We start from the raw sequence: 144,179 nt of genomic DNA on the forward strand, positions 1-144,179 counted from the left end.
GGTGGGCAAACCTCATTGCACGACATGCATGACAAGAGGACATAAGGTTGACTACAGCATGTTTTGTCAAGGGCCAGGACAGGAAGTTTAGTGTCTAACCCAAATAGCATTTAAGAGAGCTTAGCAATGCACTGGTTGCAGACAGATTGCACATTCCTCTTTGTGTACATTGTGTATCACATATATACCATAAAGTGTCAAATATCAGACATATATGGAATGCTGCAAGGGTACATACTTCCCATACACAAAATTACATGACCATCATGGTCATTACAACTGTGTAAATGGGGTAAATAATGTTAAAGTAATGGGAAACATGACGCAGGAGTATTGTCAGTCATGTACGGGCAGACTGACATGACAGTTACACAAATGTAAGAAGAAGTGATTGCCTCATGTTGCAACATCTGTATGTAATTTTTTGAAGGAGGCAACTACTACCTAACCATATGTCAATTTTTGACTAGTGCAAGCATTGTGGCAGTGCGAAAGGCCGGTGCCACTTGACGGCAGAAGCAGGCCTGAGGAATGCAGGCTGTGTATTCCTGCTGTACGTGGCACCCAAAAAACATAGCCTTAACATTAACTTGGGTACACAGTCCTTTATTGGAGTCAACTTGTTTTCTGCCTAAGACAAGTTTCAGGTAATGCCGCTTCTAAGTGGCGTGCAGTAGAATAGCTCCCTAGCGGCAATAAAATAAAAATAAAATAAAAGTAAATACCTTAGACCTTTGCGCTATGTGCCACACTCGGCGGCAGAGAGGAGTGTAGTGCTGGTGCCTCGGTGGGGGAAGCGAGCCGCACCCAACCTTTGGGCGCGTGCAACAGCAGGGAGGCGGCCTCCAGGATTCCATTCCAAGGCAGCAGGAAGAGCAGCAGCGGTAGCAGCAGCACAGGCAACATAGGTGGCATAGGGCCCTTGGGAGAGGGATTGACAGTGCAAAGAGAAGGTAATTTGTTTTCCCCTTTTCTTACGGCTGGGAATCTGGAGATTTTTTCTGGTGGCAAGAGACGTGGTATGTATGGCCATAGGGGATTGAGGGAAAACAAAAGAGAAGTACTTGAGTAGCCCTGAGGAGCAGCAGGAAGACTATTGGGACTAAGGGAAATCTGAGCTTGGGTGAACCAGAGTACCCTAGTGATCATTATAAAGTACAAAAAGATCAATCCAGAGCTAGAAGTGGAGGAGGTAAGGGGAAGGATAAGTTCCCTGCAAAAACTGGGAGTGCTCGAGACAGGAGCCTTGAGATTACCCCCCCTCCGTAAAAAAATTTTTTAGGATCCGGCTCTCAGGTATGGAGAAACTAGACTCCAAGCAACAAATGCAAATAGCGCATATGGAAAAAGGAGCCTCAGGAGTCTGCACGAGTAAGGGGGGCAGACAAGTCTTGCAGATTGAGTGCAGCCCTAATAGGTTTCAACTACTGGAGGGTATGGAGAGTATGGTAGTAAATGAAAAACAAATGGGGGGTAGCAGACCCTCTTGGCAGGCCTCGCTAGATGGTTTTGTAAGCGAGGGTTGGGTAGGGAAGCTCAAATTTTGGAAACGGAGAAGGTGGATAAGGGTCCAAGGTTGGAGGCTGATACTGAAGATGTGAGATGGCAGAGTCAAGGCCCTCAGACCAGGAGCCCATCGCCCCAGATTCCTGTCAGGGTATCCCTAAGAGACGAGGATGGGTAACAGTGGGATTCAGTAGGGGAAGAACTTCAGAATCACCCAATTGCAGGAATGTTAAGAGCCCTATCCCTGGAGGTTAAGGGAGGCTTTGAGACCTCGATTAATAATCAGAAGGAGATAAGGGGCCTATGTGAGACCCTTGGAGAGAAAATTGATGATCTCACAGGGAGGACTGTGGCCCTGGAGGAACAGGTGGGAGAGTTGAAGTCTGCGATGGAAGTAAATAAGGTTGAAATCCAGAAGTTGAAATCTAATGAAGAGAGTGTCTTATCCAAACATGAGTCTCTGGAGAGTAACCAAAGAAGTTGTAATATTGAGACTCCTAAGAGTTCCAGAGGGCATGGAAGGGAGTAATTTGAAAGGCCTGGTAATTCTGTTAATTAAGCAGGGTGTATAGATTGCAGACACGGCAGCATAAATAGCAAGAGATATTCAAAAAGTGCACAGTGATCCCTATAGGAAAACTCCAAATAGAGATAAGCCCAGGAAAATACTGGTTAGTTTCCACATGTATGCACTTAAAGAACGTATTTTGGTAGAAGCTCTGAAACAGAAGCAGCTAGCAATGCAAGGAGTCAGAAATGAAATTAGGTCAGACCTGTTGAATGTAACTTTGAACAGACAATGGGAGCTGGGAAAAAGGATGGGGGCTTTGAAAGGCTTGGGGGCTACGGCCAAAACTGAAGTTCCCAGCTTCCCTGAGAGTTATGGCTACTAATAAAATGCATAATTTTAAAGGACTGAAGGGAGGTGAATGATCTGATTAAGGCACTGGGTGAAGCCAGTTAGTATGACAGGAAGCCGGGAGGCGAGTATCTGCTGTGTATTGTCTTTTGTAAAATAATAGCCAGTGGCGGACTCCCCGGGGCGAGATTATCACCCAGTTAAAGAGATAGGATGGGTTTTCCCAGGGAATTAGGGGGAGGGGTGGAGGTTGAGGAGGGCGGGGAGAGTGGAGGTGGAAGGTGTGAACACTGGGTGGGAAGCAAAGGGGGAAAAATAAAAAATAAAAAGAAGAAAAGAAAAAAGGAATGTCCTCATCCAGTAGTGAATTTTCAGAACATGGGGGGCTCTACCAGTTGCACTTAAAAGCAGAAGACAGATGGCAGGGGTAAATTAGTTAAAACTCCTATCCTGGAATGTTAATGGCAAAGAAGCAGGCAGAGAAGATTGTTGCAGTATCTGAGAGACACCCAGGCGAATGTTTTAATTTTTCAAGAGACGCACTTGTCCAACGAGGAATGTACTGAATTATTTAGCTCATGTAGATGGCTTCAGCAGTTTTCAAGCACTACGCAGGCTGGGGGAGTAAGAGAGAGTGGCTATTTTGGTTAGAGGTCATCCTAATATCTCCTTTCAGTGTGGGCCAGTGGATAAGGCAGGCAGGTGGGTAATTGAAAGGCTGATGGCGTTTGAGCATGCTTTCACCATAGTAGGCTATTATGGACCTAATAGAGACGACCCTTCACCTCTGTTAGACCTCTTCTATCACGTGCTGCAGTATCCCGATCCTATAATATGGATAGGAGATTTCAATGTGGTATTAAACTATAATTTAGGTAGGCCTTCAGGTAACAGGGCAAGAATGAACTAAAAAATGTGATCCAAAGTATTAGCAATGATGTCTCAGTTAGGGTTGCATGACTTCTGGAGGGAGAGGATGGGACCAAAACGTGGATACACATACAATAATAAAAAATATAGACACCAATCCAGGATAGACTATGCTTTAATGGATGGAAGATTGAGGGATCAGGTCGAAGAGGTAGTACATGTTGCAGCTCATATGTCAGATCATTCAGCAGTAAGCATCAATACCTGATTGCAGATAAGGGACATTCAGAGTAGGTGGACACTGGAAAGGAGCCTATTACTTGATGAGAAGTTAGTAGCAGATTTAAGAATAGACATAGAAGAGTTTTTTTAGAACTAACTCTAGATCATCATCACCAGCTATAGTTTGTGATATGTTTAAGGCCTTTCTGAGAGGTAGATTGATTCGAGCATCTTCTATTAAAAGGAAGGCCTACAAAGGAGAGATCATGTGTTTAGAACATCGGTTATATCAGGGAGAGCAAGAGCTGATAGCTCTGGATTATAAAGGAGAGAAGGCTGAAAACCTAAATAAGCTTTGTTGAGATTTAAGGCAGGAACTGTTTGCTATAGTTGATAAAACGATAAAAGTAAGATTTTAAGCTAATAGGATCGCACATTTTGTATATGGAGAAAAGTGTGGGAAATTATTGGCTTGGAAATTAAGGACGAACCAGGTCAGGAATAAGGTGGTAGAAATCTATGGTAAGAAACCAGGGGAGATCTGTAGTAGTACTAGGGAGATCAGGGAAGTCATCCGGGATTACTATAAGGAGCTTTATTCAGAGAAATCATTGGTGTCTTCCGAAGTAGTGAAGGGTTGATTAAAGGACCTTGACCTGCTGGTCCTGGAGGAAGAAGGTAATAGAGGTTTAAATGAACAGATAGGCCAAGCTGAAATACAGCGAGCTATACAGTCGGTTTAAGTTAGGGAAGGCACCATGCCCAGAAGGCCTACCTTTTGAAATATATATAGCATTAGGGGGTACTATCCTTAAGTATTTGGTGGGCCTACATTAATTCTAAAACCAGGGAAAGATCCCAGAAGGTGCGACTCATACAGGCCGATCTCTTTGTTAAATTGTGATTATAAAATCTTCACGAAACTTCTGGCAGACAGGCTGGGGGGGGTCCTAGGTAGCCCTATCTAGGGAGATCAAAAGGTTTAAAAAAACAAAAAATAGGTATATGCATGAACTGACTCATAGTCTCATAGCCTCAGTAGATTTAGCTGACGCGTGCAAGTAACCATTAGCTTTAGTAACAATTGATGCTACTAAGGCATTTGATAGGGTTAATTGGGTGTATCTAGATACTCTCTGTGAAGTTTTTAACCTGGGAGCGAAGTTTATAAGGGTATTGCAGAAGATATATCATGACCCGGTTGCCAGGGTTTTGGTTAATGGCTCATTAATGCACCCTTTTAAAATTGAAAGAAGAACCAGGTAGGGGTGCCCATTGTCTCTGTTGTTATTTAATCTGTATATTGAGCCCCTAGCTTGTAAAAAGAGAAGAGAACAGAACAGATTATACCCCCGTTTATATGTGGGGGATGGTGTAGGAAGCTAGCCTTGTACGCAGATGTTTTAATGATATATACCACAAATTTATAACAAACATGACCAATGTTAGAGGAACAGACAAAGGAATTCGGGGAGATTGCGGAATATGCAGTTAATAAGGAAAAAACAGAAATCATTGCATGGAACATGCAGACGGAGAGTATCCCAATTAAGAGTGAGATGAAATACTTAGGGATTACGATAATTTAGGATATAGCAAAAATAGCGGAAGTTAACTTTTGGAGAATTATGAGAGATGCATGTAAACTAATGAAAAGCTGGGCAAATTTACCCCTCATAATCATTAGGAGGGCTAACCTGGTTAAAATGATTATATTATCCAAACTCCTATTCATTTTTAATGCATTTCCTTTAAAGTACAACAAAGAGTGTTGAATAAATTGCAGGGTAAAATCAGTAGTTTCATCTGGCCTTCCAAGGGGGTACGCATTTCATGGAGGAAACTGAGAAGGAATAAGGAGAAAGGGGGGATAGCGATCCCCAATCTTCATCTCTATGCCTGGGCGCTCTTTATTAAAAATATGGCCGGGGGAATGAATGGTACAGGGACTAGAGAGTTGTCACAAATTCTTAAAGAAATTATGGAGATCGACCATGGAAATTTTCTTTACAAATTTGGGGATCCCAAATACTTTAAGAAAGTTATATTTAAAGTTATGTAGGATGCTGCAAAGCAGTGGTTTGCAATAAGGAAGGCCACCAACTGGCCATACTATAGTAAATACTCTCCTCTTTGGGATTCCCCGGGCTCACCGGAATGGACTAAGGACATTTTAGTTAAACCATTGAAAGAGGCAGGAATTGGGTGCTGGGGACAACTGTTTAAGGACGGGAAACTGATATCGTTTGAAGACCTGAATGCAGTGGCAAACGGCAAGTTAGCTAGATTCATGTAACTCCAAATAGCAAGTTGGGAGAAGAGTGTGAAGGAGGAAATAGGTGATTTAAATGGGATAGAAGAGTTACTTCATCAGGGTGAATCCCGGAAGAAAGATCTGGCGAGATTGTACTTGACCTTGATGGAAGTCATAGATGGAAAATTCAATATGCCAGAAGAGATTTGGAGAGAGCGTCTCCCAGGATCACAGATTAAAGAACTATCTCAAGTATCTACAACTCTGTTGTATTCCACAGTCAAACCTGCCCATTTAAGAAGGAATCATTTGTTTTCAATTTACAGAGCCTTCTGGACCCCGGAGAAGCTATCTAAATGTACACAAGGCAACCTGATCATTTGTAAGAAGTGTGGTCTGGGCTTAGCAGATGACGGACATATGTTTTTTGGAGTGCCCTCAGTTCTCTCGGTTTTGGAAAGAGGTTCGGGAGACAATTAATAACATTCTATCGACTTCATGCCAGGTAAGCCTTCCACTGGTTGGGTAGGGAAGCTCAAATTTTGGAAACGGAGAAGGTGGATAAGGGTCCAAGGTTAGAGGGTGATACTGAAGATGTGAGACGGCAGAGTCAAGGCCCTCGGACCAGGAGCCCATCGCCCCAGATGCCTGTCAGGGTATCCCTAAGAGATGAGGATGGGCAACAGCGGGATTCAGTAGATCTTCAGGAAGTGGGTTAGTACTGCCCCTCCTACTTACACTGAGTGGATCGATGCTTTGGGGTATAATTTAACTTTGGACTTAGGAGCTAGCAAGAAGGAAAGACATGAATGTCTCCAGATGGGAGCCTGGAATGACAGGTTGTTCTAAGGTCAATCGACCTTTATGAGGAGGTCCCTAGGATGATATCTGGATACCTGGTATGCAGGATGGTTGGATGAGGACAATAACAATTTTTTTAAAAAAAACATTCCAACAAATGTGCATTTCATAAACAACAAGACTGTATATAACCCCTCTAGATCATAAGATTGAATCACAACTGCAGATCCAGGAAGGGGTTATAAACCTCCTCATGACATAGTTCTGCACAATAATTGTCTGGTTTTCACTCCGAGTTCAAGCAATATCATGGACTTTCAATTCAGCTTGTCAAATGAGAAGTTAATGTTGACGTTTTGGCCTGTAGTGGGAGTTAGAGGTCCGTCAAACCATCATCAGGACTCAGTGTTGTTAAATATTACAACAGGTGAAAATCGGCTCTGCAGCAACACACCAGGGGACTTCAACCTACAAGCCCAAGTACACAAATCTTTTAAATATGGGACCAGTAGCGTCTGTTTCCATCCACATCCGCTCAACACATGCAAGCCAGAATCCTTGTAACTATATGGCACAAACATGATGGAGGTATGTGTTGGTGCTATAGGGTTGAAAACTGGAAAGCATCTGAGTGATTGCCTGCTTCTTCACATAGGTCAACTACAAGAGTCAAAGCTTTAAGCAATGGACAGTATCCTGTCCCCACATATTGTTCAAAATATTTATCTGAAACATCTGTCTGCCACACAAATCTGTGCATGTTATTGTGTGATAACTACAAGCCACATATGTGAGAAACTGGAGCAGCGCAGTGCTATGCAAGCATCAGCAGCACTGCACTGCACTGGATTTGAAACACAGACCTGCCCCATATTTCCTAGAGTATGGGGCAGACCTGTGTCTGCGCCTGCACTGGCACATAACTCAGCAGCCAGCGCCAACGCAGGCATACTTGGACCACAGCGCAAGTGTGTCTGTGTTGAGGGGAGTGTCTATGTGCAGGAAGGTATACATTCTTGGACATAAACTAACTACAATGGCAATATGCCACTTTGTGTGCTGCAGAATGCAGGCCAAATAGTAGTGCCAAAACATCCGTTATGTTAGATTGTAAATGTGCAGGAAGGGGCACCTACCTGCACATAAGCAAACATCCATGGCATTTTACCTCTTCTGTGTGTGCTTTCAAATGGCGCACACATATTAGAAGCAAGAAACATGGAGGTATTAAAGCATTTACCTCTTTGCTATGCTAACACCACTCCTTGGGTGTTGTTACTCTTTTGGTGCTGGCAGTAAGTACGATGTCTTGTAAATCTGGGGCAGCAGCAAAAGTTATGGGTGTTACAATGGGGCGCCATACTGTGTCATGCTGCTCCATTTGTACATGGAGATGTTACGCTACAAAAAAAAGCAGCGTAACAGCTCCTTGTACATCTGGTTGTGATGCTATTAATTGTGTTTGACCAATGACTTTGTGTTTCACCACTGCGCATATTAGATGCTCAATTTTCACCAGTAGCACATTATATGTTCTGTTCAGTTTAGCTGCCTATTGGCTTTGACATGGCATTAGCCATTACATTTTGTATTCAGTTTAGCTGCCTATTGGTTTTGACATGACATTAGACATTACATTTGATATTTAGGTTAGCTGCCTATTGGCTTTAACGTGGGGTTAGACATTGCAGTTGAGACATTGCAGATGAGCTGTGTTTTTCCACAAGATGGACCAAGCTGTTTTCTACACACCAGACCTTAGCTGAGAGCATGTAGATTTTGTGTTTACCTCGCAATCCAGTTTGAGAGCTCAGGGGCTCGGGAGAATTGCCTCTCTCCAGGGTCCTTTGGTTCTCACACTGAGTTTGCTTTTAAGGATGACTCTGGGCTACAGGAGGGTAGATTGAATCTGCTTTGACTTCAGACAGGAGCTAGACGTCGGTTGCCTTTCTCCCGTTTGGGTAGAAAATCTCTTTCTCGCAGTTGACCGGAGTCATCAACTTGCAGACCCCAGAAAGATGAAGCCGAGCTATAGGCGCTACGGTGATGAATTTTGACTTTTATGCTTTGCTTTGTAGTTATGCTATAATATAATCACCTATATTTGCTGTGTACATTGCAACTGAGAAGTACTTTGATATATTTTGCTTTCATTGCTGCGACTACTTTTGAACGTGTGCGTCCAATCTACTAATTTCGTCTCTCAGGAACCTCGTGGTGGAGAATTAATAACAATAAATGTCTTCTTTAAACTCAGAAGTGCATTCCAGAGAGGTTCTGTAAGCTCGGTTATGAGATAAGAGGGAAAGCAGAACACTGGTGCAGTGAAAAGCACCACAGGAGCGTCATGAAAAGGTACGCTCTGGTGGCACCATGGCATCTTTAATCTGGCCCATTGTTTTACAGACAGAAATGTAATGTTTGGCCGTTTATTCCTAACACAAAGTTGACTAGCTTACTCAGCTAAACAAGTTGAATGTGTAACAGTTGTCCATGCTCATACATGTTCAGAATTCAAAAAGCTAGGTGTCACGTGTTGGAGGTGGACCTCCACCCTACCCAATTGGAGAGGTGTCCCAGTTTGAAGACCCCGACGCAGCCAGTAAGTGTCACCATGTGTGTCACATGTGTCATTCCAAGGTTTTGTGTGAGAGGGTATAATGTGTGCAATGCAATGTTAAAATGGCCTGTGTGAAATATAAGTTTGGGTTTTGACATCATGTCTGGTGCAATGTTGAGGATGTAGATTAAGTTGATTGTTGCACGAGTGCCAACATGTGCTTCTATGGAATAGTAGGTGTTAGCAAAAGGTAAGCATGCCAGCATACACAGTGATGTCAGTCAAGATATGTGTCAGAGGTGCTGCTGTTTATCTGATTAGCATGCCTGTTGCCAACATATTTGTCACAGCACATTACAGCGCTGTGTGCCACACCTTGCTTTAATTTACTCAGAACATGGTACAAATGATGAACATGTGTTGAGGTCTCTTGGGGGCTTATCAAGGAGATACTTGCACCACCGGAGCCTCACTACTCTTCTGAAATGAAGTGAGGCAGCAGCCATGAATGGAGCCTTATTGTGCTGGGCAACACTCATTTGGTGTACACATTGAGATTACAGCTCTGCTCCAAATGGATATGGGACATGTCTACGGATTGTAGCAAACAAGATGTGTGCAGATTAACCTACATGATCTACCCATCATGATAACTGAGTGAGCTCGGTCACATCACATGTGTATAGAATGTAGATGGTGAGTGTTTACCTGGTACTTAAGAGATGTAAAACATGCATGTGCATAGGTAGTTAAATAATAAGGAAACATGTTGCTGCACCCAATGCAGCGCCACTCTTCCTGTGCCCTTTAGGGCACCCCTACCACCACAATGTCTACGCCTCATAAGAAATTTTGCACACCATGCCACAGGGTAGGGGGCAATAGGTAAAAAATCTGTAGACTATATCGCTGTACTGTTCAGGCTTAGGTCAAACAATATCGGCACTTACCCTGAACTGTACATAGGAGCTCATTGTAAGCAATTATGTGCTCCTTTGTAACGTCTGCTCTGAGTCTGTGTTAACCGAAGGAAACATAAATGATGCTTTGGAATCTCTCAGAATTCCCGGTGCCATTTTTACTGCCCTTCTACCAGATGAATCCCAGCTTGCATCCATGATGTCTGGCCAAGGCATAATGTAGCGCAAGGGGTGTCAAAGTAAAGTAGTGGAATGCATGCATTTCTTCACTTTGTGACTACAGGAGAGATATTTGGGACTTGTTGGGCCACTTGATCCTCACAAGTATGATGATGCAAATTGGGCGCAAGGAGGCACTAGTCCAACTTACCTCTGGGCCCTAATGGTCAACAACGGATAGCCGTTAACCCTTTGACATGAACATGATACCGTAGATGGCTGGTAGGAAGTTTAGTCTGGATTTGGTAATTGTCACTATTGTGGAATGCCTGGTGGGCAGCATGTGTCATCTGATGATGCTGTGTACATTGCATGGTTGTTCAACCTCTACCCAATGCACTATTTGATGTAATGTTGTCCTCATGTTTTAGCTGCCAATATGACCCCAGCACAGAAGTGTGCTTTTGATAAGAGGGACAAGTGTTTCCACCTCATCATGGAGGTGGAAGGGGGGTACAGAAAGATGTCCAGGAGATATCAGCAGGAGAAGTCATCCAGTGTTTGGCTTGCCTTCCCACATGGGGGACCTCTTAAACAGGCCGCAACAGGGCAGAACTCATCAAGCACCACAGGGCTCAGGGGTGTCTCAGCTGGTCCAACCCCCTCCACTTCTACAGCACCAATGGCAACACGAGCACCGCAACAGCCACCTCCAGCTTTGAAGGAGATATGAGGAGGGACATTATGGCAAGGTTGGACAGATTGGAGCAGGACAATGCACACAATTTCAAACTCTTAAAGTCCTGTAAAAATAAGCTGAAGAAGGTGTGATCCAGGATACGCACAGCCTTCCAGTTCCTTCCTTTATCCTGTTATATTTTGTATTTATTTTTAGTAGGTTTTAGGTGGGTAGTAATAGGTTGGATAGCATAGATTAGGTTAAGATAGAGTAAATATAGTTGGCGGTGGGTTTTAGTTTCATTTTTTGTTTTGAGGGGTTGGGTGGGGGGGTTATGTATGGGGCTCTGTGTTAAAAATAAGAAATAAAAAAAACATAAAAAATGTACAAAATAAATATATATTTGTTTAGGATATTGGTTAAGTTAGTATATGTGTACCTTTAGTTTATGTGTCCTACTCATATCTTGTCTCTTAAGGGGGTGGGGGGACAATGTTCAGTGTGTGGCGTTACAGGTATACGTTTAGTTTAGGACATATAGCTGTAGGAGTAAGTTTAGATAAGTTAGCATAGGTTAGCTTAGCGTAGGATAGTGTTTGGTTTAGGTTTTTATAAGGTGTTGTTTTTAAGTACAAATAAATCCTGTTAGCTGTGGACAGTTAGGTGTCCATGATGATTGAGTGTCTGGGTGTTCTCATGTGTGAACTGTCCAAGTTAAAGGAATGTCTTAGGGTATGCTTTCTGTATTGATTTACCTGTATGACTCGCTGCAATGACATCAGCTACTCAAAACATTTTTCATTCCCAGCTCCTGACAATCGCATTATGTATGTATACAAAATCTGTGACAGGTGAGAATGGAACATCAACTGTCATCGTTGAGGTCTGTCACAATTATACTTGTAAAGTGTATCACATTTTACTTCACATTATTTGTGGTATGTATCCTGGCACGCTCACAGCTGACCTTTGCTGATCGATATTGCCTCTTCTATTCCACACATATTTGTTGTACTAGTGTAATCATCAGGGAAAATTTGAGACACTTGAGTACCTACCCATAAATGCCATATGACAACTTGCATGGATATCTGTTCAATACATGCTTTTACGGCTATGTAAGTTTGTTCTGGTCCACAACACTATCAGTCACCTTTTTCATGTCAGAGTACTAGTGTATGGCTTTGTGACTGACAGTAGCCACATATTTAATTAGGTTCTGTTCTCATTGACATAGCTTCACACAATGAATACATTTAGATGAGTTGATGAATCACAGTAAATGCTGGCATGTTGCATGTGAATATGGAGAGTTATTTACAGGTGCAAGTTTATTTTCCAATGCAGTACAATGTCCAATTCACTGACCCCATGAGAGATCCTGAGCCATTTGACATACATTCAGAATCCAAGGGTGAAGGACATGTCATGAATCATGGGTAGGAGAAGTGCACATTAGTGAGGAGGTGTCCAAATTGAGAATAGGTAGGAATTGAGACAGCAGATAAGTAAACAGTGGTTGAATTAAGAGGGCACATTGCCAGCTATCACAACACTGGCATGATTTTAAGCACAGAACTAAGGAGATACTGTCCACGTGGCACAGACTCGTGCTACCAGGTGGTTTTATGTGTGAATGTTGTTCCTTCTACACCTTCACCCTCTGATGTGTGTGGTGCCTCCTGTGCCATGGGTGGTGCTGTTGAAGTTGAGAGGGGCACACACACATCAGGGGCTAGAGATGTAGACTCAAAGGTCCTGGCAGCTGCCATTTGTGGGAACACATAAGGCATCACTGCAGCTAGGAGGACCTGCTGATTTCTCAACACCACAGCTACATCACATGGTAGGCAGACATGCTTTCTCTGAGGGAGGTCACTTCCCGCTCTATGGACTCCAGGGCATTTTGTATCATCCCCAGCCTGTTATCTATCTTGCTGATGTCACTTTGGGAGGGCAATTGTTGAAGCCTCTGCCTCGTGACAGCAGCTGTGTCGGCCAGGGACTGATGGAGTCCACGTAGCAGGGAGTGGGTGCCTCGGATGGCAGCTGAGTTGTCCTTATTTAGACTGAGGCACCTCTGCACTCTGTCTAGGCTGCCTGCCATGATCTCCATCCCCACCCACACCTGCTTGGCCAGCTCCCGCTGGACTCCTACCACTGTCTTCTGAAAGGTGATGTCTGGGTCCTCAGAGTCCACGTCTGTGGCAGCACTGGCTGGTGCTGTGTGTTGGTAGTTGGGTGGTTCATGTGGAGACCCTGCGATGCAGCGACTGGAGGTGTTGTCTAGGAACCTAGGACATCCTGGAGAGTCTCTTAATTGATGGTCGGCAGCTGGTTATCCATGTCATCTGAAAAATACAGCACAGGCAGGTCGGCAGGAGGTAAGGCATCATCCTCTACAATGGGATAGTAAAGTGTCACTCTATGACTGTAGTGTCTATTGACATGGCTCATCATTTACTTGCTACTGGTGGTCCAGTGACATGTTACAGACCCCAGGTTGTAGTTAGTTGTAGTTGGTTTTTATGTGTTGCATTGTGCATCACACATGGGGCAACCTTTCAAAGTATTTTGTGAATTGATCAGACACCATCATACTCCTTGCAGGCCTCTTGACCCAGCCACTGACACGAGGGTAGCACGTCATTTACATTCCTATTCACCATGGTGAACATTCCCACAGTAGTGTAATGAGTGTTGTCACTATCTTGGTGTTTTACTGCACTGGCACCTTGAATTGCATTAGTGCAGCATTGCACAGGGAGGTCCATTGCTTACAATGCTTGTGTAACTTTGTCATCTGCCTTTAGCAGGCCCCACAAGTGCTAATTGGATGGCACAGTGCAAGCTTCATGGATTGTCAGCCCCTTGAGTTTGTTCCTCCCTACATTAGGGACATTTCCTTGCATCCAGAATATCTGCCACATGCCTATGTTTGTGTAAGGATGTACAGTGTAGATCAATGCATTCATTTTGAGAGTTTGTTAATGTGGCATGAGGGAAATGGGCAGCTTGGATCCACATTGGCAACTATTTGTATGATGGTACTGTTGCATTATGGGGTAGTGACATTGTGTCCATGGTGCAACATTGTTGCCACTTGCACCTGTTCTTACGGATGAAGGTGTCCCTTTATGCACAACACGGGCCACCTTGTTACATGGTGAAATTGAAGATAGTTGTACAGCCGCACAAATGATGAACACAGACATGCCCCATATGTTGTATATGTTCACTTTTGTGCCCATTCCCAAATTGTGCATGGAGGTGTGTGAGAGTTGTTGGTGGGCCACCCTGTGTGAGTTGTGTAGTACATATTGCACACTGAGGCCCTGATTTTTCCTAAAGTGGCATAGCTCTGTGCAGCAGCAAAATTGCTGCGCCACTTTTGAAACGCAGGGATGTGCCTTATTTACAGGAAAGCGCAGTATCCCTGTGTTTCCCCTGCACCTGCGCAGAATTAAGCTCCCAACACAGGCATCAGTGCTTAATTTGTAAATAAAAAGGTGCCGGTGCCCAAAGCCCTCCTCTTAAACACCCGGCTGCTGCAATTAAATGTTTGAACACGAAATACTGAGGTGGTGTAATCCTGAAGCCATCTTGGGCCTCTTCAATCCATATAAAGCCACTCCTTGCCCCTTCAGCTCACTCATGCAGCTTTCTACTTCCTCCCTTTGTGACGCTTTTTTCATTTCTCCCTTCCTATATGTGTCTTTTGCTTGCAGCACATGCTTGAGGCAGAAGAATAAGCCCCGGCCCTCAAAAATAAGTGCAGGTGCTCAGCACTGGAAACAACAAAAACAAATTAAGCACTGACAGGCATCCTTGCACCATAGTGCAAGGGTGCCTGAGTTGAGTGGATAGATCGTTTATATGCAGGAAGGTGTACCTTCCTCCACATAAACAATCTATTATGGCGATTTGGCATTTATAGGTGTGCTGCATGATGCAGCACACATAAGAAGGGCAATGACATGAGAAGGAAGGAAAGCATTTTGCCTTGTTGTGCCATCCTAACACCACCTCTGGGGTGTTGTTGACTTTAGTCACAGCCTCAGGTTAACATGTAGTCTTGGATCTAGGGCAACAACAATATGCAATGGGTGTTGTTGTGGCACAGCCACACTGATTGCATGTCCCTTCCAGACAAAGGGTAGGGGGCCATATTTACAAGGTGGTGTTAAGGTACTGTAAGTGTAAGACCACGTTGTGTATATGTCAGCGTGTATAGCGCCTCCGGAGAGTCACTAAAAGTGAGGCTTCAGAGGCAATGGGGCCTTTTGATTCTGGCCCTTTGTGTCTCGATGCGACCCTTTTGCATGCAGTCATTGTGTCCTATGTGCCTCCACCTTCTGCTTATTATAAACTTCCAGATAGCCCCTCCCTGCAACTTACCATGCACTTGTGGTAGTTCTTGGTAGTCTGCACTGTCCTGTCCTGCTATTCCAGCGACCAGCTCCTCTGAGATGACCGCTACCACCATCCCCTCCAGGTCCTCCTGGGGAGCAGGACTTCCACATACAGTCTGCAGTGCTGCCTTTCAATTCCTGTTCAGTTTCTCCTTAGTTCTGCGCTTGCAATCGTGCCAACGCTTCTTACAATCAGTGACAGCCCTCTTCACCTTTGCCAAGCTGTTGACTTTATCTACTATTGCCTGCCATATAGCCTCTCTCCTACCTATTGGCAAATTTGAGTTTACGAAGAGCTGGTATTGGTGCTCCGTCACCTCTCTGACCAAGATGTCATTCTTCTCCTCACGAAAGCAGCACTACTGACTCCTCTTCTCCTTTTCCTGGGAGTTTGCTGGTCCCTCCTGGCTGGTAGTGGGCTGACTGGGATCTCTCTGGGGTCTCTCCTGGCCTGCAATCTACATCTTGTCTCCCATTTTTTCTTCTTTTTCTTTTTTTACGCTAATGCTGTTAAATATGGAGCTAACACGAGTAGCGTAAAAAATGTGCCGCTAATCATGCTAACGCCACTTTCGCAGCATTAGCGTCATTTTTACTTACAGCATGTCACAAAGGTCAGTTGGGTGGGTGTGAGAAGGTAGCCTCTTTCTAGCCTTGTTACCCCCACTTTTGGCCTGTTTGTGAGTGTATGTCAGGGTGTTTGTCACTGTTTTCACTGTCTCACTGGGATCCTGATAGCCAGGCCTCAGTGCTCATAGTGAAAACACTATGTTTTCAGTATGTTTGTTATGTGTCACTGGGATCCTGCTAGTCAGGACCCCAGTGCTCATAAGGTTGTGGCCTATATGTATGTGTCACTGGGACCCTGTCACACAGGACCCCAGTGCTCATAGGTGTGCATGTATATGTTCCCTGTGTGGTGCCTAACTGTCTCACTGAGGCTCTGCTAACCAGAACCTCAGTGGTTATGCTCTCTCATTACTTTTAAATTGTCACTAACAGGCTAGCGACCAATTTTACCAATTCACATTGGCTTACTGGAACACCCTTATAATTCCCTAGTATATGGTACTGAGGTACCCAGGGTATTGGGGTTCCAGGAGATCCCTATGGGCTGCTGCATTTCTTTTGCCACCCATAGGGAGCTCTGACAATTCTTACACAGGCCTGCCACTGCAGCCTGAGTGAAATAACGTCCACGTTATTTCACAGCCATTTTACACTGCACTTAAGTAACTTATAAGTCACCTATATGTCTAACCTTTACCTGGTAAAGGTTAGGTGCAAAGTTACTTAGTGTGAGGGCACCCTGGCACTAGCCAAGGTGCCCCCACATTGTTCAGAGCCAATTCCCTGAACTTTGTGAGTGCGGGGACACCATTACACGCGTGCACTACATATAGGTCACTACCTATATGTAGCTTCACCATGGTAACTCCGAATATGGCCATGTAACATGTCTATGATCATGGAATTGCCCCCGCTATGCCATCCTGGCATTGTTGGTACAATTCCATGATCCCAGTGGTCTGTAGCACAGACCCTGGTACTGCCAGACTGCCCTTCCTGGGGTTTCTCTGCAGCTGCTGCTGCTGCCAACCCCTCATACAGGCAGCTGCCCTCCTGGGGTCCAGCCAGGCCTGGCCCAGGATGGCAGAACAAAGAACTTCCTCTGAGAGAGGGTGTGACACCCTCTCCCTTTGGAAAATGGTGTGAAGGCAGGGGAGGAGTAGCCTCCCCCAGCCTCTGGAAATGCTTTGTTGGGCACAGATGTGCCCAATTCTGCATAAGCCAGTCTACACCGGTTCAGGGACCCCTTAGCCCCTGCTCTGGCGCGAAACTGGACAAAGGAAAGGGGAGTGACCACTCCCCTGACCTGCACCTCCCCTGGGAGGTGTCCAGAGCTCCTCCAGTGTGCTCCAGACCTCTGCCATCTTGGAAACAGAGGTGCTGCTGGCACACTGGACTGCTCTGAGTGGCCAGTGCCACCAGGTGACGTCAGAGACTCCTTGTGATAGGCTCCTTCAGGTGTTAGTAGCCTTTCCTCTCTCCTAGGTAGCCAAACCCTCTTTTCTGCTATTTAGGGTCTCTGTCTCTGGGGAAACTTTAGATAACGAATGCATGAGCTCAGCCGAGTTCCTCTGCATCTCCCTCTTCACCTTCTGATAAGGAATCGACCGCTGACCGCGCTGGAAGCCTGCAAACCTGCAACATAGTAGCAAAGACGACTACTGCAACTCTGTAACGCTGATCCTGCCGCCTTCTCGACTGTTTTCCTGCTTGTGCATGCTGTGGGGGTAGTCTGCCTCCTCTCTGCACCAGAAGCTCCGAAGAAATCTCCCGTGGGTCGACGGAATCTTCCCCCTGCAACCGCAGGCACCAAAAAGCTGCATTACCGGTCCCTTGGGTCTCCTCTCAGCACGACGAGCGAGGTCCCTCGAATCCAGCGACACCGTCCAAGTGACCCCCACAGTCCAGTGACTCTTCAGCCCAAGTTTGGTGGAGGTAAGTCCTTGCCTCACCTCGCTGGGCTGCATTGCTGGGAACCGCGACTTTGCAAGCTTCTCCGGCCCCTGTGCACTTCCGGCGGAAATCCTTCGTGCACAGCCAAGCCTGGGTCCACGGCACTCTAACCTGCATTGCACGACTTTCTAAGTTGGTCTCCGGCGACGTGGGACTCCTTTGTGCAACTTCGGCGAGCACCGTTTCACGCATCCTCGTAGTGCCTGTTTCTGGCACTTCTCCGGGTGCTACCTGCTTCAGTGAGGGCTCTTTGTCTTGCTCGACGTCCCCTCTCTCTGCAGGTCCAATTTGCGACCTTCTGGTCCCTCCTGGGCCCCAGCAGCGTCCAAAAACGCCAAACGCACGATTTGCGTGTAGCAAGGCTTGTTGGCGTCCATCCGGCGGGAAAACACTTCTGCACGACTCTCCAAGGCGTGGGGGATCCATCCTCCAAAGGGGAAGTCTCTAGCCCTTGTCGTTCCTGCAGTATTCACAGTTCTTCAGCCTAGTAAGAGCTTCTTTGCACCAACCGCTGGCATTTCTTGGGCATCTGCCCATCTCCGAGTTGCTTGTGACTTTTGGACTTGGTCCCCTTGTTCCACAGGTACCCTCAGTCAGGAATCCATCGTTGTTGCATTGCTGATTTGTGTTTTCCTTGCATTTTCCCTCTAACACGACTATTTTGTCCTTAGGGGAACTTTAGTGCACTTTGCACTCACTTTTCAGGGTCTTGGGGAGGGTTATTTTTCTAACTCTCACTATTTTCTAATAGTCCCAGCGACCCTCTACAAGGTCACATAGGTTTGGGGTCCATTCGTGGTTCGCATTCCACTTCTGGAGTATATGGTTTGTGTTGCCCCTATCCCTATGTTTCCCCATTGCATCCTATTGTAACTATACATTGTTTGCACTGTTTTCTAAGACTATACTGCATATTTTTGCTATTGTGTATATATATCTTGTGTATATTTCCTATCCTCTCACTGAGGGTACACTCTAAGATACTTTGGCATATTGTCATAAAAATAAAGTACCTTTATTTTTAGTATAACTGTGTATTGTGTTTTCTTATGATATTGTGCATATGACACTAAGTGGTACTGTAGTGGCTTCACACGTCTCCTAGTTCAGCCTAAGCTGCTCTGCTAAGCTACCATTATCTATCAGCCTAAGCTGCTAGACACCCTATACACTAATAAGGGATAACTGGGCCTGGTGCAAGGTGCAAGTACCCCTTGGTACTCACTACAAGCCAGTCCAGCCTCCTACATTGGTTGTGCAGCGGTGGGATAAGTGCTTTGAGACTACTTACCACTCTTGTCATTGTACTTTTCATAAGAGAAAAATATACAAAACAAGGTCAGTGTATATACACATAGCCAAAAAGTTTTGCATTTCCTCTTTTCACTCTTTTCTAAGTGCTGAAAAGTACTTCTAAACTTTCAAAAAGTTCTTAAAAGTTTAAAAAGTTTTTTTCTGTCTTTCCAAAAAGTTCTGAAAACTTTTTTCTCTTTGTCTATCACTTTAACTCTCTCTAAAAATGTCTGGCACAGGCAAAAATGTTGAACTGTCCAAACTTGCATATGATCACCTTAGCTGGAAAGGAGCAAGGAGTCTCTGCATAGAGAGAGGTTTGAGTGTAGGGAAGAATCCTTCCTTAGAACTGTTAATTAATATGCTTAGAGTACAGGATAAGGCCATAAGTGCCCAATCTGTAGAAAAAGTAGCTAATGGTTCTCAATCTGATGATCCAGGGACTCCCCCAGGAAAAGGTTCAGGAAAGAAACTTCTCAGCCTGCCCATTACTAGACAGTCTAGCATAGTTGGTACAGAGGTTGAATCACATCATACTGATGATGTGCTCTCACATTATGCTGGTAGCCAAGCTGTTAGGGTGCCCTTGGTAAGGGACAGGTCTCCTTCTGTTCATTCCCATCATACCTCTGTATCTAGAAATGTCCCTCCCACCCACCCTGATGACAGATTGTTAGAAAGGGAGCTCAATAGATTGAGAGTGGAACAAACCAGACTGAAGCTCAAGAAGCAACAGCTGGATTTGGATAGACAGTCTTTAGAAATAGAGAGGGAAAGACAGAAGTTGGGTTTAGAAACCCATGGTGGCAGCAGCAGTATTCCCCATAGTCATCCTGCAAAAGAGCATGATTCCAGGAATCTGCACAAGATAGTTCCCCCTTATAAGGAGGGGGATGACATTAACAAGTGGTTTGCTGCACTTGAGAGGGCCTGTGCTGTACAGGATGTCCCTCAAAGGCAGTGGGCTGCTATCCTATGGCTATCATTTAGTGGAAAAGGTAGGGATAGGCTCCTTACTGTGAAAGAAAATGATGCCAATAATTTTACAGTTCTTAAGAATGCACTCCTGGATGGTTATGGCTTAACCACTGAACAGTACAGGATAAAGTTCAGAGAGACCAAAAAGGAGTCTTCACAAGACTGGGTTGATTTCATTGACCAGGCAGTGAAGGCCTTGGAGGGGTGGTTACATGGCAGTAAAGTTACTGATTATGAAAGCCTGTATAACACAATCCTGAGAGAGCATATACTTAATAATTGTGTGTCTGATTTGTTGCACCAGTACCTGGTAGACTCTGATCTGACCTCTCCCCAAGAATTGGGAAAGAAGGCAGACAAATGGGTCAGAACAAGGGTGAACAGAAAAGTTCATACAGGGGGTGACAAAGATGGCAATAAGAAGAAAGATGGTGAAAAATCTCAAGATAAGCATGGGGATAAGGGTAAAACCAAAGATCCCACTTCAAATCTTAAACACTCTTCAGAGGGTGGGGATAAAACAAATTCTTCCTCTTCTTCCCAACCTGCACACATTAAAAAGCCTTGGTGCTTTGTGTGTAAAAACAGAGGCCATAGGCCAGGGGATAAGTCCTGTCCAGGTAAACCCCCTGAGCCTACCACCACTAATACATCAAGCTCTAGTGCCCCTAGCAGTAGTGGTACTAGTGGTGGGACTGCTGGCAACAGTCAAGCAAAGGGTGTAGTTGGGTTCACTTATGGGTCCATAGTGGAAACTGATGTAATCAGTCCCAAGACAGTTTCTGTCACACCTAGTGGCATTGGCCTTGCCACACTGGCTGCTTGTCCCCTTACAATGGATAAGTACAGGCAGACAGTTTCAATAAATGGTGTTGAGGCCTTGGCCTACAGGGACACAGGTGCCAGTTTCACTTTGGTGACTGAAAACCTAGTGCCTCCTGAACAACACATCATTGGACAACAGTATAAGATTATTGATGTCCATAACTCCACTAAGTTTCTTCCCTTAGCTATAATTCAGTTTAGTTGGGGTGGAGTTACTGGCCCTAAGCAGGTGGTGGTATCACCTAGCTTACCTGTAGACTGTCTCTTAGGTAATGACCTAGAGGCCTCAGGTTGGGCTGATGTAGAGTTTTATGCCCATGCAGCCATGCTGGGCATCCCTGAGGAATTGTTCCCTCTCATTTCAAGTGAAATGAAAAAGCAAAGGAGAGAAGGCCTGAAAACTCAGGATCCCTCTCCATCAACAGGTAAAAAGGGTATCACAGTATCCCCTAACCACCCTACCATTCAGGATACCATTCCTGTGGTGGGAGAAACCTCTCCTGGGGTGGCACCTGTTCCAAGGGAATCATCAGCTGGCATAGCTGGACTCCCTGAGGTAGAAGTACCTCTCTGTGGGATAACTAACATTGGTGACAAAAAGAGCACCATTTTAGTTAACATGGAGCATCCCTCCAACCCTCCCAGAGAAACTTTAGTGCAGAAACCCTGTACTGCCTCACAACACTTAGGACAGCATCCCTGCCCTAGTGTGGAGCTCATAGGACAGCATCCCTGCCCTGCTCCAACTCAAGAGAAACAGCATCCCTGTTCTCTCTTCCAGCCAGATGGACAAAGTTTTTGCCCAGCTATGGCTTTTCTGAGACAGCATCCCTGTCTGGCATTTCCATCACTACAAATAGGTTCAGTGGACAATTCCCACTGCTCTAAACTAAAACTTACTGATAGAAACTCTGAAAATACATCTTCACATTGTTGCTTAGCTAAAAAACGTCAAACAGGGTGGTTTACATCCCCACAGGGAAGTAACCATATAGTGGATGATAAAGGGAGTAACCAGTCTATTGCAGAGCTACTCTCTACTTATCACCACTTAGACAATAAAGTCTCAACTGGCCAAGGTTAGCCTTATTGTCCTTCATTTGGGGGGGGGTTGTGTGAGAAGGTAGCCTCTTTCTAGCCTTGTTACCCCCACTTTTGGCCTGTTTGTGAGTGTATGTCAGGGTGTTTGTCACTGTTTTCACTGTCTCACTGGGATCCTGATAGCCAGGCCTCAGTGCTCATAGTGAAAACACTATGTTTTCAGTATGTTTGTTATGTGTCACTGGGATCCTGCTAGTCAGGACCCCAGTGCTCATAAGGTTGTGGCCTATATGTATGTGTCACTGGGACCCTGTCACACAGGACCCCAGTGCTCATAGGTGTGCATGTATATGTTCCCTGTGTGGTGCCTAACTGTCTCACTGAGGCTCTGCTAACCAGAACCTCAGTGGTTATGCTCTCTCATTACTTTTAAATTGTCACTAACAGGCTAGCGACCAATTTTACCAATTCACATTGGCTTACTGGAACACCCTTATAATTCCCTAGTATATGGTACTGAGGTACCCAGGGTATTGGGGTTCCAGGAGATCCCTATGGGCTGCAGCATTTCTTTTGCCACCCATAGGGAGCTCTGACAATTCTTACACAGGCCTGCCACTGCAGCCTGAGTGAAATAACGTCCACGTTATTTCACAGCCATTTTACACTGCACTTAAGTAACTTATAAGTCACCTATATGTCTAACCTTTACCTGGTAAAGGTTAGGTGCAAAGTTACTTAGTGTGAGGGCACCCTGGCACTAGCCAAGGTGCCCCCACATTGTTCAGAGCCAATTCCCTGAACTTTGTGAGTGCGGGGACACCATTACACGCGTGCACTACATATAGGTCACTACCTATATGTAGCTTCACCATGGTAACTCCGAATATGGCCATGTAACATGTCTATGATCATGGAATTGCCCCCTCTATGCCATCCTGGCATTGTTGGTACAATTCCATGATCCCAGTGGTCTGTAGCACAGACCCTGGTACTGCCAGACTGCCCTTCCTGGGGTTTCTCTGCAGCTGCTGCTGCTGCCAACCCCTCAGACAGGCAGCTGCCCTCCTGGGGTCCAGCCAGGCCTGGCCCAGGATGGCAGAACAAAGAACTTCCTCTGAGAGAGGGTGTGACACCCTCTCCCTTTGGAAAATGGTGTGAAGGCAGGGGAGGAGTAGCCTCCCCCAGCCTCTGGAAATGCTTTGTTGGGCACAGATGTGCCCAATTCTGCATAAGCCAGTCTACACCGGTTCAGGGACCCCTTAGCCCCTGCTCTGGCGCGAAACTGGACAAAGGAAAGGGGAGTGACCACTCCCCTGACCTGCACCTCCCCTGGGAGGTGTCCAGAGCTCCTCCAGTGTGCTCCAGACCTCTGCCATCTTGGAAACAGAGGTGCTGCTGGCACACTGGACTGCTCTGAGTGGCCAGTGCCACCAGGTGACGTCAGAGACTCCTTGTGATAGGCTCCTTCAGGTGTTAGTAGCCTTTCCTCTCTCCTAGGTAGCCAAACCCTCTTTTCTGGCTATTTAGGGTCTCTGTCTCTGGGGAAACTTTAGATAACGAATGCATGAGCTCAGCCGAGTTCCTCTGCATCTCCCTCTTCACCTTCTGATAAGGAATCGACCGCTGACCGCGCTGGAAGCCTGCAAACCTGCAACATAGTAGCAAAGACGACTACTGCAACTCTGTAACACTGATCCTGCCGCCTTCTCGACTGTTTTCCTGCTTGTGCATGCTGTGGGGGTAGTCTGCCTCCTCTCTGCACCAGAAGCTCCGAAGAAATCTCCCGTGGGTCGACGGAATCTTCCCCCTGCAACCGCAGGCACCAAAAAGCTGCATTACCGGTCCCTTGGGTCTCCTCTCAGCACGACGAGCGAGGTCCCTCGAATCCAGCGACACCGTCCAAGTGACCCCCACAGTCCAGTGACTCTTCAGCCCAAGTTTGGTGGAGGTAAGTCCTTGCCTCACCTCGCTGGGCTGCATTGCTGGGAACCGCGACTTTGCAAGCTTCTCCGGCCCCTGTGCACTTCCGGCGGAAATCCTTCGTGCACAGCCAAGCCTGGGTCCACGGCACTCTAACCTGCATTGCACGACTTTCTAAGTTGGTCTCCGGCGACGTGGGACTCCTTTGTGCAACTTCGGCGAGCACCGTTTCACGCATCCTCGTAGTGCCTGTTTCTGGCACTTCTCCGGGTGCTACCTGCTTCAGTGAGGGCTCTTTGTCTTGCTCGACGTCCCCTCTCTCTGCAGGTCCAATTTGCGACCTTCTGGTCCCCAGCAGCGTCCAAAAACGCCAAACGCACGATTTGCGTGTAGCAAGGCTTGTTGGCGTCCATCCGGCGGGAAAACACTTCTGCACGACTCTCCAAGGCGTGGGGGATCCATCCTCCAAAGGGGAAGTCTCTAGCCCTTGTCGTTCCTGCAGTATTCACAGTTCTTCAGCCTAGTAAGAGCTTCTTTGCACCAACCGCTGGCATTTCTTGGGCATCTGCCCATCTCCGAGTTGCTTGTGACTTTTGGACTTGGTCCCCTTGTTCCACAGGTACCCTCAGTCAGGAATCCATCGTTGTTGCATTGCTGATTTGTGTTTTCCTTGCATTTTCCCTCTAACACGACTATTTTGTCCTTAGGGGAACTTTAGTGCACTTTGCACTCACTTTTCAGGGTCTTGGGGAGGGTTATTTTTCTAACTCTCACTATTTTCTAATAGTCCCAGCGACCCTCTACAAGGTCACATAGGTTTGGGGTCCATTCGTGGTTCGCATTCCACTTCTGGAGTATATGGTTTGTGTTGCCCCTATCCCTATGTTTCCCCATTGCATCCTATTGTAACTATACATTGTTTGCACTGTTTTCTAAGACTATACTGCATATTTTTGCTATTGTGTATATATATCTTGTGTATATTTCCTAATTTCTCACTGAGGGTACACTCTAAGATACTTTGGCATATTGTCATAAAAATAAAGTACCTTTATTTTTAGTATAACTGTGTATTGTGTTTTCTTATGATATTGTGCATATGACACTAAGTGGTACTGTAGTGGCTTCACACGTCTCCTAGTTCAGCCTAAGCTGCTCTGCTAAGCTACCATTATCTATCAGCCTAAGCTGCTAGACACCCTATACACTAATAAGGGATAACTGGGCCTGGTGCAAGGTGCAAGTACCCCTTGGTACTCACTACAAGCCAGTCCAGCCTCCTACAGTGGGAGTCCAAGGTGTGAGGAGGGGCGGACGGAGAAACTCTAGTAAGAACTCTGTTTAGTGATTAGCAGCTAAAATACAACGGATTGGAGCCCCATCGGGGATCATTTGTTGAAATGAAGTCTCCAGATGATTGCTAACTCACTTGTGTGTAAATGAGTAAGTCAAGCCAAAAACACGTCACAATTAGTGGTTGGTGTGGACATGCTGATTTCTAGGGAAGTTCACACAAAAATGTTCGGGAATACGATAATGTCCGTCCTGACATATCAAGGGGGTTGGGCACGTATGCTGTTGTTGGTTGATATTACTAGCCCTGAGAAGGGGGGGAAGTAAGTTTGGTTTTAACAATTGTATAGTTGGAGAGTTTTTTTCATTGTCTATCTGACTGGTGGGATCACAAAGGGGGGAGGTGATCGATAAGGACCTATCTATGTTAACAACGACCAAGTACGAAGTTCTATCCTGGAATGTGCGAGGCCTGGGCATGGTACAAACAAGATATAGAGTATTATCACTGCTTAAACGGCATCCACATTACCTGTATAAAGGAAACACACCTCAATGATGATGAAGCTAGTAAATTAGCTAAAAAAAAAAAAAATGGAGGGGACAAACATACTTTGCAAACTACTCCTACACCAGGGGGGTTCCTGATAGGGTTTTCCCCGGGAGTCCCCTTTGCACTAACATATATGGAAGCAGACATAGAAGAACAATATATCGTATTGCATGGTAGGTTGGATCGACTGCATGTGATGTTTGTAAATTCATATGTTCCAAATATAGATACGGATTCCTTCTATGATGGTATTAGAGACATCAGGGCATATTTATGAAAAGTAGCACAGCACGTAGTGCAGCTTCACCTTTCTTGCCCCCCTTAGCACCTCCCTAACACCATGGTGGTAGTTAGGGTGATTAGCGTCATAATTTTTGGTGCTAGTCTGGCACTTTGCAGGACTAGCGTCAAAAACGATGATGCTAATTCTGCCAAGCACCCAGCGGTCAAGTGTAATTAATATGAGCCTCTTTTTAATGCCTGCACTCAGCAGGAGTTAAAAATAACGATAACAATAGTGCACAGAAATCTCATAGATTCCTTTGCGCCATTTTTTCGCCCCTCCTAGCATCAGAACGACCCCCCTGAAAACATTAAGCCTGGTGCAGGAATAATGTGGCTCAAGAGCTTACTGTAGCGCAATGCGTGCATTGCACCACTTTACAAATATGGCACAGCGTTTTTCCCCTTCCAACACCACATTAATGTAAAACAATTACACTAATATGCTGCTGGAACAGCGCAGGGGCTACATAAATCTAGCCCATTGTGTCCCTGATGGCAGACATTGGCCTATAGTAGTTAGGTTTAACTACATACGTGATGGTGATCTAGATTGCTCTCCGATGAGACACCACACCAAGCCAAAAATGACAGCACTATTGCGAGGGGCCATCACACATCTGGGCCTCTGTGATATATGGAGGGAGACTTACCCACATCAACGCAAATACACCTGCAACTACCCCACTCACGGCACTTACAGCAGCCTAGATCATGTATTATTGACCACACAATAGGCTGCTTGGGTCACGGATTTGACTCACATCCCGTTATCTATCAGCTCATGCCCCAGTTACATGTACACTTGAATGGGAACAGGCTCCACCAGGTCCTGGCGCATGGAGATTGCCGGTACTACTACTGTGTTGGGCAGGGAGACACTTGCGGGGGCATTGACAGAATATATTGAAACCAACTGGTTGTCCGCGGGGACCCGTGCAACGGAGTGGGAGGCAATGAAAGCCTCATTGAGGGGACGATGTATAGGACTCGTGTGGAGTTCGAAAGAGACTACAAGTGGAGCTCCTTATTAAGGAGGGAGCAATGGCACAAATTAAAAAAAACTCTCTCAAAAACAGAGCGAGAATTAAGTAAGGAGGCAGAACTGCAACTAGGATGGCCGCCACAAACTCAAGGGAGGGGCTAGAGGAGTGGACAAAAAAATAATAAAAGGAAAAAAACATACCTTTCTGATGCCGCCTGCCATGTTGCTCCTCTTCTCTCCTGGTGTCCCAGCAGTCCCTCGGACACCAGCAGAGGCTCCCCTCGCAACCCTGGCACTGCTGTCTTGCTATACCTAGCTTTTACATGTTATAACACTCCTTTGATACAATACCACAGGCAACTTTTGGACACCTGCACTCCATGCTCACAGACCTTATCTGGGCAGGAGGTAGAGGCAGAGTAGCTAGACAGTACTTACATCTCCCCATACTGCAGGGCGGCTTGGCTGTTAAAAATATGGAACTGTACTATCTTGCATCGCAACTCCAACATGAAGCTCACTGGCTTGTGGAGGGAGAAAACTAGGAGCAGGCCTTATTAGCAGACACAATACGCCATACCACCCTGCCACAACTTTTACACTCTGGCGGCTGAGCAAGGATAGAGCCCCATCTGACATGACGTCACTCTGGGAAAGAGCTGTGAAGATAGTCCTGAGGAAGGCACTATTTGCCCGGGAGATTGAGTTCTGGGATCTACCGACGTTAGGCAACCTTTATCTAAATGAAACATTTATCACTTTTCTGGCAATTTAGGACACATTCACAGTGGGAGAGGGTAAATTCCTTACATATGCCAGTATTGTAGACATTATCCAGGACCTCTGGTCAGAATTCTCAGTCCCCCCTCTGTCCTCGTTCCTCTTCTGAGCTCTATTGGAGCTATGTGACACAAGACATTTGATCCTTCATTTACACAAAGCTATGTTGGGGGATGGACCAAGGGTGGAGTTTCTGGCGAGGGCTGCATGGAAGGAGGAGCTGGGAACCTGAATGGAGAATGAACAGTGGAGTAGGTCATGCTCCCTTATTCGTACTGTTTCCTGTAATGCACGATTCAAACTGGTCCACTTCAACTATCCCATCGCACATACTCTACTTCGACACTACTTTATAGATTTAACCCAGCCAAACCAAGTAAATGTCCTAGGTGCCCTGTGAAACCTGCAACATTTTTACATTTAGCATAGCAATTTTGAAATGCAGTACCAGATTCTGGCCACTGCGATATCACTATCCCACGAAGCCCAATGGTGTGTCTATTGGGAGACATTAAACAACGCAGGGGTAGGAAAATAGTGTGCAAGTTCACACAACCAATGTTACTCTTAGGCAAACGTAGAGAGGCTATTACATGGATGAGGCTATTGGGCCCTAGCATCGATGGATGGCGGAGGGATGTCACAGAATGGGCTGAGGTGGGAAAACATTGCTTAAAGAAACATAGATGAGATTATAGGGCAGCAGAAGATCTTCAAAAATGGGTGAATCTGCTACATAGATTTGAGGGATGAAGTGGGATCGGAGACTGAGTCGGATGAGGAAGGGTGATGCCAGCGAGGTTGCAATTGAGGATGAACTGTTAGATGGGTACCTAATGGGTTAATACTGTTGTTGAACATAGAATGTAATATATTGCTTTATCATACATGATATAGATATAAATATGAGTTTGTATATATATATGATGATCCCGTACAATTTCTTCTATGTTTTACAGTTACTAATATTAATGCAATGTGTTTTTGCGTTACAAGCAACAAAACTAATAAAGAGATTCTTTGTAAAATAATTACTTTTAACTACTTGTTACTTTGATTTGTTGTTTTGTATGCCATTGTATGCTTCTGGTGACATCTGAATACGGAAATAAACGTTTATGTAAAGAACAAAACTAACCAACTTACATGAGTAGAAAAAAGTTTTCCACTTTGGGTCCGACTAAAAAAAATAAATAAATTAAAGCACACTTTCAGTTGTCCACAAAGCGGATCTTTCTCCACATGTGTCAGCCAGCCACCTAACAGGATATGATGACACTCTCCATTATGCTAAGGTTGTCAACAGTAGGTTTCTGTCTCTCGCAGGGTGGTCCAAATGCTACAAAACAGCAATCTGAACTAAGATCCAGAGAAAAAGATCTATAAGAGTAGATAGATACCAATTTGTCAGACCTAAAGAGGAGAGCAAGTTGAGACTTGGCCCTCCCTGAGCAGAAATGGTCATATAGCTGAGCTTAGGCATACTGAGGGGCAGGCGGTAACTCACTATGATATGGCTGATTTCCATTGTCTTCTTGACCTTCAAAGTTAGGTTTTTAAAATATGAATGAATTTATGGGCCAGATGGCCTCCCCTGTTTTCTGTCCTTTTTACTGTACATTGAATTGTGTTTTTAGTTTACTCTATGTAAACCACAGAATGTTGCTTTCAAGAACAAATCATTTCTTTTCATCATTTTAGTGAATTTTGTTTGATCCATATCCTTTGACAATTATAGAAGTAATCAGCCTCCTATTATGGGCATGTCTGTTTTAAACCCCAAAAGCATTGTGCCTTCTCCAGCTGTTATCTTGAAAAAAGTAAGACTTTCTCTGGACTAAGCTACAAGCTTTTTCTAACCAGGTGTTTTTAGCTTTAAACCACACATTTTATTAAGGGGACAAGCTGAGGCTTGTCATCCTATGTCCACAGCATTGAAAGTTGCTACATCACCACAAAAAAGTTTTATATGCCATTAACAATGTTCTCTTAAATGGCTTGGCTCTGTCATTCTGTACCTTGGTAATATTATCAGGCACCATCTCTTTACCAACATATATTGTGATACCCATAGATTCTTTCAGTCGAAAAACAGTGATCTTGCAGACTATATAGTGTCTGAAATGAAATCAACATGTATTGTGATACCCATAGAAAAAGGAACATCTCACTGAATCTATATTGTCTCTGAAGGAATGTGCTTATGACCCTGGATTGGATTCAACAATGCTCCCATCACTAAATTGTACTTTACTCAGTCAAAGGACACATTTAAAACTCGTCAATAAATCTAACTTTTTTGCTCAAGTTTAGAGGTCATTTCTCTGGATTCTGGTTAAGGTGATCATTTGGACTCCTGCTATACCCTCTATTCTGAGAAGGTGGCATTATTGCACTTTGTCTTCTGTGCATGTTAGTTTCCTTCCAGCAAAAAGACACTGCATCCCCATAAAGTCACACCCATATAAGAAAATTAGCAACAGTAAGAGTATTTTCCATTTCCCTTCCTGTCTACATCCGACTCATCCTTCTCCCTCTGCTTCTGATGCTTTTTTGGATATTGTGTGGGTGGTCAAGATTTACTTGACTAGGTCTGCCGATTTTAGGAGGAGTGATTCCCTTTTCATTTATTTTGGTCCTGCAAACAAGTGTAAGAAATCTTCTCTTTCCGCTCTGTCTCGTTGGATAAGTGAAGTGATTTCCATTTCTTACTCCAGTACACGTCTTGTTCCTCCTGGTTCTGTACAAGCTTGCTCAAACTGTGGAATGGCTACTTCTTGGGTGGAAATAGGTGTTGTTTCTATTCCAGACATTCGTGCAGCTGCCACTTGGGCTTCTCATTCAAGCTTTGTTGATCATTATAGGTTGAATTTGGCTCAGGGATCAGAATTGAGTTTTATCTTCCAAACCTGTATGAAGCTGTTTGTCAATTTTTGTTTCATGACAGATTATTGTTCCTTGTTTTGAAGATATTAATTAAATATTTGAAGCATGCAGGAGGCGTGGCCTGAGCGTCAAGATGGCGGCTGCACCTTAAAGGTGCTCCGGACCCCTCCGTCATCCGCTCGGGAATCGCGCACGAATCGGCCCCACCCGGAGGAGGGACGAGACGGAGAAAGATCGGGGCGACCTCTGGAGCAGAGGAGTGGTGGTCCGGTGCTCGAGGGCCCGGGAGGAGCGAAGAACGGACGGAGCGGCCCGCACGCAAAATGGCGGGCGCTCAGACCGCATAATCACCACCGGTGAAGCGGCGGCGACCGGAGGCGATCGGCCTGAAGGGGGAAGAATCCAAAGACGGCGCATAGAGCTGATGATAACGGGCAGGCTGGGGAGGAGAGAGGAGGTCCTCGGATTCGGATGCCCTGCGCCCAACTGACAGGTACGGAGAAGACAGAAAGCAGTGAAGCCGGGAGGCCTCGGCTGGGGAGGGCCCGATCCCCCATGGACGGCGGGAAGTGGCGCTGAATCAGAGGGACAGAAACAGGCCTGGAGATCCCGAGAGTGCTGGGAACACCCTGAAGGACAGGGGTGGATGGCGGGGACCCTTTCATCGCTTCCTCATCGCTCCCCCCCCTTTTGTGCCTGGGGGCAGGGGAGAGTGAGGTACCGTTTCCTCACCCCCCCCCCCCCCCCCTTTTGCTCGTGATTAACAGTCCTCAGCCACGAGGAAAAAAAGATCCGAGGTGGACAAGGTGATGAATGGAGCCTTTCGGCAAGGCTGACATAAAGAAAGGCTGAGGCCCATGGGACGAAAGGACAAACTTGGACACACCAGCAGAAGTGGGCACAAGGGCAGAAACGGGAATTCCGGGAGAAACTGAAGAATAAGCGGCAAGGAAATACCCCGCAAGCAGGCCCAACAAGGTAGTTAAATGGGCAAAGATAGGCAAACCCGCCCCGCCGCGGCGCAAACGCGCATTGATCAATTCGCCACGGGGCCCAGCGGAGCCTCGAAAGAAGACCGAAAGACCAGCAGTAATGACGAGAAACAAACCGGGAACAGTGATCTGGCAACTATTCTTCAAGCAATACACTCCTCCCAAGAGGCGGTGGAGGGCAAAATTGGGGAAGTAAGAGTGGACGTGGCCCTGGTGCGCCAGGACCTTCGCAATGCGACAGCGAGGATTGCAGAAGCAAAGTCCAGGATCTCTACGGTGGAAGACGAGCTGACGACCCTTAAAACACAGGTATCAAATCTAACAACCCGGACAGCGGAACTATATCGAAGGGCAGAGGATGCCGAAAATAGATCCCGCCGCAACAACCTCAGAATTGTGGGACTGCCCGAAAATACCGCTGCGTCCTCTCTGGCCATATTCCTGGAGGACTGGTTCCGGTCTTGGCTGCCCCGGGATCTTCTGACACCCTGGTTTGCGATCGAACGTGCCCATCGGGCCCTACCAGCCAGACCCCCACCAGGCTCTCCACCGAGGCCAGTGATCCTAAGACTCTTTAACTTTAGAGACAGGGATGCGATTCTCCAGGCGGCAAGAACAAAAGGAGAGCTGTATTGTGATGGGTCCAAAGTTATGGTGTTTCCTGATTACACTAAAGACGTTCAAATGCAACGCCGTTCGTTTATAGAAATAAAACAAAAACGAAGGGCGATGGAAGTTCCGTACCGTCTCCTCTTCCCGGCCAAACTAAGGGTGGTTCACAGCAACAAAACTCACTTCTTTGAATCCCCAGATCAGGCCTGGCGGTGGTTGACCGAAGAGGTCCCGATGGGCCCTAATGAGGGAGAACGACGAATGGCACTCTCGGGCCAGCAAGGGAGCAACCGGCAGCGACAGCCACGGAGGTCTCGCCAAAGAACTCGTTCCAGGAGGCGCAAGGAGGGGGGGGAGACGACCTCGGGCTCCCCTCGAGGATCCGCCGAGGAATCAACCCATAGACAGGGGGTAGAAGTGAGACCGAGAGACATAGAAACGAACCAGACCCCCCCGGATCCTAGAGAACTGCTCCCCGGAACTGTAGATGACACGGATCTCTCACAGAGTCCAGTGATCTGAGTCCTCCTCCGGAGAGGGGGAGAGAGGAAAGATAGACTTGAAAGGTCAGAGACCAAGGAGAGGGTCGTCAGGCTTGGAGTCAAGCACTATACACTTAAGCACTTCTTAATCCGAAAAAATGGAGGGGTCCACCAAAGCTCAGACACAAGCAGTTAGCAGCTTGTTATGTTTGGGAACAGGCTGTTGGTATTGGGCGACAGATGCTTCTGGGGGGAAGTATGGGGTGGGTTGGGAGTTGGGGATGACTCACATAATATCGTGGAACGTCAACGGGCTCCTTGACAAGATTAAGAGATCAGCAGTACTCACCTACATTCATAGACACAAACCTAACATACTTCTGATGCAGGAAACACACCTCTTGGGGAACCAGTGCTCCTTCTTAGCCCGCAAGGGATTTGACAGGGTATTCCATGCAGGGTTTACAAGAGGCTCAAGGGGGGTTGCTGTACTGCTACATCACTCCCTACCCCTGGTGGTGAGACAAGAATGGAGAGACCCGTTGGGGAGGTACATGGCAATCTCAGGCTTGGTAGAAGGCCAGACAATGAATATCGTGAGCGCTTATGCTCCCCCGAACTTGGTGCGTAAAACTCTAGAAGATTTGACAAGGTTACTAGCAGAATTACCCCCCGGGAAAACGGTAATAGGGGGCGATTTCAACGCAGTCCCAAACCCAGATCTAGATACAAGCGGGGGACCTTCGACACATAGACAGGCACTGTCCAATAGTCTGGAAGGATGGATGGCATCAACAGGGCTCTGCGATGCTTGGAGGGTGTGGCACCCGAGAAGCAAACAATTTACGCATAGGTCGGCAGCCCACAACACACAGTCCAGAATAGACTTGGTATTGGTATCAGTCAGGGATTGTGGACACCTCACTCACATCGAGATCCTACCACGTGGGATCTCAGACCACGCGCCGGTTCGGCTTAAAATGGGTCTGGCTGAACCGCCCCATATGGAGACCAAATGCATGGCATCTGCAAGATGAGGAAGTGGTAGATAGTTTAAAGGTGTCGTTGCGTGACTACTTCACCACTAATGAGGGCTCGGTGAGATCACCAGGAATCCTATGGGCTGCAAGTAAGGTAGTAATGAGAGGGATAGCCAAAGGTCTGATCCGTGCTCGGGAACACACCCGCAACTCCAGAATCACACAACTGGAGGCCCGTGCCACTCTTCTGGAGAGAGAACAGGAATCTCACTCAGACGACCAAATAACCAGAAACCTCTTGCTGATTCAAGAAGAAATACGCAGCCTATCCCTAGAAACGGCAAAACACATGTGGCGGGCCTCTACGGCTTGAGCATACGGCTGGGGTAATAAAACAGGGAAATTACTGTATTGGTTGGTTTCCCAACAACAGGCTCCCCGAATCGTCCCTGAGATAGACAATGAACGGGGAGAACGAGTGGTGGAGCTCCAGGAGGTGGCCGAAACATTCGCCAAATACTATACGACCCTATACCGAGCCACAAGTTCAGAGGTTGGGGACTCTCCAGACGGATTCTTGGGGGTTGGGTCATTCCCGACTCTGCCTACGGTGGACATACGGGCTCTGGAGGAACAGTTCACGGAAGCGGAAATTAGCGAGGCCATAGCGGCAATGGGGGTGGGGAAAACTCCAGGACCCGATGGGTTTCCCCCAGAATACTATAAAAGATTTAGGGAAGAGCTGGTCCCCCATCTAATGAATCTCTATGCCGAGGTGGACCAAAAGGGCTTCTTTCCGGATGGTCTAGACATTGCCACCATTGTTGTGTTGCCTAAGACCCAGCCCCCCTCCCTCTCCTGCGCAGGTTACAGACCCATATCTCTCATAAATAGTGAAATAAAGATCTATGCCACAATGCTGGCCTCCCGCCTTAAAAGGGTGATGCCCTTACTGGTGCACCCAGACCAATGCGGCTTCATGACCGGACGTAGCACACGCCATTGTATCCGAAGGCTCTAAGTGGCTCTTGCAGGACGTCACCGTTTACCCCAGCAACTAGCGCTTCTATTCATCGATTTTGAAAAGGCATTTGACTCAGTGAACTGGGAATTCCTTTTCGCGGTACTCCGGCGGGCAGGCTTTGGGCCACGATTCCGCAGACTGGTCCAGGCCCTGTACTCCAGACCCATGCCGCGGGTGCGGGTCAATGGAGTTTTGTCCTCGGCCTTTCCGATACAACGGGGAACGAGACAGGGCTGCCCCCTCTCCCCTCTCCTCTTTGCTCTGGCCATTGAGCCTTTGGCGAGGGTGCTGAGAGAGGATCCGATTTACCAGGGTTGGAGATGGGGCCCCTCTTATGAAGATCGAGTGGCCTTATACGCGGATGATGTCCTGCTGTACATGGCGAACCCGGGAGTGACCGGACCCCGGAGCTTCCAGTTATTGCGACACTTCGAAGAGATCTCGGGGCTCAAAATGAACCCGTCCAAATCGGTGCTGGTCCCATTGACGCAGTCGAGAGACTGCTTTGATTGGCAGGAGACGGTTCCTCTGCGTCGACTAAGTTTTAAATACTTGGGGATATGGGTCGCACTGCTCCCTGAGTTGTCCTGGTCCCTGAATCTAAATCCACTGATGTCTCGTATACGGGAAGATCTTAGGCATTGGCAGTCTCTACCGCTGAATATTCTGGGCCGTATTGCCTTGTACAAGATGATGATCCTACCTCGCCTCTTATACGTGGTCCAGAACTTACCATTTAACATTCCACGCGCGTGGTTTAAAAAACTGGACGGAATCACCACCTCCTTTACATGGGGGGGAGCGAGACATAAAGTAGCAACCCGGAACTGCCAAAGAGACATATATGACGGGGGGTTGGGCATGGTTGACCCATACCTGTATTACCTGGCAACACAGCTCCTGGTGGTACATGACTGGTTCAACGGAGGCTGGTCAGATCCAGCATATCAGGTGGAATTAGACGCCTTGGGATTTCCCCATATCCTGGATGTGCTATATGGGGCTCCAATCCCCTTGAATCTAGAGCCCATCACCAGAGCGGTATTTTTGGCATGGAGAGCGGCTCTGAGACATACCGGTTGGAGCAAAGTGGTCACTCGGCAAACACCGCTGTGGCATGGCAGATGGTTGAGAGAGACGGCCGGGTTGGAGGGGTTCGGGAACTGGGACACATTGGGAATATCCTTGGTTGGGGACGTATGGAAAGGAAGCCTGATGAAATCCTTTGAAGAAATGCAGCAAGAATTCCAACTATCCCCGAAACAATTCTTTAAATATCTCCAGCTCCGACATGCCCTCACTAAGCACTTGAAAGAAATATCCCATATACCAGAGTTCAATCCGGTAGAAGCTAAAACAATAATGGGCAATCTGGGGAGGAAGGGGGTCTCTCAAATCTATAAAATGCTGATCTCAAACGCTCCAGGGGATCTGGGTCATCTTAAGAAAGGCTGGGAGAAATGGGTGGGTCCACTTTAAGAAGAAGACTGGGTGGAGGCATTGATGGCCCCCCGAATGCTGGTAATATCGACGAGGTAAAGGGTGACACAATTCTTCTATCTACACAAAGCATATCTAACCCCAGACAGAATGTACAAAATGGGTGCCCTTGACTCTGGTCGATGCCCAAGATGCAAGGAAGACAAAGCTGACTTTTATCACATGATATGGTCCTGCCCAGTGATCCAGAGGTTCTGGAAGGGGATAAATCAAGAGCTGAATAAAGCCTTGGGATCACCACAGGTACTGACTCCCAAAATGATACTACTAGGGTTGATGAATGATATGGAGGGAACTAGAGCAGATAAAACATTGGTCGGTATAGCGACTGCGGTAGCAAAGAGAGATATAGCAGCCGCATGGAAGACTATCAAAGGTCCTTCTCTTCAGAAATGGAGGACGGGGGTGGACTGGTGTGCAGCCCAAGAAAAAGTGGTGTATGAATCAAGGGGATGCCCTCACAAGTATGAAAGAATATGGGGGAAATGGGTGGGACTCCTAAGCTAAGTTATGGGGCTTAGAATATATGTGTACCCTCGTTCTTCCTTCCTTGTTTTTACCCAGGCATAATGTGATGAAGTGATTTCTTACAGTTGTCTGAAGCATTGAAAGATCAGATCAGAATTTATTGTCCAACCGGTGTGAAAGAGATCAAGTTTTGCTAGTTATTTGTTTGTCCTAATTTGTACCTTTTACAAAACAATACAAATTTGATTATAAAAAAATAAATATTTGAAGCATGCATTCTGTCTTGTTTTCTGTATATGCTGGAGTATTGTTGCATGTAGTAGGGAATGGGATGAGGAATGCATGAGGAGGTAATGTTTGAATTATTTTCAGGTAATCTTCATTACTCCGATCCCTAATTGCTTGTCCCATTACTTATGTTCCCTCACTCCCTCCCTCTCTTTTAAAGAGTGGCTGTGGAGGTTTGGTAGGTCAGGATGTGCTTTACCCTTGTCTCTCTTTAATGGTAAGCGGGGTGGAGCTGTTATATATTTTTTTTACTTTAGGGTGTGCTTGGTAGGTGTGGTAGTGGTGAGGCCTTGCCTTATGAAGTGCATACAGTAAGTAATGGGACGAGGAAATCCAAACATTATACAACGTACAAGATAGAGTAAAATGAGGCTGGGATAAAGCAGGATGGCTGATAGTACAGCTAGTAAACATAGAGAAAGGGCACAAGCTCAAAATAGCAATACATAGTAAAAGGGACAGGAATGTAATCATATTAGAAATAAGTCCGCTTATTTTCTGATATGGCTAACTTAATACATTGATCCCTTTTGGTTCTGTATCTCCATTCTCCTCTGTACAAGACGATGAGAATCTGGGTTGCCATTCATACACTGTATTTGCTTTCGAAAATGACTAGGGAGATTGCAAACATAAGCTTAAACACCCTATGAGTATGCAGTATTAACGTACATTCTTTTACCTAAATAAAAGATAAGCACTGGGTTGTACAGCATATTATTTTGACTGTTGTTTAACTGTTGAGTTCTGAGCTCTTGTCCACCACAATGCCCCCCTGAAAAGCCTTTTGACTGTTCGCCCTTGCTACCCTGATAGTCAAGTTGCACAAAGGTGACATTTGGCCCAGTTTGTAGAGCCATAGCAGGATGGACCACATGACACTTGTAGCAAAAGACCTCAACCACCACAACTGTGGCCTAGAAGCTCCTCCCTGTCCTGTTTCCCCAGTAACAGGGTCTGAAACTCACCAATTCAGATACAAATCAGAAAAGTAGATTTTGTATCTCATCATCTTCCATATTTCCACATGCTGTCTCTGGTTTCTTCCCACCAAATCATTGGTTTTGCAGCAGATTCCAAATCTCCTTGCTGTAAACTGAAATTAATTTTAGATGGTCTTCAAAAACTGCCTGACGTCCAGCCCGATATGGCCCTCATTACGAGTTTGGCGGTCAGAGAAGCCAACCACCAAACTCGTACGGAGGAATCCACCATCATGGTGGTGGCATCCCCACCGAGCATATTACAATGTTACCGCTGGGCTGACCGGCAGGAACATTGTAGTACGCAGTTCCCGCCGGGCTTCCCAGCAGGAACAGTACTACGAAATTGGTCTTGGCACCCTTAAGGGAGCCAAGACCAATACTTCAACATAAACATTCTGACAGTGCTGGGCAGGGGCCCCCCTGTAGCCCCTGGCACTAGCTTTCCGCCAGCCTCCTCATGGTGGGAACCCCGCCATGAGAAGAATGGCAGAAAGCTGAGTTGCAAACAGCCAGGCAGCACTGAACTCATCGCTGCCCTGGCTGAGTACAAATCAGACTGTCGTTAAACTGTTGGGAACCATGTTCCTGGCGGAGATGGCAGTACCATGGTGTGTCCGCCCATCAGGGTTGTAATGTGGCAGACGGACCACCACAGTTGCGGTGGCCGGACTGTCACCATGAGGCTGGCAGTATTTAGATCGCCAGCCCCGTAATGAGGCCCTATGTTTGAGGGCATGGATCTGACTTCTTTGGCTACTTCTTTTCTTTTCCTTGACAGTCCCAACAGAAGATTCATCGAAGATGAGCTATCTCATAAGTGTAGGAGGCTGGCCTGGCTTGTAGTGGGTACCAGAGGTACTTACACCTTGTGCCATAAGAAAACACAATACACAGAAGTACTAAAAATAAAGGTACTTTATTTTTATGACAATATGCCAAAAGTATCTCAGTGAGTACCCTCAGTATGAGGATAAGATATATACACAAGATATATGTACACAAACCAAAATGATGCAGGTAATAACAAGAAAAGTAATGCAAGCAGTGTAAAATTACAGTAGATTGCAATAGGAGCACATAGGTATAGGGGCAACACAAACCATATACTCCAAAAGTAGAATGCGAACCACGAATGGACCCCAAACCTATGTGAGCTTGTAGAAGGTCGCTGGGACTGTAAGAAAACAGTGAGGGTTAGAAAAATAGCCCACCCCAAGACCCTGAAAGGTAGGTGTAAAGTGCACCTACTACCCCCAGAGAGCACAGAAGTCGTGATAGGGGGATTCTGCAGGAAGAACAAACACCAGCAATGCAACAACAGTGGATTTCCGGACCTGAGTAACTGTAAGATAAGGGGACCAAGTCCAATAGTCACGACAGTGTCAAGAGTGGGCAGGAGCCCAGGAAATGCCAGCTGAGGGTGAAAGGAAGCTGCCACCTGTTGGAAGAAGCTTAGAGTTCTGCAAGAAAGAAGAGGACTAGGAACTTCTCCTTTGGAGGATGGATGTCCCACGTCGCGAAGAAGCTTGCAAAGGTGTTCCCACGCAGGAAGACAGCAAACAAGCCTTGCTAGCTGCAAGGGTCGCGGTAGAGGTTTTTGGGTGCTGCTGTGGCCCAGGAGGGACGAGGATGTTGCCACTTGTAGGAGGAGACAGAGGGGGCGCCCAGCAAGTCAGGGAGCCCTCACAGAAGCAGGCAGCACCCACAGAAGTACCTGAACAGGCACTTGGAAGAAGAGTGAACCGGAGTCCACCCGAAGTCACAAAAGGGAGTCCCACGATGCCGGAGGACAACTCAGAAGGTTGTGCACTGCAGGTTAGAGTGTCGGGGACCCAGGCTTGGCTGTGCACGAAGGAAATCCTGGAAGAGTGCACAGATGCCGGAGAAGCTGCAAATCACGCAGTACCCAGCAATGCAGTCTAGCGTGGGGGGGCAAGGACTTATCTCCACCGAACTTGGACTGAAGAGTCACTGGACTGTGGGAGTCACTTGGACAGAGTTGCTGAGTTCCAGGGACCACGCTCGTCGTGCCGAGAGGGGACCCAGAGGACCAGTGATGCAGTCTTTTGGTGCCTGCGGTTGCAGGGAGAAGATTCCGTCGACCCACGGGAGATTTCTTCATAGCTCCTGGTACAGAGAGGAGGCAGACTACCCCCAGAGCATGCACCACCTGGAAACAGTGGAGAAAGCCGGCAGGATGAAGCGATACAAGGTTGCTTGTAATCGTCTTGCTACTTTGTTGCGGTTTTGCAGGCGTCCTCAGCAGTCAGCGGTCAATCCTTTGGCAGAAGGTGAAGAGGGAGATGCAGAGGAACTCTGATGAGCTCTTGCATTCGTTATCTGGTGAGGTCCCCACAGCAGAGACCCTAAATAGCCAGAAAAGGAGGTTTGGCTACCTAGGAAGGAGGATTGACTACCAAGAGAGGTAAGAGCCTATCAGAAGGAGCCTCTGACGTCACCTGCTGGCACTGGCCATTCAGAGCAGTCCAGTGTGCCACAGACACCTCTGTTTCCAAGATGGCAGAGGTCTGGGACACACTGGAGGAGCTCTGGGCACCTCCCCTGGGAGGTGCAGGTCAGGGGAGTGGTCACTCCCCTTTCCTTTGTCCAGTTTCGCACCAGAACAGGGCTGGGGGATCCCTGAACCGGTGTAGACTGGCTTATGCAGAGATGGGCACCATCTGTGCCCCTCAAAGCATTTCCAGAGGCTGGGGGAGGCTACTCCTCCCCAGCCTTCACACCTATTTCCAAAGGGAGAGGAAGTCCTTTGTTCTGCCTTCCTGGGCCAGGGCTGCCTGGACCCTAGGAGGGCAGAAACTTGTCTGAGGGGTTGGCAGCAGCAGCAGCTGCAGTGGAGACCCCGGAAAGGCAGTTTGGCAGTAACCGGGTTCTGTGCTAGAGACCTGCGGGATCATGGAATTGTCCCCCCAATGCCAGCAGGAGACAATATACTATACTGTCGCATTCCAGGTAGAGGACCCAGAGGGTTCACAATACTAGTGTAAAAAAAAAAAAAAAAAAAAACAACTCCAAGTTCAGCGCATATGACAGGACCCATGGGACAGTTTTAAGGGCGTGCTAGGCACTAGAGCCTGAAAAATGTGGACCAAGTGCTGAACCAATTCCATGGATTGTTGTGGCCCATGGAAGGAACTGAGGTGACACGGCAAGATGTGCGACTGCCCGAGTCCCATTGGTGGAGGGAGAGGGGGACCCTTGTTCCCCTCCATCCTTCTTCTCCCCTCCACTCATGCTCATCCCACCAGCCTTGGCAGGCTCGAAGACGGTTCCAGGAGCAGGGCCTGGTGCACTGATCATGACTGCATATGGTAACTGCATGGGAGAAGGAGCAGAGGCCTGTGGGGTGGAAAGTTGGATGCAAGAGGCCCACCACGGAGCAACCAGAGGGAGACCCCCTACATTCAGAGGGGATCTGAGCCATCAAAGCCTTTGTCAAAGTAGGAAGTGGCCCAGAGTGAGAAGTCTGCCACTTAAGGTAGAGAAAGTGCCGACCAGATGGCAGACAAGGGCCCCAAGGAGACAGCGGCTGCACATAGAGCAATAGAGGTGAGGCAGGCAAGCATGAATCGGGATAGGAATCTCCCATGTAATGTGGCATGCCCTCTGTGGAGCAATTGGGGGGGTCCCTTTTGCAGAGGTGGTACCCCATTTTACCTTGTTCATGGAAGAAGGCAGCTACCCTCGAGGGACAGCATCAGAAGGATATACCGGAGACTGTGGTGGCCCTTGCACCATGAGACTAGACTTGAAATCTCTGGAGGCAGTGGAATTCCCGCTACTATGGTGCAGGGAGTGGTGATGATGTCCTCGTAGGGGACTATGGATAAATACACCAGACAAACAACTTTAAAAAGTGGAGCAGCAGATAGCCTGTCTAGAGAGGAAATAAAGGCGACGGATGCCATACTACAAGCCTTCAGAGACTCTAGGGCAGCCCTAGAAACTTGCATTTAAGGGATGGGGACAGAGGTCTTCCTTCTGTGGCACGACCTCTGGAAAATGATCAACTGCATGACTGAAGTAAAAGCGCAAGTCTCAATGACTGAGTATGAACTAAAGGCTTTAACAGACATCTTGGTAAAGCTACGCTCAGTGCTCCTGCAACTGGAGAGATGGGCGGAAAATGCAGAGTGCGGCTCTAGGAGGAATTGTGTTCAGCTGGTGGGGATCCTGGGGGGGCTGCAGTCCAGCACTTAGATCCTATAGGGGTCCAGCTCTTCCTGCTTTGTCATCAAGAAGGCACACAGATCCTTTAATGCCCTGGCCATTACCGGGGGCACTACCATGCCAATTATTCTAAGTCTGCTTAACTATGCTGTTAGGGATGTTATGCTTAGAGAGGCACACCTTCCAGCACCAGAAGCGAGCAAGGTTGACGAATAGCCCTCTAGAATGAGGCTGGGGAAGGCAGAGAGACTCTTCCGCATTGGGAGAGGAGACTGACTTCCAATCAGGCCTGTACCCACTTGGTGCCACTCCCAGACCCCTGTCAAATGCCAACACCAGACAGAAATCAGGTGGAATGATAAGACCCTCAGGACCTTTTATGGGGTAGGGAAATAAGGGTTGGATCAGCAAGGAGACACACGTACCAGTTCGGTCACCAGAGATGGGGAAAACGTTTCCCTAAAGAGACATTTGAACATGTAAGAGTCATTCATATGAGGGGCATCCCTAAAACAGGTGTTTGTTGCTCCTTTTTTTCTTTTCTTCTCTTAGGTTATGTTGGGGAGAACCGGACAAGGGGCAACAGATACTTCCATGGCAAAAGTGTGGGGAGGGGGGAGTTTGGTTTGTGGTTGTGCTTGCTCTCAGCTACGCAGGCAGTTGGGTTCCTTTATTTATTAGTTGTGGTATTGGATGTTTTGCTTGATGTTTCACACCACCACAGCAACACGCACCAATGTTACATATATTAGGGGTGACAATGGTGATCGGTGCATCCAACAGAGGCATTTTGGGGGAGCACCTCACTTAGGGTCAAGGAGAGAGGAATCCATCCCATACATGACTGCTGACACAGTGCCACTCCGAGGGAGGGTCACAGGGATGACGTCCATGGCCTCAAAATTACCTGAGCCACGGAGACAGCACGCTCCATTCATGATCCTCTCGTGGAATGGAAATGGCCTCCTGAGCAAGATCAAGAAAGGGATGGTTGCACAATACCTCAAGAGGCAAGCTCCTGACATGGTATTGCTCCAGGAGATACATCTGGCTGGAACCAAATGCTGCTGTCTTGGCAGCAGACATTATACTATACTGGCCTATTTCCAGTAAACTAGGGGATCCAGAGGAGTCGCCATACTAGCTTTAAAAAGAACCCAGTTGAACATATATGGAACGACTCCTTGGGCAGATTCAAGAGTGCCCTGGTCACTACAGCCTGAAAAAAATTCTGATGATCAGTTTCTATACTCTCCCCAGACTTCACAAGTAGGTATTTGAGGCTTTAAGCCCAATACTGCTGGAAGTGGCCCCGGATCTGCACATAATAGGCAGTGAATTTAACATGGAAATGGATGCTTCAAATGACAGGGCCTCTGCTTGCCTGTCCCCCGTTCAGACCCCGGCCCCGTTGGTGCAGTGCTCATTAACAATGGGCCTTATGGACATGTAAAGGGCCAGCCACCAAGGAGAGAAGACCTACCCATTTTTCTCCAGGGCACACCAATTTTTCTCTAAATTAGATTACCTATTCTTGCACAGATAATATAGTGATAGAAATCCTGCCCAGTGCATTTCGGAACATGCTCCACTTAAACTCATATTTAGGCCTGCCAGTAGCTCAAGGGGGATTAACTGGAGACTGAACAGTTGGGACTTTCAGGACTGAGAGTTAGTGTGCAAACTCCATATTGGCACCAGGTTCTACTTCCAGGAGAATAAGGACTCAGCGAACTCTCCAGTTACACTCTGGGAGGCCTATAAAACAGTGCTTAGAGACAGAGCCGAAAATATTGTCTCTTGTAAAAAAAGAGATATAAAAAGGAAGACGCAGCTACACTGGAACGCTGCATCAGAGTGGTGGAGATTGGCGATGCTGCGCTGGAGGATGGAGAGCTGCTGCTCCGCCTCAAGGCCTTAACGAAGGAGTATCACCATCTGACGATCCTGGCCAAAGCACTAGCGATCAGATTGGCAAAAGTCTTTCCAGGGTTGGTTCACAGGGACCAAACCGGGTTAATACCCCCCACAGACCAGGGATGACAAAATCTCCACCGCCTCCCTCACTGGTTAGATCACACATGTGATACAACGCTTCCCGCAAACAACCATGTCTCTGGACGTGGAGAAAGTGTTTGGCACCATAAGGTGGGACTACCTCTTGAGTACTGGCTAGAATGGCAAAGGGCTTGACGTTTTGCAAAAGGGTGTGACACCTATATCATAACCCAGTGGCAAGGGTTAAGGTGAACTGCACCTTCTTGAAGGAGCTTGGATTGGATAGAGGGATCCGCCAGTTGTGCCCCCTCTCTTCACTTCTGTTTACGTTGTGCCTAGAATCCCTCGGCTGCTGGATGAGGCTCAGTGGCAATGTAGTGGGCTTCCCGGAGGTCTTGGGTAACTTGAGAAGATCTCTGTGTACGTGGACAATATATTATTGTATCTTTCTGATTTGGTGGTCTCTATCCCAGGTAATCCCATTCATCTTTCCTAACTTTGAGAAATATGCAGGGCCACAAATTAACTGGGATAAATGGGAGCTATATCAACTGGTATGGGGACCCCAGAGATAGTGATCCCAACTCAGATGGTGACCACCAGAGAGGGCTTCCGCTAACTGGGAATAGACACTAGGCCCTCTCAACAGGAGTTCTTTAACAGAAACGTGGACGTGGTCTACCATGCCTTTCGACACACCGTTAACCGCTGGAGGCGGCTACCTCTCTCCATTACGGGGAAAGTGACTTTATTTATTGTCACCTGGCCTGTACTGGGATGGGGCACCTCGCACAATACCCTCCAAACCTTACAGAGGAATGTACAGACTCTGCCCCTCAATGGACAGTGTCTTAAATTGCCCCTTCTAGAAGGGAACAAAAGCAACTTGTAACAGGTTTCGTTAAACAAGGCTCGTCAGCAGTGGCAGCAGTAATGTTCAAACACAGGGATATCCCTGCTGGACATTAGTGAGCTACCTTAGGGTGCACCCCGAGCATGCAGTGTTGATGCACCAAATTAATTCGGCTCAGGACAGACCCTTCAAGGACCACCCGAAACACAGGCAACAATATTAAGTACCTCAAAAGGAGTAGAAGTAGTTAGTTCAGAGTGAAGTAGCACACCACTTGCCATAACCATGACGTCAGTAAAGAATGCAAAAATACTATATAAGAACTATAGATTGTGACAACTTGGGCAAAAACAGTGTACTAAAGTGAACAGAGCAGAAAGGACAGCGTGTTGATCAAGATGAAGTAGTTCAGTAGCACCAATTCCTATTTGCTAATGGCTGCCACAGATACTTTGCAGAGAAAGGCAAGATGGACAACTCAAGGATTGGGGGCATCTGTCACCCAACAGTGGCCAATGGGTAAGCAAGTAGCCCCTCTTGTGCGCTTACCACAGTTAGTGGATTAAGCATTATCGATTTAGGCCTTCTTCCCTCAGGTCGCAAAGCTGGTGCATTAAGGTCAACAGTCAAGGGCGGTCCTAGAGCTTTAGAATTCTTCCCCAATCAGAGAGGCAACAGAGCTTTGTGACCAGGTGCTGGGGAGCAGCTGTGCCCACCATCAGCAGCCGCTGCCTTTCTGCACCCAGCACTTCTGCCACACTGAGAACTGCATGGCTCCTACTTACCATTAGATCAGACCCAAACTGAGCCCCCAAAGTGCATTTTGTGTTTGGAGGCGGTTAAGGTCAGCTGCTTTCATCCAGAGAACGCAACAACAGGCCACATCTGAGGTCTAAGCTGCGGCAGCCATATTCCCTCGTGCCTTAGTTTCTTGACTGAGGGCACCTCTGAAGCCCTGTGTTTCAAATACACAAAATAAACTAGAAACAAATTCAGCTGCTAAGAGCTGTCCGTAGCATTTGATGCACAAGCCAAAGCCAACTATGAACATCATCAAGAAACCTAACAGAGGGAGAGTCACTACAGGTAGAAAAACAATTCTTAAAGCATCAGTGTACAGGGGTGCATAAATGTTGAGATAAGTAGACATAAACATAATTTACTGAAGTCATAGGGGTGGAGCTAGCTTTGGCCGTAAGTAGGAAATATTCCTCTCGAGCTTTGGTTTGTGCTCCAGTGGACTAGCAGACAGGGACACAGTGACCAACCTGCAACAGACGTCCAGTTAAAGGGAACCAATGAGGAAACTTAATACACGCAGAAATCATTAGCAACAAGGTACTGGCTGTCAGTATGGCAGTAGATGCCTAGCCCTCTTGTTGAAAGCTATCACGCATTCTGTGGTTCTGTTGATCAAACCAAAGATGTATGGAAAAACCAACACAATTCTGTGAGCCTCAGATGACACAGGTAGTTGCATTCCCCTACACCAAAGTGTGTTTGAAGCTGAATGGGTAAGATTTAGTGGATTGGTGAAGTGTCTGAAGACACTGGAGCTTAAGGACTATTGCCAAATTATGTTGGGTACGATGAGGATAGAAACTGGCCTCAGAGTAACGCAAACGTCATCCCACTGCACATTTTGAAAATCTGGGATTCACCAAATTAGAACAGTGTTGTGGCCACTAATTCCCTATTCTACTATACAGAAGTATTGCTTCCGAAGGGGGAGACTGAGTGGTCAAGATTTCTCAAGACCCATTGCTGGTTCCAAGAGTGAGTTGGTACTGTGCCTTATAAGCGTCTGCTATAGTCCTGTGCTGGAAAATGTATTATGATCAACTTGTTGGATAGTATACTTCATGGGATAAAGTCTAACATTTGGTTTTTGAGGTGCCAAATGAGATGTTAAAATGGGAAATTTTGGTTTGGGAATACTCCAGTTACATCTGACATCATTGGAGGATTGTCCTTTCTCACCATGCAGCAAAGGAGTACCGTTTTTTTGGTGTAGGGAAGGTGGGTTTAGAGCACCGTTTTAATGTTTTCCAGGAGGTTCCCTGGCTGCGGATTATATGGTTATGGATGGAATCCACAAGGTCATAACCTGAGACATCTGGCAACCCACTAGTAGGATTAAGCAGTATAAGAGAGGTTTACATAAATAGTTTGTCGATGTTGCCTGCTCCATGGGACACACTTGATAGAGGCTGACACCAATGATTCGTTGCAGGCTAGGGTTCTGCTTGTTATTCTGTGCATTATGAGTCCTAAAGGGGTACAGGATCTGTTTGTTAGAGTTTGCACCTGTGTACTTTCCGAATGTATACGAAATGCAGAGGATACTATGTATTTGTACAGACTACTAGATTCAGTAAATTGGAAATCTGTAATGTCTATGGTTCAAATTTTTATTTACCCAACTTTTCAAAAAGCTGCTACATTCTTTGACACCTCAGCTATTCATACTCAGTGAGTATTTCAATTTGGCCTGAATTGTCCAAATAACCATTAGCTTAAATACTTAGATTGCTTTTATAAAGGGGTACCACAATTATTGATTTAAATGTGTTTAGGATTGCATGACACCTGGTGCGTTTTTCTCCCAGAAGAGCTCTAGCTTTCATTTTACTCATGTATATCATCCTAAAGCATGTGCCATGCTTCTTCATTTGTTGTCCAACCACAGCCAAGTCACAGGAACACTATTTTGGAGCTCTCAGATGCGGTATCCAAAATGGAGGTCCAAGAACTTATTTATGTCTGATTTAATATACTGCACCTCTCTGGCAAACCAAATACACCAATACTTTGAATTAAATGAGACCCCAAAGCTCAAAAGTTCCACCATCGCGGAAGCCTAAAATAGGTACTTTATGGAAATTTGTATTTTGTTAAAGGATGTGATTTTTAAAATGCTTAGAGCCAATTTAGATATGATTGTGAGAATATTAGTAGGGTTCTTGAATCAGATAGATGACGACTGTGACATTTTGCAGGATATCAAACTTAAAAAACCTTGAGATGAGGAGAGGAAAGATAAACTTCTGTTTTTTTGTGATGCTGGCACAGGGTGATCATCTGGATACAGCAGTGGTTCCCAAACTTTTTCGACCTGTGGATCCCTTGACCTATTGTCCGTTGGCCACAGCTCCCCATTATGTTACTTTCTTTGGCAGGTGGGGGGATGTAGCCCAGCATATGAGTGCTCTGGTGCTGTAATCAAACACTTGCTTTCTCAACCACAAATACTCACTTTACCTCCTCTACTTTTTACTCCAGGCCATGAAGCCTTAACACACACGTTCCTGCCATGAAACCATCTTCTTCAGGGGCAGAAGCTTGCATCATGCTCTGCAATCACAGATTGAATAGAATGCAAATCCCTGCCAATCCTTAGCAACAAATATGACACACCCACTGAGCATATGCAGTCAATTTAAACATTTTGTTTTTCTTGGGAATTCTGGCATAAACATTAGCAATCTGAAAAGGGCAGTGTCTGCTACATTCACAGGACCGTCAAAGGAAAAGTTAGTGGCAGATGGCATCCGAATGCCACATATAGCCGAGCTATAACTAAAATGCAATGGTAGTTAACAACCTATGCGATTTATCTCCGTGCAAGGACACTAAGGAGATGACATCCTCTTTGACATGCACCTGACTCTGAGGAAGCTGCCATTCCTCCAGCAGCAGGCAGGTCACTGTTTTCCTTTAAGGAGAAAAAAGGCAGTGCAAGTCTCTTAGCAAGATGGCTACCTGAGCCCTGCACCCTTCTCCCATCTGTGCATTTCTCACAGCAGTTGCAGTTCCCACTCTCCCTTTGCTGAAATGCAGATCAGAGCAGGAACCTCAGCTGCAGGTGGGACTCACTAGGAGTAGGAGTATTAAGAGTAAGGAGGAGGAAGTAGAATTGAGGAGTATGTAGCAGAGCAACAGAAAGCACGAGTGAATAGAAGCAAGAGTAAGAAGGGATATTATTAGGAGTAAGCAGAAGCTTTGTTGCTAGTAGAGTTAAGTGGTGAAAGTAAGACTGAGATAAAGTGGAGACAGATTATGAGACAAGAGCAAATCTTTTACTTTACTTCCAAGAAAGAATCTGTGCTAATAAAGCGCAATGTGCTTTGTATTTCATGCACAGATCACATTGAAGTATGCCCCTTCAATTAAGCCAATGTTTTACTGCAGTCACTAGGCAGGATATCCTATTATCGTCCTCATACAGACAGGCGTTAGCTATGTGATAAACTGCCTTCCTGCGGGGCCCTGGTGACGAGAAAAACAAAGTGCCCAAGAAAATAAAAGTACTTTGTATAGACAATGCACCTTTACTGCACACATTTTTCAAAAGGGTTGTCTTGGGGGCGTTTATTCCGAGTGAAGTATTTGTGTTCTACCTTTGAAGGGGCAGAATTAGTTGTCTTTGACAGTACATCCTCCGTAAAGGCCTGAGTGTGCGGTATTTTCTCAGCAGGACAAATGCCATTTATAACACTATACTGCATGTTTCTTTACCGTTAACATTTACATTTTGGAGCATGTGTACAAAATCAATGTTATTAACCTTAATAGCCTTTATAACACTGTCTTCCTTGCTTCTTTACCTAGGATATCAGAATTGACATGCATATTTTAATTATACTGTAGAAAACGTTCTACGTTAAATTGCATGAAGGGATTTCTGAAATTCCCTTGAGCAGCACTTCTGAACTGTTTAGCTAACAGTGAGCACCTGTTACATAACCTGGAGTTGAGAGGTGGTTTATGGTTCTGTGTCATCCATTAACACTGCAGTTAGCCAGAGAGCGATGCAGGGTATACCAGGGGCAGGCAGTGACAGCGCAGAGATGTTTAAAGCTATCCCTGCAGTGGTTCCCAAACTGTGTGCTTGATGCACGGCTCCCCTTGCTAGTTTTGACGCCGCACCAAGGCACTGCGGCACCATGGAGATTTAAGGAAACTTTAGCAACACAAAAGGATGATGGATGGAGTGATGAAACTTGTCAAACACTCACCCTCAATCACAGATCTGGGTTAAATCCATTATAATTTTGCTTACCATGTCACACCTAGTTTGGACCCAGCCATATGCAAATCAGTCTCGACCCTGGTCCTCATGGGAACAGTCCACTCCAAACTGCCAAGTTAGGTCCTCCCTGGAACAGAAACAGGCTTCTTGGGACCTGTTTTGGGGTTCCTACCACCCTGTGTTCCCCCAATTGTCCCAATAAAAATGCTACCCCACTTGTGTGACTTGGCCTAATGCCCCTGACAGGCTCACATCAAACCAGGATCAATGAGTCACACTGCTAGGCTCCCATTGCCCTTGGTTTGATGCTTGCCTGTTGTGTGCACTAGGCCCAGCCATACAAGCGGGGTAGCATTTTCAGCAAGAAAAGTTGGGGAATGGTAAGTGGTAGTTAATTTGTGGCTCCCTGCAGAATTCAGAACTTTCCATCACAAAAATATGAGGAAAATGTGTTGTTTTTCACTCAAAGTTTGGGATTTGCATGGGATTCTGGATAAATCATCCTGGTGATAGCAACACCAGTCACCCCATCCTGAATTCCCTAAGGTGTCTAGTTAAAAAAAAAGTATAGGTTTGCAAGGTTTCCCTATGTGCCGGCTAAGCTAGGGCCCAAAATCAACAGGTACACACTTTGCAAAAAACATAAAAATAGGTCAGTTTTAGGAGGGGAAAAAAGAGAAGTATCCAAGTTGCATTTTGGGCTGTTTCCTGTCATGGGCTCTAGACCTACCTACACAAGTGAGGTACCATTTTTTTTTTTTAAATCAGAAGATATGGGAGAGCATGGAATAGTATGATATTTATTATTGCCAATTAGATTTCGCTGCATTAGTGCCTTCCAAGTGTAAGCCAGAATGTAAGAAATTAGACATTCTGAAAATTACCCTCTAAATCAGGGGGCCTACACCCTTTTATCTAATAATGAGAGCTACTTATGTTCAATGAAAATCATCATGAGCTACTAATATTTTTAGTGTAGTAATTACCACTTCCAACAAGATTACATTAGTGGCCCGACTTTGCAAGATTACTAGCAGCGTTCACCTCAGTTCATTAGGCACAGTTGCAATCCATAATGTGAAAAGGGCCTGGCAATGTGGAATGCCTCTGTGCATAATACATAGGAGGTGTAGCTGCAGTGTCCCCAGCACAAAGGTAAGAATATTAGTGATAAGTCTCCACAATGCCTCATGATTTATCACTGAAATTATTTTTCGAAAATCATCAATTTTCTCTAAATATTAGCTTATGAGCTCTGAAAATACACACATTTTTGTATGGAATGTGTACCTATATCAATTTAACCAAGTAAAGGCTTCTAATTAAGTAGACTGGACTTCACACTGAAGAACTACTCACAGGTAGCTGGAGAGCTACCTGTAGCTCACGAACTACTCGTTGGAGAAGTCTGCTGTAAATCATATGCTAATAAGGGTCCCCAAAAAATGTAGGGTTGCACCAATAAGCACTGCTCCTAAACTCCATTTCTTGTGCTCATCTCACAAATATGTAGGTTACCTTGATACCCATTTTTCACTCTACATATTTCTCCATATGAATTGGTCTTTACACAATGAAAAACCATTGTACAGTGCAGCTCAGTTGTTGGCTCTGGGTACCTTAGGTTCTTGGAGAACCTACAAACTCTATAAATCCCCTACAAATCTCCACAAACAAAAGTGTCTAGCAAATGTATTGGAACACTGCTTTTGTAAATCCGCCACTGTGACAAAAAGTTATAGATGAAAACATCGTCATAAATGGCAGTTTTTTTTAAATTTAATTTCAACAGTTAGTTTTATTTAATTTCAACAGTTAGTTTCTTTGGGAAAACCTTCAGAGATCTACACATATGACCCCTTACTCAATTCAGAACCTTATCTAATGTATTGCCATACATAGCTTTCCTAGATCACCCATGGGTGCTACACTGTTGTGTACTACAAACTGGAAGTAGTTTGAAAGCACCAAAAATTGGCTCAGTTTGAAAAATGCCAAAACTGTAATAAAAAAATATATATTTTTTGTATCAGCTCTGCATATTTCTGAAAGTTGGGAAGGTGGTGACTTTAGCACACTAAACCGATTGTTGATGTGATTTTTTTATGAAAAGATAACACTTATCCTGAACACTTTTTTCTTATTTTTGCCACAAAACTCAAAATTTTGCTAATTTGGGCTATTTTCTCAGACCCCTCCATTTGAACTCACAAACCGTGAATACCCTTAGAATTCAAAGTATGTTAGAAAAAAAGGACACAAATTTGACATAGATACCTTATGTGGTAAAAAAAAAGAAGAAAAAAAAAGACATGGAGGCCTAAGCATGCTAGCCAAAATAAATGCTTAGAACAGGGGGGAAGCTAGCGGCAAAAAGGTTTAATGTGCAGCTTATACACAGATACATCCTTGCCACTCAGCTGCAGGTCACTGTTTACTGACTTAATGAGGAATGCCTGTTACCTCGTGGAAAATGGCACACCAACGTAGTCCATCTGACTGTACTTCCTTTATCAACGCCTGATTCGGGTTAGTCACCAGGTCCTTGCTTTTTAAGGATACTAAAAAGTGTTATGTTAAGGCTGCGTCCATATAGATTTGCACCAATACTTGTTGAGGTATTGGGTTGTGCAAATCATTGTGATAAAAGGATGACGTGTCTGTGGTGGTGCCAGACTATATTTCACATGGAATACATGTTTGTCAACTTTGTACATAAATCTAGAGAAGACGTTTAACATTGTAAGATAAAGACAATCAGGTCAATTGTTGCTGGCTTGTTGATACCTACTACAAAATCCTGTGGAATGCTCCATCTCTAGAGCCACCAACCCGCTCTTTCATGTTTTGTCAATTAGCGGGGTCGGAGGTGTTTGGGTAACAATATCTACACTGTTTTCAAGAATGCTGTAGTACAGTTCCCCATTTCTATGAATGCTAAATTAAAGTGGACAAACCGTGAATTCATGGACTCCTAACTGAATGACATTTGTAACCATACTATGGCAGCAGGTTAATGCATGTTACAGATTTACACATTATGGGGGTTATTCTAACTTTGGAGGAGTGTTAATCCGTCCCAAAAGTGACGGTAAAGTGACGGATATACCACCAGTCGTATTACGAGTTCCATAGGATATAATGGACTCGTAATACGGCTGGTGGTAAATCCGTCACTTTTCCGTCACTTTTGGGACGGATTAACACCTCCTCCAAAGTTAGAATAACCCCCTATATGTTTTCACTAGACATTATTTCACAGATCAGCATTAACAGATCCAAATCCAAGATGTAAAATAGCCGATTGCAGATCAGTACATTTGATATGATCTTGTCCAGTACTGAATCAAAATACCCAAGGATATCACACAGTAAAAGGGTAGTAACAGGAATAGGAACCTGAAGTTGTTATTCTTTATTTACTCTTTAAACTTACTAGAACTCAAATAGCTTGGAACTTAGGCTCACTCTGAAACCTATGCTAGTACAACCTGTACATAAGACGCTTTTTTTTTTTTTAAACATACCACCTGCCATTCTAGGATTGTACTACATTTATGTGAACTCTGTCTATTTTGCAGTCTACCTTGGTGAAGAATTGTGATCCTTTACTTCGTGAGAGTCACAGTTATATGATGTGTTAGTTTATTTAGTAAGAAAATTAAATTAAAGCTTCAAAAATGGCAAATGTTAATAGTCATCTGATGGCTCTCTCACGTAATCAGTGATCACTGTTGAAATACATAAGCTTGATTAAAAAGCTTTTATTTTCGGTACAATTATGCTAAATTTCTTTTCATGGTGAGGTGCAAACTATGCTCCTAAAAAAATCGAGGTGACAAGCACTTACATTAGAATTTGGTGACTCTATGCCCCCCCCGCCCAAAGATCCCTCCTTTGTTAAAACTACTTTCGGTAGGAAAGTGAATGTGTTTCAAAGGTGTTTTTCTCTAAAGTTTGATGTTCCTTTGTAAGTTTTACAAAAAAACTATGATTCCTAGAACAAAGATCACAGTAAACACATCTTTAATTAGAAAAAGCACACTGTAGAAAGCACGAAGCAGTTCAGGATTATTCTAAAGCAAATTTGAATCAAATCCCATTTCAAAATGTTCGTCGCTCAAATTTCAGCCGCTGAGTACTCCAATGGTAATAGCAAATTAGTCCATGTGCAGAATGTTCAAAGTCAGAGTTCATGCCCACACAGTTATTTTTCTGGACGGTTGCCAAAGACTGAGTTAACGTAATTGTAAATACGGGTTGTGTAGGGTATGAAATTCTCTTTATATACCACCTTTTGTTCAAAAAAAGGTCGAAGCTGCTCTGATTTAATTGGTGGCTTAGGCTCAGAAAATTCGTGCAATTCTTCGTGATCTGAGAAAAACAAAATAATAGGTTAAACATTGCATATTTGCCCAGTTTTGCATCATTGTGTCTAACGAACCAATAAATTTGAGAAAGAAAAGTTAATTATCTACAGTTATGGATCTGCAAAGACCTGTGGCGCAGGCAGTGGTGCCTCTCCAAGTGACTTTGAAAGGGCAACTGTGAATATGATGCATGTGTGTGAAAATGGAAAATGTCACTTACCCAGTAGTGTACATCTGTTCGTGGCATGAGTCGCTGCAGAATCACATGCTGTGCACAGTCCGCCGTCTGGTGTTGGGCTCGGAGTGTTACAAGTTGTTTTTCTTCGAAGAAGTCTTTTCGAGTCACGAGACCGAGGGACTCCTCCCCTTTCGGTTCCATTGCGCATGGGCGTCGACTCCATCTTAGATTGTTTTCCCCGCAGAGGGTGAGGTAGGAGTTGTGTATGTTAGTCATAGTGCCCATGCAATGGAATGAATACGTATGTACATAATAAAGGTTAAAGTAATATATTTACAAATGTACAATTGTTTAAGATCTACTTCTAAACGGCTACAGGCTCCCGGAGAGGCGGGTGGGCGCATGTGAATCTGCAGCGACTAATGCCACGAACAGATGTACACTGGGTAAGTGACATTTTCCGTTCGATGGCATGTGTAGCTGCAGATACACATGCTGTGCATAGACTAGTAAGCAGTTATCTCCCCAAAAGCGGTGGTTCAGCCTGTAGGAGTTGAAGTAGTTTGAAATAATGTTCTTAGTACAGCCTGACCTACTGTGGCTTGTTGTGCAGCTAACACATCTACACAGTAGTGCTTGGTAAATGTATGAGGCGTAGACCATGTTGCTGCCTTACATATTTCGTTCATTGGAATATTTCCTAGAAAGGCCATGGTAGCCCCTTTCTTTCTGGTTGAGTGTGCCTTTGGTGTAATAGGCAGCTCTCTCTTTGCTTTAAGATAGCAGGTTTGAATACACTTAACTATCCACCTGGCAATGCCTTGTTTTGAAATTGGATTTCCTGTATGAGGTTTTTGAAAGGCAATAAATAGTTGTTTTGTCTTCCTAATTTGTTTTGTTCTGTCAATGTAGTACATTAGTGCTCTCTTGATGTCTAATGTATGTAGTGCTCTTTCAGCTACGGAATCTGGCTGTGGGAAGAACACTGGTAATTCTACTGTTTGATTTAAGTGGAACGGTGAGATAACCTTTGGTAAGAATTTTGGATTTGTTCTTAGAACTACCTTATTCTTGTGTATTTGAATAAATGGTTCTTGTATGGTAAATGCCTGAATCTCACTCACTCTTCTTAGAGATGTGATGGCAATGAGAAATGCAACTTTCCACGTTAAGTATTGCATTTCACAAGAATGCATGGGTTCGAAAGGTGGACCCATGAGCCTTGTTAAGACAATGTTGAGGTTCCATGAAGGAACAGGTGGTGTCCTTGGTGGTATAATTCTCTTTAGGCCTTCCATAAACGCTTTAATGACAGGTATTCTAAATAGGGAAGTGGAATGAGTAATCTGCAGGTAAGCAGATATTGCGGTGAGATGTATCTTTATGGAAGAGAAAGCTAGATTTGATTTTTGCAAATGTAGTAAATATCCTACTACATCTTTTGGAGATGCGTGCAATGGTTGGATTTGATTATTATGGCAGTAACAAACAAATCTTTTCCATTTATTTGCATAGCAGTGTCTAGTGGAAGGTTTTCTAGCTTGTTTTATGACCTCCATACACTCTTGTGTGAGGTCTAAGTGTCCAAATTCTAGGATTTCAGGAGCCAAATTGCTAGATTCAGCGATGCTGGGTTTGGATGCCTGATCTGTTGTTTGTGTTGTGTTAACAGATCTGGTCTGTTGGGTAGCTTGACATGAGGTACTACTGACAGGTCTAGTAGTGTTGTATACCAAGGTTGTCTTGCCCATGTTGGTGCTATTAGTATGAGTTTGAGTTTGTTTTGACTCAATCTGTTTACTAGATATGGAAGGAGAGGGAGAGGGGGAAAAGCGTACGCAAATATCCCTGACCAATTCATCCATAGAGCATTGCCTTGGGATTGATGGTGTGGGAACCTGGATGCGAAGTTTTGGCATTTTGCGTTTTCTTTTGTTGCAAATAGATCTATTTGAGGTGTTCCCCAAATTTGAAAGTAAGTGTTCAGTATTTGGGGGTGAATTTCCCATTCGTGGACTTGTTGGTGATCCCGAGAGAGATTGTCTGCTAGCTGGTTCTGGATCCCTGGAATAAATTGTGCTATTAGGCGAATGTGGTTGTGAATTGCCCAATGCCATATTTTTTGTGTTAGGAGACACAACTGTGTCGAGTGTGTCCCCCCCTGTTTGTTTAAATAATACATTGTTGTCATGTTGTCTGTTTTGACAAGAATGTATTTGTGGGTTATCATGGGTTGAAATGCTTTCAACGCTAGAAATACTGCTAACAGTTCTAAGTGATTTATGTGAAACTTCTTTTGATGCATGTCCCATTGTCCTTGGATGCTGTGTTGATTGAGGTGTGCTCCCCACCCTGTCATGGAAGCATCCGTTGTTATGACGTATTGTGGCACTGGGTCTTGGAAAGGCCGCCCTTTGTTTAAATTTGTACTGTTCCACCATAGAAGCAAGATGTATGTTTGGCGGTCTATCAACACCAGATCTAGAAGTTGACCCTGTGCATGTGACCATTGTGATGCTAGGCATTGTTGTAAGGGCCGCATGTGCAATCTTGCGTTTGGGACAATGGCTATGCATGAAGACATCATGCCTAGGCGTTTCAATACCATTTTTGCTTGTATCTTTTGTGTTGGATACATGGCCTGTATCACCTTGCGAAATGTTTGAACCCTTTGTGGACTTGGAGTGGCTATCCCTTCTGTTGTGTTGATTGTCGCTCCTAAGTATTGCTGTGTTTGACACGGCAAAAGGTGTGACTTTGCATAGTTGATGGAGAAACCCAGCTTGTGAAGGGTCTGTATGACATACTTTGTGTGCCGTGAACACCTTGTTAGCGTGTTGGTTTTGATTAACCAGTCGTCTAAGTAAGGGAACACGTGTATTTGCTGCCTTCTGATATGTGCAGCTACTACTGCCAGGCATTTTGTAAAGACTCTTGGTGCAGTTGTTATTCCGAATGGCAACACTTTGAATTGGTAATGTATTCCTTTGAATACGAACCTTAGGTATTTCCTGTGGGAAGGATGTATCGGTATGTGGAAATACGCATCCTTTAGGTCTAATGTTGTCATGTAGTCTTGCTGTTTGAGCAGTGGGATAACGTCTTGTAATGTGACCATGTGAAAGTGGTCTGATTTGATGTAGGTATTTAGTGTTCTGAGATCTAGTATTGGTCTCAGAGTTTTGTCCTTCTTTGGTATTAGAAAATACAGTGAGTAAACTCCTGTGTTTTTCTGTAGGCTTGGTACTAATTCTATTGCATCCTTTTGTAGTAATGCTTGAACTTCTAGTCCTAGAAGATCTATATGCTGTTTTGACATATTGTGTGTTTTCAGTGGGACGTTTGGAGGGAATTTGTGAAATTCTATGCAATAGCCATGTTGGATAATTGCTAAGACCCAAGTGTCTGTTGTTATTTCTTCCCAAGATTCGTAGAATTGGCTTAGTCTCCCCCCCACTGGTGTTGTAAGGTGGGGTTGTGTGACTTGTGAGTCACTGTTTATTTTGAGGGGTTTTGGGACCCTGAAATTTTCCCCCGACTTCTTGGGAATTGGCCTCCTCTATATTGTCCCCGAAAACCTCCCCTTTGATATTGACCCTGGTAGGTAGGTGGTCTTGTCTGTGAAGTGTTGGTTTCTGTGGGTTGACCCCGAAACCCTCCCCTAAAAGGTGTCTTCCGAAATGTGCCTCTGCTCTGCGGGGAGTAGAGTGCGCCCATGGCTTTGGCTGTATCGGTGTCCTTTTTTAGTTTTTCAATGGCAGTGTCTACCTCCGGCCCAAACAATTGCTGTTCATTAAACGACATATTGAGCACAGCCTGTTGGATTTCGGGTTTGAACCCAGAAGTGCGCAGCCAAGCGTGCCTCCGTATTGTAACTGCAGTGTTTATTGTCCTTGCAGCTGTATCAGCTGCATCCATGGAAGACCGTATCTGATTGTTCGAGATACTTTGTCCCTCTTCCACCACTTGTTGTGCTCTTTTTTGGAACTCCTTGGGAAGGTGTTCGATGAGATGTTGCATTTCATCCCAATGAGCCCTGTCATATCTTGCCAAGAGTGCTTGCGAGTTGGCGATACGCCACTGATTTGCTGCTTGTGCTGCAACTCTTTTTCCCGCTGCATCAAATTTGCGGCTCTCCTTGTCTGGAGGTGGTGCGTCGCCTGATGTCTGCGAGTTGGCTCTTTTACGAGCTGCCCCCACACCTACTGAGTCCGGTGTTAGTTGTGTTGTAATAAATATTGAGTCTGTGGGAGGTGCCTTATATTTTTTCTCCACCCTTGGAGTTATGGCTCTGCCTTTAACTGGCTCCTGAAATATTTGTTTTGAGTGCCTTAGCATTCCTGGGAGCATGGGAAGGCTTTGATACTGGCTATGGGTGGAGGACAGGGTGTTAAAGAGAAAGTCATCCTCAATAGGTTCCGAATGTAGTGAGACATTGTGGAATTTGGCTGCCCTTGCGACCACCTGTGCATATGATGTACTGTCCTCAGGTGGTGACGGTTTAGTTGGATATGAGTCTGGACTATTGTCAGACACTGGGGCGTCGTAGAGGTCCCATGCATCGGGATCATCCTGGCTCATTGTGGTATGAGCTGGTGAGTGCGTTAGTGGTGGAGTTTGCGCCGGTGATGCATGTGTTGATTGTGGTGGAGAAGGTGGTGGTGTTACTTTCTTTACCACCTTTGCTTGTGGTTGCTTGTCCCCTTGTTGGAAAACAAGTTTCCTTTTCATCCTGATTGGGGGAAGAGTGGTTATCTTCCCCGTGTCTTCCTGGATGTGAAGCCTCCTTTGAGTGTAGTCAGTTTCTACAGTTTGAAGCTCTTCACCAAATCTATGCAATTGGGTGTTTAGTCCTTGTTCCTCTGTATAGGAACTAATTTTCGGTTCCGAGGCTTTTTTCAGTACCGAAACCTTTTCGGTAGGCTTTTTAGGCTCTGAAGAAGATTTCTTTGATTTCGGCGTGGTATCTCGGTGCCGAACATCTTCGGTGCCGCTGTCTCTGCGCCGAATTGTCTCGGAGCCGGTGTCTCGGCTCCGAGGTTGCTGTGTGGCGGTATCACGACCGGAGTCGGATGACTTCGACACCAGCATGCCCTTTTACGGTGCCTTGGCTCGGTCACCTAGTTTTTGGGTTAAGCCATGGCCTGTTGACAGTGGCGTCCCCTGGGCTTTTGTGGACTTTCGTGAGTCCTAATTTTCGACGTCTTAGTCACGGTTGTTATGTCTTCGGCGTCGGATTCCCCCGAATCCGACTCTTGGACGGAGAATGCTTCCTCTTCGTCCTCGAACCGATGTTGTCCTGTCGGCGTGGACGCCATTTGCAATCTTCTGGCTCTTCGGTCTCTGAGCGTCTTCCTCGACCGAAACGCTCGCCAGGCTTCTCACGTATCCTCCTTGTGCTCCGGGGACAGGCACAAGTTACAGACCAGATGCTGATCCGATATTTGTGATGGCATTTAGGACAGAAGCGGAACGGGGTCCGTTCCATCAGTCTTGAAGTTGCGCGCGGTCGGGCCGACTAGGCCCCGACGGGGGATCGAAATTACCCCGAAGGGCCACCGGAGCTCTTCAAGATTCGGTGTCGATTTGTTCTAACTAACCCGATACCGAACGTAACAATACGACGATTTTTTCCGAGATTCTAACTAACTTTCTGACCCGAAACACGGAGCGAAAAGGAACACGTCCGAACACGATGGCGGAAAAAAACCAATCTAAGATGGAGTCGACGCCCATGCGCAATGGAACCGAAAGGGGAGGAGTCCCTCGGTCTCGTGACTCGAAAAGACTTCTTCGAAGAAAAACAACTTGTAACACTCCGAGCCCAACACCAGACGGCGGACTGTGCACAGCATGTGTATCTGCAGCTACACATGCCATCGAACATACATATATATATAATTCTTTAATCCCTGTATAAACCGCAGTCTCTAATTTCTTTGTAATCTGAGACTAGTGACACCCAGTCACAGATTATAATGAAAAGATGTGAGAACTCGACTACTATAAATGTTTACAGTCAATTTCTGCCGCCAGCAGCCAAGGTGAAAGGCAGGTCACAGAGCATAACTGAAACAGCTGTTTAAAGCAACAAAAACCAAAGGTTGAAACAATCAATCCATTTTTATGAAGCGCAACTACCCACCCGTGAGGTTGCTTCTCTTTCTTCTGCTCTAGTTCAATAGTTTACAATGACAAACAGAGAGAATATGTTTATTTTTGGAACCTTAAAGGAAAGCTAGAAACTTTCTGCATGATTCCACTCATTCGGAGCCATTCGAGCTATTGCAGCTGTGGTTTTTTTTTAACTGACTTGTATTGAACTGTTTCAAATATCTGTTTGCAACAAATATTGAAAAGTTTGTGTGTTTAATTTTGCTCTAGAGGTTTTATTTTTATTCTTCATGTCTGCAAACCTGTTTGATTTTTCTTCTGAAAGTGCTATGCACCAAGGTTTTAAGTGGTTAAGGTTACGGTGTGACCATGCATTATGACAGTGGTTCCCAACCTTTTGACTTCTGTGGACCCCACTTTATCATTACTGGATCCCGGGGACCCCCACTGAATCATTATTGGAATCCGGGGACCCCCCACTAAGTCATTACTGAAAGCTGGAAGGATATTTGCAAGTCACCCTGAAGTTCCATAACCTTATAACTTTCTATAAAGACCTTATAAAGGCCTATAAAGGCCTTGTTCCCCTATATGGTTATAGAACTCCTCGGTGGCCTACAATAATCCTATAATATACAACATGGGATACTTTAACCCTTATACAAAAAAATTGGAATTCAGAAATCCCTGTATAAAATCCCTAATACGTTTTTACAGGTGCCTTGGGACACACCCAGTCGCTTGTAAGAGAGAAATTATGTAGCCACTCAACTGTAAGAAATTTTTACAAGTTGAATTGTGACATAACAATGTCTGCTGTCAGAGCCAGCAACTGAAAAGGCTGGTCACAGAACATAATAGAAGCTGCCCTTTCAAAAAATCTAAATTAACTGTGGCTTTTTCTTCTCCTGCTTTGTTTTTTTATTGATGAACAGTGACCAGCAGAACGCAACAGGTTTTTATTTTTGCATGCCCTAGGGAATTATAGAAAAGATATACTCTATCTGCATTTTTCTATACATTCCTGGCTACATCACTTCTTTTTTTAATCTGACTTATACAATACTGATTCTAATACCTTTTTGCAACAAATATCCAACTGATTTTTTGGCTATTTCATTTTGCACTAGAGATTCTACTTTTATTCTTCATTTTCGCAACCACAATACCTCTTTCATATGAAAAAGCAACACACCAAGGATTTAAGTGGTTTCTGGGAAGTTGCCCCAGGTGTCAGGGGAACTGGTAGGGGTGTCCCCCAGAGGCACCCTCACGGTTCAGTTGTCTGGGGGTACCACTCCAAGGAGGAGGGTACTCGATCTCAGCACGAGGGAGAGCCCACCCCTGTCTCCTGCTCAGCCTGAGGAGGGTACAGACCCAAGGGTGAGTGACCAGTGGCAAACTTCAAAGTAAAGTCTCAAGTGTTTGCAAGATCCTTCCTTGTCCAGGCCAGGCCCCAGACAGTCACCAGAGAGTCGGAGACGGCACTGTGTGAGGGCAGGCACAGTCCTTTCAGGTGTGAGTGACCACTCCTCCCCTCCAGCACAGATGGCTAATCAAGATATGCAGGCTACACCCCAGCCCCCTTTGTGTCACTGTCTAGAGGAGAGGTGTGAACAGCCCAACTGTCAAACTGACCCAGACGGGGAATCCACAAACAGGCAGAGTCAAAGAATGGATTAAGCAAGAAAATGCCTACTTTCTAAAAGTGGAATTTTCAAACTAACAATCTAAAAACCAACTTCACTAAAAGATATATTTTTAAATTGTGAGCTCAGAGACCCTAAACTCCACATTTTTTTCTGCTCTCAACGAGAATATGCGCTTTAAGGATTTTTAAAGGCAGCCCCCATGTTAATCTATGAGAGAGATAGGCCTTGCACAGTGAAAACCGAATTTGGCAGTATTTCACTGTTAGGACATATAAAACACACTAGTATATGTCCTAACTTAAACATACACTGCACCGTGCCCATGGGGCTACCTAGGGCCTAACCTAGGGGTGCCTTACATGTAGTAAAAGGGAAGGTTGAGACCTGGCAAGTGGGTACACCCGAGGGTATGGCTATAGGCTGTGCACAATATAGGGTTGGCACCCCACTAGCTGTTGGGAGGCCGGGGCTTGGCACAGAAACTGACAAGAGGCCTTGCTCAGCAACTAAGTCTCTGTGGCACATGGGCAAAGGAAATATGAAGCATTGAGTTGGGGACCCTCGGGTGTTGGATGCCAGCAAGGGGGGGTGGCCACAAAGTCTGAATTTGGGCACATGTGAGGTGTTGGGCACACACGTGGAGTTGGGTGCAGGGTCTGGCCCCAAGCGAGGTACCTCAGTACTAGTACTTGTACTGCTGTACTGCCAATGTAGTACCAAAAAAATAGGGTTGTGGTCACAGACCAAAATCAGTGGTCAACGGCCATTGTGCATTACAGAACACAGAGTCCCCAAGAACTGTAATGGCAGCTACAACATTTTCCTCCACATTGCTGTCAGCCAATAAGATTGCTCAGTACTGCAGGAGCAGTCCCAAAAAGCCCTCCAGGAAAAAAAGAACTCCCTCAACCAATCACAAAAACAACCATTCAGATATCACTATATTTTTAACCCCTTAAAGACCACCCCAGCATCTTAAACACAAACGACTGACTGGATTTAGACCAAATAATAAAAAGTATGCTTTCTAAGCAAAGGTCTAACTTTTGCCAAATATGGTGTAATTCCATGCAGATGTTTTTTCTGTATTGCTTCCCAAAGACTCCTATGGGAATTAATGTGGGAATACAACTCTTTGTGAGCCCCCCCCCCCCCCTTCTTTCGTGGCCACCGTTTGATGTATCACCCTGAAACGTAACAGGAAAGATCTGAGGCATATGAACTTTTTTTGAATCTTTTGTAATGTTTGTCAAATACAGCACCAAAGGAATTAGCGAAACAGAAGAAGTTCTTCCAATGGAAACTTTGACTCAACTAGAACTACACCGTGTTGACTGCTACCGAGTACAATATATATATATATATATATATATATATATATATATATATATATATATACATACATATACACTAATTTCGAAGCTTTGCTTGGCGGAATTACTATATGTACACCAATATTTAGAAGTGAGCACTTGAGACGAAAATATATGTATTTTCAGAACTCCTAAGCTAATATTTAGAGTAAATGTTTGAATTTCCAAAATATCTGTAAAGTTGATAATTGAGTGATAAATAATTTAGCACTGGGGTACTTATTACTAGTATTATTCCCTTGTGGCCAGGAGCATTTTGAACAATACCAGCAATGTATTACTCATGTAAAGGCATTCCAAATAGACAGAATCGTTTCCTATGTTACTGCAGTCAACCCTGTCTGATGCACAGAGATGTTCTGTTATGCGGTTCCAACTTTGGTAATAGGACTGCGTGCTTAGGTTGGCAGAACAGCAAAGTGTGGGAGACTGAGCCTAACCAGACACTTAGCTGCCGGCCTAACTCTTGGATAGGTCACAGTGCCTCACCCAAACCTCGAAACCCACCAGGGTAAATGGTGTTTATGGCAACCTGAACATTACACTCCAACTCCCCAGGGAAGCCATGGAAACAGAGCTTACCTCTTTTGTACTATTACTCATGCATGCCAAAAAAATTACAAAAAGATGGGAGATAAATTTTCAATACATTTATTGAAACAATCGCAATCTAGAATATAAAGAGTGAGCTGTGATAATTAGGCAGATGAAATAAAGCAAGGTAGCCATCATTATGAACATGGTAAAGAAGATAAATAATTAAACAATCCAACCATGTTGTATGTGGTTTGAGATGTACTAGAGGCTCCTACCTAACCCCATGTCTACTCTGAGGACATAGTGGTTGTAACCCTCTTCCTGGCCCAGTTAAATGATTAGCCCCAGCCCTATACCCATACCCAGAAAGAGTGCCAGGAACCAGCTTGTGGTGTAGATGGCAATCCTCCCGGGAGGTTGGCAGATCAGGGTCAGCCAGGCTTCATTTCACACAGCATGTTTCCCAGGATAGTAGTGGCCAGAATGCTTTCTGTCATCCTTGGGTCAGTGCACCATTTATGTAATATACCACACCACATTGGAAATGCAGTTCTGATGCAGTGATGTATCTATGTGATGGAAGCTACCTCCTGAATGGGCAACATAAGCTAGCATATAGTGTACCCGGAACCATAGCCTTGGACAGAAGGTACTGATTATGTGTCGTGCAAAGGCTAACTAAACATACCAAGTGCTCCTTGCTTTCCTAGAATAAAAGAAAATTGATAAAATTTATAAAATCCATTGCTAAAAAGCAGCCTTACTAAAATGAATAAAATGTGAATAAAACATGAACTGTAAAACTAAGCTAAAACAGGAGCGACCAAAACGGATCCTAGAGGGCTTCACAACAGTTCATTGCTAGCAAACATCCATTAACAAGCAGAGGACTTTTCCGTCCCAACAATATGTATAAATAAAACACACGTTCATGTTTGAATATTTTAAGCAAACGCCTCTCCAAGACCTCAATCAGCACTCATTACTCTTTGAGTCAACATAGTAGGTTCTTCCTCGCTCTAGTCTCCTAATGCAAGGACTTTCTGGCTCTCTGCTATCGTCCCCTCCCTATGGACTCTCTGGCCCCTTTCTTGTTCTGTCCAGACCCTCCAGGCTCCTGACTTTTCTCTTGCCACTCAGACCCAATTGTCAAAACCAACTGTTTCCCTCTAAGCCACCTGCCAGTTCTACATCCAGCTAGTCCCTCAGTACCAACAGCCATTTCATTCACAACCTCCACTTCCACTCCCCTCCTTTCTTGTAAGCAAGACCTAGTGCCAGGACTCGTTTTCCTCCTAACTCCTCCTTTTCATGCTTTCTACCAGAACTCCCAATGCCCACTGTCAGTACTCCACCAGGTATGCATTTTATGTTCTCTCCCAATCCCTTGCCATAATCCCAGCCTCCAAGCTCCAGTGATAAGAATTCATGCGTTTCAGTCCTCTGCCAAGATGTCACTCCTCAAGTCATTTCAAGTACTACATTCCTTCAGGCCTCAATCAGCACTTTCTTTCTACAGCTCACATTCAACAGTCCCTCTTCAGTGAGCAATCCCTTTTCCAGGCTCCTCATTTCCACATGGTCATTACAAGCGTTATCACCATGCCCCCAACCTATAGGTTTCTACTAGAACTCTTCTCTCCAAGTTTGTTCCAGAACGCACTTGTTTTTCTTGATAGTACTGTTAATTAGCACTTATACACGCTACTATCAACCCTCCCCTCCTCCAGGCCGCTCTCAGCACTGCCTTCCTCAGCATCACCATCTCTTTGACTGCATAAACAAGTACAAGAGTCCTTCACTACGTAATCCAAATCCCTGAGCAATGATTCCAACGCACCAGCCACTGTGGGTGCCCCTCTGTCAAGGAAAAATAAACAAAAACTGAACACTCTACCAGCTCTGTCCTAAGGAGCATCAAAAAGGGAACTCGACCTCCACCAATCAAAGAAGGTGAAATAATAATAGCAGCAAACAAAAACAGGGGTGACTGCCACTGCACCACGCAACCACTAAAACCCTCAGACTGGTCATGGCTTCCTAACAATCTTAGCTCCTGACCCTAGCACTCAGCCTCCTGTAAACCCAAACCCTGCAATAAGATCTAATTTGAAAATCAGCTCATGGAATATACAAGGTTTGATCAGCTCTGAAGCCAAGAAGGCAGCCATCAATGAGCTGAAGAAATGTGACGTCTTCGCCCTGCAGGAAACTTGGGCTCTCCACTCATCCCCTTGGTCTGACTTCACAATTTTTTCAGCATCAGCATCTGTCTCACAGGGAGAGGGCCACGCCTCTGGCAGGGTGTAGGAAGTTGGCTCTGTATGCACTATTTCAAAGTAAGGAATAGTATGCACAGAGTCCAAGGGTTCCCCTTAGAGGTAAGATAGTGGCAAAAAGAGATAATACTAATGCTCTATTTTGTGGTAGTGTGGTCGAGCAGTAGGCTTATCCAAGGAGTAGTGTTAAGCATTTGTTGTACATACACACAGGCAATAAATGAGGAACACACACTCAGAGACAAATCCAGCCAATAGGTTTTGTTATAGAAAAATATCTTTTCTTAGTTTATTTTAAGAACCACAGGTTCAAATTCTACATGTAATATCTCATTCGAAAGGTATTGCAGGTAAGTACTTTAGGAACTTTGAATCATTACATTAGCATGTATACTTTTTACATAAAACACAATAAGCTGTTTTAAAAGTGGACACTTAGTGCAATTTTCACAGTTCCTGGGGGAGGTAAAGTATTGTTATTTTTAGCAGGTAAGTAAATCACTTACAGGTCTCAGTTTTGGGTCCAAGGTAGCCCACCGTTGGGGGTTCAGAGCAACCCCAAAGTTACCACACCAGCAGCTCAGGGCCGGTCAGATGCAGAGGTCAAAGAGGTGCCCAAAACACAGGCTTCAATGGAGAGAAGGGGGTGCCCGGTTCCAGTCTGCCAGCAGGTAAGTACCCGCGTCTTCGGAGGGCAGACCAGGGGGGTTTTGTAGGGCACCGGGGGGGACACAAGTCATCACAAAAAGTGCACCCTCAGCAGCACGGGGCGGCCGGGTGCAGTGTGTAAACAAGCGTCGGGTTCCGTGTAGGTTTCAATGGGAGACCAAGGGGTCTCTTCAGCGGTGCAGGCAGGCAAGGGGGGGGGGGGGGGCTCCTCGGGGTAGCCACCACCTGGGCAAGGGAGAGGGCCTCCTGGGGGTCACTCCTGCACAGAAGTTCCATTCCTTCAGGTGCTGGGGGCTGCGGGTGCAGGGTCTTTTCCAGCCGTTGGGACTTTAGGTTCAGGCAGTCGCAGTCAGGGGGAGCCTCGGGATTCCCTCTGCAGGCGTCGCTGTGGGGGCTCAGGGGGGACAACTTTGGTTACTCACGGTCTCTGAGGCGCCGGAGGGTCCTCCCTGAGGTGTTGGTTCTCCACCAGTCGAGTCGGGGTCACCGGGTGCAGTGTTGCAAGTCTCACGCTTCTTGCGGGGAGTTGCAGGGGTCTTTAAATCTGCTCCTTTGAAACAAAGTTGCAGTTCTTTTGGAGCAGTGCCGCTGTCCTCAGGAGTTTCTTTTCTTTCTTGAAGCAGGGCAGTCCTCTGAGGATTCAGAGGTCGCTGGTCCTTGGGAGAGCGTCGCTGGAGCAGGTTTCTTTGGAAGGCAGGAGACAGGCCGGTAGGTCTGGGGCCAAAGCAGTTGGTGTCTTCTTTTCTTCCTCTGCAGGGGTCTTTCAGCTCAGCAGTCCTCTTCTTCTTGTAAGTTGCAGGAATCTAAATTCTTAGGTTCAGGGAAGCCCTTAAATACTAAATTTAAGGGCGTGTTTAGGTCTGGGGGGTTAGTAGCCAATGGCTACTAGCCCTGAGGGTGGGTACACCCTCTTTGTGCCTCCTCCCAAGGGGAGGGGGTCACATCCCTAATCCTATTGGGGAATCCTCCATCTGCAAGATGGAGGATTTCTAAAAGTTAGAGTCACTTCAGCTCAGGACACCTTAGGGGCTGTCCTGACTGGCCAGTGACTCCTCCTTGTTATTCTCATTATTTTCTCCGGCCTTGCCGCCAAAAGTGGGGGCCGTGGCCGGAGGGGGCGGGCAACTCCACTAGCTGGAGTGTCCTGCGGTGCTGGCACAAAGGGGTGAGCCTTTGAGGCTCACCGCCAGGTGTGACAGCTCCTGCCTGGGGGAGGTGTTAGCATCTCCACCCAGTGCAGGCTTTGTTACTGGCCTCAGAGTGACAAAGGCACTCTCCCCATGGGGCCAGCAACATGTCTCGGTTGTGGCAGGCTGCTGGAACCAGTCAGCCTACACAGATAGTCGGTTAAGGTTTCAGGGGGCACCTCTAAGGTGCCCTCTGGGGTGTATTTCACAATAAAATGTACACTGGCATCAGTGTGCATTTATTGTGCTGAGAAGTTTGATACCAAACTTCCCAGTTTTCAGTGTAGCCATTATGGTGCTGTGGAGTTCGTGTAAAACAGACTCCCAGACCATATACTCTTATGGCTACCCTGCACTTACAATGTCTAAGGTATTGCTTAGACACTGTAGGGGCACAGTGCTCATGCACTGGTGCCCTCACCTATGGTATAGTGCACCCTGCCTTAGGGCTGTAAGGCCTACTAGAGGGGTGACTTATCTACACCTCCATAGGCAGTGAGAGGCTGGCATGGCACCCTGAGGGGAGTGCCATGTCGACTTACTCGTTTTGTTCTCACCAGCACACACAAGCTGGCAAGCAGTGTGTCTGTGCTGAGTGAGGGGTCTCCAGGGTGGCATAAGACATGCTGCAGCCCTTAGAGACCTCCCTTGGCATCAGGGCCCTTGGTACCAGGGGTACCATTTACAAGGGACTTATCTGGATGCCAGGGTGTGCCAATTGTGGATACAAAAGTACAGGTTTAGGGAAAGAACACTGGTGCTGGGGCCTGGTTAGCAGGCCTCAGCACACTTTCAATTCAAAACATAGCATCAGCAAAGGCAAAAAGTCAGGGGGTAACCATGCCAAGGAGGCATTTCCTTACACAACCCCCCCCCCCAAACGAAAGAGGATGAGACTAACCTTTCCCAAGAGAGTCTTCATTTTCTAAGTGGAAGAACCTGGAAAGGCCATCTGCATTGGCATGGGCAGTCCCAGGTCTGTGTTCCACTATAAAGTCCATTCCCTGTAGGGAGATGGACCACCTCAACAGTTTTGGATTTTCACCTTTCATTTGCATCAGCCATCTGAGAGGTCTGTGGTCAGTTTGAACTAGGAAGTGAGTACCAAAGAGGTATGGTCTCAACTTCATCAGGGACCAAACCACAGCAAAGGCCTCCCTCTCAATGGCACTCCAACGCTGCTCCCTGGGGAGTAACCTCCTGCTAATGAAAGCAACAGGCTGGTCAAGGCCATCATCATTTGTTTGGGACAAAACTGCCCCTATCCCATGTTCAGAGGCATCTGTTTGCACAATGAATTGCTTGGAGTAATCTGGAGCTTTTAGAACTGGTGCTGTGCACATAGCTTGTTTCAGGGTGTCAAAGGCCTGTTGGCATTCTACAGTCCAGTTTACTTTCTTGGGCATTTTCTTGGAGGTGAGTTCTGTGAGGGCTGTCACAATGGATCCATATCCCTTCACAAACCTCCTATAGTACCCAGTCAAGCCAAGGAATGCCCTGACTTGAGTCTGGGTTTTTGGAGCTGCCCAGTCCAGAATAGTCTGGATCTTAGGCTGGAGTGGCTGAACTTGGCCTCCACCAACAAGGTGTCCCAAGTAAACCACAGTTCCCTGCCCTATCTGGCATTTGGATGCCTTGATAGAGAGGCCTGCTGATTGCAGAGCCTTCAAAACCTTCTTCAGGTGGACCAGGTGATCCTGCCAGGTGGAGCTGAAGACAGCAATATCATCAAGATAAGCTGCACTAAAGGATTCCAACCCAGCAAGGACTTGATTCACCAACCTTTGGAAGGTGGCAGGGGCATTCTTTAAACCAAAGGGCATAACAGTAAACTGATAATGCCCATCAGGTGTGGAGAATGCTGTTTTCTCTATTGCTCCAGGTGCCATTTTGATTTGCCAGTACCCTGCTGTTAAGTCAAAGGTACTTAAGAATTTGGCAGCACCTAATTTGTCAATCAGCTCGTCAGCTCTAGGAATGGGATGGGCATCTGTCTTGGTGACAGAATTAAGACCTCTGTAGTCCACACAAAACCTCATCTCTCTCTTTCCTTCTTTGGTGTGAGGTATGGGGACTAAGACCACTGGGCTAGCCCAGGGGCTGTCAGAGTACTCAATTACTCCCAATTCCAGCATCTTGTGGACTTCCACCTTGATGCTTTTCTTAACTTGATCAGACTGTCTGAAGATTTTGTTTTTGACAGGCATGCTGTCTCCTGTGTCCACATCATGGGTACACAGGTGTGTCTGACCAGGGGTTAGGGAAAAGAGCTCAGCAAACTGTTGTAGGACCTTCCTACAGTCAGCTTGCTGTTGGCCAGAGAGGGTGTCTGAATAGATCACTCCATCCACTGAGCCATCTTTAGGGTCTGAAGAGAGGAGATCAGGGAGAGGCTCACTCTCAGCTTCCTGCTCCTCATCTGTTACCATCAACAGATTCACATCAGCCCTATCATGGAAGAGTTTTAGGCGGTTTACATGGATCACCCTCTTGGGGCTCCTGCTTGTGCCTAGGTCCACCAGGTAGGTGACCTGACTCTTCTTTTCCAGGATTGGGTAAGGGCCACTCCATCTGTCCTGAAGTGCCCTGGGAGCCACAGGCTCCAAAACCCAGACTTTCTGCCCTGGTTGAAATTCAACCATTGCAGCCTTTTGGTCATACCAAAACTTCTGGAGCTGTTGGCTGGCCTCAAGGTTTTTACTTGCCTTTTCCATGTACTCTGCCATTCTTGAGCGAAGGCCAAGAACATAGTCCACTATGTCTTGTTTAGGCTCATGAAGAGGTCTCTCCCAGCCTTCTTTAACAAGAGCAAGTGGTCCCCTTACAGGGTGGCCAAACAGAAGTTCAAAGGGTGAGAACCCTACTCCCTTCTGAGGCACCTCTCTGTAAGCGAAAAGCAGACATGGCAGGAGGACATCCCATCTCCTTTTGAGTTTTTCTGGGAGCCCCATGATCATGCCCTTTAATGTCTTGTTGAATCTCTCAACAAGGCCATTAGTTTGTGGATGATATGGTGTAGTGAACTTATAAGTCACTCCACACTCATTCCACATGTGTTTTAGGTATGCTGACATGAAGTTGGTACCTCTGTCAGACACCACCTCCTTAGGGAAACCCACTCTGGTAAAGATACCAATGAGGGCCTTGGCTACTGCAGGGGCAGTAGTCTACCTAAGGGGAATAGCTTCAGGATACCTAGTAGCATGATCCACTACTACTAGGATGTACATATTTCCTGAGGCTGTGGGAGGTTCAAGTGGACCCACTATGTCCACACCCACTCTTTCAAAGGGGACCCCCACCACTGGAAGTGGAATGAGGGGGGCCTTTGGATGCCCACCTGTCTTACCACTGGCTTGACAGGTGGGGCAGGAGAGGCAAAACTCCTTAACCGTCTGGGACATATTGGGCCAGTAGAAGTGGTTGACTAACCTCTCCCACGTCTTGGTTTGTCCCAAATGCCAAGCAAGGGGAATATCATGGGCTAAGGCCAGAATAAACTTTCTGAAACTCTGAGGCACTACCACTCTCCTAGTGGCACCAGGTTTGGGATCTCTTGCCTCAGTGTACAGGAGTCCATCTTCCCAATAGACCCTATGTGTTCCATTTTTCTTGCCTTTGGACTCTTCAGCAGCTTGCTGCCTAAGGCCTTCAAGAGAGGGACAGGTTTTTTGTCCCTTACACAACTCTTCCCTTGAGGGTCCCCCTGGGCCCAAGAGCTCAACCTGATAAGGTTCCAGCTCCATAGGCTCAGTTCCCTCAGAGGGCAGAACTTCTTCCTGAGAAGAGAGGTTCTCTTTTTCTTTTTGTGTTGCAGCTGGTTTCCCAGCTGACTTTCCTTTTCTCTTGGTAGGCTGGGCCTTTCTTCCAGACTCCAGCTCTACTTTTTCACCCTGTGCCTTGCACTGTGCCCTTGTCTTGACACACACCAGTTCAGGGATACCCAGCATGGCTGCATGGGTTTTCAGTTCTACCTCAGCCCATGCTGAGGACTCCAGGTCATTTCCAAGCAAACAGTCTACTGGGATATTTGAGGAGACCACCACCTGTTTCAGGCCATTGACCCCTCCCCACTCTAAAGTTACCATAGCCATGGGATGTACTTTAGTCTGATTGTCAGCGTTGGTGACTGGATAAGTTTGTCCAGCCAGGTATTGGCCAGGGGAAACCAGTTTCTCTGTCACCATAGTGACACTGACACCTGTATCCCTCAGGCCCTCTACACTTGTCCCATTAATTAAGAGCTGCTGCCTGTATTTTTGCATGTTAGGGGGCCAGGCAGCCAGTGTGGCTAAATCCACCCCACCCTCAGAGACTAATGTAGCTTCAGTGTGACACCGGATTTGCTCTGGGCACACTGTTGATCCCACTTGGAGACTGGCCATTCCAGTTTTAGCTGGATTGGAGTTAGAAGTGGTATCTTTCTTGGGACAGGCCTTGTCTCCAGTTTGGTGTCCAGACTGACTACAGCTACGACACCAGGCCTTTTTGGGATCAAAGTTTTTACCCTTGTACCCAGAATTGTTTTGTGAGGAGGTTCTGGGCCCACCCTCCTGTGCAGGTTTTTGGGGGCCTGTAGAAGACTCTTTACTATTTTTGTTTTTGGCTGTCTCACCACCCTTCCCCTGGGGAGGTTTTGTGACCCCTTTCTTTTGGTCACCCCCTGTGGAAGTTTTGGACACCCTAGTCTTGACCCAATGGTCCGCCTTCTTTCCCAATTCTTGGGGAGAAATTGGTCCTAGGTCTACCAGATGCTGATGCAGTTTGTCATTGAAACAATTACTTAATAGGTGTTCTTTCACAAATAAATTGTACAGCCCATCATAATTACTTACACCACTGCCTTGAATCCAACCATCTAGTGTTTTTACTGAGTAGTCTACAAAGTCAACCCAGGTCTGGCTCGAGGATTTTTGAGCCCCCCTGAATCTAATCCTATACTCCTCAGTGGAGAATCCAAAGCCCTCAATCAGGGTACCCTTCATGAGGTCATAAGATTCTGCATCTTTTCCAGAGAGTGTGAGGAGTCTATCCCTACACTTTCCTGTGAACATTTCCCAAAGGAGAGCACCCCAGTGAGATTTGTTCACTTTTCTGGTTACACAAGCCCTCTCAAAAGCTGTGAACCATTTGGTGATGTCATCACCATCTTCATATTTAGTTACAATCCCTTTAGGGATTTTCAACATGTCAGGAGAATCTCTGACCCTATTTATGTTGCTGCCACCATTGATGGGTCCTAGGCCCATCTCTTGTCTTTCCCTTTCTATGGCTAGGATCTGTCTTTCCAAAGCCAATCTTTTGGCCATCCTGGCTAACTGGATGTCCTCTTCACTGGAGTTATCCTCAGTGATTTCAGAGAGGTTGGTCCCTCCTGTGAGGGAACCAGCATCTCTGACTATGATTTGTGGAGTCAGGGCTTGAGAGGCCCTGTCCTCCCTAGATAGGACTGGTGGGGGGGAATCACCCTCCAAGTCACTATACTCATCCTCTGAGTTGCCATCCTCAGAGGGGTTGGCTCTTTCAAACTCTGCCAACAGCTCCTGGAGCTGTAGTTTGGAAGGTCTGGAGCCCATTGCTATTTTCTTTAGTTTACAGAGTGACCTTAGCTCTCTCATCTGTAGATGGAGGTAAGGTGTGGTGTCGAGTTCCACCACATTCACATCTGTATTAGACATTATGCTTCTAAAAGTTGGAATACTTTTTAAGAAACTAAAACTAGTTCTAGGATCTAATTCAAACTTTTACCAAACTTTTAAACTCTAAAAGGAAATGCTAACAGGGACTAACACAAGGCCCTAGCAGGACTTTTAAGAATTTAGAAAAATTTCAAATTGTAAAAATCAATTTCTAATGACAATTTTTGGAATTTGTTGTGTGATCAGGTATTGGCTGAGTAGTCCAGCAAATGCAAAGTCTTGTACCCCACCGCTGATCCACCAATGCAGGAAGTTGGCTCTGTATGCACTATTTCAAAGTAAGGAATAGTATGCACAAAGTCCAAGGGTTCCCCTTAGAGGTAAGATAGTGGCAAAAAGAGATAATACTAATGCTCTATTTTGTGGTAGTGTGGTCGAGCAGTAGGCTTATCCAAGGAGTAGTGTTAAGCATTTGTTGTACATACACACAGGCAATAAATGAGGAACACACACTCAGAGACAAATCCAGCCAATAGGTTTTGTTATAGAAAAATATCTTTTCTTAGTTTATTTTAAGAACCACAGGTTCAAATTCTACATGTAATATCTCATTTGAAAGGTATTGCAGGTAAGTACTTTAGGAACTTTAAATCATTACATTAGCATTTATACTTTTTACATAAAACACAATAAGCTGTTTTAAAAGTGGACACAGTGCAATTTTCACAGTTCCTGGGGGAGGTAAAGTATTGTTATTTTTAGCAGGTAAGTAAATCACTTACAGGTCTCAGTTTTGGGTCCAAGGTAGCCCACCGTTGGGGGTTCAGAGCAACCCCAAAGTTACCACACCAGCAGCTCAGGGCCGGTCAGATGCAGAGGTCAAAGAGGTGCCCAAAACACATAGGCTTCAATGGAGAGAAGGGGGTGCCCGGTTCCAGTCTGCCAGCAGGTAAGTACCCGCGTCTTCGGAGGGCAGACCAGGGGGGTTTTGTAGGGCACCGGGGGGGACACAAGTCATCACAAAAAGTACACCCTCAGCAGCACGGGGGCGGCCGGGTGCAGTGTGTAAACAAGCGTCGGGTTCCGTGTAGGTTTCAATGGGAGACCAAGGGGTCTCTTCAGCGGTGCAGGCAGGCAAGGGGGGGGGCTCCTCGGGGTAGCCACCACCTGGGCGAGGGAGAGGGCCTCCTGGGGGTCACTCCTGCACAGAAGTTCCGTTCCTTCAGGTGCTGGGGGTGCAGGGTCTTTTCCAGCAGTCTGGACTTTAGGTTCAGGCAGTCGCGGTCAGGGGGAGCCTCGGGATTCCCTCTGCAGGCGTCGCTGTGGGGGCTCAGGGGGGACAACTTTGGTTACTCACGGTCTCTGAGTCGCCGGAGGGTCCTCCCTGAGGTGTTGGTTCTCCACCAGTCGAGTTGGGGTCACCGGGTGCAGTGTTGCAAGTCTCACGCTTCTTGCGGGGAGTTGCAGGGGTCTTTAAATCTGCTCCTTTGAAACAAAGTTGCAGTTCTTTTGGAGCAGTGCCGCTGTCCTCGGGAGTTTCTTGTCTTTCTTGAAGCAGGGCAGTCCTCTGAGGATTCAGAGGTCGCTGGTCCTTGGGAGAGCGTCGCTGGAGCAGGTTTCTTTGGAAGGCAGGAGACAGGCCGGTAGGTCTGGGGCCAAAGCAGTTGGTGTCTTCTTTTCTTCCTCTGCAGGGGTCTTTCAGCTCAGCAGTCCTCTTCTTCTTGTAAGTTGCAGGAATCTAAATTCTTAGGTTCAGGGAAGCCCTTAAATACTAAATTTAAGGGCGTGTTTAGGTCTGGGGGGTTAGTAGCCAATGGCTACTAGCCCTGAGGGTGGGTACACCCTCTTTGTGCCTCCTCCCAAGGGGAGGGGGTCACATCCCTAATCCTATTGGGGAATCCTCCATCTGCAAGATGGAGGATTTCTAAAAGTTAGAGTCACTTCAGCTCAGGACACCTTAGGGGCTGTCCTGACTGGCCAGTGACTCCTCCTTGTTATTCTCATTATTTTCTCCGGCCTTGCCGCCAAAAGTGGGGGCCGTGGCCGGAGGGGGCGGGCAACTCCACTAGCTGGAGTGTCCTGCGGTGCTGGCACAAAGGGGTGAGCCTTTGAGGCTCACCGCCAGGTGTGACAGCTCCTGCCTGGGGGAGGTGTTAGCATCTCCACCCAGTGCAGGCTTTGTTACTGGCCTCAGAGTGACAAAGGCACTCTCCCCATGGGGCCAGCAACATGTCTCGGTTGTGGCAGGCTGCTGGAACCAGTCAGCCTACACAGATAGTCGGTTAAGGTTTCAGGGGGCATCTCTAAGGTGCCCTCTGGGGTGTATTTCACAATAAAATGTACACTGGCATCAGTGTGCATTTATTGTGCTGAGAAGTTTGATACCAAACTTCCCAGTTTTCAGTGTAGCCATTATGGTGCTGTGGAGTTCGTGTAAAACAGACTCCCAGACCATATATTCTTATGGCTACCCTGCACTTACAATGTCTAAGGTATTGCTTAGACACTGTAGGGGCACAGTGCTCATGCACTGGTGCCCTCACCTATGGTATAGTGCACCCTGCCTTAGGGCTGTAAGGCCTACTAGAGGGGTGACTTATCTACACCTGCATAGGCAGTGAGAGGCTGGCATGGCACCCTGAGGGGAGTGCCATGTCGACTTACTCGTTTTGTTCTCACCAGCACACACAAGCTGGCAAGCAGTGTGTCTGTGCTGAGTGAGGGGTCTCTAGGGTGGCATAAGACATGCTGCAGCCCTTAGAGACCTCCCTTGGCATCAGGGCCCTTGGTACCAGGGGTACCATTTACAAGGGACTTATCTGGATGCCAGGGTGTGCCAATTGTGGATACAAAAGTACAGGTTTAGGGAAAGAACACTGGTGCTGGGGCCTGGTTAGCAGGCCTCAGCACACTTTCAATTCAAAACATAGCATCAGCAAAGGCAAAAAGTCAGGGGGTAACCATGCCAAGGAGGCATTTCCTTACACAGGGTGTCAATGTATGTGAAATAATCTGGCGGCAACTACCACCGTACAATGTTCTTTGAGGTTTCATTGGCCAAGATCAGTAAATTAAGGCCTGGGCTCACCCAATCATGAAAGACCTATCGGCTTTACACTCAGACAATACGTGGGTTATGATGGGAGACTTTAACATGAACCTTATGTCCAAAGAACTGAACAGTCCATTTGTGGCCCTTGGCGATCAAATATGGGCCATACCTCTGATCGAGGAGCCATTCCAAAGGTCCGATAAACAAGGCATTGCCCTGGCTTCCTTCCTAAACCATCTAGGCCTGCACACATTAAACAGGAGACTCAGTACCGACTCACCAGCGCCTACACGCACACTTCTTGCTTTAGGATGGCCACCCTTGACTACATTTGGGTGTATCTGGCTCATTTTTAGTGTATATGCAAGTTTGAAGTCACCCCTACTTGGTCATTAATCATGCAATCCTCATTTGCGAACCTCGGGCTCCATGGCCCAACCACCCTAAAACAAGACCCTTAGGCAACCAAGAAGATCTCAAGCCCATTAGAAAAATAAAGTGGTCTGTGGCAAATCACTATGGGAAAGGTGGAATCGTGGACCGATTCCTGGACATGAACCAGAGAGCAAGCTGTGAAGCCCCCACATCTAACCTCTGGGACTTTTTGGCCAACCATCTAAGGAAACATCTTGATAACTTGGGAAGGCTAGAAAATGGGGAGACTGCTGGGTACACTAGCTCCGCAGCTAATACTAAACCATAAATAGCAATCCTAAAATGAAACTAAGTCTTAAGGAAGCTCATTAGAGATATGGGGGAAGAGAGGTGCAAATAAATGGTTACGAACACTGGTCACCATGATCACTTACAATACAGGAAAGCCCTCTGTGCCCAAAGGAGGAAGAAAGGGCTCAGAGATGGAACGATTCAAATGAAGTAATAAAATCCAGGGATCAGAGCAAATTTTTGCTATGGGTTAGTAAATGCTCCAACTTAAACCACCTCCAACCACGTTACCAACATTTACCCCTTGGAATATGAATCCTATATCAAAGAGCTTTGCGCAGGCCACTTGGCTGACCACAGCCTGCTCAAGACACCTGCAGAGGGACCTAAAAGGCAAATACCCCGGCCCCCTCAGACATGTGATCAATAAGCCCGGCCCAAGTAATGACAACTATCAAGTCAATGCGAGCAGGTGGTGCTCACAGGCCAAGTGGCATCCCAGCTGCGGAATATAAGTGGGCCACATCTCGACTGGCCTCAGTAATGGCTCCCTTATTCCAGGAGTACCTATTAGGGACATCCATTCCTGAAACATGGAGGGGTTCACTTTTGGTTCCTTTACAACAATGGCTTGCCATAATTCCTGGGGAACTAACAATTGATTGCGCTGTTCGACACTGATGGTAAGTGCTTTGCTAGCATATACAATCAGGAACTCCAAGCCTGGACGGAGGAAAGGAAGCTGATCCTTCAGACTCAAACCGGCTTTCAAAAGGGCTGCCACATGGAAGACAACCTCATTTGCATCTCTCAGCTGAGGGAAGCCACAACGGCAACCAAGGACAAGGCCCTCTACGCAGGGTTCCTCGATTTTCAAACAGCATTTGACAGTGTAGCACAACCAAAACCCTGGTCAAAATTGAATAACTGGGGCTTCCTTCAAAACTTATTGAAAGTCATCATTGCCCTATATTCTGACACCTGGGTAAAGATAAGAGTCACGGCCAGGGTCAGCAGCAGCGGAAGTATTCGATTTACTATCAGTTTATTAATGACACAAATAAATAGGACTCTCAATTCGTAGCGGGCTTATTGGGTGTAAGTAAGGTGATTATTACTGCTTCTCCCATGCGCTTCTGCATAAATCTCCTGTAACTGTGACACCAGAATGTCTACATATGTTTTGTAGACTTTTGCAGGGATGCCAACATATCCCGGGCCTTGATGCTAGGTAGCCCTTTAATGGTGTCGATAATTTCAGCTAGCGTTATAGGGAAAGCAGAGAATTCCCTCTGGGCATTTTTCAGCCATGCCAGCACAACTTCATAGTAGACAGAGTTCCTTTCATAATTATGCTTTTTGGGGGATTCATATGATGTCCTACAGAACTCTAGGGATAACTATTCTATATCCTTGGCAGCATATTACACATTGCCAGCGTTGTCCTTTATCTGTGACTCTGCGCATTCCCAGGTCTACCTCCCTCACAGTAATCCCACGTTATAGCAGATTTACTTAATTATTTCGCTTCTTGCTCGTCACTGTAATTATATTCAGATGCTTTTTGCCCAATTTCTACTTATATATATCCTAGGCACCATCCCCAGGCATTCCGGACTCTATGAGCCTCAAGTTTGGAGACGTGCGCCTGCAATGCTCAGGACTCCATGCTGTTTGGAGATACAATCACCTTTTAGCACTGCCTTGAAGGCCTTCCAGAGCGACGCCCAAGTATCCACCGATCCTGTATATTCCTTAAAGTATTGCTCAATAACCAACTTAACTTCATCCTCGGACAATGGGTTGAGGTGAGTTCTGACTGATAGTCAACACAGCTGAATGCGAAGGCGATTCCCAAGGGATTTAAAACCTAGTAGAACTGGTGAGTAATCCAACAGAGTACAAGCAAAGTGTGTTACCTCTGCCAACCATGTGTTAACATCTTTGGTGGTAAGCCAAAGGTATAATCTAGACCACATATCGTGGGTACCAGAATAGCATGTTTCTTGTCTCAGGACCAGGTTTCTACATCGCCGTAAGTCTACCAGTGCTCCCTCTTCAACAGTGCTGTGGAGGGCAATACCGGAACTGGAATGTTCCCTTGCGAGGGTGTGTGACCTGCCTAGCTGGGCATCTATGGTGGTGTGGAAGTCTCTGCTGTCAACATCAGGGCAGTGTGCGCTCTACGGGCGACTGGAATGCAAAAACCCAACACTTCCAAGATAACGTAATTCATGCATTATGCTGATGTGCTGTTGTTTAACCTTTTGCATTGCAAAGTTTAATCCTGAAGACTTATATTCAAGGTGCTTTTAAATACTGTTCATTTGCAATGCATTGCTGCAGGCTTTCAGAGTGTGTCAGGATGTGGTCCCTTTCCAGGGCCTTCTAGAAGCTTCCTCTGCAGCATGACTGGGTGTGGTTGTGGGCTGGGCCAAGACTCTATATAAGGGAACAAGCCTAGCTCCACGTGCTCACTATTCAGAGGTCCCGGTGTAGAGCAGTAGCAACTTCCTGAGCTCCTGTTCCAGAGTCCTACTTTGATCTTAGAGGCCTTGCCCTTCACTTTGTTGGTGATTCTTGATCAGGGCGGTAAGTCGGAGGTCAGGCTGGGCCCCCTATCCCATTCTCGAAGGCTTCCGAGTTCTTGGGCCTAATTTTCATGATAAAAGAATTTACCTTGTGTGTGTGAATGTGCGCTTGGCTTTTTCTGGCATTTGCATGCTAGCATTCGAATCGGCAAGACGTGCGATTCATTTCTTGTGCTTAACTCGTAATATTCATTGTGCGCTACCATTTCTTGGCATTCACATGGTGGCATTCAAATTGGCAAGACGCACAATTCATTTCTTGTGTTGAACTCGTGATATTCAGTGTGTACTACCATTTCATGGCATTTACATGGTGGTTTTCGAATCAGCAAGATGCGCAATTTATTTCTTGTGCTTAATTCAAGTTATTCATTGTGCGCTAACATTTCATGGCATTTACAAGGTAGCATTCGAATCAGCAAGACGAGCAATTAATTTCTTGTGCTAAATCCATGTTATTAATTGTACGCTACCATTTCATGGCATTTACAAGGTAGCATTCGAATCGGCAAGACGTGCAATTCATTTCTTGTGCTTAACTCTGGATATTCATTGTGCGCTACCATTTCTTGCCATTCACATGGTGGCATTCGAATCGGCAAGACGCGCAATTCATTTCTTGTGTTGAACTCGTGATATTCAGTGTGTACTACCATTTCATGGCATTTACATGGTGGTTTTCAAATCGGCAAGACGCGCGATTCATTTATTGTGCTTAACTCATGATATTCATTGTACGCTACCATTTCATGGCATTTACATGGTGGTTTTCAAATCGGCAAGACGCGCAATTCATTTCTTGTGCTTAATTCATGTTTTTCATTGTGCGCTAACATTTCATGGCATTTACATGGTGGCATTCCAATCGCCAAGACACGCGATTCATTTCTTGTGCTTAACTCATGATATTCATTGTGTGCAACCATTTCATGGCATTTACGTATTCTTGTGGAAATCAGCAATGTGCGCAATTCATGTTTCTGCATTTAAAAACTAAGTGTTAGAATTCTAGATGTTACATTATATGTGCATAATAAGCCCCTTAATACAACTCCTATGGTGTTCCAGAAAACGTTCAGATTATTTCCAGCAAAAAGACTGTTTTATTCTGAAGACATAATTCTAGAGGGTGCGTATGTTTCTAGTCAATGTGTAACAGTTCATTAAGAGGTTTTATTGAGAAGCTGTATTAAACATTCTTAATTTCTTCCCAGGTAACCAGACGTCTTGAGGCCTAGTTAATTAGTCCATGCTTAAGTTATCCATGGTTACAATATGACAATGCTTAGAATCATAGTCTAGTAAAGATTAATATGATATAATTTTGATATAGTGTGCTTTAACCTTTTGCTTCCTACAGGTCTCCTTCCCAGCTGTTCCCTACCTAATCCCCTTTTCCCCACTTGGACTCTCTTAAGACTCTGTGACATTCTAATCAGAGTATTGGAGCTGTCTTGTGGTGGACATGTTGGGAACGTGCGCAGGCCCCAAGAATCTGGTGACTCTGACACTGCCCCATACAAGTGTCCTGCATGTGTTGTGCGAATGTGCCTCCCATAAGGTGAGGTAAAAATCCAGAATGTCAGTGTTGGGGCCATAGACGATTACAAGTGTTGTAGTCTGTGCACCTAGCCAACCCCGCAGGACAATTAACCTCCCCTGGGGGTCCACAACTGAGCTGTCTAAGCAGTAAGAAGTTCCATGTTTAATCAGAATTGCTAACCCTCTTGTATAAGAAGAGTAGGAGGAGGTGAGACTGATGTCAGTCCATTTATCCAACAGACTCTTATCCCGCTCAGGAGGAAGGTGTATTTCTTAAAGAAGAGCTATGTCCACATTGTGTCTTCGCAGGTACACAGCAACTTGTGTATGTTTTTTAGTGTTGCTAAGCCTGCGTACGAGTAAGCAGAGTGTATGTCAGAGTAAAGCCTCGATTACTTGTGTAAGCACTCAGTATTCTCAAAGAGCAAGTTTTGGATTGCCGTGTCTGACAGTGTTGTGGTTATATAAATGAGGCAGTGTCTTGTGTAATTCCAATCTTAAGTAGCACGTTCAGTGTGAAATTCTTCCCCATTTGTCCCCCTTCCTGCTCCCAAACAGAGCTGGCAAATATTAACCCTCCCTGTAGCTTTGTTGTCAGATTAACCATTACCCAAAAATATGTAACTTTATACACCACAACAGAGTTATGTAGAACAAAGTCCCTGGAGTTTTCCACTGGGCAGTGGTCAAGCCCCGGAAGCCGGATGGAGAGGGCCAACACAGGGCCAACTATGGCAGTTCCGGGAGTCTCCATGTAGTCAGCTGGTGTCAGTTCACATAATTCTGGTCAGGTTCTTGTGCATGTTGCCAATGGCCGACACCATTGGGCAATCGGCTGGTCCCAGGTGGCAGAACCCAGGATCATCAGGGATTTGAAGTCGCCATGTAGTTGTCTGAATCAGACGGAGACTTGTTTTTAGAAAAGTCATTACATAGCAGGGCTTCGAGAAGATCTTCGGTGTCCTCCGTGTGCGACGTGCAATCTGGCTGGGTACAGCATTGCTTATTGTATGTCAAGCTCTTTTATGTGCTGGTAGAAATGAGTGGCCTGCTCCTTGCACTATTAGGGTACAATTCAAACAGAGAGGTATGTGGTTTTCTCTGTACTGCAGTTCTATGTGTACACATGACATTCTAAATTCAGCGTCTCTGTCACAATCATTCAAGAGCTTGGCTATGTTAGGACCTGCTAATGTTGCCGGTAGAGGCTGGGGAGCAAGAGACCTGTGTGCTCTTTCCATGGTGAACATATTTTTTTTAAAGTAGTCCGTCCCAAACAGAGTTGTGAGTAAGGTTGTTCTGAATGTTTCCAGTCTCACTATATTCTGTCAATCCTGCCACTCTTTGAATATGTGTGTTATTTTAGCGTGACTGAGCGTTGGCTTTAATGAGCTTCAGTACCTTGTCCGTTTTGAAGAATATTTCTCTTGCGTTGTGATGCCCATCTTCTAATGTGGAGATCCTGTGTACGGCCTCAGTAATACAGTCTTTAGCTTTGTATAGTTTGGTTGCATTATGCAACATTATCTATGCGCAGGTTGAGGAAGTCTAGTTTCCTGGAGATAGTGCACAGGCTGGCCTAAATTTTGTATAATAGTTGCTTGACATAAAAGCCTTCAGGCCTGTGTTAGTGTGAGCCTTCCTCTTCCACAGGCGGTGTATACCCCATCTCAGTCTGCTTGTGCAACTTACAACCATTTAATGATATTTTAGACTACTCTGAGTTGAGAATTTCTCCATGTTGTTGTTTTGGAGGTCAGTCATCGGACTTCCATCAAAATGCGGGGTAGAGGACTCCCAGCACTGCCACACCGCCTCACACTGTGCTTATGCACTGACCGTGTCCAGAAAACCACCCAGTACTCCAGTCTCACCTGCCAGGCAACTCCCATGGCAGGTATGCTCAGCCCAAGCAGCTCCCAGTTGAATCAGTCAGCGTCAAAGCACACTCTTCCAGTCACCAACTCTTAGGGTGCAGGTGCGTGCCCCAAAGCAGCACCCTCGCTTCACTGTTGGCACCATAACTGCAGAATTATCATTCAGGTCTAACCGATCCACCAGACCACCCGCCGAACACCAGGCCTCTCAATAACAGCTGGGTGCTTTGCCAATGGGGCACATCCATGAATCCCTTGAAAGTCCACCATTGCGCCCCCTTCACAGGTCTATGTTTGGATCCTCTGCCGCTCCAATACAATGCCCACTGCCTCCCCACAACCCTGCTGGCATTTCTGTTGCTCACAACTGCCGAAATTAGCAGAACCATCTAGCAGCCCCCAGCTTGATTGACTACAGCAGTCCGGGATGCCGGACTGATGAGTCCCAGGTCTTTCCAGTCCGCACTCTGTCAGTGGAGGCAGCCGGCAGGCGCTCCAGGGGCACTACACTGTGGGCAAGAGGATTATAAACCCTGCACGATTGCCAGGGTGATCTTGGCAGTTGTGTTGCAGAAGGGCCTGGCATGTTTGTGCCCGTGTCCTCACAGTACTTCTGCTCCCAGTACTTCTGCTACCTCCCGGCGATCTGTGCCAAACCCTGGCTCTTGTTGCACATTAACTTAAAAAGACAGACAAACTCCCCTTTACTGTTGTGGCAGGGAGAGTGGCAGGTCCGCACCAGTAAACAGCCAGTCTCAATTTGCTGCTTCACAGGCAGCCTCTTTTACACAGAGTCAGGAAATACTTTTTTACCAAATGTCATACAATAAAACACTACTTAGGTACACATTAGTTGTGGGAAAGCATCATGTCACCTGTAACTCTATGACCCTAACCTTTAACCCAATTCACTACACCTCCTTTATTATAGGTCTAACAATGCTTAACAAACTAACCATTCTTTATGCCTGAATGTGTGTGTATGTGTATATGTGCTTTATCATTCTGTTCCCAAGACCCTTTATCAGGTGTTGTGTATCCTTTGGCTAATTTAATCCCCTGCTCCCATTCTTCAGTCACCTTGTTTAACTAGGAAAACCAAATACATGCCTGTGTGATTGGGTCATAAATTCCTTAAAGCTTGCCACACACGGGTTTTCCATTAACTAGAACCTTGTAAGTTATGCATTCTACTTTCAAGTGAACTCTCTGTCTTTTTCTCTTTAACATCATGGCCGGGTAGGGATATGTGCTGCAGTGTGTTTTGAGTTGAGTAGAACTGGGCAGAATCCAGTGAAGCTTGCGCACCAGGACAAAAGTGCCTCAGACACCTTTGACCTGCTTTTGATCCTGCTCCCAGGTCAAGGCAATAAACACATTGATTAATAGATGATTCTTTCAATCTCAGGTGACTCCTGCACATATCCTCGCCGTGATGACCACCCTTTGAAACGTTAACAACATTGGCAGTTGACTGTTTTTTAAATTTGATTGAGGATTTTAACACTTAGTTTGAGTTCTGTTTGTTCCATCCATAAGTCCTTATCAGTCCCATGTACATATTTGCATCTTATATAGCATTTGCACACTATTTATTCACTTGCACGTCGCCGTTACACACTTAGTAGCACCTGCTATGTGTTTGATATTTAGACCCAATGATATTTATAATCAATTTAAGTTTCTGATTTCTACAAGGTACATTTTTTTCTGATGAATAAAATAGTTCAAGAGCAATCTATCTTCTGAAGGTTTGTGATTAACTATTTCCGTGTAAGCCTAGGGTTATACTTCCCCCCTTAAGGACCATTTGTGTTTATTGTCTTTCCCAGGTCCCAGGGTTACTGGGTAGCCCAGTATTCTTTGCAATTGTACTAGGTAAAGGCAGGCACCTCCAACGGCTTTCCACCTTCACTGCAACGTCATCTGGGGTATCTGTTTGGGATCTGAAGATGTTGGCGCAGTGAAAGAAGCCTGTATCAGTTCTCTAACTTACATTTTATTAACCTGTATTTGAGGCTTTGTTGCCTTTTGAATCCGGATGCTGTTCATACGTTGTCCATTTTTTTGCTCTAAAGCCAACAGCAAAAGCGTTCCACTGATGCAAGAAATTTGCTTGAGTTAATTTCATAACCCCTAGAATGATACTCCCCACAGTAAGAGATCAAACTCCATTATTGAGGGCTGTGGCCCAGTTCCCCCTCTACAGCAAATAAAGTCTTGCCACTCTTACTCACGCACCTGCACAATGTGCTCTCCTAAAACGGGTGTCATCAAGAAAGGCATAACAGCAAAACAAATAAAGTTGGAACCAGCTTAATTTGAATACACACTCACACTGCAATTCACGTGAAAGACCTCATATTTTGTTCGCAATCATCTAAAATCAAATCCTTAATGGAGAGACACTCAGACAAAATATTTAAACCTTGCTGAGCAGGAAATGTCAACAACCGTTCAAGTCTAAAGAAGAACAGATCAGAAGCTCACCACTGCTTAAAGCTCTTGACTGACCATTCTATTGAGGCAGCTCAAATACCTCGAATTATGTTGTGCTATGACCCACTAATGGGCATTTATCAAATGGGAATGATAGGGAAACAGGCTGTTGGCTTAAACATACACCATGTTGCTAGCCTTCTGGAATCTATACCTTGAGGAAAATTGTCAAGGCATCTGGGAACGCTTATTTTCTGCTTTAAATGCTACAGTGAAAACTTTAGACATATTCAAACAAATTTGATTTGTAAATTGCCCTTCTGGAGTCTCTGGCACAAGATATGATAGCAATTGTTTTCTGCTTGAAGTGCCTGAGTAACTGTATTCAACAACTACTCGATGAATCGGCTAAGAGAACTCAATCACCTATAGTGAAATGTACATGTTCACCAATCTTAGATTATTCAAGTTCCATCCTGTCAATACTGACCGCCCTGGTGCAGGAGGTGAAAATGCTAATGTCGCCTAACTCACCCAGATTGTCACTACAAAAACTTTGGATTAGCAAAATGATCACCTTGGTGTTTATTTTGCTGATCAGCAAAGGAACTCTCTAGGCTGCTTATTTAACTTAATTGCTACTCCTAAATAAATCCCACATGTGGCTGAAATCCAAGCTGCTCCAACTTCACTCAAGGAGCCGGTCTCCTTCTTTGATATGAATGATATAATATTATTCACCAGAACTACAGAAACAACTATTTCAGTGTAGGGGGAGAACAACAATGCACCTACTGCTTGGTCCAAGAAGAACAAATAAATGTAGGAAATGAAGTACGAAAATGAAAAATGAAGTAAACTTTCCACAGCAAAAAAGATGTAGAAAAGATGTCCCAATATTTAAAACTACCTCAATGGACACTGAGTAAAAAGGGCCAAATCAAAACACCATCTCTGTAGACTCTGACTGTAACCCAAAAGGATCATAAGAAAGGTGAAATAATGTCCTCAGATCGTACTTCTGAAATATGTTAGGTGGCATCATCAGCCTGTAAATTCAATTAGAACAAACATTTAATTCAAGACTCACATCTGACAGCTTTGAGTTTTAGTCATAATTCACCTGCCATTAATTGCAAAGCTAATAGCCTTTATGATGTTTGTACATATGCCAGAATTGTCTACTCTTGTACCTTCTCTAGGCCTCACTCGGGATCAAGACACACTATCTCCACTCCTTTAACCGTCGGTCATCATATTTCTGCTTCAAATAGAGCAGAATTGATTCAGTTAATGGAAGACAAAGATCATATAGCTGCCCTGAGTGACAATCATTCATTCATTACCATCTTTATCCAGAATACATATTTATGGGTAACATAGGAATCTTGAATAAAGAAAATATAACAAGAGTTCAGCAGCCCAACCCTCATAGCAGCTGTCCAGTTCCTGTGGCACTGGAAAAGATGAGTTTTGGTCACCTGGTCTTCAGAAGGCACAGCTAGCTTTATTTTCTCAAGGAATAAAATCTTTAATGACTAAGGAATCAAAGTAACTGAAGCTACAATGGAACGCTACCAAGCACTCTTGCTTTGTCAAGTATCTGACCTACATGGTCCTTCAAAAATAGACATCCCTATGCAGGGACTATCACTGTAAGAAATACGTTTGGCCCAATAATGAGCTTCTATAGCAGCAAGCTCTCACCAACTATCAGGAGCTGTATGTTAAGTGACAGAGATAAGTGGGATACTCCTCAGGACAACTGACGATGGCTTGCCACAGCTTTAAACTCGGAGGAAAAGATTGAATTGATAACCCCTTTCAAATGCCCTCTCTTAAGCAGATCAAATTAAAAAAAAATCAATAGTATCAATCATATCTTCGAATGCAGGTAGGTTAATAAAAATTCTGCAAGACTCAGCAGTGATCTCTTTCTGCTGACTTCTATCTGTATTCAAGAATCCTGGAGAGAGGTGAAAACCCCAGCTAAAGTGTATGCTGAATTTTGTTCCCCAGCGCAGAGAATAAAGAAAACAAGCCAGACTAGGGGTTGTCTGGCCACTTACGTCACATCATCCAACAAATACAAATTAAACAGAAACAATCTAGCTAATTCTTCTCTGTTAGTGATGCTGGTTAAAAATGGATTAAGCCTCTCCTGCTAATCAACCCTATATTACCCAGTCACCATGGGGTAAGAAACAAATTATAAATGACACTGACGATATCCTAACCAAATTTGAAATTATTCACAATGATATCCCATTGAAAAATCACAGGCAATTCCAACTCTTTATTCTTATCTGCAACAGAATTCATAACAGACAAAATTACGCAAACAATGCTTCCTCAGGAATTCTGACAAATGTAACCGTGCTTTAAAGAAAACAAGTTATATGGAGCATTGTTTTTGTCCTTCCTAGATAGTTTAGGTTCCCATGAACTAAATAGAGGGTTTCAACACAACCAATCAATGTCATACACACACAATTCAGCTAAAGGATAAGCAGTTTTGTGTCTCTTCAGCTATTTTCAAATAGCACACACCATAACGTAACAAAAACTTGCAAAAGCCCATTCAGAAAGACAATGACAGGAAACTGCATTGTGATTAACTTTATTTACGTGTGTAATCTGTTAGCCTATCCCAAATCTTTTGCTATCAAGCATGGCCGGATCATTCCTTTACTTTTAGGCTTCTTTTATTATAAATCCGGAGGTTCAAAGCACAGGTTGCTTTATCAGCCAACTCAATCCATGGACTGATTAAGGGCAATTTGTCTTATGCCTTGAGTACCAAATTCATTCTGCATAACAAATTGCCAGCACTACAAAACCCAGCCAAAGTTGATTAACTTAACAAGTTACCTACTGCTGATCCCAAAGGCCTCAATCCAATAGTTGACCTGGCACATTCGGAGACCCAGCCAGCTATAATTATCAAGTCTTTTCCACACTCAGTTTACATCACGAGCTGGAATATCGCTGGGATTTATTAAAAACTGAAGCAGCCTGAATAGCTATCCTTGATCAATAAGTATGACATCATCCTCTTCACAGAAACATGGACTATCCCTTTTTTGGTTTGAAATGGATTTGTATGTTAATCAATTCTTTCTATCCCCTCCAGGTGGGGCATGCCAAAGGATCAAGCTTTCATTAATCATGATGATCACTATAGTGGAGACCCATTATAAGAAGATTCAGGTTCTCCTAATAAAGGGCATTAGTGGTTTCACTATTTAATTAACCTTTACAATAATTATTTTTGTTTATTTTATTAGTCAAAATTATCGGATACTCTTTAGCACTGTTGATGATTTACCAATAAGGAAAACATCCCCTAAGCATAAACCTGAAATTCTGGGGAGATTTCAACACCAAACTTACAGTGTAAACCCATAATTTAGGTCTGTTTGGCAATCATTTAATAAGTATACTCACAGTGGCACAACCAGATCATAGGGGGATTGAACTGGGAAACTATATTCTGTCTTGCGATTTAATTAACAAACATGAGAGCAAGTCAAGCCGAAATGCCATTACACCTACTTTTCACGGGAAAAACTGTGCATCAGTAATAGACTACATCTTTTTGTTGTTTGTGGGTTTTTTTTTTTTTTTTATACCGAGGGCGATTTCCTGGATGAAAATCATGGGAGATATACATAACCCACTTATCGTTTTCCTTCTGCCCCTCCTTGACCACTGTTCGTACACCTCCTGAGATTATACACTATCCTTCTCCTCATCACAATGGGCTTAGGCTATTGTGGAATTTTACCAACCTTTGTATTATCCTTGGATCCTTGGTAAAAAACAATTTAAGCCTTTTTCTGAACTGCGTTTATGATAGTGCTGTCAGTGGCCATGTATAAGCAGCTTTTGTTAATTTTGTGTCATCATACCAAAAATGCACTTCTAAGAGCCTACTCACTAACGTAAAGATTCTTTACCACACTGGTTTGATGTATCCTGTTCTTCTCCCAACAAAGCGTTTGCGTGAAGCCATATCTAAAAAATCCAGAAACCCAGAGGAGGTTACAGATTGTAGCGTGTTTTACAAATAGTCCCCCAAAAAAGATTAAGAAACAAAATAAAAACTGGGAACACATAACAGAGGCTGGCGAAATTAAAAACCCAAGCTATTTTGGAAAACTCTTAATTTTATATTATGAGTGAAGTTAGAATGCCTTCTGCAAATGAAAAGGTTTCATTTAAAAAAAAAAAAAATTAAACAAAGTTTTCAAAACATAATACTTTTTAAAAGGTGAAAACAGTTTAATATACTGTCCATTTTCTATACTTAATATATGAGCATTTGATATTGAATGTTATGAAAATTATAGATACTTGGAAAAAAACAGTTCATTATTGGCATGAAAATTTCTTGAGTTGAACAAGTAGCTTAGAATTCTAATGATAGCAAGGATAATTCAGCCCAATAGACTTGAGGAAAGCTTGTCACTGCTACAAAGACCTGCATACATGAAGTAAAATAAAGCAGGCCCACAGCCCATTCTGTACTGAAAGGCTATCAGTAATCCCTTTTTTGACGAGCTGGCTCATACCATTTGTATAAGGTGTCTGCACGTCACCGTCACACCTACTCAGCAACATAAGAATTTGTATATGGTGTAAGGAGGAACCCTATAATGAAGTATGCCACCTAAATGTGGGTGAGGGTTCTTGTCCTAGCAAAAACTGTTGATGTGAGTCTAAGAGTCAAAGTCCCCCATTTTATTCAAGTCAATACTGTTTGACAACAGAACTTGATGAGACCGCAAGTACCTTTTGTACACTCAACATTCAACCCATATAAGAAGCAACGTAATGCACTATAAATATGCTAGTGTTTGTGTAGTGTTATGCCAACCACAACTATTTCTCTAGCACACAATTCAAACAGAACTAATTTTGACACGTAATAAATGGTGTCAATAACTATCTGGGTGAACGATGCTCATGTCATTGACCTCAGAAGACTTAATGTTTGAGCTGGCCCTCCAAAGAGTCACACATAAGCTTTGATATGAGTATGCAACTGTTCATAGCAGACCTATAACCAAGAAAACCATTTATCAGAATAGGAAAGTTTGACCTGCAGGTTGCATGAAACCTACCACAAATCAACTGCCTTATAAATTATTTGAACACGTAGGCTTATGGTTTCAAGTTATGTATTGTAAGGAAATGCCTCCTTGGCATGGTTACCCCCTGACTTTTTTGCCTTTGCTGATGCCAAGTTATGATTTGAAAGTGTGCTGAGGCCAGCTAACCAGGCCCCAGCACCAGTGTTCTTTCCCTAAAACTGTACCTTTGTTTCCAAAATTGGCACACCCTGGCATCCAGGTAAGTCCCTTGTAACTGGTACCCCTGGTACCAAGGGCCCTGATGGCAGGGGAGGTCTCTAAGGGCTGCAGCATATCTTATGCCACCGTGGGGACCCCTCACTCAGCACAGACACACTGCTTGCCAGCTTGTGTGTGCTGGTGGGGGGAAAATAACTAAGTCGACATGGCACTCCCCTCAGGGTGCCATGCCAACCTCACACTGCCTATGGCATAGATAAGTCACCCCTCTAGCAGGCCTTACAGCCCTAAGACAGGGTGCACTATACCATAGGTGAGGGCATAGGTGTATGAGCACTATGCCCCTACAGTGTCTAAGCAAAACCTTAGACATTGTAAGTGCAGGGTAGCCATACGAGTATATGGTCTGGGAGTCTGTCAAACACGAACTCCACAGCACCATAATGGCTACACTGAAAACTGGGAAGTTTGGTATCAAACTTCTCAGCACAATAAATGCACACTGATGCCAGTGTACATTTTATTGTGAAATACAACCCAGAGGGCATCTTAGAGATGCCCCCTGAAAACATACCCGACTTCCAGTGTGGGCTGACTAGTTTTGCCAGCCTGCCACACACCAGGCATGTTGCTGGCCACATGGGAAGAGTGCCTTTGTCACTCTGTGGCTAGTAACAAAGCCTGTACTGGGTAGAGGTGCTTCCCACCTCCCCTGCAGAAACTGTAACACCTGGCGGTGAGCCTCAAAGGCTCACCCCCTTTGTTACAGCGCCCCAGGGCACTCCAGCTAGTGGAGATGCCCGCCCCCTCCGGCCACGGCCCCACTTTTGGCAGCAAGGCCGGAGGAGATACTGGCCAGTCAGGACAGCCCCTAAGGTGTCCTGAGCTGAGGTGACTCTGACTTTCAGAAATCCTCCATCTTGCAGATTCCCCCAATAGGATTAGGGATGTGCCCCCCTCCCCTCAGGGAGGAGGCACAAAGAGGGTGTAGCCACCCTCAGGGCTAGTAGCCATTGGCTACTAACCCCCAGACCTAAACACACCCCTAAATTGAGTATTTAGGGGCTCCCAGAACCTAGCAATAGAGATTCCTGCAACCTGAAGACGAAGAAGGACTGCTGACCTGAAATCCCTGCAGAGAAGACGGAGACACCAACTGCTTTGGCCCCTGCCCTACCGGCCTGTCTCCCCACTTCAAGAAAAACTGCAACAGCGACGCGTTCCACAGGGTCCAGCGACCTCTGAAGCCTCAGAGGACTAGCCTGCATCTAAAAGGACCAAGAACTCCCGAGGACAGCGGCTCTGCTCCAAAGAAGAAACAACTTTGCAACAAAGAAACAACTTTTAAAAGGACTGCACGTTTCCCGCCGGAAGCGTGAGACTTTCCACTCTGCACCCGACGCCTCCGGCTCGACCTGCGGAGAAACAACACTACAGGGAGGACTCCCAGGCGACTGCGACCCTGTGAGTAGCCAGAGTTGACCCCCCCTTATCCCCCCCCAGCGACGCCTGCAGAGGGAATCCTGAGGCTCCCCCTGACCGCGACCTGCTTCTAAGAACCCGACACCTGGTAAAGACACTGCACCCTCAGCCCCCAAGACCTGAAGGATCCGACCTCCAGTGCAGAAGCGACCCCCAGGTGGCCCTCTCCCTTGCCCTGGCGGTGGCTACCCCGAGGAACCCCCCCCTTGCCTGCCTGCTTCTCTGAAGAGACCCCTTGGTCTCCCATTGAACTCCATTGCAAACCCGACGCCTGTTTGCACACTGCACCCGGCCGCCCCCGTGCCGCTGAGGGTGTACTTTTTGTGCTGACTTGTGTCCTCCCTGGTGCCCTACAAAACCCCCCTGGTCTGTCCTCCGAAGACGCGGGTACCTACCTGCTGGCAGACTGGAACCGGGGCACCCCCTTCTCCATTGAAGCCTATGTGTTTCGGGCACCCATTTTGACCTCTGCACCTGACCGGCCCTGAGCTGCTGGTGTGGTAACTTTGGGGTTGCCCTAAACCCCCGAACAGTGGGCTACCTTGGACCCAACTTTGAACCCTGTAGGTGGTTTACCTACCTGCAAAACTAACAAATACTTACCTCCCCCAGGAACTGTTGAAATTTGCACTGTGTCTAGTTTTAAAATAGCTTATTGCCATTTTTGTGAAAACTGTACATGCTATTTTGCTGATTCAACGTTCCTAAGTTACCTAAGTGAAATACCTTTCATTTGAAGTATTACTTGTAAATCTTGAACCTGTGGTTCTTAAAATAAACTAAGAAAAAATATTTTTCTATATAAAAAACTATTGGCCTGGAATTGTCTTTGAGTGTGTGTTCCTCATTTATTGCTTGTGTGTGTACAACAAATGCTTAACACTACCCTCTGATAAGCCTACTGCTCGACCACACTACCACAAAATTGAGCATTAGAATTATCTCTTTTTGCCACTATCTTACCTCTAAGGGGAACCCTTGGACTCTGTGCATGCTATTTCTTACTTTGAAATAGTACATACAGAGCCAACTTCCTACATATATAATCTGCATACCATTACATACTTGTCTGGAAAATAGCAGATGCCTACAAACCCAAAACAATTTTACCAACAGGGAAAAATTAATCAGCAGATAGAGCTGATACAAAAGCTCAGTTGTTTATTGCAGTTAATTTTAGTTGTATTTGGGAAGCAAGTATATATAAATGGCCAATTATTTTGGGAAATGTCAGTCTTGAACAAGCCCCAGCGTATAAGAATCTTGGCTTATGGCATGGGGTAAAAGGATGGGTAAAGCTCCACTGTGGGGCACTCAAATTAAAAGTGTTGGCACTAAACGCATATTTCCGCGCTGGAGCACGAAACTAATGGGCCCTTTGGTTTGCCCTTTACTTTGGGTTGCTGCTTCTAAATTATTGCCTAAATTAAACTATAGAGCTGTGGGCTTTTTTGGTAAATAGTCACACTGGACTGACATTGCTTATTGCAGGGCTTATAGGCTAGTGTTTGGCCTTTCTGAAAGTACATTTTGGAAGCATGTGAGATTATAATTAAATCTGCATAAGCAGTATAGAAAGCACAAAACCTTGTTTGTGAATTATTGTTTGAAACTGTGTGCAGCATTAAGCTTGACTGAGCAATAACACGCTAGGTTTGCTACTGCAATGTTTTCATTACTGATCTGAAGATTTTGTTCCTTTATATTAATATTGGGATTAAGTTGTTTACTATTTATTATAAAGCGAATAGTTTTACCACAGGTTTGGATACTGTTTTCGCAAACTCAGCCTTTCATAGTTCTTGAGAGCCACTGCAATTATGATGCAATAGAGAACCAAATTATGCAGCAAGAAACAAAAGATTTTGGTGTAATGCAACTCATTGCAGTGGCACTATTATTTACTCATTTTAATACAGATTAATACTACTGGGGGAAAATGTACACATCATTAGCATCTGTTTAACACTAGGCCGGCATGAAATTTGTACTATGCCTGCAAAATTTGAGAAATTCACAAATTTAGCATTATACCAAATTTCGAAATTGCCCAGCTACATTTGCAAAAAAAAAATTCTGAACGAGGTTATGCAAGCAAAAAAGTGTTATAGGCAGCTGCGGTTTCTGAGCAAGGGTGTCGGGGCTCCACCCCCTTTGTTTCACCCCCCGGCCACTGCCAAAGGGCTAAAAAGAAACTCTAATATTTGTGTTTAAAAGAAATTGTGCGTACACAGCTTCCTTGGGACCGGAGCTGTTTTTGCTGTGATTAGTCTCAGAGAGACTCTCATGACAGTGACACACTACCTGCCTGCGATCAACGCTGATGCCTGTGAGCACAGCCAGAGCCTAATGTATTTGCCGGTCTGACAAGCTCACAGCCGAGGCTTGGGAGATCATCAGCTCAGCAAAGACACAGCCTAGAGGACCAGTCTACACTCCCTGACGACAAGGGGATACAATTAACTATGGGTGTTTTAGACTTACGCCCTGTAGCACCGCGGCATCACGTCAGTCAGAGAGAAGAGGATGGTCACCCTATCATTTCCCAAATAGTCACCGGGCGGTGATCCCGTCCTGTGATGAGTTGGTAAAGGGTGGAATAAAGACTGCAGGAATCTGAGAAATAGAGTCTGCACAGTTTGTCATCAGGACTTTTGAAAACACACTGCGCCAGCTCAATCTGTCTACTTCCAGCACTGCGGTTAACTGCAGGACCATGTGGATACCATTGTTTGAGAAGCAGCAATGGGTGGAATGTGTGTTTCACTGGGCCTCCACTGGCAGCTACTAGCTGAGAAGCAGTGAAGTGACTTTCCCGATTGTTCCCTAGTGCAGCCCCAACCCTGTGAGTGGACTATGGCACAGCCCCAAGTGACTTGGCAAGGAAAAAAAAAAAAAAAAAAACGCTTAGCAAGTACCCAGGCACTGGAATGGTGAATGCACTAATTCTGTAAAACAAGCAATACACTTCAAAATAAATACTTCACTGGATTTCTAACACTGTTAAACAAAACTGAAGTCCGTACTGAGACTAATTGCTACACACGAAGGGTTTGTTTTAATCAGCTGCTCTAAAGGAAATGGGTCCATGGCCTTCTAGGGCAAACCCCTCTGCCCTCCGAGTAAAAGACGAAATAGTGGAGCCACTGGCGTAACAAAGGCCCCCCCACAGGACCTGGCCGGAGTCTAGAAGGGTGCCCCCCCTAAAGTTTTATTACGCCACTGAGTGGAGCGGGGGGGGGGGAGAGAGGCAGGCAGGCAGAGGAGAAACATGCACCAAGCACATTCTGCAGAGCCCAGGCTGCATGTTTCCCCAATACTTACTTTTAACAGATCCCAAAGCACTATGCAGCCAGAACCAAAAGGATTCCAGGGGAGAGCAGCTTAATGTTTCACCTATCCCGGTCTCTTCGGGCATGTGGTGCACTCCGATGGCCATCCGGCCCTGTGATTGGTTGCACTGGATGGATAAAGTTTGCCTTACTCACCATGGGTGCATCCCTGTGCAGGTGTCTTTTATTTAACTTGAAATCTTACACGAGGCTGTGAAAGAAGCCTTCTGGACATTATGGGGGTCATTCAGACCCCGGCGGGCGGCGGGAGCCACCCGCCTGGCGGGAACCGCCGAATGACCGCACCGCGGTCAAAAGACCACAGCGGCCATTCTGTGTTTCCCGCTGGGCTGGCGGGCGACCGCCAGAAGGCCGCCCGCCAGCCCAGCGGGAAACCCCTTCCCACGAGGACGCCGGCTCCGAATGGAGCCGGCGTAGTGGGAAGGGTGCGACGGGTGCAGTTGCACCCGTCGCGAATTTCAGTGTCTGCAATGCAGACACTGAAATTCTATGTGGGGCCCGCTTACGGGCGCCCCACGACACCCCTCACCGCCATCCTGTTCCTGGCGGTCGGAACCGCCAGGAACAGGATGGCGGTGAGGGGGTCGGAATCCCCCATGGCGGCGCAGCAAGCTGCGCCGCCATGGGGGATTCCTCAGGGCATCGGAAAACCGGCGGGACACCGCCGGTTTTCCTGTTCTGACCACGGCCGAACCGCCACGGTCAGAATGCCCTGCGGGGCACCGCCAGCCTGTTGGCGGTGCTCCCGCCAACCCCGGCGGGGTCAGAATGACCCCCTATGTGCAGATGGGCGTGATGACCTAATTAAACCAGAATTAACCCAGGCGTGTTGAAGTGACTTTTACAGGTGTACCTGAAATATTGTTTGTTTAAGGAATGCAACTAGGGACCCATACTGCATGTTAACTAACAGTTTTCCACTGGGGTACCATTAATGGATTGGGGCAGGGAAGCCCTGAAAACAGTGTTGTTACACATAAAAGGTGAAAATTTGAACACTTTGCGCCGGGTCTGTGTTCCCTCTGGTGCAAGGGGCAGTGCAACACATCTGTTTCATTCCTTGTCAATGGCTGGTGGCTTTATGTTCGTGTGAGATTGAAATTTAAATATTGCAGAGAACAATGAAAAACAGCTGCACCTGCATATGTCGTGCAAAGTATTGAGAAGGAGTTTCTGGACTTGCCTACTATGCCAGGACATTTCCAAAATGCCTTTAAATTCTTGTACAAATGCCTATGAAAGCTATTGCTTTTTGTTCTTTTTATTTTAAAACATTTTTCTGGAAAATGCATCTTTTTATCCCATTGTTTTTTACAAAAAAAGATTTGCAGAGGAAATGATGACCAGCCTCTCATAACATGCTGTGTCCCTCAAAAGTGAACCGAAACTGCCCCTCCCCCTTCTATGCGCAGCCCAGCCCTACTACTCTTGAACTTCACCAGCTGCCGCTGGTTGTAGGGGATACTTTTTCACCTCAGACCTGTCCCTCTGCTGGTATCTTTCATTACGCTTTATTGTGAGGTTTCCTCAGATGTAACATTTTCACGCAAGATACCACAAAGTGAATTTCATGAGCTGCCTAGTAGTTTTATGGCAAGAACGGAGGCTGGTATTATGGGGCCTTGTAGCTTGCTTTATTGAATAGCAGCAGTCAAGAAACTTGAAAACCTACATATCCCATGAGGTCAAGGAACACAGGCCAATGGGGAAAAAAGAAAACCAGAGTATAATGGACCAATCAATAACAACTTAACTGCAAGCAGCCCTCTTTTCATGCTGCTCACAGTCAAGATAAGTACACTTTTATTGTCTCACTGAATTATCATTGTATGTGACCGTTATTTAGTTATCTACGCTTTTCACTACCAATATATACCTTTTATTCTGTATTAGCGCCCAATCCCAAGCTCATTCCTTATTCGAATTCTACACAGTGGCTCCCTTCAGATCACGTAAGGGAATATATCACTGCCATTGTCCGACTCCCTGTGGATAAACACACAAGAGCGAAACTGAGATTAGAATGCCCCAGACCTTCCTTACAACATTACCTCTACCACCTCTATTGATTCAAACATGTTGATTTTTTCTCCAAGTTTGGTAAAGACCTTCAAAAAGGCGTGCACAAAACCTGGTCCACTTGGAGATTGTTGGTCCTTTGGCTGGTGTTTTCGATATTGCAGAGACAACAGGGTTGGATAAAGCATATACTGACACTGAGGAACTTTCCATGTGGGTCCAGAGAGCTTTCTGTCTTCTGGGGAATGCAAATTCCACTAATACCCACAAAAGTCATAAAGGACTACTATTAAAATAAGACCCCAAACTGGCAAATCGTGGATCCCTGGCCTCAAGGCTGACAGTCTGTTGTTTGGTGACTCTCATCAAAGAATTAAGCATGAATATTACTTCTTTCTCTTCCTTGGACAAAGCCCAACAATCCCTCAAAAAAGTATTTTCCAAATGGGTTTTTGCCAGATCCGGTACAGGCAGGAACCACTTTACCGGCCGATGTCCCAGAAACAAGAATACGAAGGTTCCTATTCAACCAACTATTAGGATTTGCAACCACAGTTCTATACTCAACACTTAAGAAGCTTCAGAGATCGCAACAAGAGCAATGCCAGGTCTTCATAACCAGCAAGTACGTCTTCTGTCGGACTTAGTTTCTGAAGGGAGTGGCTTAAAGTTTTTTTCTACCAAATGGCAGACTATCACCTCCGATCCTTGGGTCTTTTACCGTCCAAGGTTATTCCACAGAATTCCACGAAACTGCTCCTCTCAAGTTCTCAGCCGAAATGTCTTGTCTCATTTCCCAAGAAAATTAGAATGTGTTACAAAAAACGGCAATTTAAGTCACCTTCCCACATCCTTCAAGTTTCTTAAGCATGCTTTTCTTGGTACAAAAGAACAACAAAAAATTCAGACTGGTAATAAACCTCAAACACTTCAATCAGTTTGTCGTTTATCGTCATTTCAAAATGGAAACAATTCTTCGTCTTCAAGATGCTCCTCTTTAATTTGATTGGATGATTCATCTGAATCTTCAGGATGCCTATCTTACCATTCCTATCCATCACAGCCACAGGAAGTTTCTCAATTTTTAATGCCAGGGGAAAACATATCAGTTCTCTTCTCTTCCTTTTGGCCTATCCTCCTCAACTTGGTGTTTTACCAAACTCATGAAACCCGTTGTTTTTTCTCTAAAATCCTAGGGTACAAGGTTGATCATTTATCTATACAACATTCTCCTGATGTGTCAAAATCTGCAAACTCATCACTCTCAGATTCACATTACTGACTATCTCCTTTCAGAACTCGGTTTCCTCATAAACAAAGACAAATCAGTTCTAGTTCCTGTTCAACAAACAGAATTTCCTGGTTTCCTTATAAACTCTATAGACACAACTCTTCACTTACCCCAAGCAAACGTTCACGTGATAAAATCAGAAATCCTTCACACTGTAAGACTGTCTGATATTTTCCTCAGAACTCTTGGAGGATTGTTGGCTTGCTTTCCCTTACTGATTCAGGTCATTTTCCTGGGCCCCTTAATTATCAGGCTCTCGAGAGGCTTAAAATTCACCATCTCTGCAAAGGTCTTGCTTATTCAGACCCCATTCCTCTAGACCAAGGCATCCTAACTAGAACTTCAATGGTGGCTGGACCATTTAGACGCCTGGAATAGAAGAACTATCTTCGCTTCGGCCCCATATCTTGTATTAGAATCCAACGCAAGCCTGACAGGTTGGGGTGCTCAGTGTTGTCAAATATTGACTGGAGATACATAGTCTCCACAGGAGTCCTCATTGTACAAGAATTGTTTAGAAAAGCTGGCAGACTCCTCTGCAATAAAAAGCTTTGCAAAAAACATGATTCAGTGTTCTATTCTACTCAGGATGGACAACTTGTCAGCAGTCCGCTACATAAATCTTCTGGGCGGTACCAAATCAAAACCTCTAGCAGAACTAGCGAAAAGCTCCTGGGAGTTTTGCCTCCTTTACAAACTGTCAGTTCGAGCAGAATACTTAACGGGCAATCTCAATCCTGTGCCAGCTTGGCACTCTCATCACCTTCAAGATCGTAGCGATTAGAGAATTCATCCTCCAGTCTTCTATATACTGCTTCACAAACAGGGCCCTTTCCAAATAGATCTCTTTGCATCCCACCTCAATTCCCAACTTACCAAATTCTTCAATTGGCGTATAGATCCCTAAGCTTGGAGGGTGTAGTCTAGCCACAATTGATTATGGCTGCCTGAGAGAGAAGCTCCGCGTGCCGGATGGTTACAGGGGACGTCGCCGGAGTGCCGAGAGCTGGCGGAATCCCCTGATCCACCTCCCTACATCCCCTGGGACAGTGGTGATGCTCCAGCCGCACAATCAGGCCTGCAGTAGCCTTGCGGTTCCTGCTGCGATCCCGCCGACCGCCATCTGAACTCGGGCACCCGGCAGTGGGAAAGCCACTAGCTTGATTTTCACTGTGGCCGGCCGGCCTTTGCCCTGCGCTTACAGAGCGCGACCAGGAAACAAGGGCTGCCCTGGTAAGAAGAGAAGATCGCCCGTTACCTGCACTCCCCGTACTGACTGATACCATGTGATCTCTGCAACTCCCGGCTCACCTCCCCAACTTCCTTGGAAGTACGGAGGAGCCCCAACCATCAAACCTGGACCCAACATCCGCCACCTTGGGCCAGGGCTAATGGCGGTGAAGGATGTTACAGTGCCCCCTCAACCGCGGCTGGGAGGCCCCCACCTGGCACCTGCAGGTTGTGTCCACGACACCGCCCGCACCAAAGGTCGGCCTCCTGATCGAAGCAAAGGATCACCAGGAGCCACATGCTCAACTCCCCCAACCCCTCCATTCCACAAGAACTGCCAGGGGGAGCACCGGGGCCCAGCCTGCCCTGCTCTACTTCATCTATTTGCAAAGCGGGCCTAAAGGGCGACAGGCCACTGCAGGCCACACAGGAAGACCTAATGCTACTTCCTAAATCTAGAGCAAAGAAGGGATAACTAACAGCACTCCCCCTGAACTCACCCAGAAAACGACTAGGGCACAGAAGGGGGAAAAGGACCCATTTCCCCCTGCCCTTCCAGGAGGGACAAGCCACTGTTTGTTACGACCTCCTCTCCACATCTCACTAGAGATCCTGAGGCGAGCTCTATCGAACCGCGAGGGACCCACCCTTCTCCCTTCAAGTGTCCACCACACACTCTGCTGCCGTAAGTGACCTCTCCAGGGTGGGCCGTTTTCTCCACTACCCCCACGCTGACCGGGGTTAGGACCACAACACCAGAGAGGTGTGGGCCTGGCCAGTACCTCTATCTGCTCTTCGCTCGCTTGTGCCACCCTCGGAGCGTAGACCCCTCATTGTCATCACGCACCAGGACCCCAGAATCATTGAGCCCCAGAAACTGAGACTTTATACTAATATCCAAACATTTGGGGGGGGGGGGCACCTGTTCCGACCAAACTACGCTTCCCACTAGCCACCGCCAGGCAGTGCCTGACCCATCAAGCCGCCCACGACTCCCCTATCCCAGGAAGGGACACATATCCATCGGGAGGCAGGAATCCAAACCAACGATGCCAACGGACAAACCTGCCTGCCTATTACTTTTCTTAGAGGCTCTCTCCCAACAAAGGTCCGGATCCTCTCAACAGACACTGCCCACGACAGGCCCATCAGATGCCTCTACGCCTCTACAGCATTAAGCCAGATATTACAATGGAGTGCATCCTGCAGGTAATTACAGCAGTCGGCAAGCAACTAGAAGGTATGGATACAAACATCTCAGACCTCACTGCAGAATCCCACAGAATACCTCCTTGCCACATTCACTACCACCCTCATTGCCCTTATTTTGTCAATCAAGGTAGTACACACCACCACCATCTAGTGACCAAGGGAACCCCCCCACCACCACCACCTCTTACTCCTAGTCTCCTACCTCCTCACCCTGGCACTAGTCTCCTAACCCGTGACTCACCACTCCTTAAGACCAGTCCCACCCACAAACCAGATGTCCCATCCAGGAACCAAAACGATCTTCGCCCTAACTGCTATTTGTTGGAATGTCAACTACCTCACACACTAAATCAAACGGAAAAAAGTACTTGCTTACCTACAATCCCAACACGTGGATGTTGCCCTAATACAGGAAACCCATCTTGAATCTGAGAAACTACGTCTCGACTGGATGGGACAGGCGATGTACAGTAGCTGCCCAACGTCCTCAACTTCGGACGCTGGTCTGTCTAGAAAATGTGGCGTCACCATCCTTATACAAAGGTCTTTACCCTTTGCCATCTTCAAAAACTAGACGGACCAGAAACGGTGCTATGTCCTCACCAAAGTCAAACTTAGTGGCCATGTTGTATGCATTGGCTTCGTGTACAACCCTACAGGTGCTAAACGCTCTTTCTTCCTCCAACTCAACCATCTCTTAACTGAGTTTGGAGCCACCCACTTCCTCTTGAACTGAGAATGGGACCTGGCCCGTGACACCGTACTTGACCTCATTGGCCCCCTAGACCTTTGTAACAATGCTGACAGGGCCCTCCTGAGTGATATTCTGACAGCCCAGGGACTGGTGGACCCCTGGCATCTCATCCTTCCCAAAGACAGAGGGTACACCTTTATTTCGCCAATCCATGGCAGTCAATCTTGGGTTAGATTATTTCTTGATCTCCCAGAGAACTGGGCTCATAACCAGACACTCCAACATCCTGGAAGCAGCACTATCGGACCATTCTCCTGTTCTCCTAGCTCTAGATCTTGGACTCCCCACCCTGGGAAGCAAACCTTTGTGACTGAACTCATCATGATATTGTACCCCTCCACGGCAAAGCTCGACTGTGCTCCCATTTCTCCACTTTTCTGGAACACAACAAAGGTTTGGTCTCTTCCCATCTGCTGCGAAGCCGTCAATACATGGCCAGCTAATGAGAGATGCCTCCATCGCCCAGCGGCATTCTCAACAAAAAGACTTGGATGTCATGATTGGGACCCTTACCCAATACACTGCGGTCCCCTCCCACACCACTCACCATAGTCTCGAGCGGGCAAACATGGACCTCAATGCCCTCTAACCTCCAAAGCGGAGTACACTCTCCAAAGGCTGAAGGGCCACCACTATGAGCATGGAGAGAAAGCGGGCCACCTCCTGGCAGCACAGCTGCGGTAACAGGAGGGGGCACTAGCTATACCAGCCATCCAATCCTCGACCGGAGTTATCCTTACCCACACCAAGGTCAGTGTTGGTGAGTTTGCAGACTTTTATTGGACCCTCTACACTCCTGATGCATTGGAGGATCCTGACAGACTCTGTGCATTCCTACAGGGCTTGCCACTACCCAGACTCAATGCTGATGATAGGAACCTTTTAAGAGGCCATATTAGCAAAAAGGAGATCCCCAGGCCATCTCTAGACTACTCTACCATAAAGCACCAGGGGAAGACGATTCTCTGTGGAATTCTACAAAAAGGCAGATTAGGGTGTGGCTGACCCTTCAAACAAATACCTATGGGGAATGGTGAGCAATGGCTCTTTTAGTTCAATGTCCAACAAAGCGACCATAGCAGTACTCCCTAAACAGGACCCCCTGCTCTGTAGGAGTTATAGACATATCTCCCTCCTGAACAGACATCAAAATTCTAGCAGGAATATTGGCGGCCCACCTGCGGAAAGTTATCCCATCCCTCATACAGCACACATGTGGGATTTGTGCCCTGCTGTACATCCAGGAACCATCTTCGCACCATGGCACACACCCTGTGGTTGGCCATGAACATACAAGCCAAAGCCGTCGCCTTGTCCCTGGACACTGAAAAAGCATTTGACAGGACTGAATGGTGGTACGTCAGCATTTGACAGGACTGAATGGTGGTACGTCTTCAACATCTTGCAACGCTTTAGCCTGGGCGATGATTTCTTAGATAAAATCCACTTTCTCCATGGCTCACCCACAGCACTAGTGAATTGCGGAAGCTTTCTGTTGGACCCATTTACCATCAGGGGTGGGACCCGCCAAATTTGCCCACTATCCCCACTTCTGTTCCTCCTTGCAATGGAACAGCTGGCGGACACCATCCGACACGCCCAGCTCATCTCAGGAGTCCCATCCAAGGAGCCAAATCCACTATCTGCCTAACTCTTCGCAGATGGCATTCTGCTAACCCTCACGGACCTTCCACGCTTGCTCCCAACTCTACTGGGCATTCTCGCTGATTTTGCAGCGCTGTTGGGATATAACGGTAAACTGGGACAAGAGTGAGGCACTACCCAGTTCCCGCGTAACCACCAGAGCAGCTATAGAGGACCTCCCCATCTGTTGGACAGTGTCCCGCTTCAAATACCTGGGGATTTACATTAACAGGGGCCTGGGCTGTATACTTACAGACAACCTTAACCCCTTGCTTGCACGAACAAAGCAAGATTTTGAAAAATTGTCACAGTTATTCCTCTCCCTATGGGGGGAAAAAGAGTACAAGCAGTGCGCATGGTGACACTACCACAATTCACATACATCCTAGGCATGTTGCCTCTACTGGTCCCCCTCTCTGAGCTGGGCTCTATTGACAAGAGTATCTGCTCCTTTATCTCGGGATCCACACACCCCCGTCTAACGAGTGCCAAACTGATAGGCCACCGTTCCTGTGGCAGCCTCGGCCTACCTACTGTAGAAACATATGCGCTATCCATACACCTCTCCCAACTCACTTACATGCTTCCTGGGACACAGGACCCTTCACAACGGGTTCATATAGAACAAATGCTATTGCACTGTAGTCAGGGATTGGACCCCCTCTATTTAGACGGAGACTCCATGTTACGTCCTGCCAACAAGACAGTGCAAGCCATGGTGAAATCCTGGTGACCAGTCCACTGCCGGCTAGAAGTGGACAATCACCTACATGAGCATGCATGGCTCTGGAGTAATGCCAGAATACAGATTGGGAGGAAAGGTGCTGGATTGGAGAGAGTGGCACACAGCTGGCATCAATCACCTGGGCCATGTCACTGATGATGGAGCCCTCAAACCTTTTGCTACACTAAGCGACAAGTTCAGCCTCCCCCCACAACAGGCTTGGAGGTACCTACAACTCCAAAATGTCCCTGCCCATGGTCCCTTTCAGCCTCACCTGTAGTTTCCTACCTTAGAGCCTGGGGACACTTCTGCAGCATGATGTCTGGCATTATTGCCTTCCTGGTCCAACACCCCTTCTCCCTGCCTCTCCTGAGCAACCTACGTGCACCTGGAAAAAAGACTGCAGGCTGAATATGAGATGGAAGACAAGGCAGATGCCCTGGAGACTCGCGAACGCAGAGCAAGGGTAGCCCAGAGGAAATTCTGTCTTTTCAAAACGCTCCACAACTGGTACTGGACACCTGTGAAATTGAAGGCAGCAGGCTTCCTACCTCACGCAAGCTTTTGGCACTGTCCTTATGACCACTGCGGCCTCTTGCATATTATATGTGACTGTCCTTCCATCATGCCTTACTGGGATCCAGTGGGGAAGACATTACGACAAATCCTGCCTATCCAAAATCAGCTACCACGTCCCCTCATTTGTTTTTTACATGATACTGCAGGATCCCTAGACCTAACACGCCCACAGACCCGCCTCCTCCACATAGCGCTTGCCACAGCCAAAATCTGCATTCTCCGAAACTGGCGCTCCTAGAAGCAACCTTACATGATAAATGGCTCATGGCTATGTAACAGACAGCGTCACATGAACGCATTATTTACATCCTACAAGATAAAACTTGAATTTTTCCTTCAAACCTTGGCACCCTCTCTTCAGGTAGAAGTACATTGATTATAACTTCATCCAACAGCCAAATCTTTCACTCTCCCTGACCACACTCTAGTCCCTCCCCCCATGGTCACTTTCCTTCACCTCCCCCACCTCTCTGCACTCTACCCATTACACAACCCCCACTTCACACTCCCCACCTCACTCTTTACATCTCCTACCATATACATCAGACTCCACGACTCGCACTGTAGATCTCTCATCTTGCTATTTACATCCTAAGCCCCTCATCCCAGCCTCTTGAATCCCCCCTTCAATGTGATTAAAGATTGAACAACCGAAATGGTCGGGCATTTGCCCGACCGTCCACTGTTCATTGGCCCCCATCCACTAGCAGGTTCCATCATATCCCACACCAAAGGGCTAAGCCAGGACCTCCCGTCTCACCCCATCTCTCCCTACACAGAATTTCCTCCTTGTGGGCACGCCATAACCAGCATCTCACTTACAACACCGATTCATACTTCCCACCCAATTGACAGTGGCTGCAACACCCCATGAACAAGTATGAGTCTGGAATGAGTAATGTTGACTTCCAACCATGTACCCTTGTTTGTTGTTTCCCACTATGCTGTACCCTGTTTTTAAAAGATATACTCAATAAAGAATTTCAAAACAAAACACAGATCCCTTAGCTTTCGCTACAGACACTTTACTTCAGGGCTGGTCTCAAGCCCTCAATTATGCCTTTCCACCATTCATAATGAATAACAGAGATCTTGCTCAAATGTTTTGTCAAAAGATTTCAGTGGTTCTGGTCAACCCTTTCTGGCAGTCTCAAGTATGATAGCCTCCCATTCTGGAATTGGTGACATCCTTTCCCCTGCTCCTTTCCTCTTTCCAGGTCTTCCTCCTCAGTCCGGAGCGACTCAAACACAATCTGGTTCTCAACAATACTCTAGACCTAACAGCCTGGAGAGTTTCGGGTGTTCCCATTCTTATGAAGGAATTGTGGCAGAAGCTTCTAACTATATCAACAAATCATGGGTCCCAGGCACTACCAAAGCCTATAAATCAGTCTAGTCTCTTTGGGCTAACATGTGCGTGGGAAAGCCTGTTAAGCCATTCCAACAGATATGGCCTTCATAGCCAATTTCCTTGCATTTCAAGCGGGAACAAGTAAGACATACTGTACTGTAATCTTGTATTGCTCTGCAATTTCGATGAATCACAAGTATATCATTGGAAAGCCAGTTGGAAAACATCTGCTCATCTGTCGGCCATTGAAGGGAGAAAACTTTTCTAACCCTTCTATCCCAAAATACAGTGAAGTATGGGACGTTAAAATGGTTTTACAACTGTTTATTTCTTTGCCAAAAAAATAATAATAATCTTTCTCTTGTTATTATGTTTAATTTTGATTACATTTTTATCTGATGTGAAAGCTTTAGGCATTTTTCACGCACTTTCACTCCCACAGGCATTCTATTCAACATTAACTGACGTACTAAAACCAATTTAACCTCTGTGTTTTACCCTTATTTTCCCACTCAATCGAACCTTTACTTGGGAACTGTCTTTAAGTGTATCAACAAAAAAACAGCACATCTCAGAACGTCCTGTCATACTCAACTTCCTTTTTCCTTCCGGAAACCTCACAAACCTTTCTTCTCCTTCCCTCTTGCTGGGGGAAGTGGACTATGGGCCAGATGTCGCAAAGGGTTTTACCCATTCTGTGTCTACGGGAAAATGTGTGCGTACATATGGCCCTATGTCCCTTGCTGGTATTGATACCTCCAGTTTCGGAAGCCACTCCTTGCGGGAGCTATGGCCTCCAAAGCCTTCTGGGCGGGTTCTCGGTTAGACGACATTCTGAGATCTGCTGACTGGTCTAATGATACCACCTTCCAAACTTTGTACTGAAATCCTATTATAAGTGCATCTTCTGTGGTAGCTAATATGCTTTAAACAAGCATATTATCAGCCTTCAGTCTTGTCATAAAATGTAGATTTTCCTGGTAACTTGTAACAGAAAGTCTTAATTTTATTTAAGACATAAAGGCGAGTATTATCCCTCCGCAATACTGTATTAATTCTGTGTTTTTTCAGGCCCTAACAGCCTCTTTTACACCAGCTTCTACATCCACATAAAAAGGTCCTACTTCCTAAGGCTGCCTCGTCTACACCTTTGACCAAGATGATGACACCTTCCTGCTCCACTTCTTTTATGGTCTCCGCTCCCCCTTTCTGGATCTTTTTGGATGGACTTTCTTCAAGATAGTTTTGCTTTTATGTTAGCTCTTGCTATTGGATGTTAAATTTTTTCCAATAATTTCTACTTACTCCCAACTCCTCACAGAAAAGTGGGCTGCTTGCTGTCAAGTTAGGGTTAGGTATACCACTGTGCCTTGTTATTGATTGGTCCATAATACTCTGGTTTTCATTGTTCCCACTGGCCTAGGTTCCTCGGCCTCATAGGATATGCAGTTTTTCAGACTTGATTGAAATTATATTCAATAAAGTGAGTTAATACTTGTCTTTGTGTCTTTAATAAAATTAAGACTTTTCGTCATAAGCTTTCATGAGAAAATACAGTATGCAGCATTGACATAAAATTTCATAAACTAAACATCACAATTTTGCCCAGGTATATTAAACACCTGAACACCACAATCAGGATTGTCAACGCGAAATGACCAGCATAATAATTTTGAGATATTTTACTGAGAAACTGTATTTATTTTGATATAAATAGTGTAGGCCTTGAATTTCAAAGTAGAACTTGCTCAGCTTCTGGAACTTCTTATCTGGTAGAGACAATTTCTAGTTACATATTACTTACCTTAGAATTTCCCCCCCGGCGTCAGTTTGGATCTGGAGATTTTTCTCAAGCAGTACCCCTGTGTGCCGTTAGGTAGCGTGATCAGCTCCGTGTCTGTCGTTGGTGTCATCCATGCCGATATGACACTGCAGGTCCTATATAGGCACCACCCTGGCGCAATGACGTCAGTTTAATTTCACAACTTTCCACGCCAGAAGCGCAGAGCCATGAAGAACACTAACCACTGGTGCACAAAATCTAGAGCTCTGAAAGGGAGTCGCAGAGCGAGGAGGGGTGTGTTGGTAAGGAATCTACAACTAGATAAGGCGTTACCGAAGGTAAGTAACTTGCCCATCTGACAGAGACATCTAGTTGAAGATTCCTTACCTTAGACTAGATACCCAAGCAATGCCATCCCAGGAGGTAGGTCTGCAAATTAGGATCATACTAGAAAGTCCTGCAGGACCGAACAGGTAAAGTGCATGTCCCTACAGCCTTGACTATCCAGGCAGTAGTGTTTGGTAAACACAGAAATGCCCATGTTGCCATCTGACATGTTGCCGTCTGACAGATGTCCAGGACTGGAACTTTGAGTGCTAATGCAGTGGTTGCACCTTTACAGGGAGTGCAGAATTATTAGGCAAATGAGTATTTTGACCACATCATCCTCTTTATGCATGTTGTCTTACTCCAAGCTGTATAGGCTCGAAAGCCTACTACCAATTAAGCATATTAGGTGATGTGCATCTCTGTAATGAGAAGGGGTGTGGTCTAATGACATCAACACCCTATATCAGGTGTGCATAATTATTAGGCAACTTCCTTTCCTTTGGCAAAATGGGTCAAAAGAAGGACTTGACAGGCTCAGAAAAGTCAAAAATAGTGAGATATCTTGCAGAGGGATGCAGCACTCTTAAAATTGCAAAGCTTCTGAAGCGTGATCATCGAACAATCAAGCGTTTCATTCAAAATAGTCAACAGGGTCGCAAGAAGCGTGTGGAAAAACCAAGGCGCAAAATAACTGCCCATGAACTGAGAAAAGTCAAGCGTGCAGCTGCCACGATGCCACTTGCCACCAGTTTGGCCATATTTCAGAGCTGCAACATCACTGGAGTGCCCAAAAGCACAAGGTGTGCAATACTCAGAGACATGGCCAAGGTAAGAAAGGCTGAAAGACGACCACCACTGAACAAGACACACAAGCTGAAACGTCAAGACTGGGCCAATAAATATCTCAAGACTGATTTGTCTAAGGTTTTATGGACTGATGAAATGAGAGTGAGTCTTGATGGGCCAGATGGATGGGCCCGTGGCTGGATTGGTAAAGGGTAGAGAGCTCCAGTCCGACTCAGACGCCAGCAAGGTGGAGGTGGAGTACTGGTTTGGGCTGGTATCATCAAAGGTGAGCTTGTGGGGCCTTTTCGGGTTGAGGATGGAGTCAAGCTCAACTCCCAGTCCTACTGCCAGTTCCTGGAAGACACCTTCTTCAAGCAGTGGTACAGGAAGAAGTCTGCATCCTTCAAGAAAAACATGATTTTCATGCAGGACAATGCTCCATCACACGCGTCCAAGTACTCCACAGCGTGGCTGGCAAGAAAGGGTATAAAAGAAGGAAATCTAATGACATGGCCTCCTTGTTCACCTGATCTGAACCCCATTGAGAACCTGTGGTCCATCATCAAATGTGAGATTTACAAGGAGGGAAAACAGTACACCTCTCTGAACAGTGTCTGGGAGGCTGTGGTTGCTGCTGCACGCAATGTTGATGGTGAACAGATCAAAACACTGACAGAATCCATGGATGGCAGGCTTTTGAGTGTCCTTGCAAAGAAAGGTGGCTATATTGGTCACTGATTTGTTTTTGTATGTCAGAAATGTATATTTGTGAATGTTGAGATGTTATATTGGTTTCACTGGTAATAATAAATAATTGAAATGGGTATATATATTTTTTTTGTTAAGTTGCCTAATAATTATGCACAGTAATAGTCACCTGCACACACAGATATCCCCCTAACATAGCTAAAACTAAAAACAAACTAAAAACTACTTCCAAAAATATTCAGCTTTGATATTAATGAGTTTTTTGGGTTCATTGAGAACATGGTTGTTGTTCAATAATAAAATTAATCCTCAAAAATACAACTTGCCTAATAATTCTGCACTCCCTGTAGCTCTGGTACAATGAGTACACAAACCCTCAGCGGGTTGCTTCTTAGCCAGTGCATAGCACATTTTAATGATGAGAACCACCCATCTGGAGTTGGTTCTCCTTTGCACTGCCTTACCTTTCCTCGCACCACATAACCAACAAAGAGTTGATCAGCCACCAGGAACTCTTCTGTACGATCGAAGTAGAACGCAAATGCTCTTTTTGGGTCCAGGGGTTGGAGTCTCTCCTCTTCCTTAGAAGGAAGTGGGGGTGCGTAAAAAGAAGACGAGGTGATGGATTGGTCCACATGTAAGGGCATAACCACTTTTGGCAAAAAGGAGGTCCCAGTGCGAAGCAACAATTTTTCAGGATAGAGAGAAAGGTAAGGCAGCTCAGATGACACTGACTGCAGCTCACTCACCCTGTGGGCAGATGTAATGGGCACAAGGAAGGATGTTTTCAAAGTGAGAACCCTGAGAGGACAATTGTAGAGCGGCTCGAAAGGAGCACTCATCAGAACCGTCAAAACTAAATTCAACTCCCATTGGGGCATAATGAATGGAGATGGGGGGGGAAACATGTGAGTAAGGCCTTTAAGGAAACTATTTACAATAGGAGATTTTTAAAAATGGAAGGTTGATCATGCAACCGTAAAAAAGCAGAAATGCCATACAAATAACCTTTGAGAGTGCCCATAGCAGAGCCCTCCTGGGCCAAAGAAAGGATAAAGATTAGGACCTCAGAGAGTGTGGCAGAAAGGGGGGGGGTCAACAGGCTTGTCCTTGCACCATACCACAAATTTCTTCCAATGACAGAAGTATACAGTTTTGGTGAAGGGACACCTGGCTGGCAAGATTACGTTACAGACTTCGTACAAAAGGTCAAAAGCTGTCAACTGCCACTACTCAATCTCCATGCAAGAAGGCAGCGACTGGACAAATTTGGGTGGAGAACCCTCCCCTGCTGCTTCAATAGAAGATCTTCCCATAAGGATAGTCTGATTGGATGATCGGTGGCCATACTCAGTAGCTCAGAATACCAGACTCTTCGTGTCCAGTCCGGAGTCACAAGGATTACTTGGGCCCGGTCGTTCTTGATCTTCTTGAGAACTCTGAGCAGAAGTGGCATGGGAGGAAAGGCATACAGGAGGCCTACGTTCCACTCAGGACAAATAGCGTCACCGAGCAATTGCTTTCTTGGAAACTCCGACACGCAATACTACCGACATTGTGTGTTTTCTGTGGAGACTAACAGATCTAACCAAAGCTCTCCCTACTGCTCAAAGAGGCCTTGCGCCACCTCCAGATGGAGGCACCGTTTCTGATAGACTAAGCATTGTCCGCCTAGTTCATCGAGCCTGGCAGATGTTGAACCACCAGGAAAATGCCCTGATGTTCCAGCCACGTCCAGTGGCACAGAGCCTCCCAACAAAGGGTCCACGACCCCACTCTGCTCTGCTTGTCGAAGGACCACATGGCAGTGGTGTTATCTAAACATCTGTCCTACCTTTCCCTTGAGAGAGGGAACAAATGTTTTCAATGCTAGTCTGATTGCACGGAGCACCAAGAGGTTGATGTGGAGTCTGGATACCAGATGCCTCTGATCTCCACCTCGCCCAGATGGCAGCCCCAGCCCAGGAGTGATGCATCTGTCACTATTGACAGATCTTTCTGGGAAGGGAGGGGAATCTGCCTTGGGCCCAAATCGCAGTTTGTTATCCACCACTGCAGATCTAGAGCAGTTTCCTCCGATATCTGGACCATGTTGGAGAGATTCCCTGATGCTGTGCCCACTGGAACTTCAGGTCCCACTGCAGAGCCCACATATGCCATCTAGCATGTATCACTAGCAGGATGCAGGAGGCCATGAGACCCAACAGCCTCAGAGTCGTTCTCACTGAAATATAGGATAGAGGCTGAAACATCGGCATCATAGCGTGAATATCCTGGACCCGCCGCTTGGGAGGATAAGCCAGAAACTGCACTGTGTTCACAACAGCTCAAATGAAAGTAAGCGTCTGAGAGGGAGTCAGATGTGACTTTGGCATGTTTTTACTGAACCTCAGCGAATGCAGAAGGTCGGCCAAAGACTGGAGGTGGGAGAGGACAGCATGGGGCGAGCCCGCCTTCAGCAGCCAGTCATCGAGGTAAGGGAAGACTGAACCCCCTGACCTGAGCAGATGAGCTGCGACTACTGCCATCACCTTAGTGAACACCGGAGGGGCAGTGGTAAGGCCAAAGGGGAGAACCGTGAACTGAATCTGCACTTGGCCTACTGTGAACTGCAAGTAACATCTGTGGGCAGGCAGGACAGGAACATGGAAATAAGCATCCTGTTTTTTTGGGTACCAGAAAGTACAGGGAATAGCACCCAAGACCTACTTCTGACACAGGAACGCTATGTATGACTCCCTTGGCCAAGAGAGCTGTAACTTCCTCGCGGAGAAGTTCCAAGTGATCCTCCGTTGTCCGATCATAGGATGGTGTCATGGATGGAGGTGTAGTCTCCAAGGGGAGGGAGTATTCCTCTCAGACTATCAGCAAAACCCACCTGTCTGATGTGATGGATTGCCAGCAGAGCAGGTGTGGCGGGTCCTGCCTCCGACTGGTCCCTGGTGGGGGAGAGTCAGACTAGGAAGGTTTGGAGGCAGCTGCTGAGTGAACTGGCTGGACCACTGGCTCGCTGATCCACGAGGTGGTGGATCCCACATCCCTGACCACGCAGAGGCTGGGCAACATGCGCGGCACAGTGGCTGGAAGGGAACGGATGGGGCTGGGCTCCCTTTCCGTAGCCACAAAAGGAGCGAAAAGTAGACTGAGGGGGACAAGGGGCCGCGTTGAAGCCCGTGGACCTGGCCGTAACATGAGATTCCTTAAACCTCTCAAGCGCCAAGCCTGCTTTCTCTCCGAAGAGATGGGTGTCATCAAAGGGCATGTCCACAAGGTTGGCTTGGACATCTCCCAAAAAGCCAGACGTCCTCAACCAGGTGTGGCACCTCAGGGCCACTGTCAATACAACCGCTCTGCCCAGTGAGTCGGTTGTGTCCAGTCCACATCAGATTGGGAACTTTGCTGCATCTCTCCATCAGCAACTACTTGGGAAAGTACAGCCTCGGCCTCCTTTAGGACTTCTGACTGCACTGGAGTAACCATATCCCATAGCATGTGGGAATAATGGCCCAAATGCATGCAGTGTTCACAGACCGCAATGCCTGGCTGGAGGAAGAAAACATCTTAATCCTAAATATCTCCAGCCTCTTGGATTCCCTACCCGGGGGTGAGGAAGGGAATGCGCCATGGAAGGTATGACAAAGCCCTCAGGTGTAGGCTGTTCTGGAAAGAAACTTGGGTCACCCCGGGCAGGGCGATGCCAGTAGACAAACGTACTGTTCACAGGAGCCCCTGTGCTGTGCTTGGATTAGGTACCCAGGAGGACATCTGTAAGCGCCTCAATAAATAGTAGCAGGGGTTCGGAAGATGAAGCTCAAGGCCGAAAGCACCTCTGTCAGCAGGTTAGTCCTGACTGCCACCGAAGGCAACTGAAGATCTAGGACCTCAGCTGCTCTCTGCACCATTATAGAATATCAAGCAACCTCCTCCGTAGCCACAGTAGGAGAAAGCATGCCAGTATCTCAGGAGGTATCCAGTCCACTGGCTTCACCCAAGTATGTCCGCCAGTCCACAGATTCTTGGAGCTAATATTACAAAGGGCCTAGCAACCCCTTCCATTCCTCGCCGTAACTTAGCCCAAAGGAATAAGGCTCAGGATCTGACATGGGGGCAAAGACCCTGTCGTCACCGGAGTCGGCATTGTACAACGCCCATCCGGCTCTGTGGTGAAGTCAGAAATGTGGATGGCGACTCCCAGGGGTGCGGGTGGTGCCCTTAAATGGCACTGTCTGTTGATGCGAGTTTTGTAATGTACTGGGCCCACGGCTGGCAGTGTGAATGGTCTTGTTTATGTCATGTATGAAAGATGTGTGAATGGACTTTAAAGCAGTTGGTGCCTTATCGCGGCTTTACAGCTCACGAGCTGTGAGTCATTGGTTCAGTTTTTTGGCCTTCTTGTTACTAAAATTTGATCTACTGAACCATCACTCACCTTTTTGCCAAATCTAACCAGTATGTGTGGTAAAAAATTTAATCCTGCTCTGCTGTAATCAGGCGTCGACATGCCACGTGTCTAATATAAGCTAATTGTGTTTTTTTTCACAATTGTACTGTTTGAAACATCACAGAAGGAGTGCACACATCAAAATGATTATTACAAAACTACTTGTTTTTCAGGGGGGGAGGTGTCACACCTGCGTTTTTGGTCCTAGGTCGTCTAGGGAAACCTACCAAACCCCGACATTTTTTAAAACTGGACACCTGGAGGAGTCCAAGGAGGTGCGGCTTGTCTGGATCCTCAAACATTTTCTTACCCATACTCCCTGCAATCCTCAAAATGTGCTTAAAAAAGCATATTTTCCTCACTTTTTTTTGTAGGATCACCACGCCTGTACAAAATTCCTACCACCCAGCATTCCCCTCAGTCTCCTAAGTAAAATTATACCTCACTTGTGTAGGTGCCCAAAGAATAGTCAGCCTAAAAATGTATCAAAATAATTGACTTATCAACTCGCTGTGCTATCTCCTCTATCTCTACACGTTTTTGCCCTTTCCCTGTTGTAGGCACCTGGGCCACCCACACACGATGTACCATTTTTATTGGAAGACTGAGGGGAACACTGGATGATCCTACTAAGAAAAGTGTGGAAAATGTGATTTATTTATTTTTTAGCTATATTTGAGGTTTGCAGAGGAGTCTCGGTAAGAAATGTTGGGGGGATCCACCCAAGCCACACCTCCCTGGACTCCGCTGGGTGTCTAGTTTTCAAAAATGTCTGGGTTTGGTGGGTTTCCCTAGATGACTGCCACACCTGGAACCAAAAAAGCAGGTCCCCTCTAACCCCACAATAAATAGGTAGTTTTGTGATAGATCATTTTGATGTGTCCACGTTGTGTTTTGGGTCATTTCCTGTCTCTGGTACTAGGCCTAACCACACAATTGAGGTACCATTTTTATCTGGAGACCTGGGGGACAGTGGGTAGAAGGAAGTTTGTGGGTCCCCTCAGATTCCAGAACTTTCCATCACCGAAATGTGAGGAAAAGGTGTTTTTTGCCAACTTTTGAGGTTTGCAAACAATTCTGGGTAATAGAACCTGGTAACAGCCCCACAAGTCACCCCATCCCGGATTCCCCTAGGTGTATAGTTTTGAAAAATGCCCAGGTTTGGTAGGTTTCCCTAGGTGCCGGCTGAGCTAGAGGCCAAAATCCACAGCTAGTCACTTTCCAAAAAAATAGATTTCAATGTAAAAATGTGATGTGCCCATGTTGCATTTCCTGTCGCAGGCACCAGGCCTACCCACACAAGTGAGGTACCATTTTCATGGGGAGACTTGGGGGAACACAGAATAGAAGAACAAGTGTTATTGCCCCTTGTCTTTCTCTACATGTTTTCCTTACAAATGTAAGAGAGTGTGTAAAAAAAAAAGATGTCTGTTTGAGAAATGCCCTGTAATTCACATGCTAGTATGGGGACCCCGGAGTTCAGAGATGTGCAAATAACCACTACCTCTCAACACCTTATCTTGTGCTTATTTTGGAAACACAAAGGTTTCCTTGATACCTATTTTTGACTCTTTGTACTCTACCAAATATATTGCTGTGTACCCAGTATACAATGAAAACCGATTACAAAGTTCAGCTCATTTATTGGCACTGGGTACCTATGGTTCTTAATGAACCAACAAGCCCTATATATCCCGACAACCAGAAGAGTCCAGCAGACGTAACAGTATATTGCTTTTGAAAATCTGACATCGCAGAAAAAAGTTACAGAGTAAAACGTGGAGAGACATGGCAGTTTTTTTCACCTCAATTTCAAAATTTGTTTTTATTTCAGCTGTTATTTTCTATAGGGGAACCTTGTAGGATCTACAAAAATGACCCCTTGCTGAATTCAGAATGTTGTCTACTTTTCACAAATGTTTAGCTGTCAGGGATCCGGTATTGGTTTCACACCCATTTCCGTAACTAACTGGATGGAGGCTAAAAGCACACACAAAAATAGGGTATGTCCCACTAAAATGCCAAAATTGTGGTTTTCTGATTCAAGTCTGCCTGTTCCTGAAAGCTGGGATGATGGTGATTGTAGCACAGCAAAGCCTTTGTTAATGCCATTTTCAAGGGAAAAAAGCACATGCTTTCTTCTGCAGCCCCTTTTCCCGTTTTTTGCAAAAAAAACACGAAATTTTGGCTGTATTTTGGCTAATTTCTTGGTTTCCTCCAGGGGTACCCACAAACTCTGGGTACCTCTAGAATCCCTAGGATGTTGGAACAAAAAGGACGCAAATTTGGCGTGGGTAATTTATGTGGATTCAAAATTATGAGGGCCTAAGCGCGAACTGTCCCAAATAGCAAAAAAAGAAGGCCTGGCAGCAAAGGGGTTACCAGTCTGTTACGACTCTCACCTGTGACTGGAATCTCCTTCTTCGTCCACCAGTGATCCTTAATGTATTTGTAGCTGATACAGCTCACCACCACCCAGATCCCACCCGCGTAGACGATAGACAACCGCTTCTTCCAGAGCAGTGCCTCATTAGCCTTCGCCATGACTTCCGATCCTCCACTTTTGAAGTCAGAAACACCGAGGACATAAAGGCACCGGCCGTCAACCACCAAGGACACAGCAGCAGCCTCTCGTCGCCACTGAAAGTAAAAATGGACTAGCGGAATTATACCGACTGTACGAAGAGAACCCGCAGACTTGCTACCCCTGTCGGCCATTGCTGAAAGGTGCGGGGTTTAAGCCAGAAAAAAAGGAAAGGCAAGTGTACTGTGTTCATTGGATAACGCTAGTTTGTTAGGTAGATCAAAATATTTATCACAGCCAATTCTAGTTGTTTTACTCGAATTAAGGACATCTTGAAGATGTAAAAGAAATGTTACCGTAGTTTACAGGGTATCTAACGTATGATAAAAACGTTCTGAACTTGTCCAACCGTCTCCATTGATAAATATATCTCAGTAATGTAAAGTGCATATTGCTTTTTAAGTACAAATCACTGACTTCTATGCAGCTAATATTAGCATAGCTTCCAAGGCTTTAGATAGTTTAAGAGTGACATTTCTCTGGTTTCACTGTGCGTGTGAGTGACGTTCGGCCTCCAATGTGTGACTCTTTCTTGCAAGGAAATTCACGTTCTTTTCCTTTGGCACTGTCAAGATTTTGATAACCATGTACCTCCTTCACTCACTTTCAAATAAAATGGTAAGCCCAGTTGGTGTGTAGTTGGTACACATGATAGGGTGACCAGATTTTGTGGAGCAAAATCCGGGACAGGTCAGACATAAAAGAAGAACTAAAGACTTTACTCTCACTTTTATATCTGGCCTGTCGCACATTTACAAGACTACATATAAAATTAGGTATGGCTTGACCTCCCACCTTGCACCCTCAACCCGCCCCCACCCACCGCTCTTTGCTCCCCACTCCTCTCTGCTATTTATTTATTTTAATTTATTTTATTTAATGCGTTTTTATATAGCGCGGACTATACCCGAGGGTGTCAGAGCGCTTCACAATAGGCAAAGTAGAGATACAAGAGGAGAAGAATTACAAGTGAGCCTGTTACAAAAACAAACGTTACATTACATGAGGCAATAGTGAAAATTGTGCAAGTATCAAGAGCAAAAAAATACACGAGGTAGCAAACGATACGTTACGAAAGGAAAAAGTGACGTGTGCAGGTTACAAGAGCACATAAAGTACGAGTAAAGGTAAAAAAATTGCAATAAATGGTAGACACTCAAAACACTCAAACAATAGTTCCGTTACATGAGGCAGTGGTGGCCGTTGTGCATGTATCAAAAGTAAACAAGATATAAGAGGTAGCAAATGATACGTTGTAAAAGGAAAGGTGCCGTGTGCATGATACAAAAGAGTACAAAATACAGGTAGAGGTATAATACTGCACTAAATGGCAGACACTCAAAACACAAAAACACCCTGGGAAGGCACTTCTATAGGCGTGGAGAACAGAATTTCCTATAATGGAAGGACTTCCTTCAGGAAACAGAGAGCTAGAATTAAATTTGGAAGTGTCTTTGAAGGAGGAGAGCTTTGAGGTCAATTTTGAAGGCCTGGGAAGAGGTGGTGGTCCGAAGCTGAGGCAGAAGTGAGTTCCAGATTCTCACCGCGTTGCCTGAAAAGGATTGGGCCATCGATCTTTCCTTCTTGAAAATGGGAGGTTCAAGCAATAACTTTTCTGCATTACGTGATGGTCTGGAGCCCCCAGAGAGTTTCAGTTTATTCACCAGGTTGCGAGCTAGGAGCAGACAGGGGACTGTGTTGCCTGAAAGTAACAGCTAAATTACTTCACTTAATACTTTGTAGGCGTCTCTAACTTAAGCTTCCCTAGCTGACCTGACCTTTGTCCCAAAAATCGGGACATTTATTTAATAATCAGCCCTTTGTCAAAAAAAACGGGACATTTATTTAAAATGAAGAGAAGTGTTGGAACACCGGGACAGTCCTCTAAAAACCGGAACTGTCCAGGGAAATCCGGGACGTCTGGTCACCCTAACACATGACCATTGATTTGTGCACTCTGCAGATAGGCCAAGGATTGGATGAGCTTGTAGGCTGAATGCCTGTGAGGCCCATTGACAGGCACTGTGAAAAACGTGCACTGCTTTCAACTACATTGTGCCCAGTCATGCGCAATCACTCACATCCTAAGCTCACCCAGGTATCTAAAGGCGATTCCGTTCATATTATTCTTTGTTATAAAGAGCTACATGCATGGGAAAAAACGACACAAAATATCAACATTATGAAAAGTGAACGGTCGCATTGCTGACTTAGATTACCCGAAGGGTTTATGTTGTAAAACATCATAGCTGCACTGGCTAATTTCTCTCTGCAGTCTTGGACAACTGACCAGGTTTTAGCTCTGTCACTGCTCTTCATAGTAAGAATTTTATGACCCCAAACCAGTTACCATGGAAACCTGAGTAAACTCTTCTCTGGGACTGCTTCACGTTGCCTCGAGCAGTGTAAAAAATCGAGCGTACTAGCAATGGCTTTACACAAGCAGCACTGAGATCAAAGTGGAGACCTGCCAAGTGCCACACATCTAGGGCTAATAGTATCTATCAAAAAGGTCTCAACAGGTATCAATTAGAAATTAATATAAATAATGACAAACGCATACAGAAACATAGGAAAAGAAAAGGTAAGTTGCCAATTATGCATTTCAAATAGATTTCAAAATTCAATAGGATATAAAAACAAGAAAGCATTCACCTTTATCCAAAAAAGTGCTGTGACTAAAATAAGGTGAACACATGCTGCTTGTGAACAAGTGCACCAAACAGACACAAGTGATACACAGAAGATTAAATAGAATGAAAAAGCAGTTAACATACAGGCAGTCTTTTTAAAAAGCTCATAGAATAGAAAATTAACAATTTTAAGAGAACATTAGAATTATCATGTAAAGCAAAAAGCCTTAATTTGCTGCTTTAATTGTCAGCGAACTTTCAACCCTGTTTATTTAAGGTCACCACAAGGACCAAAATATGTACGTGGACAAAGTGGTGCTGCAAGCAGAAGAATGAAAATGCTTTTAGAGAAGGAGTAGATAGAGGAAACCAAGGCTGCCACCAAAAGAATGTTAATAAAAACTCACTGGCCTACAAAAAGCAATGGCGACCATCAAAGGAAGGAGATAATACTTCCGAAGTCAAAGCACTTGTACCCCCAAATGGGAGGAAAAAAAACTTGGTTGCTAATCTCTTAAAAGAGAGCAAAGAGGTAATCACTATTTACCGTAAAGAAACTTAGCATGTGTGTCAATATTGTGTGCTAATCAATAACCAACCTGCCCAAATTGTATGAATCCTGACTGGAAAATTTGAAGTAAAGAAACTCCATAGGAGGGGCATTCACATCAATCAATTCCAATATGTCCAAATCAAACCGAAAAGGTCTGTGTACAAAACAGAACAATAACAAATGGAGTGCACTGTTCCAGGAAAGACAGGGGGGTTAATTGTTTACAGGGAACCCGAAGGTTTAGGAGCAAGAGCCCTCACACACCCAGTCGGGTGTCATGCTTCATCATTGGAAGATGCTCCTCGTCAGACCGGCGCTGCAATGTCTGACGGGCTCCCCAATACGGGGGCTCTTTGCCGGAGATCTTTTGTACAGGTCGCCAAGAAAAGAGTGTCTAGGCAGACTTGCGTCAAACAACAGGAGAGAGAAGGTTAAAATTGGTTCTAAACCTCAATGTCTAGGTAATTTACTAACAGAAATCTGGGGTCTAGACCAATATTTAAAACAACGTGAAAGTGTCCATGTGAGATATAATGCTCAACCACTTTCTGCAAATGAGTCAGGGCGAGAGAATTATCACTAGGCCTCTAGACTAGGGTCAACATGTTTCGCGTCTACTGGTCCGGGGGGATCCAATGACGCTTCATCAGGACCAAAAAGAAAGGGCCTTCTCCTGAGAAAAATTGAAAGTTTCTATGAAAGGACAAAGAGAGGTTAGGTTAACCTTCAAGTAACTTACATTGAAGCCTATTGTCCTTCCGGTCAGTTAAACATACGATCACCCTGTAAAAAAATATTTAGATGAGGAGAAGGGTGGTTTATAAATTCAAACATAACCTGTGTTTAAAAAGTGCACACATGAATGTGGAGACCATTACGCACACACAAAAGAATTAATGCTTACCATTCCCGAATTTAGGACATGGCTCCCTGGGAAGAGGAGGCCTAAGACTGAGGCTGCTAATATCACAAAAACGAAATAAATAATACAATGAACATAGCAACCTGTATATTATTAAATATGTCAATACAGAGAGGAAAATACTGTGTCACGTACGGAGTATGGGTAATCAGTAACCAAAACAGAACAAATGAGTGCAATCCACACAAAAGGTAAAGAGCTCATGGAGGCGATCTAACAGACTCCCGCCCTACACTTCCAGACCCACAGGAGTCAACTGCGGAGTCCCCCAAGAATCCTCACTGAGTCCCACACTGTTCAACGTATACCTGGCCCCTCTCGCTGTCATCATCAGAAGCCACGGTACAAACATCGTGTCATATGCCGATGACACACAACTCATCATTTCCCTCACTGAAGACCCGGGCACGGCCAAAAAGAACTTCGATTCAGGAATGGAAGCCGCTGCCACCTGGATGAGAGAAAGCTGCCTTAAGCTCAACTCGGAAAAGACTGAGCTCATCATCTTTGGAAATGCCACCTCGGCTTGGGACAGCTCCTGATGGCCCACATCCCTCAGCGCCCCCCCTGCACCGACTGAGCACACCCGCAACTTAGGAATCATCCTCGACTCCTCCCTAACTCCTTCACCTCCTCCTGCTGGCACACACTCTGCAAACTTCTGAGGAGTTTCAGATGGATCCCAGCATACTGTCGCAGGACAGTCACCCACACCTTAGTCACTAGCAAGCTCCACTATGGCAACACCCTCTATGCTGGCACCTCAACTAGAAACATAAAAAAACTACAACTCATCCAGAACGCCGCCGCAAGACTCATTCTGGACCTCCCTCGCAGAGAACACATCTTCCAACACCTGAGGACCCTTCACTGGCTACTGGTTGTGAAGCAAATCATCTTCAGGCTTCTCACCCACGCGTACAAGGCCATACACAACGCAGGACCAGCCTACCTGAACCACTGCGTCTCCTTCCACACCCCGCCAGATCCCTCCACTCCATCCATGTGGCCCTGGCACCATCCCTCACATCTGCAAAATCACAGCCGGAGGATGATCCTTCACCTACACTGCAGCAAAGAGCTGGAACAACCTCCCCCTGCACTTCAGACAAAGCCCATCGCTCACCATCTTCAGGAAGAACCTCAAGACGTGCCTCTTCAGATGAGGCTCCTCCCCGTCCCCCCAGCACCTTGAGACCCTCACGGGTGAGTAGCTGCGCTTCACAAATTGTGATTGATTAGTTGATACTTCACCTCAACACAGCTAATGTTGAAGAAATGGGCAGCACATCTGGCTAATCCATCATAAGAAGGGTTCTCAGGGTGACCCGGCAATATATATACTGATTTCCCTTTTAGATACATCTTCTAAAATGTACGCACAAACCTTCTTGAAATCTCCTGAAGCCTGGGCTTTTGACTCCGGTATTATTGCAGATGAGCAAGGGGGATCCAGATGTGGTATCTTGATACACAAGACTTAACCATCTTGCACAATATTCAACACACATCTGTCTGGTTATGCTCAGCCATTGTTCCAGATGATGTGAGATACTTCCCTTCCCCACTGGAATGGTATACTTTGGAAGTGAAATTGGGAGTTAATTGCCTCATTGTAAGAAGGGGCCTCTGAAGGGGAGGTTTTTGGTTGCTGGTGTGCCCAGCTTCTAGATGCTTATTTTTTGATAGAGCTGTTACTTCTGTTGTAGCTGTGGGGTTTGAACTCTATGCTGCTTCTGCTGATTACAGGATCTTTTACACAGCTTGCAGGGACATAAAAGATTTTTCTAATTTCTTCTAGGCTTTTATATTTACATCTTTCTGCTTTTGCTTTCATTCTGTGCATTGCATTGTCCTCAGAGTGCAGGATCCACGAAAGGCAGTTCCATTAGTTTTTGCTTAGCATCTGGATAGAGGTACATTAAAAGAAGCCATCATGATCCTCTAGTCCCAAGATCATCATAATACTTGCAAACCACAAAATCTGTCAATTCTACAAAAGCATTATTAATTTGGTTGAACATTAACATTCTTCTTTAGGGACTTTTGGACAGCACTCTATCTTTTCTTTCGCTATGCAAACTGAGAGACGTTGTATAAACTCTAGCAAAGATGTGTCATAGCAATCTAGAAGAGCCACAGCACTGAGCTTTTCTTCTGACAGTGTGCAGGAGTTTGCTTTCACTATCGTTGGCATAGACAATATTGAAGCTGAAGCATGAAGATTGTTCACCGCAAACTTAATAACCTGAGAGTATTGTTTTAAGAATGCAGGATCCTGTTCTTTCTTTTAGTGAAGTTGTTTTATTACCATTTTCAAGTTCATACAAGTGACGGAGAATTACAAGTTTTAGGTGTCAGTATAACATCGAACTGGGTCTACGGGCTATACAAAAGATTCGGCAACTGTGCCATACATCATCTAGAATCAATTTGGAGATATCATGTCTTGATCCCCACCCAGCCTCCCAGCCTGACCAATCAGAATACAGAATCCTGTTTAACATCAGGAAACAGAGACAACTTTTCCTCAAGCAGGACACCACAGACACAGTCCTCTCTTTGCAACCCCAGGCACACCAAGCCCAGTCCAGACTTTAGTTCAGCCTCTCTTTGCCACTTTTATGCCCATAATCTGCCCTCGGGATGCCGTGATTACTAGCCAATGGGCTACTAGGTCCCCTCTAGCCTGATAATGACTATCCCAGATCACAATATTGTACTCATTCACAAAATGGCAGAACCCTTCTCTCAGTGTTTGGAGCTTGGTAGTCCATCCTAGAGGTGTGGCTACTTGAGGGCTACATGCCAACAGGAAAACTTGTTTGACCACTGTTTCTTCCTCTCTGTCCCTGACAATAACATGTTTATCAGAATAAAAAAGCAGCCCCTCTCAGGTGTGTCCACCACTTGCCCTTCAAATGGTGGCTTCCCCATTGAAGCTGTGTGGCTTCCTGCCAGGGACAGGTAACACTGTTTTCAAAGGCATGCACCATTTGTGTCCTTTCCTGGGAGTAGTACACACGTTTCCCCAGGAAGGCAGAAAGCCATCTTGTGGCCAGCAGCTACAAACGGCGACTGGAAAACTTGGGCAACAGAGTGGCAACTTTCTAAAGTTGCCTTTTCCTCAAAAGTTACATTAAATTGATCTTGGACATCAATTCAGATTTAATGTAACAATTCTTTTAATACCTTGAAGTTAACAACTTTAGTAGTCCCATTCAGGAGTTAGGCCAGCTGAGGTGTACGTCTGTAACACTCTAGTTGCCAAGGCGACTACTAGCCGTTTCACAGTAAAAATGTCAATTTGGGGGTTTTACTGTTAGGACACATAAAATACATGTCCTACTTTTTAATGCACAACACCCTGACTTAGGGCTCAATAGGCTCAACAGGCCTACAGGGTGACTCATATATATTACAAATGAAGGTCTAAACATTGTCATTAGTTTAAATGGCAAAGTCGAGTTAGCAGTTTAAACTTCTCTACCAGTCAGCAATTGTAGGTTGGGAGACACGTTTTACTTTGTCACGCTCATGGTGGCGCAATAAGTGCTTCAGCCCATGAGGGACACTTTAACTTACAGGTCCGGGGTACCCCTGGTACCATATAGTAGTGATGTATAAGTAAGTTAACTTATGCCTATTGGGTATAATCCAATTAAATATACACTTCAAAGGGTCAGAGCACTGGCTCTGAGGCCTGGTTGGCAGCCTAAGTGCACCCTAAGAGTAAAAAAAACAGCAGCATCAATCCAGAAACTGAGGGTGGTCAGGCAAAAAGAATCAACTCCTTACACTGTGAATGTGGCTGCATTACCCTAAAATTCTTAATTCTTTCCTTTATATCCAGCAGCAGAGTTCGTTTTTATACTAGAGTGTTGCTTTACAATTGATGTATTTGTCTATTTGTTTTAAGAAGTAACAGAAATTAAATGCTAGCATTTTATTTTTTTCAACAAACTATTTATTGCATTTAAAAACCCATTTAATTAAACGTGAAAGATAGATAGATAGATATATAGATAGATAGATAGTGTTGTACTGGGATCCCACACTGCTGCACAATGTTTGACCTCAATGACCATTCCTATAAAGCAGAACACTAAAGTGAGGGTAGATGAGGTTGGGCTTGATGCCAATAACCATAAATGAATAATTTCAGTGGTTTTTATCTTTAAATTTGTATCAGAACCATAATGCCCCTGAAAGTAACATCTGTCCATTATTTTATATAGAAAAATCGGTTATCGTCTTCAACAATAACAATAAATAGATAATTTCAGTGGTTTTTATCTTTGAATTTGTATTCGAACCATAATGCCCCTTAAAGTAACATCTGTCCATTATTTTATATAGAAAAATCTGTTATTGTCTTCAACTTGAATACAGTGACCAAGTTCCCACTGTACATTACAAAAGATACCAAACGTATTAGATATTTGTGATTAAAGGGGTAAATGGGATACACTTATAATCAGTTTTTAGTTATTTTTTTGTTCATAGTTACAAAATCATCGTGGTCAACGAACGCTAATGTCTCTCCAAACACTTTCTGGCGAGACTGCCTACTGCCTTCAACTGGATGGAAGTGCCCCGACACAAAAGTTTAGTTAAAGTTGAGTTGGTAGCATTAGGATGCAAAATAAAAACATGAGTTAATATGTTCTATGTGACCAAACTCCAAACACACTTGAACATTTTTTAAGTTACGATAACTATCCAAGCGTACCTTCTTCCAGGCACTCTCACATTGTAGATCACTTCTCAAAAACAACTGGATGAAAATTCCGCAAAGGGTGCCAAAAGAAGTCTAGCTCTTGGTGACTGTTTCCTCATAAAAGCAAAAAGTATCAAATTAGGCCAAGCGCTAGTGTACATTTACTCACCTCAAGGTGTATGCAGAGGAAATACCCTGTGAAGTTTATGATATGAATCGCATGTTTGCACCCCACCAGCCCCAAGACCTCTGTGCCCTCAATTTTACAAAATATTTTAGTGTACAACTATATTTTGGCAAGGAGTGGTGCAAATTTGCATCAGGTTGCCCTGTACTTGATTGATCCCTGGCTTTCTAGGTTCTACATAAACACAATCTAGGTAATTATTTTACCATGTACCAACATTTGTGCTAAATGAAATTTTAAAAGGATCTCTTTCTCTCTCTCACACACTAATATGGGTTATGCCAAGACGATATGAACGTCTAGGAAGCTTTTATCCTGTATAAATGTGTCAGATATTGAAAATAATATTATTTCCTCCCATAAACAATACATTCAATACACTAAATTATCAAGCAGAGGCAGCAGACGTGAAGGTGGCGGTGCAGGTGGCAGTGGCCACCGCCGTACAGGTTGCTGTTCTGTCTTGCAGAACGGGTGACACCAGTCCCAAACCCGGAGGCTCCGTGCCCTGAGCTGACTTCCCTTTGGCCTTGTGTCCCTTCCCCCACCTTGGAAGTCGCTGTTGGGCCCTTGCACTGTCCTATTTTGTCTTGGAGGAGGCCTTGCTGGGTGCTTGGTGCGGCTTTTCCCTACGGTATGTGGGCCCCTTCTTCACCTTGGCAGGTGGTAGAATAGGGTGATCCTTGGCCTCACTAGGTGGCACACTGGCAGCCCTGATGGGTGCCGCCCATCCTGGACTTGCAGGGACCACAGTACTCGAGGATTTTGATGCTGAGGTGCTGGGCTGGGATCTGGACATCCTGGCCCTAGGGGAAGGACGGGGGGGAGGTGTAGGGAAGGGGTCAATGTTAGCCAGGAAAAGTTTCTTTGACACACTGGGACGGAGGATGGAGGGGGTTTGGGAGTGGAGGAAGAGGTAGTGGTTGTAGGAAGTGTACGTCTGCTGAGTTTGGGTGAGGGTGCATGGGCTGGAGTCTGTTGTGAGGTGGATGGCTGTTGAGTGGGTGTGTGCATGCGTTTGTGTACTTTGGGAGGAGGGCTCACATAAACACTGGGAGAGGACACAGGGGACGTGTGCATGGTAGTGGCAGTGGTGATTGCACGTGAGCATTGTGTGGTGATGGAGTTAGTGGCTGAGGATGTAGTGCATGCAGGTCTGAGTGGAGACGAGACTGGGAGGGAGGTGGAGGACATGGAGGAGGGGGACACAGTGGAAGCAGTGGATGTTGGTGTGTCTGCATGGGTATGGTGCTTGTGTGAGTGCCTGTGGGATGTGTGGTGCTTATGTTTGCCTGAGCCTCTTTTGTGTGTTGATGAGTATGCATGCTGGTCTGATGGTGTGCTTGGGATAGGCTGAGGTAGAGGGGATTGGGTCTGGGTAGTGGAAGTTGGAGGGGGGAGGCTGAACACAGGGACAATGGCTGCCATCAGTGCGGAGGCCAGAGCCTGAAATGCTCTCTTTTGGGTGCTACGCCAGAATGAATGCCCTGCAGGTATGCATTTGTTTGCTGCAAATGCCTCTCGACACCCTGGATGGCATTCAAAATGGTTGACTGTCCAACAGTGAGGGATCTCAGGAGGTCAACAGCCTCCTCACTGAGGGCAGCAGGGCTGACTGGGGCAGGGCCTGAGGTGCCTAGGGGGAAGGAGATGCCCACCCTCCTGGGTGAGCGGGCATGGGAAACACGCAGAGGGGCTACTGGGAGGGTGGTGCTGGTAGGGGGGGGTGGCGGCTGTACCTGTTGTTGCGGTGGGCACCGAGGTGCCCGCCACCGCAAGGGAGCTCCCATCAGAGGAGGAGTGGCTATCGCTGGTGTCTCCTCATGTCCCCGTCGTGGAGCTCCCCTCGCCCTCCGTCCCACTGGTGCCTTCAGACTCCGTACATTCACCCTCCTGTACCATGTGGGTTGCAGCTCCCTCCTGCTCTGGTGCCAATGCTCCTCCACCAGATGATGCTAATGCACACAAGGACAGGGTGACAAAACAAAAAGGGGGGGAAAGACAGAGGAGACACATGGTCAATGCCAGCAACAACACCACCATTGGCGGACACAACACACAGGGAGCAGCCCTATGCACTAGGCCATGCACTAACTGTACTTGGGAAAATCACCTGCCCATGAGGGACAGTGCCTAAGCCCATTTGATGCACACCTGGAACCCACAGGAGCCTGATTAGGTGTAGATGGCCACTACCACTTTTGGGGTTGGAGTGACGCAGAGCCTGCCTATAAAAGGACCTACCCTAGCAAGTTTACCCTGACCTAGGGGAGCCCACAGCACACTTCCCCCACCCAGACACCTCATACAGCACGCAGAGTCAGCTGAATGTGACTGTACTCACCCCCTTGTGGCTGCTGTGATGCCGTCAAGCGTCCATCCAACTCAGGATATGCCACTTCCAGGATCTGGTACATCAGGGGGGTCATGGTGCGACGGGCACCCCTTCCACGTTGGGAGGCCATCCCCAGCTGGGCCTCCGCCATCTTCTTGGTCCAGCGGCGCAGGTCCTCCCATCTTTTGCGGCAGTGTGTGCTCCGTCTATGGTAGACCCCCAGGGTCCGCACCTCCTTGGCGATGGCACGCCAAATACCCTTCTTCTGGTGGGCGCTGACCTAGAGGAAAAGTGAAGTAAGAATGGATTTTACTCCCCCGTCCGGTTCTTCTTACTCATTGGCCACAACTTCCCACCCCGGACCAGAAACACATACACTGACCATCCTCAATGCTAGCCTCAGCCCACCCCCCCTTGTATCTTCCATCCACCCCACTCCATACATTCATGTCCCATCCATCATGCTCACAGTGTACTCACCTGTTTGTCTGGAGGACCGTAGAGTAGGGTGTACTGGGGGAGGACCCCAGCCACCAGGTTGTCCAACTCCTCCGCGGAGAAGGCAGTGGCCCTTTCCCCAGACACTGTAGCCATTGTCGCTTCCAGACTCAGGTCACAGCAGCACTTGCAGTGTAGGTCCTCTCCTGTTGAAGGTCAGGTATCAAGTGAGTAAAGAGATAGAAAATGGCGGATACGTCCGCGGCGGTGCGTACCTTCACCGCCCGCATACATCTTCATTGGCTCCTGGAACCCACAGGGTCCAATGATAACCAATGCTGAATTGCACTGCGGTCTTTGTCCGCCTACCGCGACGCAGCATAACGCCAGCGCAGTTACCTAATTTCCCCTTGTCCCTCCTTATAGGTCAGGCAGCCGCAATTTCAGGGGACCACATGGCAGGGCAACTAACTGCATCACAGCACTTTTGGGCAGGAATATGGACAGACAGCGCCACACACCGATTACATCACAATTATTCCAAACACCCTTGTGCAAGCTATGTGGTGTCTGACCCTCTGCTCATCCTTCTCCTCCATAGGGCACATCCGCTGGGGCAGATGATGAGATAGCGTCATCCTCTGGTATACAGACCCCTGGTTGACCTGTCGACAATGGAAGACAGACACATCATTATCACCTACAGACTTGATCGTGCCACAATCCATGAACTGTGTGTCCAGTTGGAGCCAGACCTGATGTCAGCTATCTGCCATCCCACAGGAATCCCCCCTCTAGTGCAGGTTCTGACAGTACTCAATTTCCTGGCCAGTGGGTCCTTTCAAACAACAGTGGCCATGGCATTAGGGATGTCACAGCCAATGTTCTCTCACGTGTTGTCCAGAGTGTTGTCTGCCCTGCTGAAACACATGCGCCGCTACATCAATTTCCCTCCGGTGGAGGATTTGCCCACAGTGAAAGGTGACGTCTATGGCCTGGGACATATCCCCATCATTGGTGCCATTGATGGTACACATGTGGCATTTGTCCCACCCCACAGGAATGAACAGGTGTACAGAAACCGCAAAAGCTACCATCCCATGAATGTACAGATTGTGTGTTTAGCAGACCAGTACAGCTCCCATGTGAATGCCAAGTATCCTGGCTCAGTGCATGACGCTTACATTTTGAGGAATAGCAGCATCCCTTATGTGATGGGGCAACTACAGAGGCACTGTGTGTGGCTAATAGGTGAGCCCAAGGTCCCAACACAGTTTGAATAGGTGTCTTGCTATGGGAGAGTCCCTAAGGGTTGGTGTGTGTCTAACTGTTGTCCCTTGATATTTGCAGGTGACTCTGGTTACCCCAACCTGTCATGGCTACTGAACCCAGTGAGGAATCCCAGGACAAGGGCAGAGGAATGCTACATTGAGGCACATCGGCGAACTAGGAGGATAATAGAGCGGACATTCGGCCTCCTGAAGGCCAGGTTCCGGTGCCTCCATCTGACAGGTGGCTCCCTATACTACTCACCGAAGAAGGTGTGCCAGATAGTCGTGGCATGCTGTTTGTTGCACAACCTGGCTTTGCGGCGCCAGGTGCCTTTTCTGCAGGAGGATGGGCCTGATGTTGGTCTTGTGGCAGCTGTGGAGCCTGTGGACAGTGAGGAAGAAGAGGCAAAAGAAGAAGATATAGACAACCGAAACAACATCATCATGCAATACTTCCAGTGAGACACAGGTAAGAGACTGGCACTGCTCCTCTCATATCATACTACTGTAGGACATTGCATGATTCTGCCTTTTTACCTCTGTGTATGGACCCTGACAGTTCACTTTGGCTTTCCATTTCACAGATCTGGGTACCACTTTCTGCCTTCTGCTATGTTTACTGCTGCCCAACAACTGTCAAACATTGGTATCTGAAAATGAACATTGACATTGCTATTTGTCAGAGAGGTTGTAATAACACACTTGTGAAAGTCAGACTGACTCCAGATCGTTTTGTGATTCAAGGGTGTTTATTTAAGTGCTATTCAGTGGAGGGGTATGTGCAATGGGCTGGGGTGATGGTGGAGGAATGTCCATGGTGAAGTCCAGTCTATTGGTATCACAGGTGCATAGTCCAAGGGGGCATAGGAGGTGGAGTAATGGCAGTTCAAGGTTGTCAGGGTGAAATAGTGGGACAGAAGGGTGACAATCAGGAGAGTCTTATTTCCTGGCGGGGGTCTTGGCAATGTTCTCTGTCTTGTGCCTGGATCTCAGGGACAGTTTGCGGGGTGGTTCTCCTTCTGCAGGGGGTGAGGTGTTGGTGGCTTGTTGGTCCTGTGGCCGGCCCTCCTGTCCACTAACGCCGGTGGACGTGGAGGGCTGTTCATCGTTCAGGCTAGTGTCAGGGGCCCAGTGGTGTGCCACTGCCTCCCTCATGGTGTTGGCCATGTCTGCCAGCACCCCTGCAATGGTGACCAGGGTGGTGTTAATGGACTTCAAGTCCTCCCTGATCCCCAGGTACTGTCCCTCCTGCAGCCGCTGGGTCTCCTGCAACTTGGCCAGTACCGTGCCCATGGTCTCCTGGGAATGATGGTATGCTCCCATGATGTTGGAGAGTGCCTCGTGGAGAGTGGGTTCCCTGGGCCTGTCCTCCCCCTGTCGCACAGCAGTCCTCCCAGCTTCCCTGTTATCCTGTGCCTCTATCCCCTGAACCATGTGCCCACTGCCACTGACCCCAGGTCCCTGATTGTCTTGGGTTAGTGGGGTTGCCTGGGGTCCCTGTAGTGGTGGATACACTGCTGATTGACGTGTCCTGGGGACAGAGGTATGGGCCCGCTGGGTGGGTGCTGTGGTGGTGTTTCCTGAGGGGGGAGGTTCAGTGGTAGGTTGTGACTCTGGCAGGGGAAACCGACTCTCCCGAGGTCCCTGATGGGCCGGGATGGTCATCTTGATCCAGGCGTGCAGAGCTGCTGTTGTCACTGTGGGTCTCTTCTGTGGGGGGACTGGATGTGGCTTGCACCTCTTGTCCGGTGACGTTGAGTAGGGGTCCTGTTGGGGTGTAAATGCATAGTTATTGTATCTGTGTGTGCCATCTTGTGCAATGGGTGAGTTACCCTCTACTCCTGTGCTTGCATTATTGGCTTGACCCTTGTGTGATTGGTGATTTTGTGGCCTGGGTGAGTCTCTCGACTGGACATGCTTTGGTGATGGGTGTCCATGCACTGGTGTTACATGCAGGGCCTGTTATTGGGTTGTGTGGGTTGTGATAGTGGGGTATCTGTGGGGTGTTGGGGTGATGGGTGTGAGGGTAGGGGTAGGAGTTTGTGATGGCATGCAGGTAGGGTGTGGGGGATATAATAGTAAGGATATGACTTAGCAGAGTCCAGTCCCCCTGCTACTCCTGCGAGGCCCTCAGGATGCATGATTGCCAAGACTTGCTCCTCCCATGTTGTTAGTTGTGGGGGAGGAGGTGGGGGTCCACAGCCAGTCCTCTGTACAGCTACCTGGTGTCTGGATACCACGGAACGCACCTTCCCCCGTAGGTCGTTCCACCTCTTCCTGATGTCATCCCGTGTTCTGGGGTGCTGTCCCACTGTGTTGACCCTGTCGACAATTCTCCGCCATAGCTCCATCTTCCTTGCAATGGAGGTCTGCTGTACCTGTGATCCGAATAGCTGTGGCTCTACCCGGATGATTTCCTCCACCATGACCCTGAGCTCCTCCTCAGAAAACCTGGGGTGTCTTTGAGGTGCCATAATGTGGTGTGGGTGATGTGTGAGGTGATGTTTGTTGTGCTGTGTGATGTGTTGTGTTGGTGTGTGTTCTTTGAGGTGCCTGAATGTTGTATGAGTCATGGTGTTGTGTGCCTGTGGATGCTGGTGTTGTGTTTGCTATTCTCTCTCTCTGTGCTTCTTCCAAAAATGTCATTGTGAGGGGTTGTGATTAATGTGGGTGTGTGTTTTATAGTGCTGTGGGTGTGTGGTGTGTGTATGTGTATCAGGTGTGTGTATTTCAAATTGTCCAATGTGGTTGTGTTTTGTAAGTGTGTGTGTATTTTGAGCGTGGCGGTGTGTACCGCCAATAGTTTACTGCGGTTGAATGACCGCCGCGTTGATTCGTGGGTCGTGATAGTGTGGGCGTATTCTTGTTGGCATGATGGTGTGGGTTTTGCTATCGCCAGTTTATCACTGACCTTTGGTGTGGCGGACTTGTGTGGGTGTCTGTATTGTGGCGGATTACGAGATGTGGGTCATAATACCTGTAGCGGATTTCCGCTGCGGCCACAGTATCTTGACGGCCGTCAGCACGGCGATAAGCGGGATTTACCGCCAGGGTTGTAATGAGGGCCCAAGTCTTTCGGGGACAGCCCGATTGGCAACCATCACACAGGCCATTGCAAATGGTCTGCCAAGTAGTACATCTTATAATTCGGGGCTCAAAGTCCCCCCTCTTCCAGAAGTGGTATAATTTTATTTAAAGCCACTTGCCTTCTTCGCGTGCCCAAAACCAGAAGGATCAGCAAGTGATTTACTACAACCAAGAATTAATTTATTAGGGTGGAGCATAGGAAGACTTGCAAAGAAGTACACTAGCAAGGTTGAAGTAACATTTTTGCTATGTCCACAAGTCACAGCAGAGACAGCGGAAGACTATTGTAAAACCTTAACTACTGTTTAGCATTAGTTAATATCTGGCCGATACTGCCGGGGACGAGCCGTGATGTCTCATGATTTATCTGATCTAGCTATGCTGGCAGACATTCTGATTGGTTACGGGTCTCAACGGAAAAAGACGGGGCTTGCTCCATCTAACATGGAGTACCTGCCATATTTGATTAATCATGCCTTTAACTCTGGAAATGCAACCTCTGGATCTTGCAAGTATAAAGTCTGATACTCTAGGCACCTTATATGTGACATAGCAAGCAGGGTAATGATTTCATGGCTAGAGCAAATAATAATGGGGACAATCCGCGTCCTTGCTTCATGCCCCACAGGATAGACCATTGACAGGATATTGTATTTCCTGTGTGAAACCTAGCCAAGAGCAGCGTGTACCAAAGTCTGGTCTATTTTAAGATGTTGCGTCGCCATCCTACCTTATGAGAACTGAAAATAAATAAGGCAATAGTAGAGTACGGAATGCCTTTTCAATATCGATAGAAACTATCATAGATCAGGTATTCCTCAATGGCATTCATTCCATAAGGTTAAGGTAAGTGTTCCGGTTGTGGAGAAAACCACATTGGTCTGGGTGAATAAGATCCTTCATCAGTTCCTGCACCCTGTTGGCTAGTAGCCTACCTAGAATATTTCGGTCTGTGTTAATAAGGAACAGGGTCAATAGGATTGTACATCTGCATAGTCTTGACCTTGTTTGGGGATTACTAGTGTCATTGTCGTTGCATCTGTATACATAATTAACAACTCTGGTGCTATTTATGTTTTATATGTGGAGCAAAATCCTGCAGACAGGCCATGGCCCCAGTATTTTACTTGTAGACAATTTTTCAATTGTGCAAATAATGTTCTCAGATGTGATGGGTGCATCTAACATCTGTACAATATTTAGGAATTTCTGTATGTCTGGTGTGTGAATTTCCTGCAGTTGTGTATAAAGTCTCTTAATAACTAATAAATACTATGTTGAACATTGTTGTGTTGAGCATGCACTAAGTGTACTCTGCTCCGCTCCTGTCTCTTACAACAGGGGAGACATCCCTATGACATGCAGCACTTGATCAGTGTTGGACCTGGCCCTTCTTGTGGGTATGATCCTCAAACCTTTTACCTTCTTCCTCCTGTTTTTTCTGACCTGTTTTTGTTGTCTTTAAGGTTCTAGGCATGTTACCGCTGCTAACCAGAGCTAATGTGCATATGTGCTCTGTCTAAAATATTGGTGATTGGTTTCTTCATGATTTGCATATTTGATTTTCTAGTAAGTCCCTATTATAGTGCACCAGGTGTGCCCAGGACCTGTAAATAAAATGCTACTAGTGGGCCTAGAGAACTGATTGTGCCACCCACACGAAAAGCCCTGCAAACATGTCTCAGGCCTGCCATTGCAGTGTCTGTGTGTGCAGTTGTACACTGCAATTTCGACCTGGCAAGTGCACCCACTTGCCAGGACCAAACCTTCTCTTTTACTACACATAAGGCACCCCTAAGGTAGGCCAAAGGCAGCCTCATGGGCAGGGTGCAGTGTATTTAAAAGGTAGGACATGTACTGGTGTTTTTTACATATCCTGATAGTAAAATACTGCTAAATGTGTTTTTCATTATTGCAAGGTCTATCTCTCTCCCATAGGAGATTGCCTTGAAATATCTTTCAAGCATAATTTTCCATTGGGAGTAGATAGAGATTTGGAGTTTGTGGTCTCTGAACTCACATTTTTTTGTTTTTGAATTGTAAGTCTGAAAATGCCACTTTTGGAAAGTGGGCTTTTTCTTGCTTAACCATTTTGTGCCTGTGCCTGGCTGTGGAATACATGTCTAGGTCAGGATGACAATTGGGTTGTTTGTGAATTCATTCTAGACAGTCCAACAAAGGGAGTTGAGGTGTGCCCTGCATAGCTTGATGGGTCTCCCTGGGCCACAGTGGTGGGAGAAGCTGAGACTTGCACCTGAATGGGACTGTGCATGTCCTTACACAAAGCAGTCTCCAATCCTGTGGAGTGTGTCTGGGGCCAGAGCAGGAAAGGCAGAGTCTTCTGCACTAAAAAGACTTCTCTTTGAAGTTTGCCTACTTCAGAGACAGAAATGGGTATAAATGCAAAGTGAGAATTCTAAGGACTAAGGACATTCTGCCAGGAAGAAAAGCTGGATGTGTAGGAGGGACTGCCACTCTGCCTGTTGCTTTGCTGTGCTGGCCTCCTGCTTGCTGCTTCTGTCCTTGGAGTGAGGGACTGAACTTTGCTTTCTACATCTTGCTTTCAAAGGTTCTACAAGGGCTTGAACTGAGGTTGCCTCCTGATATGAATTCCCAGATACATCAAAGACTTCATCTGTCAGTATCTGGGCTCTCTTGCCAGAGTCCTGACTTGCCAAGTGGTGCCAAATCCAGTCCCTAGGCCCTTGGAGTGAATTCTGGTGCAACTAAGAAGAAACCAAGGTCATCAACTCTAGAGCAACTTCAGAACCGGTGCCGCTGTCCGACTGCACGCTGCTGCCAGCACCGTAGACGTGGCCCCTGCTGAGTGCAACAACCACAACTGACATCGCAGCCCCAGCACTGCAGCAGTGTCTCGGAAGTCCTGCCGCATCGTGAGTCCTAAGCGCCGTGTCACCGATGTTCATGATACCAAACTCCACCACATCACCTGTGGCCCTGTGGTGTGATCGTGACACCTGGAAGTCGATGTCTTTCATCTTGACCTGCTGGATTCATTGACCTCGCCACGTCGTAAGGAACCAACAACTTGCAACCAATAGTGCCTCACCTCCCCTGGAACCATAAGAAACCGACTCCTTACCTCCCCTGCCTAGCAGTAAGCAACCAACGCCACACCAGCTCCAGCGAAGTCTCACCTCCCAGACTCCGTGCAATGTCTTTGTTTCCTCAATGTTTTCCAGGGTAATGTACCTGGAGTCCATGCACCTTCGTGACCAGCCTACACTCCCTCCGGTTGGACTGTTGGGAATGACTCTGTCAAGAGGCCATGATAGCTCCAGTTGAAGCTATTGTGTTTCTAAACTCTCTACTAAGATTTAATCTTTGAAAATTTGTATCTTTACTTGTGTATATTGTATTTTTGTTGTGTTGGTCTTGTTATACTCAGATCAATGTTGGCTATTCTTCTAAACTGGTGAGGAGTACTTTTGTGGTGTTTTCACTGTTACTGTGTGTGTGCAAATACTTTACACATTGCTTTTGAGATAAGTCTAACTGCTCGTGCCAAGCTACCAAGGGGGTGAGCAAGGGTTATCTTAGCTGCATGGCTCTCTCACCCTGACTAGAGTGATGGTCCCTACTTGGACAGGGTACAAACCACTGCCAACTAGAGACTCCATTTCTAACAGTCAGTAAAACCAATGTTCCAATAAAGGCTGCCCAGACTAAATCCCACTAGCACCAGCAAGTGTCCTAGCATTACTACTATTATAGCAATATACCTTGTGCAAAGTTTAGTACAGATTGGTCAGATAGACAAGGGCATGGCTTGGTCAGTAAGATTGGGGGTTGTGACTGCAATGGGCCTCAAGGATCTGGGCCGGACTGGAAGTACCCTCGGGTTACTTCTCTGCGTCCCGGTGTAGAGGTCAAACCTCTATGTCACGCCGACACTACGGAGCAGGGGATGCGGGGTCACACCAAACAGGAAGATGTCGGGAGGTAGAAAAAGGAGGGCGGCAGGAAAACGGGTTCATGGAGGAAGAGGTCGGAGATGCGAGACAGGAGATGATCGGAGATACGAAGGAGGAGGTGGACTGAGACGCGAAGGAGGAGAACGCAGATAGCGGGTGAAAAGCGACGACAACGCAGGACATTGGGGCTGGATGGCAGGGAACACTAAATTGAACCTCGCATGCAGAAGACTGAGGGAGAGAGCACGTGAAGGAGCCGGCCATGTTCCAGGAGGAACGTGGCCTCACCAGGTACAGGCCATGAACTGGGGAAGGGGAGGGAAGGACAACAAAAGGGCACAAAAGAGGGGAGGGAAGGACAACAAAAAGGGCACAAAAGAGGGGAGCACTATTGTTTTTCTTTGTATTTTCTAAAAGACTATTGGGGGGAAAAACCACTGGAAAGACAAAACTAAGGAAAGGCACTGGGTGCAAGGAAACACTGTACTAATTTGAGAGAAAAATAAGATTACACAAAAAGAAGGTATTGTTTTTTTTAAGGTCAGAAAGAGAGAGGGATAGGGGTCAGACAAAGGAAATAGTGGAGAGTCATGTAGACACTAACACAATCACAGCAGAAAGGGTACAGGAAAAACAAGAAAAAAGACAGAAAAGGGAAAGAAAAGCCAGCCAGGAAAGAGCAATACCTACCATAGAGACAAATGTACTTTTAAAAGGGGCTTCTTGTTTTTCTCTCCCTCTCCCGCCGGACGTTCTTCTGGGTCCCTGAAGCGCCAACCTGCAAGAAAAGAAAATAAGGAACTGGAAAAACCAAAAGGAAGAATACAGTCAACAGACAAGTAGAAATAGAAAAATAATACAAAGAAAGAGACATTTATTGGAAAAGACAAATTAAGAATGAAATCCGTAAACTCATTTTTGCGTATTTTCGTATCCATTTCTACTTACCTGTCACAGTGACCTTCATATTTCCCAACAACCATGCTGATAAAAATACATTGTATGAGAAGCAGGGCAGGAGAAGGGTTCAAGAAGCAGTAGAAAAGGAGACAAGCTCAGATTGTGAGGGGTACTTTAAACGCAATATTTTGTAAAATAACAATTTTTAAAGAATTTTAAAACAGAGAGTGTGTGTTTGTGTGTGTGTGTGCGTGTGCTTTGTCTGCATATGTCTGTAAAAATTCCAAGTGAATTCCAACAAACACCTCCCCATACCCAACATAAAGCACTTGTACCCAACTATGCACTACAGAATACATTTATAAGGAGCAGTGTAACCCCTCCCCACTGAAGCCACGCTCTTGTAGATAGAAGGGGAAATTTATAGCAATCCAAATATCCCTCTCAATAGAAACCACATGTCAATCTTAACAAAGCAACTGCCAACACAACCTTTTTAATACACACACCTTTTTACTTTTTAATGTTGGTGAACTAAAAGAAAGCATGCACTTAAAGTAGGACAAGTTACTTACCTTTGGTAACGCCTTATCTGGTAATGCTTTCTTCACCTTAGAATTTCCCTCAAGCGTCAGTCTGGATCTGGAGATTTTCCTAGAGCAGTCCCCCTGCGTGCCATTAGATGGCATCGAATGGCTCTGCATCCGTCGTTGTCTGCGCTGGATATGATGTTGTGGGTCCTTCTATAGGTGTTACCCTGGGGTGCTCATGTCACTTTCTTTCCATGACTTTCCACTACAGAAGCGCTGAGCTATGAAGAACACTGACCACTGGTGCGTCAAAGCTAGGGCCCTAAAAGGCAATCCTTGTCCTTAGAAATCAGTTCGCAGAGGGGGAGGATGGGTGGGTTGGTAAGGAATCTGCAACTAGATATTGTCTCTACCAGATAAGCCGTTACTGAGGGTAAGTAACTTGTCCATCTGATAGAGACATCTAGTTGCATATTCCTTACCTCAGAATAGATACCCCAGCAATACCATCTCCAGAGGTGGGTCTGTGAACTAAGATCATACTAGAAAGTCCTGCAGGATCGCACAGGCAAAGCCTTATCCCTACGGACCTGACTGTCCAGGTAGTAATGTTTGTTAACCATGTGCAGAGATTACCACGTTGCCTCCTGACAGATCTCAAGGACTGGAATTCTGCATGCTAACAAAGTGGTCGCAGCTTTAGCTCTAGTGGCATGAGCACACACACCTTCAGGAGACTGCACAGTGTGTAGCACATATTAACGCAGAGTATGACCCATCTGGAGATGTTTCTCTTCTGCACTGCCTGACTTTTCTTCGCACCCACATAACTAACAAAGAGTTGATAATCCACCCGGAACTCTTTGGTACAATTAAGGCAGTACACCAATGCTTTTTTTGGATCCTGGCGGTGGGGTTTTTCCTCCTCCTCTGAAGAATGCAGGGGTGCGCAAAAAGTCAGCAAGGTGATGGATCGGCCTACATGGCCTACATGGAAGGGCGAAACCACTTTTGGCAGAAAGGAGGCCCTAGTGAGAAGCACACTGCAGGAGCATAGGTACCCCTATGAACTCCAGTTGAAATCCCCTGGACTTTGTAAGTGTGGGGAATCCATTTTAGCTATGTACTGGCCATAGGTCACTACCTATGGTCCAGCTACATAATGGTAACCCTGAACCTAGGCATGTTTGATATCAAACATGTTGGAATCATACCCCAGTATGGATGCCGGTATTGGTGGCATGATTCCATGCACTTTGGGGGCTCCTTAGAGGACCCCATAGTATTGCTCCTACCACTCTTTCAGGGTCTGCGAACCGCCCATGCTGTGATTCCACCATCCTGCTGCTTGACCAACTCAAGCAGGGGAAAGCAGAACAAAGGATTTCCTGTGGGAGAGGGGTGCTCCTCTCCTTTGGACATAGGTGTTACAGGGCTGGGGAGGGGTAGCTTCCACGCACCACCGGTTTGCTTTGAAGGGCACATTTAGTACCCTCCTTTCATAATACAGCTGGCACCAGACTAGGGACCATCGGTCCCTGCTCTCCTGTGAAACTGAACAAATGAAAGGGGAGTGACCAGTCCCCTATCCATCACCACCCCAGGGGTTGTGCCCAGAGCTCCTCCACATGGCCACTTGGTTCTGCTATCTTGAAATCAGGATGTGCAGAGGCCCCTAGGAGCATCCGACTGGCCAGGCTAGGTAGCTGACGACAGTGACCGTCTCTGATAGATGGTCACCTTGCAGAGTGACCAAGTCCCTTTTTGAGTTATTTAGGGACTCCCTTGTGGATGTGTCCCCACATTTGTTATGCAAGATTCCACTAGGACTCCTCTGCAAAGACCTCTTCTGTTCCTGGCCATCAGAACTGCTGCTGGACTCCACAGGAACCGAACAAGACTGGAACCCTGAGATTACCTCTCCTTGTCACGACTTACGAGCTGCTTTACCCTGGAGGCCGCAGAGCGAGTGGCGTGGATCCTGTTCTTGAAGATTCGGCCTTGGCCCAAGTAGGGGCGTCTCTTTCTGGTAGCCACGGTGCTGCAGGCAATGGGTACGCCAAGAGAAGGCCGTGCCCCTCAGAAGTAGCGCCAGAGGGAAAAAAACCCTGAAAGGGGAAAAAACCTCCACAAAGAATATTCCTAAAACAGGAAAAAAAATGAAGAGAATATCAGCAAGAGCAAATACAGGAAAAAATATTCTGAACTGACAAGAACCAGCACAGGAATACGAGGAAACAGGAGCGAAGACACCATCTAAACAGGAAGTGTTGCAGCGCAAGGAGAGAAAGAATCACAGCCCTTAAATACCAACAAACAGGAAATGACCAACAGGAAGTAAAAGGACACCATCTTAGATAGGTAAAAGCAAATAGAACAGAATGGACTAGGAACCATAGAGAATAAGGAATAAGGAATGCTGGGAAGAGAAAGGAAACATGGGAAGGAGTAAAGAACATAAAGGAAGGCACAACTAGATGTCCAAGAAAAGAAGAAAGAAGAAAAGAAGAAAAGAAGAAAAGACCTAAAAAAAATACCTAAAAATGCGGTGCACAGCAAAATAACGAGGCCCCATGCCCAATTTGGGGCCTCTGTAAGCACACAGCAGACTGGGGGCACGTCGCGTAAGGGAAACGCGTGCTGCGTCCCGGGCCGAATGTTCGGCTCATGCCGCGCACTGCGTCGCAACAGTAGGTCCCCCCCCGAAGGCCCAGGTTTGTGCAGAAACAAGCAGTGAAAACGACAAATCAGAAGAGGTGCGTGAACAGAAGATGCATCTTCCCAAGAGCATTCACTGAGAGGGTAACCCTTCCAATGAATCAAGTACTGAAGACGTTTGTGAAAGATACAAGAATCACAAATCTCCTGCACCTCATATTCAGGTACATCATCCACTAACAAAGGAGGAGGACAGGGAAACTGACGAGAGTAAGGATCAGGTACATAGGGTTTGAGCTGAGAAACATGAAAGACCGGGTGAATCTTCCAGGTACGAGGCAAGTGAAGACAGACAGTGACGGGATTGATCAGCTGAAGGATTCGGAAAGGACCATAGTAATGGGGTGTGAACTTATTCTGAGAAAGGCGTAAAGGTAGAAATTTTTATGAAAGCCAGACTTTATCCTGAAGGTGATATTCTGGAGCATCTCTCCATTTCTTGTCTGCTGTTCTCTTCATGTATCTCTTGGTGTTCAACAAGTTAGAGCGAATCAATCTATGAATCTGTAAAAGTCGTCTGGAGAATGAAGTAACAGCAGGAAGAGAAGAGGTAGACTGAGGAATAGTAGGAAAAGAGGTAGGATGATAGCCATATGAACAGAAAAAAGGAGTGACATTGGAGGCACTATGGACAGAGTTATTGTAGGAGAATTCAGCGATAGGGAGGTAAGTGCTCCAGTTGCTCTGAGTAGAATTACAAAAGCAGCGAAGGTACTGTTCCAATCCTTGGTTGAGATGCTCAGTCTGTCCATTGGTTTGAGGATGGAAACCCGATGAGAGTGCTATGTTGATATTCAGTGTCCTACAAAAATATTTCCAAAACCGGGAGATGTACTGAGGTCCCCTGTTAGATATAATGTTGTGTGGAAGTCCATGGAGACGGAAAATATGATGGATAAATATCTGACTTAGTTCTTGGGAATTAGGTAGTTTTTTCAGAGCAGTAAAGTGAGCCATCTTAGTGAAGGAGTCTTTGGTGACCATGATAACCCGGTTTCCTGCAGAAGGGGGGAATGAACACATAAAATCAGTAGAAATGGTGTGCCAGGGAGCCGGTGGAACAGGTAATGGTTGTAGTAATCCTGCAGGTCTGATACGGGGAATCTTTACTTGAGCACATATGGGACAAGCCTGAACGTATCTTTCGACATCTGATTTCCAGGTAGGCCACCAGAAAGATCGCAAAAGTAATTCTTGTGTGGCTTTAATGCCTCTATGACCAGCAACTGGTGAATCATGGCACATTTGTTGTGCCTTTTCTCTGACTCCATTAGTAGGGAGAAACAACAAGTTCTTATAATAATAATATCCTTGCATCTTACATGTGTTCAGTTTCTTTATTTCTTGATCAGTCAGACTGGAGTATTCCAGTTGTACCTCATCCAGAAAAGACTGAGCTACTCCGATGATTTTACTGGGCTCAAGAAGGTACTGTGATGGGGTAGAAGTACAATCTGGATAACGGCGAAATAGGGCATCAGCCAGAATGTTTTGGGATCCAGGAATATAAGTGACATAAAAGTCATACTGACTGAAGAAGGCCCAACGAGCCTGACGACTGTTCTGACATAAAAAGTTACGCAAACATTGTAGATTGCGATGGTCTGTTTGTACCTCGAAGGGCTCTTTGGAACCCATAAGAAACTGTCTCCACTCAAGGCAGGCTGTTTTTAGGGCTAACAACTCCCTTTCAAGTACTGAGTAATGTTGTGCCGAAAGTACATGGGACAAATGGAACACAGGATGTTCAAGACTGTCATCTTCTTGCTGTTGGAGTAAGGCAGCTACGATGGCTCTTTCGGAAGCATCTGTAACAACAATAAATTGTTTGTTTGTATCTGGGTGCCTCAGTATTGGGGCCTGAGTGAAGGCCTTTTTTAGACTCTGAAAAGCTTGTTCAGCCACCTTAGTCCAGACGAAGCCTTTCTTTAGATTTTCTTTTTTTAATGTTTGAGTTATGTGGCTGGTTTGTTCTGCAAAGTCCAAAATAAACTGCTGATAAAAATTAGCCAATCCTTAAAAACATTGTGTTTCCTTAATAGAGGAAGGAGAAGGCCAATCTAGAATGGCTTGTACCTTTTCTTGGTCCATAGCTATGCCAGTGGGACTCAGGTGATATCCCAAATATTTGACTTCGGTCTTATCAAACTCACACTTTTCGGGTTTACAGGACAGTTGATGTTCCCAGAGTC

The 144,179-nt window shown here is 45.9% G+C and overlaps 1 protein-coding gene across 1 annotated transcript; it reads right to left on the reverse strand.

Annotated features, from left to right (window-relative positions):
- Positions 1 to 53,755: 53,755 nt before the first annotated feature.
- Positions 53,756 to 117,892, reverse strand: SMIM26 (small integral membrane protein 26). Its single transcript, XM_069234731.1, has 2 exons — positions 117,577 to 117,892; positions 53,756 to 54,381 (listed from the first exon to the last, which is right to left on the reverse strand). Exons 1-2 carry the CDS (start codon positions 117,890 to 117,892, stop codon positions 54,215 to 54,217), a joined length of 483 nt encoding a protein of 160 aa, XP_069090832.1. The 3' UTR covers positions 53,756 to 54,214.
- Positions 117,893 to 144,179: the final 26,287 nt, after the last annotated feature.

The sequence above is a fragment of the Pleurodeles waltl genome, chromosome 5 (genome assembly GCF_031143425.1).
Source record: "Pleurodeles waltl isolate 20211129_DDA chromosome 5, aPleWal1.hap1.20221129, whole genome shotgun sequence".
In the NCBI taxonomy this organism is placed as follows: domain Eukaryota; kingdom Metazoa; phylum Chordata; class Amphibia; order Caudata; family Salamandridae; genus Pleurodeles; species Pleurodeles waltl.

What these genes read in the sequence shown, in the direction of transcription:
- SMIM26 (XM_069234731.1), bottom strand. Translation starts at nt 117,892, where the DNA reads ATGGCCGACAGGGGTAGCAAGTCTGCGGGTTCTCTTCGTACAGTCGGT. An exon ending in GAAGGAGATTCCAGTCACAG is followed by an intron (nt 54,382 to 117,576) that starts GTGAGAGTCGTA and finishes TGTTTTTCTCAG; the next exon opens with ATCACGAAGAATTGCACGAA.